This window comes from Melanotaenia boesemani, chromosome 10, assembly GCF_017639745.1.
Source record: "Melanotaenia boesemani isolate fMelBoe1 chromosome 10, fMelBoe1.pri, whole genome shotgun sequence".
NCBI lineage: Eukaryota > Metazoa > Chordata > Actinopteri > Atheriniformes > Melanotaeniidae > Melanotaenia > Melanotaenia boesemani.
In genome coordinates, this window is record NC_055691.1 from 12,432,646 (window position 1) to 12,558,436 (window position 125,791).

The 125,791-nt window shown below is 42.0% G+C and overlaps 5 protein-coding genes, 3 long non-coding RNA genes and 1 pseudogene across 9 annotated transcripts in view; 4 read left to right on the forward strand and 5 right to left on the reverse strand.

Annotated features, from left to right (window-relative positions):
* hsf4 (heat shock transcription factor 4) overlaps nucleotides 1–3,024 on the reverse strand; it is a 49,514-nt gene extending 46,490 nt beyond the window's left edge. Inside the window, exon 1 of the mRNA XM_041996105.1 lies at nucleotides 2,771–3,024. Within this exon, the coding sequence (XP_041852039.1) occupies nucleotides 2,771–2,896 (126 nt within the window). The 5' untranslated portion in view covers nucleotides 2,897–3,024. The remainder of the gene's footprint in view (nucleotides 1–2,770) is intronic.
* Nucleotides 3,025–37,562: 34,538 nt separating this feature from the next.
* On the reverse strand, nucleotides 37,563–46,901 carry LOC121646939 (cytochrome P450 2F2-like). The gene is made up of 11 exons (XM_041996077.1): nucleotides 46,518–46,901; nucleotides 45,197–45,359; nucleotides 43,317–43,469; nucleotides 43,074–43,234; nucleotides 40,397–40,465; nucleotides 40,065–40,169; nucleotides 39,753–39,888; nucleotides 39,508–39,593; nucleotides 38,413–38,514; nucleotides 38,199–38,340; nucleotides 37,563–38,119 (listed from the first exon to the last, which is right to left on the reverse strand). Exons 1-11 carry the CDS (start codon nucleotides 46,884–46,886, stop codon nucleotides 37,932–37,934), a joined length of 1,674 nt encoding a protein of 557 aa, XP_041852011.1. The 5' UTR covers nucleotides 46,887–46,901; the 3' UTR covers nucleotides 37,563–37,931.
* Nucleotides 41,797–56,221, reverse strand: LOC121646972 (putative nuclease HARBI1). The gene is made up of 4 exons (XM_041996132.1): nucleotides 55,457–56,221; nucleotides 54,982–55,376; nucleotides 54,568–54,911; nucleotides 41,797–41,807 (listed from the first exon to the last, which is right to left on the reverse strand). The coding sequence occupies exons 1-3, from the start codon at nucleotides 55,744–55,746 to the stop codon at nucleotides 54,712–54,714; spliced, it is 885 nt and encodes a 294-aa protein (XP_041852066.1). The 5' UTR covers nucleotides 55,747–56,221; the 3' UTR covers nucleotides 41,797–41,807; nucleotides 54,568–54,711.
* Nucleotides 56,222–62,977: 6,756 nt separating this feature from the next.
* LOC121646949 (cytochrome P450 2D14-like) lies at nucleotides 62,978–82,128 on the reverse strand. Its single transcript, XM_041996090.1, has 11 exons — nucleotides 81,944–82,128; nucleotides 79,370–79,532; nucleotides 76,421–76,570; nucleotides 76,168–76,328; nucleotides 71,484–71,552; nucleotides 65,409–65,513; nucleotides 64,814–64,952; nucleotides 64,336–64,421; nucleotides 63,994–64,095; nucleotides 63,310–63,451; nucleotides 62,978–63,225 (listed from the first exon to the last, which is right to left on the reverse strand). Exons 1-11 carry the CDS (start codon nucleotides 82,103–82,105, stop codon nucleotides 63,038–63,040), a joined length of 1,467 nt encoding a protein of 488 aa, XP_041852024.1. The 5' UTR covers nucleotides 82,106–82,128; the 3' UTR covers nucleotides 62,978–63,037.
* On the reverse strand, nucleotides 63,030–107,426 carry LOC121646945 (cytochrome P450 2F2-like). Of its 2 annotated transcripts, XM_041996086.1 has the most exons (12): nucleotides 106,798–107,426; nucleotides 100,216–100,378; nucleotides 95,787–95,939; nucleotides 95,544–95,704; nucleotides 95,180–95,248; nucleotides 94,150–94,254; nucleotides 88,844–88,982; nucleotides 88,369–88,454; nucleotides 88,027–88,128; nucleotides 87,421–87,562; nucleotides 87,138–87,337; nucleotides 63,030–63,068 (listed from the first exon to the last, which is right to left on the reverse strand). In XM_041996086.1, exons 1-11 carry the CDS (start codon nucleotides 106,999–107,001, stop codon nucleotides 87,150–87,152), a joined length of 1,512 nt encoding a protein of 503 aa, XP_041852020.1. In that variant the 5' UTR covers nucleotides 107,002–107,426; the 3' UTR covers nucleotides 63,030–63,068; nucleotides 87,138–87,149. The 2 variants fall into 2 exon arrangements, with proteins under 2 accessions (XP_041852020.1, XP_041852019.1); XM_041996085.1 differs by lacking the exon at nucleotides 63,030–63,068 and having other exon boundaries at nucleotides 87,048–87,337; nucleotides 106,798–107,131.
* A 4,138-nt stretch (nucleotides 107,427–111,564) lies between these two features.
* Nucleotides 111,565–115,805, forward strand: LOC121647524 (annotated as a pseudogene).
* A 162-nt stretch (nucleotides 115,806–115,967) lies between these two features.
* LOC121647001 lies at nucleotides 115,968–116,636 on the forward strand. Its single transcript, XR_006011744.1, has 3 exons — nucleotides 115,968–116,092; nucleotides 116,252–116,391; nucleotides 116,491–116,636. It is a non-coding gene; the product is annotated as an uncharacterized LOC121647001 (long non-coding RNA).
* A 764-nt stretch (nucleotides 116,637–117,400) lies between these two features.
* LOC121647013 lies at nucleotides 117,401–118,062 on the forward strand. Its single transcript, XR_006011755.1, has 3 exons — nucleotides 117,401–117,439; nucleotides 117,553–117,700; nucleotides 117,939–118,062. It is a non-coding gene; the product is annotated as an uncharacterized LOC121647013 (long non-coding RNA).
* Nucleotides 118,063–118,770: 708 nt separating this feature from the next.
* On the forward strand, nucleotides 118,771–120,979 carry LOC121646992. The gene is made up of 7 exons (XR_006011734.1): nucleotides 118,771–118,974; nucleotides 119,209–119,292; nucleotides 119,487–119,575; nucleotides 119,709–119,811; nucleotides 119,918–120,034; nucleotides 120,206–120,288; nucleotides 120,801–120,979. It is a non-coding gene; the product is annotated as an uncharacterized LOC121646992 (long non-coding RNA).
* The last annotated feature ends 4,812 nt before the right edge of the window (nucleotides 120,980–125,791 follow it).

The window sequence follows — 125,791 nt, forward strand, 5'->3', positions numbered from 1 at the left end:
TGATTCAGCGTCAGCATTCAGACTTCTTTCACCAGCTACCTCCACTACCTGCCTGCTTGCCCTGCTGACTTCCGGATGAATCCTCACCTGGCCGGACTTGGGGAGACGTGCTTGGAGAACATGAAAAAGTTCTGCGCTTCTTGGGGAAGCTACAAGTTTCTGAACAAATGCAGGAAATTCACAAACGATTGTCTTGTTTCCTACACCACCCCTGGACCACCCTTCGCTCCATCTCCGCCCTCTCAACCAACCCAGAGCTCCATACCAGAACCGGTTTTCCAAGATGTTGCTTTTCCTACTCCCAATCAGTCTTCAGGTGAAGTAAGCAAGTGTAGCGAGTTTCTTCTCCAGCGCTCCCTAGCTGGATCTTGGCCACCACCATCTTTCACCTCTGATACTTCGAAAGCATCACATGTAACTGCACTCTTAGTGGTAGGGCACTCGATTGGGCTTTAGCCTATTTCCATTCTCGTCCATTGATTCACTGTCATTCACCACCTGTTTGGATGACTTCCGCAGAACATCTGACCACCTGTTAAAGGGGGCAGATGCAGTCAAGACATTATTAAACCTGAAACAGAGCAATCAGCCTGTGACTGAATTCTAATATCACGTTCCGTATTCTGGCTGCAGAGACAGGGTGGCCTGCAAACATGCTTCCGCGAGTGCTGCTTAATTCTCTTCATGATCAACTGAAAGATTTAGTCACTACAGTCATTCAGATTGTCAACAGACTAGCTGAGCGCTAGAGGGAAAGAAGCTCCCGACCATTTCAACCATCTAAGAAAGGCATTGAGAGACTTAATGCTACACCCAACTCAACTGAAAGCTTCACCATCTCCGGAGGATCAACTGGAACCAGTGCAGGTGGGGCGGACTAGGCTATCTCCTGAGGAATGTCAACGCCGAATTTAAAACAAATTATGTATATATTGTGGTTCTCCAGGTCACTTTATTTCCAACTGTCCTTTTCAGCCTGAAGACAGAAGAAACAGGATTACTGGTGGGCAGACCTCAATGTCCTCCTCACTTTAGTCTTCCGGTAACTATTTTGTATGAAGGAACTTCACATTCCCTCCAGGCGCTCGTGGATTCTGGAGCGGAACAGAACTTAACTGATCCCGAAGTGGCCCATCGACTTAACCTTCCTCTGGTCCCCATGCCATCTGCACTTTCTTACAGCTTGGGATGGCGGAGTATTGACCTCCATCATGAGAGGCTGCCATGGTGAGAGGATGGAGAAGTGTGTGTGTGTGTGTGTGTGTGTGTGGAGTCGTAACATGGTGAGAGGATGGAGGGGGGTGTGTGTGGAGTCCAGTGTTTTTTTTTTTCAACGATGATGATGATGAATTCAGTTCATTGACAAACTTTTTTTTTCCTTGACGATAACGAGACGGTGACGAGCTAAAAATGGCTCTCTGATGACGAAAACGCTGACGAGACGAGAAGAAACAAAATGTTTGAGGGCTGATTGTCCGATATTAAAAATGAACAATTCTGCCTGTTGTGAGCACAATCTGTCAGTCAGCGATGCTGCTGCACCTTGGCCACGCCCACCACCACACGTGCAGCACACACACAGACAAGCAGTTTATTCATTCATAGATGAATCATCAGTGTGGACAAAGGGGTTTGGTAGAAGTGATGAACGATGTATGGACATATTTTTAGCTATAATTCATCATAATTTCACTGGCAGACCAGGTCAAGTTGAGAATGTGTTCCTCAGCCTTTGCTCATATTTTGGGCATGTGTATGTTCAGGGTGGAGTATTGCACTTCAGAAAATTCTCATAAATAAAGCCACAGTTACCAAAGTAAGAATGTTTTTGCTCTTTGCTTTTTTGGAGTAATTGATTCCACAGTTACTTTATCTGTACGATGCATCACCGTAAGTAGACCAGGAAGTATTTGCTGTTGGTTGGGAAACCTTCTAAGTCTAAAACCATTCCTTTTAATTTGTAATTATTGATGAAAATAACCAAACAACAAGCTCACAATGTGTTGCTATATGTTCAACTTATAGATCTGGTATTCTCTTGTGTGACATTTTTGTATGATGAAGTAGGGCATCAATTCATGAAGAATAATGAAATATAGAAATAAAGGGTTTCTACCCAACAACAGTTAAGTATAGCACGGCAGCATTGCATCCCTGTTGATGGGAAAGTCTCGGCTAAAGCTATCAGTCTGGTAAAGGATCTGGTTACTATGTAAAAGCATTAAGGTTAACTTGTTTTATGAATTGCAATAGCTGTTATAACCTGTCAACCTTGATTCCACTTTTTAATATGTATTATTAACCTAAATTAATTTGTTAAAATACTAATACTTTTTTATTTGACTAAAACCTTTTGAGTTTTCGTCAACTAAAACTGGACTAAAACTATCAAACTGAGAAATGACTAAAATGTGACTAAAACTAATAAGAATTTTCATCCTGAAGACTAAAACTAAGACTAAAACTGAGATGCCTGCCAAAAACAACACTGGGGGTGTCCCATCATGGTGAGAGGATAGAGAGAGGTGTGTGTGTGTGTGTGTGTGTGTGTGTGTGTGTGTGTGTGTGTGGAGTCCCGGCATGGTGAGAGGATAGAGAGGTGTGTTTGTGGGTGCGTGGACTCTTGGCATGGTGAGGTGTGTATGTGGACTCTCGGCCTGGTGAGGTGTGTGTGTGGACTCTGAGTCTGGTGGGGTGTGTGTGGGGACTCTGAGCATGGTGAAGTGTGTGTGTGGACTCTGAGCATGGTGAGGTGTGTGTGTGGACTCACTGTGCTCCAGCAGATCAGGTGGTTGGTATCCGGATCCTCCACCAGCGTCCACAGTTTGGTGAGGAAGGCCGGCACGTTGCTGGCGTAGCTTCCATCCACGCCCACGGCTCCTGGAGACTCCTGCATGCTGACACCTGTAAACCAAATCTCTGTCTCTGTGTGTGCTCCCAGGCTAGTCCATGTTCGGTAAAGTCCACGTGTGATGATCTGTCACTGATAATCCCAGGTCTGTCGGAGTCTCTGTGATTTCATGTCAGGTGGAGCAGCTCGCGGGGTTCTCCTCTTCCTTTCTGACTTCTCCGTCTTTCTTCTTCTCGCCCAGCTGTCCTCCAACTGAATGTCATCACAGAAGCTCCATGTCAGCACCCACCCCCACCCCACCCCCACCCCTGGCCTCCCACTGACAATTTGCCCCTGAAACAAAACCAGATCCACACAAAAGCCCCGGCACTGCTCCGCTGTCCCATCAAAAGGCTGCTGGTCTGACTGAATAACAGCTCGGTGTGGAAAACCACGTCATTATTTCATAACAGTCACTGTGTTGTTGCAACAGGTCTCCTTAACCAGCAAAAAAAAAAAAAAAAAGTTTCAGAGATGTCTAAAATTTATTATAAATCAGTTCAATAAATATTCTTTTTTTTCTCCATAAATTCTGAAGACTCAGGAAACAGGAGAATTATAGAGGCTAATTACTGGTTGTTGAAGAGGTAGGATTAAATAAGTTTTAATTCTTATATATATATATATATGTATATATATATATATATATATATACAGTAGAGGTGTGTAGAGGTGTATACAGTTTTCCCAGTACTGGAGCTGGATTTGCGTTTCGGGAACAGAGAACACGGTCTAGACTAGGAACTGTGGATGGTTAGTTTTAGCAAAGCCGTTTAACACCATGTTGACATGAGCAGCAACATTTCAGAGATGTTAAGATTCAGTGCAGTATGATGCAAGTTGTATCATGCATATTAAGATCAGCTGATAATAAACCACCTCGGAAGATCAGAACTGTGATTTCATTTAGAATATTGTCTTTAACTGTGTCAACCAGCAGGTGGTGCCAAAGCCCCAACGTGACCTCAGACCAGGACCAGCATCAGGTCGTTCATCTGCTGAGGTTTCTCTCCATCACTGTTGGTTCATGTCAACTAGAATACATCTGATTTATTTAGTATTTTGGAGCAGCACTTACCATAAGAGCATGGGTGGCATGTAAAACTGGATTTAGTACACAACTTTATGTCTCATGGATTTGTCAACAATTTCCTCATTGCTGACATTTCTTATTCCAGTTTCATCTGTGGAGGCTCTCTGTGTGTTCCAGTGAAATAATCTTGTAGTGGGCTCAGCGTGGACCTGAGCAGTGAAGAATGAGGGTTTATTTTTCTGTCTTTACAGCTACACAATCCTGATTCCTGGCTGAGAAATTCCTGTTAAGAAGACATAATAGAAATGATTCCATGTCAGTTCATCCTCTAACTTAAATATCAGTTTTTCTTCATTTTCATGTCGTTGGTTTAAACAGTAGTGCTCAACACTGATGTCACACTGAAATTTTTTCATTTAAGTAAATGCAGAATCCTTTAAAACAGGGGTGCCCAAGGTCAGTCCTCGAGATCTCCCATCCTGCAACTTTTAGATTCAACCCTTCTCCAACACACCTGAATCAAATGACTGGCTCGTTACCAGGCATCTCCAGAGCTGAATGACATGCAGACGACATCTGATTCAGGTGTGTCGGAGAAAGGTTGCATCTAAAAGTTGCAGGATGGGAGATCTCGAGGACTGAACTTGGGCACCTCTGCTTTAAAAACTGCTGACCTGGTTAAAAATATATTGATATTCACGTTCTGGGCACACGATGGATGGAAATGTTTAACTGGTCCTAATAAACAGGATGATTTTTACGGTCTTAAATCCAGACTTCACGGTGGTGTGGTGGTTAGCACTGTCTCCTCACAGCTGGAAGGTTCCTGGTTCGGGTCTTGTCTTGGGGGGAGTTGTCCGTGCCAGCCCTTCTGTGTGGAGCATGTTCTACCTGGTGTCTGTTCAGGAAATAAATGGATAGAAAACAGATGTCCCAACTAAAGAATGTGTGTGTGACTGACAGCATCAAAGTCATCAATGACTCTCTGATTGATATCCGTCCTGTTCCTGATGAGCTCCGTCTCCATGGAGAGTATGGCGGGTGCCATGCTCTTCCTGCTCTTCCTGGCCTTCCTGATGTTCCTTACCTTCATGGCCTTCTTAACCTGTTGTAGTGATGAGAAACTGCTCTTAGCTGCAGCTGTTGTCGTGGATGGGGTTATGAGGATGTCCAACAGAGCCAGAGTGTCAGAAAAGATCTAGTACAGAGCAAGGGCACCACAGCAGCTGCTGAATTCAGCATTCTCATAGATGAGATGGTCTTCTACTTCGCCTTGTTCATCATGGGACATGCTCGGACAATGGCATCCAGAGCCTCACTAGGACATGTATGGCAGTTCTGCTCAAACAACTCTGTCTGCAGTAGGGTGGCCCTAACCAGGTGGTCCGTGAAGGAGAAGAGCCAGGATGGTGGTGCAGATCTCTGCTTCTCCCAAGGCCCTTCTTGGTCTGGTGGTCCTGCTGCTGAGTCCCTGAGGGCAAGCGGACCAACAGTTTGTTAGGATATAAAAATAAGAGTGCCTGATAGAATTTAGCAAAGCAAAGAAAATGTTCACGTAGAAACCCAAATATAGCTTTCCTACATGTATATCCAGTCACTGGCCACTACATTAGGAACAACTCTGCAATCTAATTCACTCCAGTACAACAGCTCTGCTATAAATTCTATATTTATGAAGTTCATACACTTTCATGGTTTATTGATCTTGTCAGGTAGGTAATAACTTGCTTTATGTGTAATATTGTGGATGATGATGTACATGGTTGCATTATCTTGGAAAGTGCCCCATGTGTTGTCCACACCATTAATAAACTTAAGGACAAAACACAGATAAATATTTCACCTTAACACACCTCTGTCACCTGCTATTTATTTATCATCTTCCTGACAATAACAAAAACTGAAAATGTATATTTATTGCAGAAGCAGAATATATGGAAAGACTGATTGAATGAAGTTGCACCGGTGCACCAACGAAGTGCCTCGTGACTATATTTACTTATGATGAAACTCGGTATAGAGAAGAAATTAAAATGATTCTAGCTTACCTTACTGCCTGCAGACTGCTTGTGTAGCTCTGGAGGGCATGTTTGATGAAGACTGCATCCATATCCTTTTTCTGCAGCTGCTGATACAGCATGTCCACATCAGGCATTATCTGATGAAACAGCTGCAAGAAAAACTGGAAATCCTCATCCTGCAGCCTACTCAGGAAACCAGATGCCTCCCTCACTGTGCTGCTGTCACATGAACCTAATGTCGTGGTGGATTCTACACACTGCATCAGGTCATGTGGGTTCTCGTAGGCAACTACTGAAGTTCTGTCTTGTGAGTGACGCTCCTGAAAGTCAATCTGGTTAAGTATGCTGGTGCATTCAGGTGAGCGGGTAGAAAAACTGGCAATGCCTCCCAGAGCCAAAAGGAAAACTCTGACTGCTGGGGGGTTAGAAGCAACATGCTGGATAATCAGATTGTTGTGTGCATAACAGCGCACATAATAAGCATTTCTGATATGCTCACGCCAGCCCGCTCTCCCCCTCATAACACTGGCACTGTCATATGTATTCGCCATCAAGGTGTTCCCGCCTGTTTTATGCATCTCAGTTTATAGACCACCAACCCTGCCTTCTTGTTTTATTAAAGAGTTTTCTGAATTTTTATCACCCATACACATTAAATACAGTAAGATTTTAATAACTGGTTATTTTAACTTACATATCAATAACAGTTTTTAAACCTTTTAAACAGTATAGATTTCAATCAATATGTAACAGAGCCTACAGACAACAGAAGACACACCCTGGACCTGGTCATTGCCTATGGCCTCTGTTGTATCCTCTGTTGTTGACCTGGCTGTGTCAGACCACCACTGTGTGTTTTTTAACATCATCAGTTTTAGCCAACAGGGGGCCCCGGTGGGAACTGTGAGGAAACAATATATTACTTTTGAAGTGGCTGCACATTTTATTGACATTTTACATCAAACTCCTGCTCAGATCTTACCTGCATCATGTGATTTTATTGTAGATAGTTTTAGACTAAAATCAGCTATTGACTTAGCAGCTCCACTACCGTCAGGTCCAGTCTTTTATCTCAACATGTTGATTTTAGCCTCTGCTTTTATCTGAGGAAACACTGGGGCGTTTTGTCCTGTTTGATGTGAAGATGCTTGGTTGAGTTTTCTCCCAAATAAACCCAACAACCTGCCTTGTAGATCCAATTCCCACAACATTTTATGTTTTCTTTGAGTATGAGCTTTTAAATATTGTGAATTACTCTCTTCAGACGGGTGTTTTCCCATCTGCCTTCAAAACGGCAGTGGTGTGGCCCCATCAAGAAGAGTAATTTAGATACCACGATTTTTAATAATCACCGACTTGTATCCAACCTACCATTTTTAAGTAAAATCCTCGAAAAGGTTGTTTTTATTCAGTTAAATGACTTCTTGGATGAAAACAATATTTTGGAAAAATATCAGTCTGGTTTTAGGAGGAACCACAGTACTGAGACAACCCTTTTAAAGATTGTTAATGACCTCAGATGTAACTTTGACGCACAGAAACTTTCAATTCTGGTTCTACTGGATCTAAGCGCTGCCTTTAATACAGTAGATCACCAGATTTTATTAAACAGACTCAGAAATCTGGTGGGCCTCTCAGGTACTATTCTTAAATGGTTTTATTCCAATCTCACTGATGGCCAGTTTTATGTAAATATGGATACATCCTTCTCAACAATCCATAAAATCCAATGTGGGGTTCCCCAATGATCAATTCTAGGCCCACTTCTTGTTAGTCTGTACATGTTGCCAAATGGGGATGTCATCAGGAGACACAGCATTGATTTTCACAGTTATGCTGATGATACGCAGCTTTACATCGCAGTGTCTCCTGATGACCTGGAGCCAGTAAAGGGCCTATAAAACTGTATTTTAGATACTAAATCATGGATGGCAGAGAACTTCTTACAGCTCAATCAGGACAAAACTGAAGTTATAATTATCGGTCCTGAAGACAAGAGAGAGATCATTTTATCAAAATTACAAAACTTTAACTATTCTCAGTGTGTGAGAAATCTGGGCATCCTTTTTGAGCTTGATTTTATTCCACACATTAGAAATGTCACAAAGACAGGATTTTATCATCTTAAAAACATCGCCAGAGTCTGCCCTTTCCTCTCTCTTGCCAGCACCGAGGTGCTGATGCATGCTTTTATTTCTAGTAGGTTAGATTACTGCAGATTACTGCTCTCTGGTCTTCCCAAAAAGTCTATTTCTTACCTACAGCTACTCCAGTTGGCAGAGTTAATGGCAGATCCTGTTGTTGTTCCGTGTGTGTCGCAAACAATTTCCCTCTTTTGTAATGGGAACAACTGAAACTGGGGTTTTTGTGTTGTCTGCCAAATTAAGGTAGGGTAGGGCTAAGTGGGTACCAGTGGGAAAGGGCCATTAAACTTAATCACAAACCTGGGATACCATCCTACCCAGAACACCAGACAGCAGGGGGCGTAGTCATCCTCTGTCTGGAAAACCTGACAGCAACACAACCAGGGTTACATCCTGCATCACCCTTACATTACAGTCATTTACATTACATTTTATCCATAGCCATTTATAGTGGTCAGGCAGTAGCATTAAGGTGTCTTGCCTAAGGACCCAACTGGATGATGTTAATATTCATCCCCTGGGGTAATAAAACACTGGTCTCCCACATATGAGATAGATGCTCTGCCAATTGAGCTATCCAGCCCTATCAAGGAAGGATGCAGGAAGTAGCTGAAACATGTGAAGATAAGCTGGAGAGATCACCACCAAAAGGACCCAGAAGCGCCTCCCAAGCCACTGGTTTTAAAGGTCAGTGTTTATGGTATCTGTTGGATAATATGGATATAAGGTGTGTCCCACCTTTCAAGTGCGCAAACTACGTACACTACGGAGTGTGCTCCATAGTCTTCACACTTCGAAGGCCACTTAACTTTCATGAAATGGGACAGCCTACCTAGTCAACAAGAATTTCCCATAGTGCTCCAGTGCCCTGTTGCCTAGCAACTGCAGATGTTACCGCCATCATAGCTATTAATAATACATTTGTCCCGCTAATTTTTCCTTTTTCAGAAAAAAAATATGGAACCGGAGATTTAAATTTTCTTTCTTTTTATTTATCTTTATTTTGAGATAGAAAACATGTCGAGGAGGTGAACCAGACGAGTTCTTGGGCTGACAGCGCACCCTGACCAGGAATATTAATTTCAATGGAAAATAATACTGGTGAAACTCATGTAATTAAATAAATTTGTTGTAATGAAGAAGGCCACATCTAATATTATTGCCGTCCCAGCTTCTCTGCCAATGTTGACAAACGTAACTGACATTCATTTATTAATAAAACTTATTTTACTTTAATGAAATGACCTAATGTCTTGCAATAAAAACAGATGGTGCCCTCCTACTGCATTCTTATACTGTTGTTATTTTATCTGCTTTTTTCTGTGAAGCACTTTAGTCAGCTGCTGTTTGTATTTAGCTATATAAATTTGAATTTTACGCGTATGTGTGTGTATATATATATATATATATATATATATACAGTATGTGTGTGTGTGTGTCTGCATATATTGTGCTGACTTTTCCCTCTCTTTTTCCCTACACCAGCACGGGCTACTGTACTGTGACATCAACCTATCAGTGCCTGTGCTGGATAGGTATTTGGAGGTGAGGACACCCGGCAGGATTTCCGCCTCAGCAGGGAGGCCCTGGCAGTGCTGCTAGGTCTCTTACAAAAAAAAGGGCGACATGGATGGAGCGCCAGAATCGAAACCCTTATTTTTTTGTTTTGGTTGGCCTCTGGGGCATCATACAGGGTGGTTTCCAGAGTTTTTGGAATGCCCCGTTCCACTGTCCACTGCATCGTTCGCAGAGTCACTGAGGGGGTGGTGGCCATTCGCCATCAGGTCGTTCGCCTCCCAAAAGCTAGAGCAGATCTGGAAGCAGTGTTTTGTGGGTTTGCAGGCCTGGCAAGACACCAAGCCTTTTTCAAAGGTGTGGGATCCCAGCGCTTCAATCACCATCCCTCCCGGGCACGCTCAGTAATAGAGCATGTTTTTGGGATGATGAAGAGCAGGTTTCGTGCCATCTTCCTGCAAGTGCTGTGCACCACACCTTTGCACCATATGTGAGTAATCATAAACCTAATTAATTTATTTTTACACTTACTAAACTGTTGGACGGCCTCTGTCCCAACGCCTTGTCTATGAGGACAAACCAGGGCCAAGTTGTAGCAGTAGGTTTCCCTGACACAGCTTCTCCAGTCCCTAAGTATTTGCAATCCTGAGGCAGAAAGACATCACTCATAACAGCAACCATACATGTGTCTTTATTGGGCAAAAAGCAATGGCAGAAGATATGGTGCAAAATGATATACATACTTGGTCACGAGCTGTGGGTAGTGACCGAAAGAACAAGATCGCGAATACAAGTGACCGAAATGAGTTTTCTCCGCAGGGTGGCCGGGCTCCCCCGTAGAGATAGGGTGAGAAGCTTTCTGATTCGGGAGGGGCTCAGAGTAGAGTTGCTGCTCCTACACATTGAGAGGAGCCAGATGAGGTGGCTCGGGCATCTGGTTAGGATGCCTCCTGGACGCCTCCTGACTCCCGACCCGAATGAATGGATGAATGGATGTATATATATATATATATATTGTAGGGTATTTTCCAAAAAACTAACTAAAATCTTTGTAGGTTGAAGCTTTGTGGCTGACGCGTGTTCCAGGATCCAAAAAAGACGATGTCTTTCACCATATTCACGGTTGGTATATTTATTACAAAAAAAAACTAAAAAGATAACAAAACAAATACCAACGAAAATATACTTATAAATGTCCACAGTCATAAATTATAATGACATGAGCCTCAAACGGACTGCGTTACACAGACACGGTCAGAAAACCGTGCGGCTCCAACTTTCCTCTTGCCGTGTCTAAGCAACGCCCCTCACGCCGCAAGTAATTAAAGGCTCGTTAACTGACTCATGGTAATTATTCAAATCCACGTTTTAACCTTGTATATGTTTTTTAACCTAAATAATGAACTTACAAAATATTAAATCTTTTATCAGTATCAAATTATGATATGAAATTTTAATATTAAATCCACATATTTGGGCAACTTCAAAGCTCAACATAAAATAGGCATTTGGCGCCTACATTACCGGCCCCTAATTGTTCTAACAACAAAGTAAGATAGAACACTTATCAAATCTTCTTACTGAGCATAATACAAATCTTGTTCAAATTAAGAAATATGCAAATATCTTTCAAAAAAAAAAAAAAAAAAAAAAAAAAAGTGTGCTATTAATAGGCACACAAATATATCTACTGTTCTTCTGTCAAAACTCTCAAGGATATAATGTCCATTTCCGGTCCATCTGCAAAAAGGAAAGAAAAGAAAGAGAGAAGATAGACAGGGAAAGAAAGAGAGAAAATGGAACCAGAGGTTACTAGCACATGGCTCCTCGTAGGGGCTTAGTCTTTACCACCAGCCCGGTCTGACTCCAAAAGTAGACAGATCTTTGTAATGGGTCTGTCCAAGATGTTAGTCTTTGTCTTTATCCGGACTCTGCGGACCAGACCATTATTGTCTGGAACTGTTTCGATTATCTTGCCCATAATCCAAGAGTTTCTTGGCGCGCAGTCATCCACAAGAAGAATAACGTCTCCTTCAGCGAAGTTCCGGGATGCTGTGGCCCAGCGCTGGCGCTCCTGAAGCTGAGGTAAATACTCCTTAGTCCATCTCTTCCAAAATAAGTTGGACAGGTATTGCACCTGTTTCCACCTGCGCCTTGTGTAGAGGTCGTCTCGGTCAAACAATCCCGGAGGCAATGATGGTGTCTTCTTCAGTAACAGCAAATGATTCGGCGTCAGAGCCTCTAAATCATTCGGATCGTTGGATGCTCTGGTAATCGGACGGCTGTTGATTATTGATTCTGCCTCGCACAGAACCGTACGAAGACCTTCCTCATCAATAATTTGCTCTCTTGCAGTTGAATTCAGCACCTTTCTGATGGATCGGATCAGCCTCTCCCATGCTCCTCCGTGATGTGATGCGGTGGGAGGGTTGAACGTCCACTTGATTCCATGCTGGTGGAACAGATGCTGAAACTTTGAGGAGTTCCAATCTGCAATGGCTGCCTTCAGCTCACGATTGGCAGCAACAAAATTCGTCCCGTTGTCTGAGCGAATTTCTTTCACTTGTCCTCTGCGTGCAATGAAGCGCCGGATAGCGTTTATGCATGAATCGGTGTCCAATGACGAGGCCAGCTCAATGTGCACTGCATGAATGGCTAAACAAGTGAATATGACACCGTACTTTTCACGAGGGCTCTTCCACGTTTGACCTCTAGTGGTCCGAAATAATCCACACCAATTCGTGTGAATGGTGGGTCATCCGGGATCACTCGCTCTTGTGGAAGATCAGCCATAAGTTGGGTTCCAACTTTCCCATGTAACCGGCGACACGTCACACACTTTGAAATGATTTTTCTGATGGCCGCGTGGGCACTTGTGATCCAAAAGTTTTGGCGCAGCTCGGAGAGCATGTGATTGCGCCCTCCATGTTCAGTCTTTATGTGAATGTGTTGGAGGAGTAGGTCTGCTATGTGAAAGCCTCTGGACAGAATGACAGGCTGCTTGCTACTTTCAGGCATAGCTGCCCGGCTCAATCTCCCGCCAACTCGCAACAGATCATCCTGAAGTACTGGGTTCAACTTATACAAGTGGCTACTGCGTTTCACACTCTGGCCTTTGTGCAAAGCTGTAATCTCCTTAGAAAATTTCTCTTTCTGACAGAATCTGATAATGACAAGTTCTGCTTGTTCCACATCTTCTGCTGAAAGTTGAGTATGCCTGACGCTCTCCTTGAAGCTGTCCATTTGGCCTTGAATCCGCTGTTCACTTTGAACAGCACTGTTGTCAGTGTTGTCTGCTTGTAGCTCTTTGCGCCTTTGACAGAGGGTCTGCATTAAGGTCTTTAATTTCAGGAACCATGCCACGCTTCTTTTCAGTTTGATCCACGATGAGAAGTGGTTGATAAGTCTCCTGAATGGAGTAGCATTGTCTTCCACTTTGATTTGATTCACCGTGATCTTTTTGATCTCAGGATCATCTGATGCAAGCTCTGAGTGGATCAACAGAGTGTTGGGCCAACACTGTTCAGGTTCGTGGAGAAACTGAGGTCCATACACCCAAGTGGTGTTCTTCATGAATTGATCCACTCTTTGCTCTCTAGAGGCACAGTCAGCTGGATTCATGTCGGTGCTGACATGTCTCCACTGCTCAACGTCAGAGTTCTTCAGGATAGTGGAAACTCTGTTTGCCACGAACGTGCGGAAACGTGTGGTCTTATTCTGCAGATACTGGAGTACCACTGTACTGTCAGTCCAAAACATTGATTCTGCAAGATCCAGTTGTAACTCTCTTCTTAGGACACCATCCATCTTAATGGCCACTGTTGCTGCAATTAATTCCATCCGGGGAATGGTAGGAGGCCTGAGAGGAGCTACTCTGGACTTGCCCATCATGAGCACGCAGTGTGTCTCATTGCTTGCGTTGCGCAAGAGAAGGTAGCTGACCGACCCATACGCGTCCTCACTTGCGTCTGCAAAGTGATGCAATTGTGCAAATACGCAACTTCCAAAGTCTTCCGGTTTGAGACATCTGGCCACTGAGAAGTGTTCTAAAGCAGGAAGACTTTTGAGCCAGTCTGTCCACTGCTTCTTCACATGTTCAGGTAAGTTGTCGTCCCATCCAATCTTCAATCTACATAGTTCTTGCAGAATAGCTTTTGCTGGCAAGACTACGGGTGACAAAATGCCCAATGGATCGTAGACTGAACCAATGACTGAAAGAAGTCCTCTCCTGGTAACCGGGCGATCTCGAATGGTGATCTTGAATTTGAACGTGTCTGACTCGACACACCAGTTGAGACCGAGAGCTCTCTCCAAAGGAAGTTCATCATGATCCAGATCCAAGGTTTTCATTTCTGTCGCCAACTCAGACTTGGGGATTGAGTCAAGCACTTTCCTTCGGTTGCTCACCCATTTGGTGAGGCGGAATCCTCCTTTGGCGCAGATCTTCATGAGGTCTTGACACATGGAAACGGCTGCCTCCTCTGTGGCAACAGACTTGAGACAGTCGTCTACATAAAAGTTTTGTAGGACTGTCTGAACCACTTCAGGTCTGAACTGCTCACCTTGATCCTCTGCGCACCTCTTCAACGCAAAACTAGCGCAACTCGGTGAGGACGTGGCCCCGAATAGGTGTACAGCCATTTTATGCTCCGTCAAAACCTTGTTGCAATCACCGCCTGTCCACCACAGGAACCTCAGAAGGTCGGAGTCTTCCTCAGATACCTTAACTTGGTGGAAAATTGCTTCCACGTCTGCCATGATTGCAACGGGTTCTTGTCTGAACGTATCACAACACCAATCAGACTGCTGGTTAAGTCTGGACCCTGAATAAGTTGGTCGTTCAGGGATGTGCCTTGATACGATGCTGCACAATCAAATACAACTCTTAGCTTCTGCTTGACAGGGTGGTATACAGCGTGGTGTGGTATATACCACACCCTTCCTTCTTTGTGCGTCAGTTGGTCTTCTGAGAGTTGCACAGCGTAGCCTTTCTTTATCAGGTCTTCCATGAAGTCTGTATATTCCTGTCTGAAGCTGTCGTTCCTGAGAAACTTCCGCGTTAGGTTTTGTGCTCTCTGTTCAGCAATTAACCGATTGTTTGGCATGTGGACATGTCTGTTCTTGAGGGGTAGACACAAGGAGTAGTGACCATCAATCAGTGTAACAGATTCTGTGACCATGTCCATGAACTGGTGGTCCTCGCGAGACATCTCCACTTCATCATGTTTTCCACTTTCTGGAAAATCCACCTTGAACTGTTGTAGCCACAGGTTCTCCAAACTGCCGACTGATATGCGGTTTGCCATTGTCCGCATTGGCTTTCCTTTGTCTCCATAATTACTGGTTTCCCTCAAAGGCCCATTCACAGTCCAACCTAACTTCGTACGCACTGCATACGGGCCATTACCAACACTGCTCACCACCTCCCATGGCTCCATAGCTTTGGGTACGTTTGCGCCTATAAGCAATCCAACGTCAGCGTCGATACGAGGTAAATGTATGTCTTTAAGGTAGGTCCACTTTTCCAGATCCTTTTGTTTTGGTATGTTTTCCTTTCCCACAGGTATGGACTTCTGTGCGAAAACATCTGGAAGATCAATGAATTCCTCACCAGACAAGCTGCTGACTTCCAAGCCTGACACCACATAAGTACAGACAGGTTTTTCTTCATTCATGGTTCTAAGCAAAATGTCAATTTTTTTCCCAGCGAGCTTCAACTTATCCATCAATGCTTCGGTACAGAATGTGGCCGAGCTTCCCTGGTCCAGGAAGGCGTATGTCTGCACCACCATACTTCCTCTCTTGGCTTTGACCTGGACAGGAATGATCGCCAGTGTACAGTCATCTTCCCCGGCCCCAGTCAGCTCGCCACCCTCAGACTTTGCTGCAATGAGGGCACTCAGGATAGTTTGTGTTTCACAGCTCTTACTCTCCTTTTCTGTTTCAGCAACGGTATCCTTTTTCTTGATATGCAGCAACATAGGATGCATTAGCGAACACACCTGACAGCTGACCTTTCCCTTGCAGGATTTGCTCATGTGGCCTTGCTTTAAGCAGCCGAAACAACATCCTTTGCTTTTTAAGAAGGCGATTTTTTCATTGTGTGGTTTGCCTTTTAGCTTACCGCACGAGTCCAAGTTGTGCTCACCGTCACAGAAGAGACACATTCTTGCAGTCTTCTCTGTACTTGTGTTTTCCTTTGGCTTTGTGTTTGCCTCCTGTTTGTCCAACTGTTTAGCACTTGTAGTGAATGACTTCTTGATTCCACCTTTTTTCTGCTCTTTATTAACGTTTTGCTTAGCTGTAGAAACTTTAGCTGTTGTGCTGTCCCTTATGTCTCCGAAGACTGGGTGCAGTGCAATCTTGGCTTGTTTATTAATAAACTCCACTAAATCCTTAAATTTGACTCTCTTGTCCGTTTGCTCTTGCACACCAAATACAACACCTCTCCACTTTTCACGTAACTTGTAAGGAAGCTTGGAAACTATGGCTTTCAAGCTAGCAAAATTATCAAGCTCCTCCATGTAACTCACTTCAGTCATGGTGTTGAGGCATGCTGTCAGAAAGAGTGAGAAAGCGTCCAGCGATCCAGCATCCTCTGGCTTGATAGGCGTCCAGTTGACCACCTTGTTCATGTAGGCTACAGCTATTTTGTAATCGTTGCCAAAGTGCTCTTTCAGTAACCTCTTAGCTTTCTGGTAGCCTTCTTCTGTCTTCATATGAAGGCAGCTCTTTATCAACTCTCTAGGTTGTCCACTCGTAAATTGCTCTAAAAAATAGAGACGGTCCTTTGGGCTTTCAGTGCGTGATTCTACGCCATGTTCAAATGCCATGACAAATGAATTGTAATCCAAAGGGTCACCACTGAAGGTGGGAATGTCTAATGGTGGCAAAGTCATAATTTTTTGCTGCTTCACCATCAACTCTGTTATTGTATTCTGACGAGTCATAACACTGCAAAGTGTTTCCACTGCATGGTCATCTGCTACAGAATTTACTGTAGGCTGCCGTGAGCCTGTAGCCTGAGGCTGCTGTACACCAATAGGATGATGCTGAAGGGGCATGAACTGACCATGTGCACTTGTATCGTCAATGGCTGGAATCTGACTTACAGGCAGCTGAATGTTTCCAGACTCATTTATCACTGAATGGTGTGTTGCATGGCTTGCTTGTGAATGGCATGATGCATGGCTTGCTTGTGAATGGCGTGATGCATGGCTTGCTTGTGAATGGCGTGATGCATGGCTTCTTTGATGGCTTGATGCATGGCTCACTTGCGAAGAGCGTTCAGTTTCATAATCTTTTAAAACCTTTAATTTTGCCTGCAATAGCCGTTTGCAAAGCTAACTGTTCTTTTTTAGCTTTTAATTCAGCTTCCTGACGTTCTATATCCTGCTTTTGTTGCAAAACTGTTGCCTGTGTAAGCAATGTTGCTCTTTCCAGTTCTGCTTTCATCTTAAGGCTAACTGAAGAAGTATTGGACACTCTGCTTCCAACTACTGTCCCACGCCTTTTACTGCTGCTGCTCAGTGCAACAGATACGGCAGATGCACTGTCAGAAGGACGAATCTCAGCATCACAGCGTCTAGCTTGTTCAGCACGAGCTTCAGCTGCTTTAATCCACATTTCCACGTGTTCAATGAATCCGTACATACGGCTTACATTCGGGTTAAACCACAAATTTTTGTCCTTCTCTAACTCTTCCTCAGTCATTACTTGTTTTAGACCATCATTTATTTGACATAACTCTCCCAATGAATCTTTAAACTCCACATGCAATCTCTGTTTAACTGTGTCCACGTTATCATCAAATTCCATAAGCCTTTCAGTCTGGTTAACCTGGCAAGTCAGATGGCCTAGCTTAGCTTTCCTCGACTGAGTGAGCCTGTAAAGCTTCTCTTCCAACGCTTTCTCGATCATTTTTGATTCTCTTTTTCCACTAGTCAGTTGTTCAGTAACTTCCTCCATTATGGCAAACTTCCGAAATATCCAAACAAGTTGCAGCTTACCAGAATGTTCATCCACTCGGCTCGTGGCTAGTTACCTTCCTTCTCTTGTCCACTGAAAAAACTTATGACCTTGATAAGCGTTGTCCCACGTTTTCTCCACTCTCGTGTCCTTTTGTATTCCTTTTTCACACAAAGCAGAAGGTTTTCTGACTAAAGATGTAGGGTATTTTCCAAAAAACTAACTAAAATCTTTGTAGGTTGAAGCTTTGTGGCTGACGCGTGTTCCAGGATCCAAAAAAGACGATGTCTTTCACCATATTCACGGTTGGTATATTTATTACAAAAAAAAACTAAAAAGATAACAAAACAAATACCAACGAAAATATACTTATAAATGTCCACAGTCATAAATTATAATGACATGAGCCTCAAATGGACTGCGTTACACAGACACGGTCAGAAAACCGTGCGGCTCCAACTTTCCTCTTGCCGTGTCTAAGCAACGCCCCTCACGCCGCAAGTAATTAAAGGCTCGTTAACTGACTCATGGTAATTATTCAAATCCACGTTTTAACCTTGTATATGTTTTTTAACCTAAATGATGAACTTACAAAATATTAAATCTTTTATCAGTATCAAATTATGATATGAAATTTTAATATTAAATCCACATATTTGGGCAACTTCAAAGCTTAACATAAAATAGGCATTTGGCGCCTACATATATATATATATATATATATATATATATATATATATATATATATATATGTTTGTATATATATATGTATATTGTTTTGTTTTGGTTTTTTTTTTTTGTGCATGGCCTGGGGTCACTGGAGGCCCTAAAACAATACTAAATTGAAGCAGATGACCATCCAAAAAAGACAAAACTCTCCTTGACTTTCTTAAAGCTGAGTCACAGTTAAGTCCTTGACCACTTTGTGGATTCGAAAAACAGGCATTACGCTTTAATGCTCAAAAATTAAACAAATTGTTCAGAATGAGTTGAACCATCACCCTGAAAACCAGGTAGTAACCATTACAGTGGAATGTGCATGAAAAGAGTTCTGACCTTTCATTGTTATGGTATTTATGTTTTTGCTGCCATGTTAAAAGTGTTCATGTTTGTTAAAATAAATATGTTCTTGCACTCATTAATATCTCAATTAATATCTCCATAGGAATGTGGCAGTGGCACAGAGCAGTGTGTGTGTTTGTGTGTGTGTTGGAGACGGGGATATGTGGTAGGGGGCCTGTGCCCCAGTAGAGCTTTATGCCTAGCAACGCCCCTGCAATACACATTTGCACAAACCTGAAAAACCATGACATAAAGTTCTGCTTAATATTCTGTTTAGCTTGTTACTGGAGGATTTGTACACTAACTTATAATGTAACCGTTTACCCATCACACACTGAGGGAGCTTGTTGACTTCCAACCAACACTGGCTGAAAACTTTACTCCATTGGAGAGTCCTTCATTGTCAGCCCTTAGCCTGATGAAACAGGCCGTTTGGTCCTTGGTCCCTGAAGAAAAAAATAAAATATTACTTCATCATATAGATGGCTACATATAATTGCTTAAAATACTAAACATTAAATGTATCTGCCTTTCAGTTATGGTAGTGAAAATCTGAAACGAATGTCTTGAAAAATATAAAAATTGTGATTCCATTTAAAAAGATGTATAATAATTATAAAAATGTTCTTTTTCAGCAGCAGCGTAGGGCGATAACAAAAAGCTAATCTTAATCATACTATTGCCGACTATGTTAAATTAACCATTTAATTATTTAATCATAACAAATAATAAAATAAATTTATGTAAAATGTATGTACTAATTTATGTAATAACATATTAGAATATAGAATGTTGTAATTGCACTAATTGAGAATTATTAAATTAAGTTGTATTAATTTGAATGAAATTATACAATAAACGTATTATCATTATTATTATATAATAGTTTATACCATTAAAGTTTAGTTTACCATTAAATTAAACTTTTAAATACATTAAGATGATTAATTGCAGCTAAATAACATTTGAATTGGTTAAATCTCTGAAATTGTTAGGTTTTACATATCATAGGACGTTCTCATTTTTAAATTTACCTCAGTTATCTGTTATCTAGCCGTTAGGCACGTTATTAACTCCTTAAAATCCACAAATATCAAATGTTACAATATTTTAATACCACAGTTTAAGAAAAAAATACATAAATATGTTTTAAGTACTCATATTTCTACTAAAGTGAGGTAAAAGAAATACATTTAAAAACATACTCCTCTGCACTCTGCTGTTCAGTTGTCACTGTCTTGTGCGCAATGAATTGTGGGAGAAAAGAGGCCGCGAAGGATGCATCACCAGCAGCCTTCGTTTGAGGCCAAACTAGGTGCGGATTTGAAGGGTGGATTCAGAGCATCCTTCAAATTCTGTGAATTGGGATAGTACTTTGCGCACCGCGATGACATATGTGGCTGATGAGTCTGCACTTCAAAGTGTGCAGACCTGAATTGGGACACACTTTTAAATCCCTCATGTGCTTGCCAGAACTGATGCTAAAAAAGTTGGAGTATATTTATGGAACACATAAAGGAGAGTATCATTATCAGTCAGGGTTGTATATACTTATGAGTTATAGATATGGTTCTTGAACTTGTCATTTATCTGTCTGGTGAATTCATTGTGAGGTCATCGTTTTGTAGCTGTTACCTCATTTTGAAAGAGTTCATCTGGACATTTCTTTTACACAACTGTGAGGCTGATTCTGCTGATTCTGAACACATCACGTTGAATCAATGAACAGAAAGTTATATATTTTTAGTCATATTGGAGGTTCAGAAAAACTGAATTGGAGGAACTGAAAACTTCTGTAAAAAGTAAACTAATTAATTTTATAAGTGGAGTATTTTATGTGTGTATATTATGCACAAAAAGGCAACTAGCTACGCCACCAAGGGACTTCATGCTGCAAAGCAGCCCCGTTCACCATACAGATTCTTAAAACATACCCCAGGCCATAGACATGTTACAATATAAAATGTATAATTTTTATTTAACCAAGAAAAATAATGAAAAAACTCAAAACACACGTAAGTTCAAAAATTAAGTTAAGGAAATGACATCAGGACATGGTCCTACCATGCGGCAGGGCCAATCACTAACAGGGGGAGGGGTCTTTACTCTATTCACCTGTGTTATCACACACACTCACACAGTTAAAAGGAAAGGTTGTGGAACACCACCAAGGATTGGACTGCCGCCCTGGATCCACAGCACCTGACAAAAAAGGTTAAAACTATTAAAAAACCACAGTTCAACACATTTTGGGACTAAATGACATGCAAAATTAAGCAACATGCAACAGAAAATAAGAAGCCAATATGAAATCATGCAACTAAATAAACAAATTAATGCAAACACAAAATTAATTTAAAACAGCACACGCCTGATGGGCCAATTAATCCATGCTTTGGCAGCCAAGCAGAGTCAATGCGGTTCATGCAGCGACCCGTTCGGCCAACAAGCCCACGTCAGAACCGAACCAAGCAGAATGGAGGCTGAATAGACAGAGCGGAAAGCTACACAGAGCCAAAACAACTCCAAGGACTGGTGGCGGAGAGCAGCCCAAGACCTGCTGCCTCTAAAATAGGCAGAGGAGATTTATTAAAAAGACATTAATTTTTTATTTTATTTTTTTTTCCTAAGTGTGTGTGTCTGTGTATGTGAGAGAGAAAGAGAGAGAGCGGGGAGGAAGAGGGGTCCAGGGATGTAAGTCCGAAGGGAAGAGAACCTCCCTCCGGATGGTGAGCTGCTAGCAACACTAGGCATCCCCGTTCCCCAGGAGGCCCACAGGGCAAGAAAGGCCAGAGGCAGCCGCCCCTGTTTCTGATAATAGCTTTGGGGCATTGAGATTCATGAATTCTGCCACCCTATTAGGTAACTGTTAGTTTAATTGATTAATGGTATATTTTTTACATATAATAGATTTAGGCTGGTGATATTCTAAACTATTTTTGCTGCTGATTCCATATTGTGAAGTGAGAAAATTAATTTAAATTCCTTGATTTTTCCATTGAGTGACACTGATCAGCTTTTTGTTTTGCAGGATGTCAGGATTTTTCCAGATGGGTGTAAGCTTACATGCACGCCAAGACAGAAGGCTTAGCCCCACAGCCACCACAGGAGATGGAAGGAAGAGAGGCTGGCTGGCCAAACACATTCACTTTTCTAAGGACCCACAGACTTGCCCACTAATCAAGGTGGTTGGCAAGACTGGCACTGGTTATTTTTCTCAGTGAAACAATGAACAATCACTTTGATGGTCTCACCTTCATACTCGAAGCATTTACCAAGCAGGACATGGCAGATTATGTTAGAAGCCAGGGGTGTCTCCCGCTTTTGAGGACACCCTGGGCTTAGCCGAGAGATATAGAGATATAGAGATATAGAGATATAGAGATATAGAGATAGATAGAGATAGATAGAGATAGATAGATAGATAGATAGATAGATAGATAGATAGATAGATAGATAGAAAGAACACTACCGTTCAAAGGTTTGGGGTCACTTTGCTATGGGATTCAATAGGGAAGTGACCCCAAACTTTTGAATGGTACTGTATATGTGTGTATGTGTGTGTGTACCCAGGAGTATTACAAAAGTGCTTCAATAACAGCAGTACTGAATATAAAAATTCTTTAAGTTGATCACACACAAGAGATTCAATCATTTTTGACAAAATGCACAAATTTGACATTGACCTGTAGTTGGTTAAAACTGCCGGATCACCTCCTTTTAATAGAGGAACAACAAAAGCTGACTTTCAAGCTGATGGAATTTCTTACTTTCAATCAAAAGATTAAAAAGTATCTTAAGAGGTGTTGTGGAATTTTTATTTATCAAAGATCACACACTAAGTGAGAATCAAACAAAGTATTTAATTAAGAGCTGATCAGCAATGAGAGTCACACAGTCAGAAAGATCTGCTAAGTGAGTCTGAAGAGATACATGTGTGCTCTGGTTAATATAGAGCCAGAGCCTGAGCTGATAACATCGAGGTCGAAGGTCATTGTAGTAAACCCCTCATGGCCTGGTACAAGGATGAAAAGAAAAGGGGGAAGGGGAGCTCACTAAATCCTTATCTGGGTACACAGTCATTCTCCTCCCTAAGTAAAACATAAGCCAAGCTTTAACAATGCAAAGTGTAGTCTACAGAATATAAGGGTTCTGTGTAAATTTTCCATTACAATCCACCCCTTTGATTAAAATGCAACATAATAATCACACATAAAGAGAAAATTTACTCAAAGAACTCCAAATCACCAGTGTCATCATGTGGAGAAGTATCTCCTGGAACATAATGATGAAAATAGAAAGTGAACGGTCTGTCAAGCACACACCTGATGAAAGGAAGGACACAGCAAAATACAATCAGAACACAGAAGAAAAATACAAGAACCATTAGTAAGCCAGTCCCAGAAATTCCACCCCTTAGAGGGTAAATTTACATTGTCGCAGTTGTGCAGAGTGTCCCAGAGATCACTAAGGGCATCATTGATCACAGACAAGTTAGCAGATAAGCCAGATAACATGTTCCAGACTAATTGACAGGAAGGTAAATATAAGAGTGTCTGTAACATGTCCAACCCATATAATGAGGACAGCCAAAGCCGGTATCTGATGGGATGTAAGACCAAGTGGTGTTAAGAACAGAGTTATTGTACATAGGAAGGTCAGGAAAAGGTAAAAGTGCTGTAAGGTTAAACACAACAATTCCTAAGCCCCACTCTGTAGAAGGAGAACAGTCAGGGAATAAATCACAAGGATTTAAGGTGAATGAGTCAGAGCATTTGGGGCAAGGTGAGGATATACATGAGACTGGAATAATACGCTGACAAACTAGAGTGTCCTAAAAAGAATAGTGCATCTGTCCTGTTTCGCTAAAAACAGAGAGATGGAGAAAAATACGATCTCTTAAGCGGAAAACAGTTTTGGATGAAACACAAGTAGAGTTTGTATTGCTGGAAAATTCAGCAGGCCTCCTCCAGGAGGGGGGAGGGCTGGTGTAGCCAGGTAATGTTCCTAGGGTGTAATCTATTACCCATGATCAGAGTTCACAAAGTGGTATTCAGAGGGACTGGATATGGAATGAAAACTGATTGAGAGGGTGTGGCATGTGGCACCAGTCCACAAACATAACAGCTGTCATTTGTCAATTTATGAGCAGACATGTTAGCACCAAAGATCATCAGTGTTGTCATGATGCTGAAGGGTGTGGTCATCTCGGCGGTGCCTCCTCAAAGAGGGTGCTTCTGTCCCCTGCAGTCATCTGGCGGGTTGGGACGAAGCTAGGGTGCGTTGTGTTGGCCGAGGACCGGTTGGATCCAGGTACCAGAGGAGGAAGGTGATAAGGATGAAGAGGATGACGCACGACCATCCCCTCACGGCAGCCTGGGTGCACTTCATGTTTTCACGTGGAGAGTAGACTACCTCGCACGGGGCTGACCTCAGGGATTATTCTGCCCTGTGGTTGAGAGGTCAGCTGGAGCTGGGGTTGGTGTACCTTGGAACCTCCTACAGTGGGATGTGTGAATCCACGTGGACCTTTCAGCGACCTTCACTGCTGTATGAGTGACCAGCAGGACCTGGAATGGACCCAGCCACATTTCAAAACGCCAGTATTTTTTCTCGTCTCCCGGACCAAGACCAAGTCTCCCGGAACCAAGGAATGGAGCAGATCTGATGCTGGCGTGGCAGGCCTTCCTTAGCCACACTGTGCACCTGTGAGAGAACTTTGGACAAATTTTAGCAATAAGCAAGCATGTTACCTTCACAGTATGTGGTAGACACGGAGAGTCCTGGGGGATCCAGACTAGTGTGAGGAGGTCTGCCAAACAGAATCTCAAATCTTGCTGAGGTTCGTTTTGGGCACGTTTCCTCATTCTCATGTGCGAGTGGGAAGGCTTTAGGCCAGGACTGTCATGGCCCACGCTCATCCTCACCCCTGGTTTCCTGTTGACCATATTTGGCACACCCTTGGTCACTGCAATCAGGACGGAGCTGGAAAACACCTACTCATCATCTCACCTGCTCTGAAACTCCACTCAGACCTCCAGTCGCTTTCACTATCTTGTCTCCACCTTGTGCTAACTCAGCTAACCTTCGAAACCTTCTCTCTCTTCCCAAGGACCCATACCTGGACCAGACCGTGCCGCGAAGATCCCAGTCTGCCCGCTCCAGCCGTACTCCCAACTAACCTGGCTTTTCCTCTGCACAATAACGTATTCTTTGATCATTCTCAGTTTTCACCTTCCTTGGATCCATACATCAAGTCCTGACAAGGACAATCCTGTTTCTTCACAACATTTAGCCAGCTTACCTTACAAAACGGTATTTTCACGCTCGATTGCTGTGGGTGATAAGCACAATGAGTCTTAAGCTGGAACCCCAACAGTCCACTTACCTCTTTCAGGGCTGCATTGACAAAGTATGAACCAGTGTCAGATGAGACCTTAACTGGAATCCCCATCTTGGAACGATCTCAGTCACCAGAGCCTTAGCCACGACTGAACTTGTGGCATGCTTTGCTGGAAAAGCTTCAACCCATTTTTTGGTCACATGTCAACCATGACTAGACAATATTTCTTATCTTCTGCAAATGTTAACTCAATGAAATCCATCATCATGTGATCAAAAATGCTGATTAGGTGGTGTATGACCAGCTGGAGGGCAAGCAAGAGGGCGGGCTGTATTGTAGCCTGCACAGATCAAACATTTTTGCAGTACTGTTCAGCCACCACAGTGAAGCCTTTTCTAACCCAAGATATTATAGAAGATACCATCCCCCCTTTTGGCACATGGTCCACCCCATGTGACAACTTAGCAAACTAGGGGAAAAAATTGACAAAGAAGGCAAGGTCTTCCATCAGTAGAGTGCACAGCACCTGCAGAACCAGAGGTGCATGGTGGAATAGTCAATTTATCAAAAAACTGATATACTTTCCATTTTTGTTAATATGTGACAGTATCCCAGGTAAGAGTAAAATCGTACACAAAACATTAAAATTCTTGTATACTTGAATCCTGGAGTTGCCTGTTCTGGCTTCCCCCTGTGAAACAATCCTCATTAGCATAAGCACATGTGTACAAGGTTTAATTTTCTCCACCTGTAAAAGTTCTACCCCAAAATGTCATAAGGGTCAAAGTCATTTGTGATTTCAAAATGCACATACACATATTTTACAAAAAAAAAAAAAAAAAAAAGACGTAGAATAGACGTCTCCTCCTCCTGTAAACAGATCATCAGACCTGCTTTTCATGACAATAAATGTGTGTAACTGTTAATGGCAGCAGAATTAACAGCGTTATAAAACAGCAATCAGCCTTCTGTGGAAGCAATCCTGGATAAAATCCTGCTGGAAGAAAAGTTCATTCAATATCAGTCCATCAGTCGTCTGTCTTCAGGTCAGAGTCAGAAAACTTGTCAAAGTCACGTCAGTAGTTCTGCGCAGAAAGGCCAAATCAGAGCAGGTCAATTTTCCTGCATTCGTGAGGATCCTTAAAGTTCATTTTAAAATTGTTTGGAAAACACTAATTGTTTTGGAGATTTTTATTATTAATGCTTTCAACTCCAAGATGGTATGGACTCAACTCAATTGGAATTTCTTTGAATAATGTGTCCATCATCAGCCAAATTTCTTTTGCTCGAGCAGCGCTTTTAGTCTTTTAGAAAACCCTTTTTCATTATTATTATTTTTAAGAGAATCAGTTTAAAATATCCATGGATATCAGACCAAGATGAAACAAGTTTTTAATTTTCTTCTGGTATCTCAATAGTCATTTTATAGTGCATTTTCTTGTTTTAATGCAGAGCTAACAATGATCTAAAAGTAAGTTTACCTGCCTCAACATTTGTTGTTTTAGTTGTTTAAGGTTTTCTTTATTTTACTGAAAGTAATTTGCATACAGTTACATCTGATGACAGTAGATAGAGGAGCTCCTTTAACGTAATTTAATTTATACATCAGCATTTTCTTTAGGTCATAGGAAATTTCCTCTAAGCAATTTATTTATTGATTCATCTGTTTTCAGACAGATTTCAGATCCTTAGTTAGCTTGACTGAAAAAAAAATCTATTATGTCTTCAGTTTGTATCTTTAAAACTGTTTCAGATTCAATCCTTGTTTAATATAGATTATAGATACAGTACCAAGAGTACTAAAACCTTAACTTAAGCCATTTGTGAAAGATAAAAATTTAAATAATCAGGACCCAGAGACACATGAACAGTTTTGGTGCAATTCACGCACACACTTAAAGTTCTCAGGAAATCAGGGGACTTGCAGTTTGCATCACCACAGAGAACCAAGCAGGGAAACTGCTGTTCGGTATTTACAGAAATGCACATAAGGATCAGTATGTTGGCATTTCCACCTCTGGCAGGAAGGTTTCACTCACTCTCACTACTTCAGCTGTAGGAATGAGAGAGATACCATCTTATCAGATCCTGGATCAACAGTTAGACGGGTAATCTGGAGAAAATATAAATTCATGTGTCAGTGAGTAACAATTAGGATGGTCTGAAGGGATCAAATAGATAAAACATTATTTTCATCTCGTTTTTTTCTCATTTTCTTTCTCCTTTATAAATGAGCCGATCAGTGTTGGATAACTGAGGAAAGGTTGTTGCCACCAGCTCACTAAACATGTTCTGTTCTTTCTAATCATGAAAACAAAACAAAACAGGGTTAGTAGCTCATCATGTCATGTTATGTGATGTCAGTAGCAAGCAAGTACTTCGTTGCAGTAAGCGTGTGTGTATTTGTGCATGTAAATGTGTCTCTCGTTCCAGCTGTGAACGAGTCTATTGTGTGGGAAATGTCTAGAAGTGAAGCTTTCTTCTGTTTACCCTTTAACACTTTCTTTCCATAAAAGATGTAGATCTGCTTAACTTCAATAAAGATTTTGAATGAAATCATTAATTATTTATAGTATGAAATCAGAACAATCTCACCATCATTGTTTTAACTGGTCACATGACTGCTTCATCTCCGAGTCAGCTCTGCCGTGGATCAGTCAGATGGCCAACCGCCTTTTGATTTTTATGGCCAATGACCCTTTTTCACCACATGGATGTTCTCTCTCTGGTCAGTAGAACCGGATGGTTTTCCAACCTCGGGCCCCCAGCACCCACCTCTCTGTTTGCCCCTCAAAGTCCAGCGGCCACGCCACCTCTGAGCTGGTCGAAGAGCTCTTGTCCTGGTTTGTCCTCTGAATAAACGCATGATCAGGAGCGTTGTGGAGGATGGTGTTCTACCATCGAAAAACAGATGTTTACATGTCCATCAGACATCTGGTTTTAGTCTCTTTGGAACTAGAAGCAGACGAACTCTTGTGGTAAATGCTGGAGTATCTTCTGTCTTTGTTTCTTGAATCATATAGAGCATCAGGTGGAGCTGGTAGGAATATCAGTTTGTAGGACATGGTGGTGATAGAAAGTTTATATACATATATATATCAGTGGGTCTCTGCTGACTTTTATCCCGGCGGAAGAACTGAGTCGGGTCAGGTATGCAGCCTGTGAGCTTCGGGAGAGAGTGTCTCCGACAGAGACGAAGGGAGGGGGAAAAGAAGAAAAAGGAAAATAGGGTCAATATTTATCCTATAGAGATTATGTATGTGTCTGAGGAAAGATGCAAGTTTTTTCTCTCAAAGATTTGACAATGCTAAAAGTAAATCTTCAGTGTGTGTATGTGTGTGTATAAGCAAAAGCATTCTTCATTGCAAGCAAAGTGTTGTTCAGATTTAACAGATCTAATTTCCTTTAAGGTAAAAATTGTTCATGTTTGACAAGTTTAAAAAAAACACACAAATTAAGTAGAAAGAATGCAATAAAATTAAAGTATTGTGATGAAGGTGTCCATAAGAAAAGAATGAAATTCTTATAAAAAAATATTTTATAAATGCAAATACAAATCAGATGAGACTCAAAAACTATAGTTTTTCAGATAGACCTATGGATAAAATGTTCTATTTTTCTTTCCAAACAGACAACCAGCTTTTACAACCTGAAAGTGTCCTTGTGTGTATTAAGTATTCTGGAGCAGAGCAAAACATCTCCTCAGCCTAATCAGATCATTTGACATTATCTGGATCTTTTCCAGACGTAAATTTAGCATCTCCTTCTAATTTAGTTTTTACTGTTAAAAGTACCCATTTTATTTCTTCATGAGATTTCTCAAACTGTTAGACAGAGCTTCGTTATTACCAACGTGTCCTCTCTCTCTGCTGCTTCGGAATGTGAGAGAATCTCCAACCACACACACACTCACACACACTCTTTGACTCTTTTTCTTGTTATCTTCTTCTTTGGTTTCATTATTCTTTCCTTTTATGCTTCAGCAATACGCTTATTTTATTTATTATATATTTGTTTCTTCTTTATTTATTTTATTTTATACGGTGCACCTATTTGGAATATTTATGTATTTATTATATTACTTATATTTATGTCCTATTATTGTTTGGCCCTTTTATTTCTTTTTTTTTCTTTTTTTTCCCCTTTGTTACATATTGGGGATTCCATTTACCCTCCTTCTCCTTAACAGCTGTATTTCCCATTGCAGCTAGGACGTCTCCTTGCTGGATTTTTCTTCTTAGAGGAGCCCAAACTCAGGCACAAAAATTGACTAAAACGCCTATTATTCCCACCGAAGTTTTCACCTCAGTGCCGGACTAACCCTACCCTACCGCAGTAGAATAGTGATCTATCTTGCCTTCACAAGATAGTGGGACCCTACCCTATTTTCATAAGATAGTGAGAAAAGGGTGGTAAATGGGAGTCCAATATGAAAACGTCTCACCGTGTGTGATTCTGGGTGCTGCTCCACACGCAGCCTTTGTTCTGGATATCAGTGGTGCCTGAACGGAGTCCCTCCGCCGTCCCCTGACGGTTAAGGCTAACCCAGGGGCTGAAGAATCCTTCAGGATGCGCAATCACGGGTTCTGGTCCTCCGGTCAGTCACTCAAGATATCCTGTTCGTGACGCCAAATTGTTGTGGAATTTTTATTTATCAAAGATCACACACTAAGTGAGAATCAAACAAAGTATTTAATTAAGAGCTGATCAGCAATGAGAGTCACACAGTCAGAAAGATCTGCTAAGTGAGTCTGAAGAGATACATGTGTGCTCTGGTTAATATAGAGCCAGAGCCTGAGCTGATAACATATAGGTCGAAGGTCATTGTAGTAAACCCCTCATGGCCTGGTACAAGGATGAAAAGAAAAGGGGGAAGGGGAGCTCACTAAATCCTTATCTGGGTACACAGTCATTCTCCTCCCTAAGTAAAACATAAGCCAAGCTTTAACAATGCAAAGTGTAGTCTACAGAATATAAGGGTTCTGTGTAAATTTTCCATTACAGAGGCTGTGCAACAAAATCAGCAGCCATTTTAAAAATATAAGGCTTCATCAAGTCTGGTCAAGGAGATTTTCTGTGATTTAAACATTTCAGGGCCTTATGCACAGTAAGTAGCTGCACAGTAAAAGGTACAAAATGAAAAAATTTGAGGGTTTATACAGGGAGTTGTTGAGCCAGCCCCTATAGAGTCAACCAAAGAACCAGATGCCACAAAATGCTTGTAAAGTTATCTTTCTTTGGCTGAGCTAAATTACTATTATCAATGTCCATATCTGATTCGGACACGTCTCCTACTGGCTCCTCCTTTGTCTGTAACTAATCTTTGCTACCCTCTACAAAATAATGAAATCAAAAAACAGAAAACAAATCAAGCTTATAATAATACAATGTTGTAATATAATACAAATTTTTTTTAAAATCAACATTTTCCAGCACAATGAAAGCATTACCTTTCCTGGTTATCTAGATCCGTCATTCAGAAATGGGAAGTGTCACGATCCGAGGCTGTAGAGTGGAGGGGAACCCAAAAGCAGAACACACAGAGTTGCAGGAGAAAATAACAGTGTTTATTGATAATAAGTGTGAAAGGCTTGGTCCAGGTCCGGGATGCTGTTCCTAAGAGAGTGCAGACGGTTAGTGTGGATATGACGAGGTATGGGAAATAACAGCGGGGAGGAACGGCTTACTGTGTTCCTGTGGGGAAAATGACGGCGGAGGGGGTACGCCAGTGAAGGATCTCCAGTTGCGGGAGAAGTGTTGGATGAATGGCAGGGCGAGCAGGCAGGTACAACTTTAGGTGGAGAGGTGGTGGAAGGAGATGTCTTGGTCCAGAGCTGCTAATAAGTTCCACGGGGTGGATGTCAATGTGCTGAGGAGTAGAGATCACAAGGTTAGGTTTAAATGCAAAGCAAGGCATAAAGATCACTAGGGCAGGCCTGATTACCACGCAGAATTGTGAGACAATCTGGCAAAGACTGGAGCTCCTGCTTGTCCTTAAATAGCTGGGAGTAGAGCAGGACAACGAGCCTGATGATGAGCTGCAGGTGGTGTCAATTGTGGCTCCAGTCTCCGCCCTAAGTCCCCATGGCAACCTGCTCAGCCCCACCTGCAAACTTCAGACACACACAAAGCACCACCATGACAGGAAGAGTACTATGGAGCACACAGGAGGTACATAAGATAAATAAAACACCAGGTAATGAAAACTTTGAGTAATTAATAATTAGTAAAAAAATAAATAAAAATAAAATTGACATGAAAGAACAAAATGATATTTCCTAGAAAGCATTACAACTGAAGTATTTCCCATGTCATTTTTTTCTTAACAAGGGGTTTGCCCTTATCCGGTCCAGGGTACAAGACTGAAAAAAAAATATTCCAAAAGGGGTAAAGTACTGAAAAAGAACCCCTGCTATATAGCATGAGCAATCATGATTCAAGATATGATTACTTAACATGTTTTTGTTAAAATTAGGACTTAAATGTGCAGCCATTTGTGTTGAGATGTTCCAGTTCAGTTGCATTAATGCTAACTAAGGAGAACTAATGCTAACTGAGGATAACTAGAACTACAACTAGTTAGGTAGCACTAGCATACCTAAACAAAAATGCTGTATAAGTCAGAATTATTGCTGGCTATTGTAGACACTTACATTTCCAAACCCTGATTATAAGACAACCCCCAATTTCCATAACTAATCTTCAGAAAAAGACTATCAGTGTTTCTGTGTCATAGCAAATAACAGCAGAAGTCCTTTAAGTCTCATTTGCTCAAACGGTTTATACTGAGTTCTTTTATTAAAAACTAAACAGTCTGGTGTTATTTATCTGATATCCACATAGACTGTATAGGATATACATGACATATGTCAGAGCTGATCTCTCTGTCGTGCTCTCTGAGTTTCCTCCGAGATGCGAGGCCACACTGACACCTGCGAGCGTGTAACATAATCTAATGTCTTGTGTAGCGACCTCCAACGGCGATCTGCTTGTGTCAAACAAAAATACACATATTTGGGACAATAAGGTATATCTTACCCTTTACTTTTCTTCTAAAAAAGCTAAGGAGTTGTAAATGCTTTATTTTAGATTTTCTGTCCATTTTGCTAGCTCTGGTCTGCCGCGCTCAGACTGCTGCTCTCTTCTCTGCACATGCGCACACAGAGCCCCCTGGTTATCGGCTGTGGGTTTGTGGCGCTTTAGAAGCAACTACTGTAATCTGACACCCAGTAACTTAATTTGACATTAGTGACAGGGCTAATCAGACCCTCCAACCCACAGTCCAGCCCTGCTCAGCCCAGCATTGCTCTGGATGTGAGAGTGTGTGTGTGTGTGCGCGTGTGTGTAGCCTGTGGTTGCTGAGAAATAACGGAGCGGAGCGGCTGGAGGAGCGGGCGGCAGCTAAGTTTAACAGCATCTATATACAGGGATTTACATTGGTCTTTGCTGTCGGGGCTAGACTCAAAAGACCAGGGGCTAAAGCTCTGGGAAAATCGGCTGACGACGCCACTGTTGGAAGCTATGTTATGAAATATGACCTTAGGGCTCCCTGAAACAGAAATATGCAGGTATGACACCACTCTACAGCAACAACATGACAGAATTCATTCATTCATTCATTCACCGTTGATGTCCCGAAGCTCTTACTGTTGATGGTATATTAAATCTTTTAATAAAATTCTGCCTTGCATTGAATTCTTCCCCAGACTAAAGTTCCTCAAAGGCATCAGAGTGAATGCTCCTTCCAGCTGGGCTATAATATACCAGAATCACCCCTACAACAGACATATGTTGAGCTGAATATCCATCTATCCATTTTCTACCAGGGTCGGTTCTCAGGGGGCAGCTACCTAAGCATAATAGCCCAGACTTCCCTCTCCCTGGCCACATTTCACAACTTGTCCAAGGGGATCCCGGGGTGTTCTATGGCCAGCCGAGAGATGTAGTCCTTCCAGCATGTCCTGGGTCTTCCCCGGGGGTCTCTTCCCTGTGGAACATGCATGGAACACCTCACCAGGGAGGCGTCCAGAAGGCATCTTGACCAGATGCCCGAGCCACCTCATCTGCAAAAAGTAGTGACCCAATCCTGAGGCCACCAAACCGGTTCCCGTCAACACCTCGGCTGAACCTAGAAATTCTGTCCATGAAAGCCATGAACAAAATAGGTGACACAGGGCAGTCTTGGCGAAGTCCAACCCTTACTGGAAATGAATGTGATTTACTGCCAGTAATGTGGACCAAGCTCTGGGACTGGTCGTACAGGGAAAGCTCGCACAAGGGGGTCCGGTACTCCATACTCCGGTCGAACGTCTTCTCCAAGTCCACAAGCACATGTAGACTGGTTGATCAAATTCCCATGCCCCCTCCAAGACCCTGAAGAGGGCGTAGAGCTGGTCTACTGTTCCACGACTGAGACGGAAACCACACTGCTCCTCTTCAATCCAAGGTTCGACTATCCGATGGACCCTCCTCTTCAGGAACCCAGAATAGACCTTACCAGGAAGGCTGAGAAATGTGATCCCTGTAGTTGGAGCACACTGTCCGGTCTCCCTTTTATAAGCGGGGTACCACCACCCCAGGCTGCCAGTCCAGGAGAACTGTCCCCGATGTGCATGTAATGCTGCAGAGGCATGTCAGCCAAGACAGCCCTACAGCATCTAAAGCCTTAAGGAACTCCAGACAGACCTGATCCACCGCCGGGGTTCTGCCACCGAGGAGCTTTTTAACCACCTCTGCGACCTCAGCCCCAGAAATAGGAGAGCCCACGCATGGTCCCCAGACTGTTGGTGGGATTTAAGAAGTCTTCGAAGTATTCCCTCCACCAACCCACAACACTGAGTCAAGGTCAGCAGCCCTCCATCCCCATTGTACACAGTGTTGATGGAGCACTGTTTCCCCCTCCTGAGATGCCAGATGGTGGACCAGAATCTCCTCGAAGTCGTCCATAAGTCATTCTCTATGGCCTCTCCAAACTCCTCCCATAAAAAACAGTTTTAGTTAAAATCTACAGCATTTTAGGGGTTAAAGCTGTTTTATGGACCTTTTTAAAGAGCGTTGTCGCTGCCCCCACTCCCCCATTCTGTTAGCTGCCTTGGTGTTTTTAGTCCTTGTCTGGGTATTTGTGATTATTTTGTAAATTTATTTACATAATCTGAAGTTTAGATCCTTTGTATTAAATTATATATTTTATTTTATCACTTTATTTTTCCAGGCTGCAGTTAATCTGTCCTGCCTGGTTGAGTTTCAAGATGGCGTTAGTGGACGTGGCCTGCCGTCTGTCGTTTGCAAGTTTGTTTGTGTTTTTACTACTTTTACTAACAATCTGTCAATATACGACTCTTTACTGGTGTATGATCCTGGCCCTACATTTTCAGAGCTCATTGGAGTCCAACTATGTCATGTTTTCTGGGTTTTGGGGTGTTTGATCGTGGTTTAGGATTTTGGTTTCTGTCATGTTTAGTTCGGTCTTGCTCTTGGTTTATAGTTCTTGGGTTTTATCATGTTCAGTTTCTGTTATGTTCATGCTTTAGGTTTTCAGTTTTGTCATGTTTGGTTTTCCCTCTTGTGCTCCTGTGGTTCCTGTTTCTGGCTCATTAGTTCACCTTGTCTAATTACTCATTCACTTCACCTATTCCTTGTTACTCCTCCTGTACATATATACCCCATGGTTTTTAGTTTGCTCCTGTCAGCTCCTTACATGTGGTTCATCCCCCTGTCGTGTGTGGTTCCCTGTCCTGTGTTTCGAGAAATAAACCTTGTCACCAGCACAGTTCTGCCTACGCCTTCACTCATGACAAACTATGCCTGGTTGGTTCCTGTTGTGGCTCCAGATGACTTGTATCAGCTGTGCCGTCCTCGTTCTCCTCACCTCTGGTGGCGCGGGGTGAATGTGGGGAACCTGCGCCCTCTCTGTCGGGTCTCCAGGACTGTCAAGACGTCGGCTCCTCCTGCTGTTGTCAGGTTTGGTCTGGTGAATGCCAGGTCACTGTTAAATAAAACTTTCATCCTAAAGGATTTCTTAACCTCTAACGAACTGGATTTGATCGCTGTGACAGAGACCTGAGTGAATGCTGGTGAGTCTGGCATCTTCTCTGAACTTTTACCACCCTATAGCTGCTTTTTTAATTCTCCACAGATTTCTGGTGGAGGAGGAGGAACAGCGCCTGTGTACAGGAATATTTACCAATGTAAAAAGCTGTCTTTATTGTCCTTTTCTAGCTTTGAACTTCATGCTTTTGAGCGGGGTTTGTCTTGTCCTGTACTGTGTGCAGTCATATATCAGCCTCCTAAATACCATAAGGACTTTTTAAATGAGTTTGCTGAACTTTTTGACGGACATCATGCCTACATACATAAGTCCTTATCATTGGGGATTTTAATATACACGTATGCTGCCCTGGTAAACCATTGGTTAAGTACTTTTTAAGCTTGATTGACTCTTTTAATTTGATGCAGTGTGTGTCTGGACCTACACACATGACCAGGGTCACACACTGGACTTGGTTTTAACTTCTGGTTTTTCTGGGTCTAATCAGTTATGCAGTCTTCTCTGATCATTTACTAGTGATTGTCGGCATCGCTCTGCCCGGCAATATTTTTAAACGTCCTGCTCCAGTTTGCAACTTCCGTATGTTTAACTCTTCCACTGCTGGTCGGTTTTCATTACTGTTCCTCACAGAATATGTGCTTCTTGAGAATACCGACACGGATAAACTCAGCTTTTGGTTTCATTCCACCTGTCAGACAATTTTAGATGTTGTGGCTCCTCTTAAACCTAGGCTCCCTAAAACTAAAGCTGAGCCGTGGTTGGATGAAACAACTCATGCTGTCAGATGCCAGTGCCAAAAAGCTGAACGAAAATGGAAGAAGGATAAACTACAGGTGTCACTACAAATTTTAAAGGACTGCTGCCATCATTATAAAAAAACTGTGAGAAATGTAAGAAGAAAATATCTGTGTGATGTTATATCAAATCGCCATAAGCCTCGGGTTTATTTAAAACAATAGATTCTGCTCTTAATGTTCCTCAGACTGTTGGTATTGATCGTTTAATTGAGGCATGTGAATACTTTTTAAATTTCTTTGTCGATAAGATGACTTCTGTTAGGGCTCAGATACCGTTCTCAATCTTTGACCCATCAGTCTCTATCCTCTGTTCTTCTGCTTTTTACCACTTTGAACCGGTGTCATCATCTTTTCTCTGTGAGATTGTTGGTGATATGAAGCCCTCGGGTTCCCCTACAGATGCTCTCCCACCACAACTATTTAGGGAGCTTATTTCCACTGTTATTAACAGCAGCCTGTCCTCAGGTCTGGTTCCTAAAGATGATAAGCATGCTATAGTTCAACCTCTGCTCAAAAAACCCAGCCTGGATCCTACCGTTCTGTGTAATTTCCAACCAATTTCCAAATTTCCTTTCATCTAAAAAATCTTAGAGAGGATTGGTTAAACACAGATAAAAGAGTTTTTAGAGGTAAATAATGTTTCTGAGGTCTCACAATCTGGTTTTAAGTCTCTTCATAGCACCGAGTCGGCTCTAGTGAGGGTTTTTAATGATCTTTAATTAACTACCAATTCTGGTGACTATGGGATCTTGGTTTTATTGGATTTAACAGCAGCCTTTGACACGATGGATTGTAACATTTTAATTACATGTCTAGAGCTCTGTCTTGGCATTCGTGGTTCTGCCCTGGAATGGTTCAGGTCCTACCTGTCTGAGAGGACATTCTCTATTAAACTGGACCATTTTCCAACATCCCCTGCTCCTTTATTATGTTGGGTCCCCCAGGGGTCCATTCTTGGGCCATTGCTCTTTTCATTATACCTCCTACCTCTCGGGTCAGTTATTAGGAAGCACAATTGTGCTTTCCATCTGTATGCTGATGGGAAGCACAATTGTGCCATTCATTCCACTTAACAACAACATGACAGCAGAGTTTCTCTTTACGGCACCGAGTCACACGCTAGCAACTGGATGTCAACACACAAACGATGATGAAAGCACACTATGGTAATTCATCAAAAAACCCCAAGAGGACATTATCAAGGAAAAAGAGGAAAAGAGAGAATGGACCAGAGCCAAGATGAGACTTTTATTGGCTGGCGAGATCTCGGAGAAGAGATGGGATGAAGACAATGCCAGATTAGCTATCGTTAGGGGAGATCTCAGAGAAGAGAGGGGATGAAGACAATGCTTCAAATCTAGAATTTGAAACATGACATTCATTACAGAGAGAAGCTGCTGTGGTGGAAGGTGGAGATAAAGGCAAAGGCAGGCATGGTGAGCCACATTTAACTTCGCCTTTTTAATCTACTAGCTGGATGTGAGGTGAAAATTCATTCATTTGCAGCTAAAAATAACACGGTGTCTCAGCTAAACTATCAGTTTACTTCATGAAACCATCTGTACAGTCTAGTGCAGTGATGGTAGCATCAGTCCCTTAGGACAGGAGAGAGGGGAAAATGGATGCAAACAAAACAACCCGAACAATTCCAGAGTGATCTGGATCGCATGCTGGAGTCGAGTTTATATCTAATCAACACAAGGAAATAGTCTGTGGACAGAACCGAACACTGACTCAGTGGTGCATTTCCATTTTAATTAAATGTATGTCATTTGTTCCAAACCAAGCTGAAAAATTGACATTTTCAGAAGTTATTTCTCGATAAAAGCAGAAAAAAGACATCACACATGCTGAACTGATGAGGTTATTAACTCATAACTGACCCGTATATGCCGGTAAACAGAAACTATGGTCACAGCTGAGCAACTTATGGCAGATGGATGAGGTTTTGTAAGTATTTTTAGCTCAAACAATGAAGGAAAAACTAATGAAGTCAGTCCAGATGTCCTTCACCCTGTTAACTGTAATTAAAAGCACCATAAAACCTTAGCAGTCAGCTGTGAACTTGCAGCCAACGTTAATCTGTGTCTGCCAAGCGACTGCTGCCTCCTCATGTCGCTGACCTCAGCTTGACCTTCATGCGATAAGGTTTGGGAGTCAGAGTGACACCATAGACGGGAGTAAAGTCTGGTTCTCCAGCATCTTCAGGCCAGATGAACTTAAATTTCCTCAGCAGAGTCACCATGATGAGGAAGAGCTCCATACGAGCCAGACCCTCTCCCAGACACATCCGAGGACCTGAGACACAAAGATCACAGTTTTCTTTTAACTACTTCATTAGCACCTCAGGTGTGGCACCATGTCCATGCAGGTGTACCTGCAGAGAAAGGCATGAAGGCCTCTGGTTTAACAAACTCTCCCTGGTCATTCAGGAAGTTTTCAGGGTTGAACTCATGAGGAAACTTCCACTGTCCCTCCTCCATCAGAACTGAGGCCAGGTTCTGGATGACCATTGTACCCTGAAGAGAACAACAAGCCATAAAGGACTCCACTTTCTCTCCTGTGGTTATAAAGCTGACCAGCTGTCTCACCTTGGGAATGGAGTATCCCATCAGCTCAGTGTCTCTAGTCGTGCAGTGAAAGACGCTGAGAGGGACCGTGTTGGCAATCCTCTGGACTTCATGGATCACAGCCTGGATGAATGAAATGAGATTATATTTATCAGATATTTATCTTATCCCTGAAAGAAAATAGCTTCAGAAGTAAAACATCAGATCAAGGTGACACATGGACAGCTGTGGGAAAAGCCCACATAGACAGGTTTTATCTATAGAATTAGTTTAAGTTATTCTGATAACCAACTTGTGGCATTCTGCCACTCTAACAGACAAACCACTCACATATTGTCTATATTGAGGCAATTCATGGCTGAGTCTTGCGTGATCCTAGACATGTGATCTGTTCAGCTAGTGCTGGATTACCTCGCTCACAGAGGCCTGATGTGGAAGGTAGACCCCCACAAAGATGGAGGAGGAAAACTTCCACAGTGAATAAAAAGGCTAATAGTTCAGAACCAGGAACTCTAGTTTCAGGTTGCAGTGTTTGTGTACCGCTGTGACATCAATGCATTAGCCTTCGTGTTTGTAGAAGAATATTCTTCCCCCCTTTGATTTCTCTGAAGACTGCATAACGCTGTCCGCACATAACAGCTAAAAGTCCGAGAGATGCAGTCCGCTGTCTGAAATAGAGTCCCAGAGCCAGATTACTGTGGAACAAATAGCTGCTGAGTGTGCAGAGTCTCTGTTAGTCTTGTTCAGAAGAAGCAGCTTGTCTACCTTGTTGGGGAAAAAGCGGATGGTGGCTAGGTGAATTGCTAGGAATGTGAAGCAGAAACCCCTTTTTCTGAGCTTCACTAGCTCACCTTCCCCATCTGCGGCCTCGCTGGTGGAAGGTGGAAACGTGTCCAAAGTGAGCTGTCTGATGTTTAGAAGGTCATCTCTGCTGAAAGTGATGAGCTTCGAGTGTGCAGACACATACACACACACACACACACACTCACACACAAAAACACACAGTGCTAGCTGCTGGTAGATGTTTAGGCTTTCATGTAAATGCTCACTCATATGGACACAGACTTTTCCCATGTCAGGTTATAAATGATAGATAAATTGGGTGTGATGGTGTACCTGCATGTATGGCATGTTATTTCTGTCCTCGTAACTGGGTCGACCCTTTCCCTCCAACACCTGATCGATCTCCTGCTGACACCGCTCTGAGATTAGGAAAAAAAGTTAGATATAACTAAACACTATGTCTTCTGACCTTCTACCAAACCAGTCCTACTTGTCCTACACTCCTTCAGGACAATACACCTGTTCATTTTCAACCAATGCCTCTGCTATACTGGGATCACATGGCCAGAAAGGGTCACCTTGTATGTGTGGGTAGTTCATCATGTAAAGAAAAGCAGTTAGGAGGGTGTTGGAGGTGGTGTCAGTTCCAGCAAAGTGAAGGTCGAGAGCGTACATGATGAGTTGTTCCTCTGAAAATGAAGGATCGTCGCCTCTCTGAAGGGAAGACAGCGTTTACTGTAGGATTACTGTAAATAAAGGATGCCACACCTCATCCACACAAGCTTTTACTCTCAGGTTCAGATCTGAGAGAAAAAAAAATCTTTCTAATTGGAACAATGGTTCAAAGGCAGCCAGTCAGGAATGTTTGATGGTGAGCTGACTTTCCACACCTTATCCAGCTCATCCAGGTAGCAGTCCAGAAAGTCTCGAGGATCTCCAGGAACTCTGGTCTGCTTGTGCTCGTTCAGTAAATTAATTCCAATTCCTTGACAAATCTAAAGCAGAAAAGAAAAATAAACATTTTTAAGACGGTAATTTTTTCTACATCCGTAAAATTACACCAGTACATGTAAAAACCAGGACCCTGCTTAAGGTTCATGATACTACCGTACCGAACAATAATATATACTCTAATACCATGAAACAATACTGTTCAATACCAAACAGTACAAAGCTAGACAGACAGACAGACAGACAGATAGATAGATAGATAGATAGATACCTCAGCGTTCTTAAAGGCCGTTCTGAATGGCAGTGGCAGGTTACGAATAACAGGGAAGGAGTCATACATCTGTAAAAAGAAGATGTTTATTTTCATCTGTAGACGTGTTTATTTATTTTTTCTGTTTCTTTAATTGGCGCTTTGGGGTGGGGTTTCAATGGATTGTAAGGGGTGTCAGTTTTTGTAATTAATCGTAATTAGGGTTGGGCATGGAGGCGAGCGCTTGGTGGCCAGGCCTTTGCCCATGGGGCCCGGTCGGGCTGAGCCCGAAAGTGTAACATGGGTCTCCCCTCCCGTTGGCTCACCACCTACAGAAGGGGCCATAGGGAGCAGTTGAGCTGGGGGGTTGCCAGAGACGGGGACCCTGGCGGTCTGATCCTCGGCTGCAAAAACTAGCTTTAGGGACGCGGGACGTCACCTCTCTGGTGGGGAAGGAGCCTGAGCAGCTGCACGAGGTTGAGGGGGTCCTGGCAAGATATAGTTGGACTCAATGCGACGCATGGCTTGGGCTCTGAAACCACTGTCCTTAAGAGGGGCTGGACCCTCTTCCATTCCGGAGTTGCTCCCGGTGAGAGGCGCCGAGCAGGTGTGGGCATGCTCATTGCCCCCTGACTTGGCGCCTGTGTGTTGGGGTTTATCCCGGTGGACAAAAGGGTAGCCTCCCTACGCCTTCAAGTGGGGGGACAGGTCCTGACTGTTGTTTGTGCATATGCACCAAGCAGCAGTTCAGAGTACCTACTCTTTTTGGAGTCTGTGGAGGGGGTGTTGGAGAGCACTCCTTCCAGGGATTCCCTCGTTCTGCTGGGGGACTTCAATGCTTAAGTGGGCAATGACAGTGAGACTTGGAGGGGCGTGATTTGGATGAATGGCCCCCTGATCTGGATCTGAGTAGTGGTGACTTCTGTGCTCATCATGGATCGTCCATAACGAACACCTTGTTCAGGCATAAGAGTGCCCACATGTGCACTTGGCACCAGGACACTCTAGGCCGCAGTTTGATGATCGACTTTGTACAGTCGTCGGATCATCGGATTGCGGCCGCATGTTCTGGACACTCCGATGAAGAGGGGTGGAGCTGTCAACTGATCACCACCTGGTGGTAAGTTGGCTCAGAAAGAGTTTCAACTCCCATCTCCGGCAGAGGTTCAACCATGTCCCGGGTTAGGCGGGGACATTGAGTCCGAGTGGGCTGTGTTCTATGCCTCTATGGTCAGCCGCAGCTGTGGCATAAGGTTGTCGGTACCTGTCGTGGCGATAACCCCCAAAGGGGGACCGGAGGGTGAGCTCCAACTACAGGGGGATCACACTCCTCAGTCTCCCTGGTAACATCTATTTAGGGGTGCTGGAGAGGAGGTTCCGTTGGATAGTCGAACCTTGTCCCGGTCATGGAAGAGTGGACCAACTCCACACCCTCTTCATGGTTTTGAGGGGGCATGGGAGTTTGCTCAACCAATCTATATGTGCTTTGTGGACTTGGAGAAGGCATTCGACCGTGTCCCCCAGGGACTCCTGTAGGGGGTACACCGGGAGTATGAAGTGCCGGACCCGCTTGTACAAACTGTCCGGTCCCTGTTCGACCAGTGTAGGAGCTTGGTCCGCATTGCCGGAAGTAAATCTGAATCGTTTCCAGTCCAGGTTGGACTCCGCCAAGGCTGCCCTTGGTCACCAATTCTGTTCATAACTTTTATGGACAGAATTTCTAGGCGCAGCCGAGGGATCTGGTTTGGTGGCCTCAGTATTGGGTCTCTGATCTTTGCGGATGATGTGGTTCTGTTGGCTTCATCGGGCTGTGATCTTCAGCTCTCACTGCAGCGATTTGCAGCCGAGTGTGAAGTGACTGGGATGAGAATCAGCACCTCCAAATTCGAGACTTTGGTCCTCAGCCGGAAAAGGGTGGAGTGCTCTCTCCGGGTCTGCTAAAGGGTCACTTCACGTATCTCAGGGTCTTGTTCATGGGTGAAGGAAGGATGGAAGATCGAAAGGTGGGTCTGTGTGGCGTCTGCAGGGATGCGGACGCTGCATCGTTCTGTCGTGGTGAAGAAGGAGCTGAGCCAAAAAGGCAAAGCTCTCGATTTAACGGTCGATCTAAGTTCCCACCCTCACCTATGGTCACGAGCTGTGGGTAGTAACCGAAAGAACAAGATCGCTAATACAAGTGACTGAAATGAATTTTCTCCGCAGGGTGGCCGGGCTCTCCCTTAGAGATAGGGTGAGAAGCTCTGTGATTCGGGAGGGGCTCAGAGTAGAGTCGCTGCTCCTCCACATCGAGAGGAGCCAGATGAGGTGGTTCGGGCATCTGGTTAGGATGCCTCCTGGACGCCTCCCGACTCTGAATAAATGGGAAAAAATGAATGGATGGATGGATGGATGGATATACATATATATTTATTTTTATATATATATGTTCACACGTGTGTGTGTGTGTGTGGGTGTAAATATATGTATGTATGTATGGACAAAATTCAAATATTAATTGAGAATTTCACATAGTAAATTCCAATCTTAATTCTTGAATTCATAAATTTGAATTGGAACTGAGATTGTAAACAGGAAGCAGAATGTAAGAATTTGGCCTCCAAGACTAAAAATTGAAGGTATTGCAAATGTGCCTGTAACAGCCAGCAGGGGGCATTGATGGTGAGATTTTTGGGTCAGGTGTGGCACCTCCAAGACTCACCATAGCCCACGGTCCGTTGGCTATTTTGGCATTCTCAGTAAAACAGTGAACAATCGTTTTGATGGTCTCATCATCGTACTCGTAACGTTTACCAAAGAGAACCTGGCAGATGATGTTAGAAGATGCGTTATGGAACATGACCTCAGGACTCAGTGTTTTTCCTGCAAACGATAAAACAGGCTGAAATATGACAGCATTGCAGGGGGTTTCTAATGAACATATATGTGTCCACGGGTGACATACCAATGCTGGTTTCCAGTGTTTTAATGGTGTATTGGATCTCATCATGGATCCTGTCCTCCATTGACTTCTTTCCCAGACCGAAGTTCCTTAAAGTCATCAGAGCAAAGCGACGATGGTCCCTCCAACTAGAGCCATAGTCGGCCAGGATCACTCCTGAATGAATGAATGAAGCCTCTTTAGTGCATAAAAAAATAAAAACATTAATGTCCCTGGTTTCATGACACAAATCCTAATAAAGGCTGATGAATGGTGGCATGTAGGAATGGGAGTAAGTTATTTAGACCTGCCCCAGATCTGTCTGTGTTGCTCCTTCATACCATACATGACCTATTATGTTGAAGTGTGGGGGAACACACACAAGACAACATTAAATTCTGTCTTTTCTCTTTAAAAAAAATTTCATGATTTTATAATCATTTTATTGTGACTTTTGCTGTTTGTTGTTCTTTTTTGATGCTTTCTTTGCACCACCTGTAACGCTTTTAATGTTTCACGTAAAGCATGTTGAATTTTCTTGTACATAAACAGTGCTGTATAAATAAACTTGCCTTGCCTCTCTGGTTTTGTTATTAATATTTTTTATTATATTTTCTCAGAAGAAAAGCCATTATCCACAAGCGAAAGAAAACGGACTGCCCAACATTCTACATGTGCTCTGTAATAACCTAATATTTTCTATTTATTTATTCTAATTATATTTTTTAAATCAGTCATCATTGTTCACCTTGTGTTGCTCCTTCATACCATACATGACATATTATGTTGAAGTGTGGGGGAACACACACAAGACAACATTAAATTCTGTCTTTTCTCTTTAAAAAAAAGCCATAAGAATAATAACTAACTCCTTCTTTACAGAACCAACTAATTCTCTGTTCATCAAAATGAAAATATAGAAATTTGAAGACCTGTTAAAATTCAAGATTCTTCTATTATGTATGAAGTTACAAATCCAGCATCCAAAAGCTTTTCCAGGTAAGAGAGAGTAAATTCAGCCGGAGAGGAACACACATGTTCAAAAAACCAGCTTCGAGAACAAAAGCTAAACTTCATGTACACTACCGTTCAAAAGTTTGGGGTCACTTTCCTATTGAATCCCATGGCAAAGTGACCCCAAACTTTTGAACGGTAGTGTATTTCTACAAGAGGAGTTCAACTCTGGAACAGCTGTAGTTAGGATTTAAAAACATGTCAATCAATAGGAAAATTTAAACAAAAAATATAAGATGAGATAATGAAAGGATATGAAGATAATGATATCTGTTGAAAGCTATGTATATTGTATATTATGATTTGTGAGTAATACCATTGTGTGTTGTGTAAGTGATATTGTAATGTGACATAATGTGTACTATTATGCAGAGATGCTGTGAACGTGTCAGGAATTAAATTTTTATTGACAAAAGGGTTTTGGACTAGATAAGTACTCAACTTTTTCCAAAACCATTTCCGAACTTTGAAAGCTTGTTTTTGTTTTTTTTTTTGTAGCAAATATTTTTATTTTCAATTTTTAGTTTGAAATAAAGAAAAAAATTGTGGAAAAATCTGCAGGATCCTTTAAATGCAGTGTGTGCTGTCATTGGTGCCTTCATTTGGTTCCTTTTGTATGCACATTTTTTATTTTAAATTTCTATAGTTCTATTTTTCTAATTTATCTTTATTTGCAACTTTGCAACTGCTTTTGTGCTGTTTTAGGCTCTTTTTTCTCTCTTACATTTTTATTTTTAAAAGGTGCTTTAGAAATAAAACTGGATGGTTTGTTGTAATGATAAAAAATTTTGTCTTTCATCATGCAACATGTTTTCTGTCTATGGCGTATACATCTGGTTGCGTCATGGTTTCATTGAAATGAATAATTTCCTGGTCTGTGACAGGTTTACCTTTCCGCTGGGTGACTTCATTAACCAGCAGGTCCTGGGGTCGTCCAGCGTAATCAGCACCCCTGATCACCATGGCTTCCTTCATGGCCTTCAACCCGTTGATGACTACAGCCGGTTTGGGACCAATGAACAGACTGTAGACGTTTCCATAGGACTGTCTCAGCTGGGAGAGAATGAGATGCATGTGTGAGATCTACACTTTCAGGTGGGTGCAGTTTATCAAAGGGCTTGATGATGTACCGTCTTCCTTTGATTATTTTAATATGATGATGGGGAAACTTCAACAATGGACTGGATGCTTCAGTGTGGGCTGTGTCCTCTTAGATCATGCAGGACTGTGTACAATTAATGCTCATGCTCTGGGAAATTTAAGACAAACCCAGAACTTTATCTAATAAATGATTGTGTGCTTTACTTTTATCTATTAGCAGCAATAATGCTCTGAGCAATAACTCTGTTAGAGAAGATAAGAAGCAGCTGTAAACAGGAACACGTGCAGCAGGCGGCTCGGATTAAAGGTTATGCACATATAAAAGAGTTCATTCTCCTGAGTGGCCTTCACCATCATGATATTCCCTTCTCTCCACAAAATAATCTGTATAAGCATTCAGAGTGGAGCTTTTTCCAGACATGGCCTGCAGACCTGGTTGGGTTCGTTCCAGGTGTGCAGACAGAAAACTTTACAATAACACATAAAACTACCATGAAGACGGAGCAAACAGCAGCAGCTCAGGTACTCCACTCTCCCAGGTTTACAGTTGAAATCACAGCCTTAGCACCCGGATGAGGTTGTTTTCCACATTTTCCCTTTCCCGCAGTTTTCCATAAACATGGCTGCTCAGGTTTATGGGGCCATGAATGTGGTGAGAGAAATCATGAACAGGTTCAGGGATATAAACTCTAACAAAGCAGCTTACAGGTGGTAGAAAGGATTCATCCTTCTACTATGCAGGGGCAGGTTTAGATGGGGCAGTGACCAGGAGAGGCACAAATTAAACCTTTTTTAAAAGCCCTAACCCTCTGGGCCTGCCTCTGATTCTGCATGATCACTCAGCACAACTAACCCCTAATGTTTAGTACACACACCTACATGCACACACACACACACACACACACACACACACACACACACACACACACACACACACACACACACACACACACACACACACACACACACATCCTAGCTGCTGGTGTGTTAATTCTCCTTCACTCTGTGCTTTGTCCCATGACAGGGCAATTTGGTTTGCGGATGTTTCAGCTTACATCCCTGCTTCTGAGCTACAAGAGTTTAGTGCATTCAAAGAGCAGCAGTTCTTACCCTCTGAAAGTCCTTCAAGGGGTTTTCCAGGCTCAGATGCAACAGGTTTCCCAGTATGGGAAGGACGGGGGGTCCTGGTGGGAAGTTCTTAGGCCTCTTTGACTTGAACTGGAGGATGATGAACCAAACACAGAGCCACAACAGAACAATTGAAACAAACATGGTTGCACGGACTGGATCAACTGCACAGACTTGCTGGTTGACTTGCAGTAAAAGGCAGACTTTAAGCCCTGCCTCCTGTGGCTGTGCACTTTGCTCCTGTGGATAAAAGCTGGCTGATGCCTTCTTAGACGGAGAGGTTACTATGGAGAGCAGGCCCAGTTCCAGGACCCAGTACCAGATCAGTTGATCACTGTGGGTGGGTCCCATTTATCAAGTACAGTTTGAATTTATGAGGCCAAATTCTGCATTAGTAATTTAATATTTCACCCAAAGCAGAGTTGGAATAGAATACCATTAAAGTCTCCTCTACTATTAAATAAATAAAAACATAATAAATAAAACTTTGTCGACACTCACATGTGACCCAGCTGATATCAGCTGTGATCAGCGAATATAACAGGAAACTTAACATTTTATTCATTAACAGCAAAGTCAGTCTCGTAATCTCGACCAATAATCAGATCTTAGAATGAAATGAGGCTGATCGGTTAAAGAACCTGTACAGCAATACTATGAGAGACAGCATCAGGGATCATATTTCACACAGAACACAGCTGTTCTCAACAGGATCTGTCCACTTCCACACCCAGCCACTGAGGAACCGGGGAGCTCAGTAATCCATCTTTTAGTTCATGTTAGAGAACAGCCACTGGAGCTCAGACTGGTCCTGATTCATTCTGTGCAGCTTACTTCAGCTCTGTAAAACATCAGGGAACACTGCAACAGAGAAAAAGCAACATACTGTCAGTAGACATATAATTGGAACTTCCTGCACAGTAAGGATGAGTCGGATTGAGTTTAACCCAGCTGCAGACGATGAGGAATATCTGCACCATTATATACATGCATAGATTTAATATACAGACCTGCAAATATCCAGGTCAGTTTTCTCAGCACAGAAAGCACACAGACAGGACCAGATTCTGCTCACCATGATGGAACCATCATGGAATAGCTGTTAAATACAAAAAATTTTACTCCGACGTAGATCAACATAAAAAGGCTTCTTTTTGGATGGGAGGGCCTGAATAGCAAATGAGGCCCGCCTCTAGAGGCGGATCAGCTGGACAGACAGGATCTTCAGTCCGGTTCTCATGGCCCATCCTGGTTTAGATCTGCTGACCTGTGTGGAGGACCTGTGTGTTATTACCCGGTAAAGCCTTAATAAATGAGTCTCAAGTCTAACTATGATAAAAACGGCTCAGTCAGGGAGCGTTTGTGACAAAAGGTCAACAGGCTTAAAGAATCTTCTGTCACATCATTTACAGCAGAAGAAGCGAAGGTCTCATCATCATCGGGTCATCAGCTCTTCCTCCTCTATATGGTCCTGGTTCTTCATTATCCGGTCAGAGACGTCTCTGCAAAGACGACATCAGTCCTATCTATGTGCAATGAAGTACGGATCACAAACACGTCGGATAGTCACGTGTAAAGATCTCACACCTCAATGTGGAAATAAAATCACTTTTAGCCTTTTATATCAAATAAATACGATTTAATGAGTAGGGGAGACGGGGCTTGTTGTCACACTTTTTACTCTCTCATATGTTTCTTGTAATCAGTGCATCACATAAAATAAAAATGTGTACCAGATGAAAGACCAACGTCTCAGGTATAGATTTTGTATTCATGTTATTTTCATATGTTTTAATAAAGGTCTCATCAAATGGAGCATGTGAACATGTGACATGTTGCTCCACCATGGGGTAAGTTGTCTCACTGGATTTTACATAATTCTTCCTTTTTTTTTTTTTTTACTTGAAACTGAACATTGGAGTCAGGCACAGACAGTGTTTATCTGTGAAGAAGTCATTTAACATGACCATTGAACAAACATTAACACAAAATATTATGCAACATGCACTGGATTAAAGTCCAGACTGCCGCAAATGCCTGTTTAACCTTTCTTAAACTAGTCACTAGTCAGACTCATCCGAATCACAGTTCTGATTTGCCAGGGGGTTCGTTTTTCATGGGCCCATCCTTTCATATTCTGCACTGCACCCAGATTTCTCCTGGGTGGCTGTTTTACACAGATCAGGCGCAGGGACATCTTCTTCTGACGAGGAGTCATCCACAGTTTTTCTTTCTGTACCCATCCTCTTTTTTTCTCCTGTGCTTTGCTTTTTTGGTATTTTGGATTTGTTTGCTTGCATTTTTATAAAAGACTTTTTTATTCCTTGTTCCTGCTTTTCCACTTCAAGTGCCTCCTTCACAGATGTGTCAGTGAGAATAGCAGTTTTTTTCTTTTTCCTCTGCTGGTTAATTTTTTCTTGGACCAGCTTTTGGGTAAGGCCTAATATCCTCTGGAGTTAATGTGTTGGTGGCGGTGGCGTGACTACCAAACGTTTGCTTGGCCCTGGAGTAGCTGGTTCAGTGCCGGGTCCTGGATTGGCTGGGTTGGTGCTTGGGCTTGGTAGTGCTGGGTTCTGATAGGGCCGATCTACAACACAAGATGGTGCAAATTCTGTCTCCAAAAACTCGTCCCTGTTGTAAGGTTGAACCCCTGTCACATGAAAGTAAATGGTCTGTATTTAAATAGTGCTTTTACTCAAAGTACTTTACATCACATTCACACACTGATGGCGGATGTTGCCATGCAAGGCTCTAACCACGACCCATCACGAGCAATTTGGGGTTCGGTGTCTTGCTCAGGGGCACCTTGACATGAGCTGGACAGGCTAAGGATCAAACTGGCAACCTTCAGGCTACAAGATGACTACTCTACCCACTGAGCCACAACGCAGAAAGCCACAATGAATATTTAGTGGGGTTGCAGCCAGAGGATAAGTGATTGCCACAATACAAGGGATGTCATAGATGGTGGGTGTTTTACCTGGTGTTTCCAGGAATCAGAGACAGAGTTCACGTGCGTTTTAAGTAGCCCATAAACACTTCTGGCCAAAGGCTGCAGCCTGTGTGAGTGGTGGGTGGAAAGGACAACAAAATGAAGCCATTTGCTTTAGCAAAATTTTGCCCATTAATACAAAGACGGGAGCAGTGGTAAGTTTATTTTATCACAACCTAAAACCTATAGGCTGTGAAGGCCGTGCTCTTCAATGGGTGGCGTGAACACTGTTCTAGGCCAGAGAGCGTTGCTAAGGCAACGGTCAGGGAGCAGAGGCCCTTATCTCAACAGGTAACTCACACCTGCCTGGAAACCACTGCTTTTGCTCTCAGTGTGTGAAGAAGGGAGAGGAGTTTTATTAAAAGTTTGAATCTATGACTGCTATTACACATATGATGTGAGATGAAGTTATAATCAAAGACTGAGTTTATGGACTGCCTGATCAATACTCAGTTATATTTCTATGTGTTATGCATTACCTATTCACATTTCATATATTCCTGTTTGCTTGCTTATTTACATTATTATCCTTAGATTTAGTGATGTTCATTAGGTTTTGGTTTTTAATTAATAGAACTACAGCTTAGTTGTTATTATTCTGCAGCTTACAGAGAGTGCATTCACAAATAAGGTACAAATAAGAGACAGAGTTTTTACACTGCTGAAGAAGTGGCGAGAGGCCTTGAAGCAGGTCTGGGAGTCTAAGAAGGGAGTTACCTCTTATCTGCTCGCTCCAAAGCAGAGCGGAATTTCCCAGCAAACTCAGAAAATATTAACAAGCAGCCTTTGTGTAAAAACTGTGAGAATAGGTAGATAATGGGGCAGGGAAAAGTGTCTTCTTTTCCTTCAGCTCTGATGCAACCCAGAAGGAGGGACCACCTTGCAGGATGCCCACATATGCTTTTTCCGCTGATGGAAAAATACTAAGTGGGTTGGTTCTGAGTTGTTTTCTGTCGATGGAAAATTACTGAGTGGGTTGGTTTTGAGTGTTTTTCTGTTAGTGGGAAGGTATCAAGTGGGATGGTTTTTAAGTTATGTATATATACTGGTGATAATTTGAAGACAGTCAGATTGAACGGAGATTTTGCGGAGAATCTGCAGAGATTTTTGGACCTTCATCTCTTTGCTAGGATAGATTTTGCCCTTTTTACCAAGGGAGATTGAATTATTATTAGAGAAGACATAAACCGCGAAAGCGGAATCACCCATTGAGGGAAACTTTTACTTTATACTTATTTCTTATATTCTGCTTTTTAGCCCTCACTGAAAGGGAAGCCCCGAAAAGGGAATTTTATTATTTTTTCTTTCTTTTTATTTTTTCTGTATTGTACCAATAATAGAACATTTGAATTAAAGGGTTATAGTTAACTTCGGTTAACTTCCCAACCAAACTTATTTCTCTTATATTTGTCCACATCCACTGAAGAGAGGAGAGGACAACACAACGAGCAGGTAAGCCCCAGATTCCCCAATACCCGAAGAGACATAAGAATTTGCTAAGTTATACTTCGATACCAGGTAGTGATCCTGTAAGGACGATAGTACGGTAGCTTCATACTCCTAGACCCAAAGGTTGGCTTATCTACCAGAATAACTCCTCAGGCCTATGTCCGCATGAGCGGACAATAATAATCAGGAATTCTAAAGGGGTAAAATTGCTTGTTCCTGCGCCAAAAGAATCGAGGTGGAAAGGTTCGCCCATCACTTCGCGACTGGAGTCTCACCGGTTGTTAAAGATCCAAGAGAGGAAGCAACAGGACGTGAGCCTGAAAGGTCGGTCAAAGAATTGACAATAGGGTAAATATTCGTCAGCGGTTTCAACAAGGCCCATTTCTAAACTCCCACTGAAGTAAAACAATGAGAAAAAGTGGTTGGAGAACAAATAACTGTTTTTCTGTGTTGTGTTTCCCTCTACAGAAACTTAAGATCTCCAGTGACATAATGGTGTCAGCTGACTTTGGAGCACGCTCCGTCTGGGTTTTATTAACACAGTCAGTCATAACATTTTAATAAACAGACTCCAGGATCTAGTTGGGATTTCTGATTCAGTTTTAAAATGGTTTTAATCTTGCCTGTCGAATAGAACTTTGTGTTCATGTGAACTGGATTATGTCAGATACTGCTGAACTGGCGTGTGGGGTACCACAGGGTTCAGTTTTAGAGCCCATCCTGGTCTTCTTGTATATGCTCCCGCTTAGCTTTATAATGAGACAATGTACTGATGTATCCTATCATTTATTTGCTGATGATATTCAGTTGTATTGTTTAATTTAACCCTCTGAACTCCATAAACTATCCTCCTTAACTGACCGCTTGACCATCATCACACAGTGGTTAAATGATAACTACCTCCATCTGAATTCTGATAAAACAGAAACTTTGATTACTGCACCTGACAATAAAATCAGAGGCCATCGATCCTTCAAGGGAGTGGAACGCTGCCTCCCTCTTTGAGTTGTCTAGATTCAGTCAATTCTTTTAAAAAGAAGTTTAAAACATTTTTATTTATTAATTTATTATTTTTATTTATTGTTATTGTAAAGTACCTTGTGGTTTTTAAGGTGCTATATAAATATAAATAAAAATAAAATTTCCTCCCTCCCATCAACACATATGGACCTGCTGCAGTTTGCCTACCTGCCTGACATCGGGGTGGATGATGCCATCATCTACCTCCTTCACACCTCCCTTACTCATCTGGAAAAGACTGGAAGCACTGTGAGGATCATGTTCTTTGATTTCTCCAGGGCCTTCAGCACCATCCAGCCCAGGCTGCGGGGAGACAAGCTGCAGCTACCTGGGGTGGACTACCACCTCACCACATGGACTTTGGTTACCTCACTCACAGAGCACAGTTTGTGAGGGTGCAGGGCTCTGAGTCGGATCAGCTTCTCTGCAGCACTGATGCTCCGCAGAGAATGGTTCTGGCTCCTTTCCTGTTCACCATCTACACTGCAGACTTTTCATACAACTTTTCATACCATCGTGTCATCTCCAGGAGTTCTTTGATGACTCTGCTGTTGTTGGCCTCATCACAGATAGAGAGTACAGAGGACTTATTCTGGACTTTGTGGACTGGTGCCTGCAGAACACCTTCCAGATCAGCGCCAGTAAGACCAAGGAGATGGTGGAGGATTTCGGCAGGTGTAGCCACTCTCCGCCTGCACATGTGAGCATTCAGGGAACTGGCATTGACACTGTGAAGCCACATAAGTACCTGGGTGGTCACCTAAATGACAATCAGGACTGGTCAGAAAACAGCAATGCCCTGGTCAAGAAGGGCAACAGCAGACTGTTCCAGCTCAGGAGGCTAGGTCTTTTGGAGTGCAGGGACCACTCCTCAAGACCTTTAACGACTCTGTGGGGGAATCAGCCATCGTTTATGGAGTAGTCTGCTGGACCAGCAGCATCACAGACAGAGAAAGAAGGAAAATGGACAGTCTGGTGAGGATGGCCAGCTCTGTCCTGGGATGCTCCCTGAACTCAGTTTAGGTGGTGGGAAACGGTAGGATGATGCTAAGCAATCATCCCTGTTAAACATCCCTGGGAGTGGCGTGGCTCAACAAAGTAGAGCGGTTGTCTTGTAACCCGAGGGTTCCTGGTTTAATCCTCGGCCAAGTCGAGTTTATGTCGAGGTATCCTTGGGCAAGACATCGAACCCCTACTTGCTCATGATGGGTCGTGGTTGAGCGCCTTGCATGGCAGCTTCCGCCATCAGTGTGTGAATGTGAGTGTGAATGGGTGAATATGATGTAAAGCGCTTTGGGTATCGTCCTAGGTACAGTAAAGAGCTATATAAATATGGACCATTTACCAAACATGTCCCCCTCCTCTACAGGACACTGGCAGCACCGGGCAGCTCCTCCAGGGACCGGCTGCTCCGTCCAAGGTGGATGAAGGAGAGGTACCGCAGGTCCTTACTGCCTGTACAATAAAGAAAAAGGCCACTAGTTCGCAGACAAATAAATAAATAGATAACAACCAGAGTCTTGCACAATACACTCCACCTCACCAACTTGGGATATTCTATATGTCTTATGTATTCTCAGGAACATCCTCTCTGTACGGTGTACAGGAATAATTATAAATAAATTCATAGTGATTTATTTTTTGTTTTTTTGTTTTTTGTTTTTTGTTTTTTTTTATACGAAAATATTTTCTTATTTTGTATCTTATTCCATGTCTTGCATTTCCTACCATTTCCTACAACTGTGAATTTTCCCGCTGTGGAACTAATGAAGGAATCTGAATCTGAATCTGAAATGAGCAAACATCAAAGAGCTTTCACATCTTTATGCAAAACAGCAAGTCCCTAAGGTCATGTGACCAAGACCCGCTGGTTGTTCCACATACAAAAACTAAAGGTCCAGGACTTGGAACTCTCTCCCCTTTAGTTTGAGATCTGAAGACTGTGAAGCTTTATAAAAAAGCAACTAAAATACATCTTTTTACAACTGCTTTTACATCTGGTTGACACATGTGAACCACATGGGATACATACATGATACACATGTGTATCACATGTAATTTGCATGTTCTCCACATGTGGGTCACATGAAAATGTTTTGGTGATGCTAATTCATACGCGCGTAATGGATGTTATTTATTTCGTGAGGGACATGCATGAACCATGAGCAGGGAACTCTAGCTGTTAAATACCTGTGCAGTGTCCATATTTAAAGCCAGTGGCTCATTGTGGGGTTGGATTACAATTACTGGTTAGCGACAGCCAGGTGGGAGCAATCAGGTAATCAGGATGCTCAATCAACGAGTCACGGGGGGGATTTCTGCAGGAAGATGAGGGAGTGCGGCAGCAGGCCGATACAGGAGATTTCCAAACAGGGCAGGGAGAGTTTTGGTGTAGTAATCCAATGCTCTCTAAGTATATTTTGAATGAATGTGTCTCTACTGGCGTGTGTGTGGATGTTTGGAAGTTGTCCCACTATGCTGTGGCCTGCATGCTGTCAGTACTCCTGATTTGTTTGACAGCTGCTGTGACACATTTTTTATTTTTTATTTTTGTACTGGACCAACCAGTACAGGGTGCTCATTTATAAAACTCTGCGTAGGATTCCTACTAAAAGTGGACGTCCGCCAAGAATCCAGAGTTTGCGTAAGCAACAAAATATTCTGATTTATAAAACCGTGCGTGCGCACAGGTGCAAGCAATTTTCCCTTTATAAATCACACTCTGCCTGAAAGCTTGCGCAAGTGAATTCTGCTGCTAGCCCGCCCCCTACACGCCCACATTCTAAGGAGGCCGATGGCTCGCTCCACAACAGAGCGCGCACGAACGTGGACGGAATTGAAGCGCGCCTCCTCTGCGCTTTGCGGGTTCGCAAAAGGCGTGAGGAGCCAGCGTCTCAGGGGATAGCCACTGTCACCTACAGGTTATGGAGATTAATTCAGAACAGAGACTTTGTTGAGATTTCCACAGTGTATGTTGATCCTTACCGAGAAGCCACCCATCCCGCGAAGCACCTGCCTGCAGTCTATTCCCTACACTGCTGTGTGCCAGGATGAATGAATCATGGGTTGACCCAGGCCACCGTGCCACTAAATTTGTCAGAAGCAAGTTTGAGTCGGAAATGACTTGCACGTTAACTGAATGCACATTTTTTCGGTTAACGTAGACAAACTCATTCTGACTTGGAGCCCTTATAGCAACGTGAGTGCAGTCAATCGCGCCGATTACATTTGGGAAACCGGTTGATGCTGCAAATTGCCTTTTAATGTTGGCCTGTTCCCCTACAGTGTATGGAAACTTTATGTATCGACTGCTCATTTTTATAATGCCATCCAAAACGGCAGGCATTACATTACTCAGCGATGGCTGAGATATTCCAGACCTAAAATGGAATGTAACAACTTATTGAAACCCACTGAGTGTTGGGCTGGAACATGTCAGCTTAGATTAAATTAAAATTACCTGTCGGCTAATTCCCGCTGGAAAGAGCCGGTTGCCAGAATCCCGAGAGTTGTCAGCACCTGCATATGCGCGGGTATGGCATGGTTCCGGCGGGTTGATCGCTCCAACACTGGGCCCAACTCAGCACATAGATTTAAGAGCACTGCTCTAGGAAATCTAAATCGGCATATCAGCCAGTCATCATCGTTGGCCAGGAAATCTTGATGGTCTCTAAAAACTCTCTCCATCCTGATCCTGCCGTTTGCGTAATCTTCAAGGAGTGCCAGCGCATCCATTGTGAAGTTCTGCATTACGCACGGTCGTAATTCACCTATTTATGTTTACTCAGTAATTACACTCATTACTACACACCTTGTCACAATTAGGCTTCTGTGAACAAATGAGTGCATTTGCTTTACGATCAAAACAAGTAAGACCATACTGCACTGACAACATTAAATTCCTATGGGGTGCCTATAAGTCGGCTACAGGTATGATTTCAGGAACGCATCTATATTTCAGGCTTCTGTGTTTATGATTCTATGGCACTAGTGTCGGATATGATGGCATGATGGCATGCATGAATGAAGGTGAAGTTCATCACCTCACCAGCAGCACCGCCAGTTTCCCGTCTCCAAAATGTTCGTAAGCAAGTTTCAGAGTTTACGTACCGGTACGCACATTTTCCCGCCACGTTAGTTTTTATAAATCAGAAACTTTCCGTAGAAAGTCACTTACGCCGCTTTTTGTGCGTAAGCAAGCTTTAGAAATGAGCACCCAGGTCTTTATTTGTTTGTTGTCGCTGTCTTGAGCCTCAGCCTGCCACAGCGGGGAGGGGGCAGGCCACATGCTCCATTGCAGTTTTGTCATGTTTTAGTCCAGACTCTTCTTCTTTTGTCCTCCCTGTGTTTCTGCCTCCAGGTAAGCCGGGTTTCCAGCTAACAGCTCTTTGGGAATGACCTTGTTGCTGCTAAAATCTTGTTTTCTGTCTGATCTGTGCTGATTTTCACACATGAAACTAAAGAAATGGAAACAAATGATGAGTCTTGGTCAAAAGGCAAGGAAAGGCAGTTTATTTTTATAGCACATTACATGTACAGGACAATTCAAAGTGCTTTACATAAAACAAAGGCATTGCAGATATTTAGAATAGTAAAAGGCATCAACACATAATCACAATAAAATAATAAATTACATTAAAAGCAAGATAAGTTAAAAAAGTTACCGTGCAGATTTCATGCATAGGCGCATGAGAAAAAAAATGTTTTTAACCTGGATTTAAAAATGTCTACATTTGGGGAAAGTTTAATCTCCACTGGCAGTTTGTTCCATTTGTTTGCAGCATAACAGCTAAATGCTGCTTCTCCATGTTTAGACTGGACTCTGGTCTGGACTCTGGTCTGGACTAGTTGACCAGAGTCTTTGGATCTAAGAGCTCTGCTAGGTTTATATTCTCTAAACATATCACAGATGTATTCTGGGCCTAAACCATTCTGGGATTTGTAAACAAGCAGAAGGGTTTTAAAATCTATTCTGTGACTGACTGGAAGCCAGTGTAAAGATTTCAAAACTGTTGTGATGTGTTCAGATCTCTTAGTCCTGGTTAAAACTCTAGCAGCAGCGTTCTTTCTGGATGAGCTGCAGATGTTTAATGCTCTTTTTAGGAAGTCCTGTTAAAAGACTATTACACTAATCCAGCCTACTGGAGATGAATGCATGGATAAGTTTCTCTTGGTCTTTCTGGGAGACTAGACTTTTAATTCTGTTGATGTTTCTGAGCTGGTAAAAAGCTTCTTAGTGACAGCTTTGATGTGGCTGCTGAAAGTCAGATCTGAGTATATCAACACTCCCAGGTTACGAACTCGGTTGGTGATTTTACGAGCCCGAGTCACCAGGTGTTTGCCAATGCTGGCCCTCTTCTCTTTGCTACCAAACAGAATAATCTCAGTTTTGTCTTCATTTTATTGTATGGAAATTCTCCCTCATCCAGGTGTCTATTTCCTCCAGACACTGACACATTAAGTCTATTGGACTGCAGTCATCTGGTGACAGAGACACATAAAGTTGTGTATCATCTGCATAACTTTGAAAATTAATGCTATAGTTCTGTAATATTTGACCCAAATGGAGCATATACAAGTTGAACAGAAGAGGTCCAAGGACTGACACCTGGGGGACTCCACAAGTCATGGCCACTCGCTCGGATTCATAGCTGCCGATCGTAACAAAATAACTCCGGCCTTCTAAAAAGGGACCTGAACCAGTTAAGAACCGCTCCAGAAAGTCCAACCCAGTTTTCCAGCCTGTGCAACAGGATTCTGTGATCTACAGTATCAAACGCAGCACTGAGATCCAACAGAACCAGGACTGATACTTGACCAGAATCAGTATTCAACCTAATGTCTTTTAACACTTTGACCAGAGCTGTTTCAGTGCTGTGATGAGGTAGGAAGCCGGACTGAAATTTATCAAGATTTCCACTTTCATTTAAAAAGTCATGAAGCTGGTGAAATACAACTTTTTCAATAATCTTGGAAATAAAAGAGAGGTTAGAGACAGGTCTATAGTTGTTCATTATAGAGTCGTCTACAGTCCTTTTCTTTAGGAGTGGCCTAATAGCAGCTATCTTTAGTGACTTGGGAAAAATGCCTGATGCCAGTGAGCTGTTAACTATCAGTAGGAGACCACTTTCTACTGAGGTAAAAACTGTTTTTAAAAAGTCGGATGGTATCATGTCCAGAGTGCATGTTGTTGATTTCAAATGCCAAACTGTTTCTTGTAGGACTTTTAAATTCACCATTTTAAATTGCGGCATGACATCAGAATTATTTCCGGGTTTTAGACACAGACTAATTTTCTTGTTTGACTGTGTGGAATTAATATGTTGCCTAATTGTTTTAATTTTTTGGCTAAAAAAGTTGGCAAATTGGTTGCATTTCTCAGTGGAAAGGAGCTAAGGGCTTATCTGTATAGGAGGATTAGTAAGTTTTTCAATCATAGTAAACAGAGTGCGAGAATTGTTGACATTCCTGTTAATCATTTCAGATAAACGCAGTTCTCTGGCCTTGCACAGCTCATTGTTATAGTTATGCAGGCTTTGTTTGTACAGCTCATAGTAAATTTGAAGTTTATTCTTCCGCCTCAAGTTGCTCTTGATTCTTATCGGTGCAACAGCATCCATTACATTCAAGATTTTCAGATTGAAATTATCCAGGAGTCCACCAACTGACTCTGCACTTGTTGGTAACATAGCTATGGCCTCCACAAACTTAGCACTTGTTCTTTTATTAATGTACCTCTTCCTAACAGAGAAGCAGGTTGGTTGGACATTCTGAGTGATCAGTAAATCAAACAAAATACAAAAATGGTCAGAAATGGCCAAGTCAGTGACCGCAACAGAAGAAATATCAACACCCTTTGAAATAACCAGGTCCAGAATGTGACCTTGAATGTGGGTCGGTTCTTTAACATTTTGCCACAAACCAAACATGTCCAATATGGAACAAAATTCCTTGACATTACCATCCACCATGTTATCTATGTGAATGTTAAAATTCCCAGTTAAGATGAAATGGTTGAAATCAGTAGAGATAACCGACAATAATTCAGAAAATTCATCAATAAAATTTGCACAATGTCCTGGACGTCTGTAGATGATTAGAAATAGGATTTTAGGAATGCCCCTTAAAGTGAAACTAAGATATTCAAAAGAAGTAAAATCACCAAATGAAATTTCTTTACACTGGAATGAATCTTTAAGGCAGCTTCTCCTCCCCCTTACCTCCCATTTCGACATTTATTCATAAAACTAAAATGAGTAGGTGCTGTTTCATTAAGAATTGTAGCACTTGTGTCTTCTGTTAACCATATTTCTGTCAGAAAAAGAAAATCTAAACTGTGAGAAATAATGAAGTTATTAACCAACAGAGACTTGGACAGAGATCTAACATTAAGTACAGCTAGCTTTATGAAGTTTACACTGGTCTCTGTTGTTTTCTGAATTATACAAGGTACAGTTAACAGATTAGATCGATTCATCCCACAAGCTGACCACGTTCGATTCCTTATTTTACTAACACAGTAATCCTACTGGGTCCAGGCGTGATCTCAGAACAGCTGTCAGTAGTAGCAAAACTACAGCAAGGACCCTGAACGCATCATGGCATGTTATCTTTGTTGTGAATTCTGCTGCTCAGACAGATGATCTAATAGGAGGATGAGGAGGGGGAGGAGGGGGAGCCCTGTATTTCTTGGTAGATGGTTGGTCGCTGGGGTTCAGGCCAGGATAGAGACATCCTTTGAAGACCTTGGGTGATGTGGAGAAGAGGGTCTGGTGAGGGGGGAGAGCTGGGAGTTGATCGCTTCTCTTCTGTGTCCTTCGCTCTTATCTGTACACTCATGTTTGGGTTTGCCGGCCCAACAGCATGACGCAAGTGTGCACCAAATAATCTGCATCCATTTAGATTTGGATGCACACCATTAGGTCTGAATCGCTCCTTACAGTTCCAAAAGATATTGAAGTTATCAATGAACTTTATCCCATGGGTGATACATACGTTTGATAACCATGTGTTCAGGCCAAGAAGTCTACTGAAAAGTTCAATCCCTTTACCCGCTGTAGGAATGGGTCCTGAAATGTAAACATGGTGTGCTCCCAATTGACACAGTCTCTCCAACAGCAGAGAAAAGTCTTTTTTCAGGATCTCAGAGCCAATTTTTCCCCACAGAATATCAAAAGACCCAGTGTGGACAATAATCTTCATACCATCTGGATGTGAAGACAGAATGGTCGGCAACATCTCTGTCATTTCCCTGACTGATGTATCAAAAAGTGTTAGATTTTCCGTCTATGCCATTCTCACATGCTGTGTTATGGAGTCCCCAATCAGAATTGTGTCTATTTGTTTTCGTGTGGAGGAGCTGATAGCTTCTCTAGTCCTCCTGTTTGTGGAATTTTGGCCTCTCCTCCTGGTCTGGTTAGCCCTGGGCTGAGTTTTAAGGCTATTTCTTGAATTTTGATATATCCTTGCATTACAGTCATCATCATTCATTTTAATATGACTCAACACATCATATTTATTATGCAGTGAGACTTGAGGTGGTGGAGTGAGTGCTGGAGCTTTAAATTTCCTGCTGGATTTACCTCTGCAACGAACAACATCAGACCAGGTTCTGGCCGGGGGTGATGACTTTGGTCTGGCACCAACACTGTTCCAATAGGACAGATCAGTTTGACGGTCCGGTTTGGGATTTTCCTCAGGTATTCCAATGTCATTTGAACATATCCAGGGAAGTGTATCAGCCAGGTCTGTAGCGGAAGGCTCCACATTCGACATGCCTTCGCGTATGAAGATTTGAATCAATGCATTTGACAGCTCAGTAGCTTGTACAGAAGCTACTACAGAGTCAATAAATTCTTCATTCACACAAATGTCTTGCAGTGTTTCAATCCTCTTCTCCAGCTGTGTTATCCTCAAAGAAAGTTGCTCACACTCAGCGCAGCTCACTGATACTGCAGGGTTAGGAGACATCATTCCACTAGTTCTCCGATGGCAACCAACTAAATTTATCAAAAAATATATTCGTTCCAGTGATTTATAAGTGACCAGGAGTCCTTGTTCCTAAATTTCTTGCGGGTAAAGATAAGAAAAAATAAGAAAAATGCAAGCAGAAAGGAGAGCAAAGCAGGAAGATTACAGCCTAAAGTTCCAGTTTAAACTGGTTCTTTGCTAAGTCGTCTGTTATGTCGACACAACGCTGGTTCATCCCACAAGTTAGGAGCCTTTTATCCTGAAGGACTCACAGCTCAGAGTTCAGAGGCCTTTTAAAATAGAAATAATGAATTCAGTGGAATAAAGAAGTGAAATACACCCACTGGGTGATGACTGGGTAGATGTGTAAGGTAATACTGTAATAATAAGATAAAGTAATAGAGTATATTGCCATAATTTCTCATAATTATTTTTCCCTTTCAAGACTCTTAAGTTAAAAGGAAATTAAGATTTTTTTTCATTTAAAGTGTTAACTCTGCTTAATGATGTAGAAAATAGGAGCCACCTCCATCCTCAGCTTGTCTATAAGGTATGATTTAAGATTTAAGATGATAACGAGCATTACGTTGGTGTGAGCACATCTTGTCTTAACTCTATTATTTCTTAAACACAAAATCATAGACTGTATATAAAAGATGGACAGAGCCTCCGTGACGTCAACCGTGGGTTTCTGAAGAGCTGAATTGAAGCTCAATGGGCGGTTCCCACCATCGCAATCTTGGCAGCATCACCCATGTCGTCGTTCCTGGAAAAACCAAAAATGGGCAAAGAGGTGGAGCTGAGAGGGGACTGTGAAGGTGGGGGTGCATGATTGACACCCATCAAACTCCAAGCTGCCTGTAGCTAAGAGCTAACTGAGCTAACCCAGAACTAATGGTAGCAAACCACTTAACGGAGGTAGGCAGGCTAAAGCTAAGATGCGCTGTTAGCTGGCTAAAAACCGCGGTTGTGCTGCACTCTCCCTTCTTGCCATAGATATTGGATACCTGTCAATCAAAATGACACGCCCCTAATTATGCCGAATTTCAAGATTAAATGACATCCAAACGGATGAGTTAGAAAAACATTAACTCCCCTTACAGTAGTCATGAAGGTAAACCTGACCTATCAATCCTAAAAAGGATTTTTGTACCAGGCTTTAAACATGTTTATTTCTACTGTGAATTTGGCCTTTTTAACATGGGAGTCTATGGGGATTGACTTTGTTTTGGAGCCAGCCCCTAGTGGATGAGGGGTGAACTGCAATTTTTTTCACTTCTGCACAGGCTTCACATTTTACTGCCGGAGGTTGCCGCTTACACAAAATAAAGAAATGCAGAGTAGATGCATGGTCGGGACAGCACGCCTGGCCTTAAACCAGCCACCCGATTGGATGTTATCATCCGACTGAATGGACATAATCAGTGCGTATCAGCCCATTTGTATGGGAGAGTAGGGCCCTGCTGTGCCTACTAGCAGGTCCAGTAGGCCGTTAGCATCTGTTCACCAGCTTTATCGGAGACCCTGAAGAAGGTTTAACTCTTCTTTCTGAGTTCCTTTGACAGGATTTGTGGAAAAGTTAAATTATGTACACAAAGTCACCACAAGTTTATTACATTCAGCAATAATTTTTCACACTGATTTATTGTTTCTAAGACTGTTTATGCTAGCTGGCTAACACATGCAACAGAAGATCATGGGAAACGTAAATTGGAACAACAAAGTAACTCAAATTGGATCAAGTGGCAGTAAGTACGTTGAATCATCACTTAACTGGGTTTGATTCAAATACACTAAATTGAAATAATAGCAAATAAATCAGATGGATATCATTTCTCCTGCAGATTAACATGAACTCACATCAAGACCTGCTACCATGACACAAAACACACGAGTATGAATACAATGTCAACAGGAAGTGGTACAACATCTGCTAAGATCAGTGTTTTATTTCCACAAAGCAAAGATTTCACATATTTTCACTCAGCTGGTCTGTTAACTGCCAAGGACATGGAGATCTGATTCTAAACATTTCACAGTAAAATTCAACTTAATCATCTAAGGCCACTGGTCACTGCTCTGATCTCAGCTGGACCTTCATCCGATAAGGTTTGGGAGTCAGAGTAATTCCAAAAATGGGAGTAAAGTCTGGTTCTCCAGCATCTTCAGGCCAGATGAACTTAAACTTCCTCAGCAGAGTCACCATGATGAGAAAGAGCTCCATACGAGCCAGACCCTCTCCCAGACACATCCGAGGACCTGAGACATGGAAAACAAGTTAAAGTCATCAGAAAGAGAAGGACTTGACTCCATCTGAGCAGGTGTCATTTCATTCCAACATACCTGCAGAGAAAGGCATGAAGGCCTCTGGTTTAACAAACTCTCCCTTCTCATTCAGGAAGTTTTCAGAGTTGAACTCATGAGGGAACTTCCACTGTCCCTCCTCGCTCAGGACTGAGGTCAGGTTCTGGATGATCACTGTACCCTGCAGAGAAAACAAGAAAATATAAATTCATGAAGGACTCTCTTCACCTTTGGCCTGTCTCCCACAAAATCCTGTTTAAAGCTCCCATTTTGTGCAAAATTTACTTTCTAAAGGTTTTCTAACAGTCATATGAGAATGAGAAAATTCTGTCTCTTGTTAGTGAACGTGTGCTGAAACGGGTGAGCCTGAGATCTTTCCCTTTGCGACCTCACGAAGGGAAAAACCACGCCCCAGTAGTGAATACTGCCATTGACCCCACCCCCCCCGGCTGGCTGAGCGTGCCCTCTAAAATCATCGAGTGGGTGCCTGTGAAAGGCGGATCCTCTCCCAGAGAGGGGTGTGGAGAAGCTCCACTCATGAACATTTAAAGGTTGAGACACAGAAACTCCATTCTCAGTAGAGCTCACTAGAGCCACATTGGGAATGGCTGAAATTAAGGACCAAGGGTGAATTGGGGGTAACACAGTTTGAAATCAATGTTGTTGGATCTCTGACACCCATATGAAGTTGTTGGAAAAAGTGTATAATAGGGGACCTTTTACCTTGGGAATGGAGTATCCCATCAGCTCGGTGTCTTTAGTTGTGCAATGGATAAGAATGAGAGGAGCAGTGTTGGCGATCCTCTGGATTTCATGGATCACAGCCTGCATGGAGAGATTTTATCACAAATCTGTTTATAAACTACATAATACAGACTGTCAGATATGATTAGAAAAATCCAGATCAATTAACATGTTGACAACAAAACAAAAGACTACACATATAGTGATTATAAGTGATTGTAAAAACCACAGATTTATTATATGACTTATTTCATGTCATACTAACAGACGTGTCAGCGAAATAACAAGGATTTAGCAGAAACCTGACATGATGTACAGAACCTGCATGTACGGCATGTTGTTTCTGTCCTCAAAACTGGGTCGATCCTTTCCCTCCAACACCTGGTCGATCTCCCGCTGACACCGCTCTGAGGGAGAAAAATAGCATCATATATTCATATGTTTTACTTTACAGCTTATTAAAATACTAACAATTTATGACAGGAAGTTACAGGAAAAAGATATGAAGATGATCAATGATGCTCTAAACCAATAGCAGAAAGAAAAGAAAACATGGGGAGAATTATTACAGCTAACAAAGGAGATGGGAAGAAAAAGTATTCCCTGCTCCATCCTCAGCCCTTTCACCTCTTTAGCCCAACCGTTTATATCCCATAATACTAGAATAATCTAATGCACCAGCTTAGTGTACCCTAAACCCAGAAACAATAGGTGAAATCACCCAACACAACATATCATGTCTTCCTGATCTAATGCCTCTGTAATAACCATTTATTCTCATATAGGTGTGTAGACATGCCTTGTATGTGTGGGTGGTTCATCAGGTAAAGGAAAGCTGTCAGCAGGGTGTTGGAGGTGGTGTCAGTTCCAGCGCTGTAAAGATCCAGGCAGGCTGCTACCAGCTCTTCCTCTGAAAACGAATTATCCTGACCTCCTCTCTAAAAAGAGAGCAGTGATGAATGTAAATTAGAACCATGAAGTTACCTAACGGATGCAAACTCTGGAATCCAAAAGGTTATGACTGAATAAATAAATCCTTTTATTGGGAGACAAACACAAAGTAAATATATAATTATGTACTTTGAGGGAGACCAAAAGCTCCATTCCCCTGTAAACTCTGAGAAATGAACCTTCCTCTTGTGTTAGGATCGGTACCGACCCGTTTTTTTTAGGTTTGAATGCATAAAAGTACCACTTTTTTTTTTTTATTACATCAAGGCTTTTTGACTTTGTCAGGCACCTCTTTTTTACATCACATACATCAACATTTTTAAGGAATCTAGAGCTGAACTCACTTCAGAACACAACATAAACATAAATATTTCCCATTTGGTATGTGAACCTGCAAAAATCACATGATAAGCTATACTGTACACCTGGCTTTACACACAAACCTTCTCCAGTTCATCCAGGTAGCAGTCAACAAAGTGTCTCGGCTCTCCAGGGACTCTGGTCTTCTTGAACTCATTCACCAAACGTCTGGCAATATTTCTACAAGTCTATAGACAACAAACAAAAAATCTAATTTGTACAAACACAATAAAGACATTATTTATTGTCATTGGCATAGTATGATTCCATTCATCCATCCATCCATCTTCTGCCGCTTATCCGGATGATTCCATTATTATCACAAATTCTATTTGTCTAAAGTTCATTTTAACCTCCTCCAGATTCATGGGTGGAGATTTTGACTGATCATTAGAAACAACTCGGCTTTCCTTGTTAGGTTTTCTAAAGGAGATGAGTTCTGGGTGAAGTGCTGGATGAGGAAACAAATGCTCAAAGGGTCTGTGAATGGGAAACAGGTGTAATCAGGAGTCTTGAGACTGACAGGCTGGAACAGGTGCGGACAATCCACTGATACAGCTCATGTCTGGCAAAAGGAACTCAATTATAGAAATCATAGTTTAAAACAGTGCAATGTAGTGAGGAAGATGATAAAACAAGGATGCAGCAAACTTGTTACTGAAACATTTTATTTAAATATTTACCTGAATGAACATCAAATACCACAAATATTAAACACAAACATTACAAAACCCTCTCTAAACTTGCCATGAGGTGCTCCTCCCTTCTAGCTACCTCCCTGTCCCTCCTCCATCATTTCCCTATGTCTTCTTTCCTCCCTCTCCATCAGCTCCTGGTGCCTCCTCTCCTCCCGTTCTGCAGCCTCTCTTTCCCTGGCTCTTTCTTTCCGCTGCTCTCTCCATCTCCTCAAGTGCCTCCACATAATGCCTGTTGCTCTCTTTTAAGGCAGCAACCATGTCCTCCACCCTGTCTACTCACTGTCTTTTTGGGGTCGACAGACTGGAGGTAGTGCCTCTCTCCACAGGAGGGGGTGTGGTCACTGCCACTGGATCTGGCTGGATGAGGCAAAGAGGACAGACACAGACAGCCTTCTCCCTACTGCCTCATCCATGAGGTTGTACCTCTTCCAACAAGCGGCAGGAACCCTCAGCCCCCCACCCCCCATCCCCCCACCCCCCTCTGGGGGACGCTTAAGCTCCTGTAGAAATAAAGACAGCCAAAGGAAACATGAACTATGTAGATATCTATACATCACTATGATCGCAGTTCATTTACTTAGACCATTTTACTGCATGGGCAAAGACAGCATCTAACCTTGTATTTGGACACCAGGTTCTCCTTCTTTCCTTCAGGGCCTCACCTTCCCCACAAGGCCTCTTTCCATTAAGAAGACACTGGTGAACACACATTGACAGCGTATATAAAAGTGAATATTATTTATGTTTATATGTACTTTATAGGTACTTTGCAGACTCTTATCTAAAGTGGTGTACAATCTAAATATAACATTTGTTCCATTAGCCAAGAACAGAAAAAAAATGCAGTTCAGATTAAATTACACTATTTTGTGGTTGTGTTCAGCCTTTAGTTAATAACTGCCTATAAGTTACGATCTGCCCACATTTATTTGTAATTATTCAGCACCCAATCTAAACGGTTATGCATACATTTATGCTTACTTGTAAGATTCAGTATTCCTCTTTCCAGTGAACGAGGGACTGGCTGCCCACCAGTGAATAAGAGCCCTGGTGTCCTTATCTGTCCCTGCAACATCCAAAATACCTCAATATAAATTAGAAAAATAAAACTTAACCTGGCAGAGCCAAGTAGAAGAAAATTACACACCTCAAACCTTTACACTTTAACAATATTTATACTACTGCAGTTTACTACAGTTACAGTTAGAGCGTTACCTTGTAAACATTTGCAACTACAGCATTGTCAGCGGTACCATGGGGATAGGCCGGTTCTCAAACTGGGGTTGTTTCCGAATCAGTTTTCAGATCAAGGACCATTTCATTTACATCACAGACACCACAGTGCTGAATCTGGAGGCTCAACAACGATGAATAAACATGCAGAACCTATAGCATTAATCATTTCTAACACTTATAGCTGATCTACATCTGTGAAACTGTCTAAAAACTGCTAACATTTACGTGTGCTAACTCTACTGAGTCGGTATAACCGCAGCCTCCAACAAATGATCAGATCCATAACTGTGGTCAGGGATAGAAGAGATAGGTAGCATGCTGCCATATATATTAGAATTATAATCAAATAACTTCATACTTACATCTTTACAAAATAGCTTCTGAGTGCACTGGTACCGCTGATCCATTTGGCCGCCATTATTCAGCTCTGGAAAACTGATTGGAAGTCCCTCCCCTTCCACTACGTCAGCAAGATGCCGTCCGTTTAGTGCACATAGTGTTCATCGTTTCACACTAGATTTTTGGCCAAGTTTAGGGTACTTTTGGTGCACTATGCACTTAAACATAGTGTTGGAAGTACAGAAGTGCGCAGATTGAGACACACCCTGTGACACTTCACCAAGTTGTACAAGCATTTGTCTCAGAATTGATTTTAATACAACGGTAACACCATCACTATGCCCACTGCACCAGCACCTTTCCCTCATGCGTTACCGTTTACACATACAGATGTAGCCCACTGTTGTTATTTATGGTTGGTAAAATTTAATTTACAGACAAATAAATAAAGTCCGCACACCATAAGCTGCTCCTGAAAATGTATTAAGTGATACTGCCTTTTCAGTCCAGCACCCAGCAGCACACTTTTGGGATGTGTTTGTTGTTTTCCCCTATTTTTGAGTATTTTAAAAGGGCAAAAAGCTAAATCGTTTCACCACAAGGTGTGCTGTTTTGAGCTGCCTGTAGACCAAAACAAGGTGTGTAATGAGTCACACCTTCCTCCATCTCTTCCCCCCCACTCGCCTCGTTCGCAAACGAAAGTGCAAACACACTGAGCAAAACGATGTGAAACATCCATCAATTTTCTGCTGCTTAGCCGGGGTTGGTTTGTGGGGGCAGCAGCCTAAGCAGGGAAACCCAGACTTCCCTCTCTCCAGCCACATTCACCAGCTCATGAGGGGATCCTGAGGCATTCCCAGGCCATTCGAGGGATGTAGTCCATCCAGCCTGTCCTGGGTCTTCCCTGGGGCCTCCTCCAGGTGGGACGTGCCCAGATCACCTCACAAGGGAGACGTCCAGGAGGCATCCTGACCAGATACCCGAGCCACCTCATCTGGCTCCTTTTGATGCAGAGGAACAGTGACTCTACTCTGAGCCCCTCCCGAATCACAGAGCTTCTCACCATATCTCTAAGGGAGAGCCCAGCCACCCTACGGAAAAAACTTATTTCGGCCCCTTGTATTCCTGATCTGGTTCTTTCAGTCACTACCCACAGCTCGTGACCATAGGTGAGGGTAGGAATGTACATCGACCAGTCAATCGAGAGCTTTCACTTTTGGCTCAGCTCCTTCTTCACCACGACAGACCGATGCAGAGTCCGCATCACTGCAGACGTCGCACCAATCCGCCTGCCGATCTCCCGCTCCATCCTCCCCTCATTCATGAGCAAGGCCCCTAAGATACGTGAACTCCTCCACTTGGGGCAGGACATCAAACCTGCGTCCACTGATTTGACTCATCATAGGGTCTGTTGAATTGTTCCTCCCCTAGAGACCTGTTTGCCATGGGTGACCCTACCAGGGGCATAAAACCCCTAACAACATGGCTACTAGGATCTTCAGGATCCTTAAACTCCTCCACCATGGTAAGGTGGTGGCTCAGGAAGAGACTGTATATTAGTACTCGTGATTAATCGCATTGTTACGCACTTTTCCTTTAAAAGCAGGCCTACTGAAGACAATGCAGTAAATTCTGGCTTACTAACATTAAATCAGGGGTGTTCAACCTGCGGCTCTGGAGTAGTAGCAAGTGGCTCTCTCTCATTTTATTATTATTTTTGTCAGAGACAGTTATTAGTGATGGGAGTTAATGTTTTCACAGACTGGGGTATGGGCGGGTGTGTGAAGTCTTTTAAATTTTGTTTTTAATATACATGAATTGTTTTTATTATGTACAGCACTTTGTGTTACTTTGTGTATGAAAAGTGCTCTATAAATAAAATTAGATTTGAATTGATTTGACTTTCCACAATGGCTCTTAATACACGGCTAAACATACCAAAGAACTAACTCATGTTTCTAAATATAGATATAATAACAAATGCAGTTTTTTCATGGAATAATTATACTGAATTTCCACAACTAAAAGTAAGGAATTTTTTTTTTTTATCTATTTTTATTGTCATTAGGTTGGAAACTACCACAACTTCCACAAATATCTACATCCTATAGAAGAAAGTCTGTATATTCTCTTTTGGCAAAGCTTTTATGTTTTTCTCTGGTTAGCGTGCGAGGAATAATATTTACTAGTGTTAATTAATTAATGTGTCAAGCGATAATAACGCGTTAACGCGCCCAGCCCTAGTATATATTTTAACAGTCCTGTTCTAGCTGACGTCACACTGTTTGATTACGATGTTGGGTGGCTAAAAGCTAGAGTGGACCCACTGATGCTATTAACTGATTATTAACTGTTCCTCATCAAGGATGGCGCTAGCGGACTGAATACTGTCCAAACCAGTTCAGCACTTATGTGGTCAGACAGATATATTCTGAAAAAAAAAACATGCACTTGTTGGTGCTGAAAATCCGTCTGATTTTCCAAATTCCTGGTTAAAAAACTCCCAAACATCCAGCTGACAGAGATATTGCTGTCTGATTTACCTTACCTTCACCATTTACAGCTACCTGGTCAATGGACAGTCACACTTCACGGGAGCAGAATTAAAAAGCATAAAGTCAGATTAGAGGTTTATAAATATTTTGTGGCAGAATGGGAATCAGGCCTTCATCTGTGGAAAGTTCCCCAAACAAAGTATTTCCTCTTCATGTCAAAGCTGAGTAGAAACAAGCAGATGCAGATAACGTTACCGCGATGTAAAGATTAGGGATGTCCTGGTGAGATATTTAGGAGTTAACGTTACTAACAATTACTAGGAGGAAACATTGCTGTTTAAAGACTGTTTGGTTTATTGAGACCACAAAGGAAAATCCATGTCCAGCTTTTCATTAACACTGGAAGCTACTGTCACCGTGGCGATCCGCGGTGGAGGTCGGATAAGTGGAACATCCAACCAGTTTCACAGCGGTCACATTTCCACTGGGAGAAACTGGAGCGTGTTTGGTTCATTCGCTACTTCACAAAAACATGACTTGCGTATAAACTTTTTATCTGACCGTTCTCCCAGTTACACATAAACAATGTTTCTGTGTTTTTGGTTGAATGAATAATTTGTTCTCTTGTCTTTTCTGCTTGCTGTCGTCTTTCTAACTTTTCCTGATCATCCTTTAGCTCCTTTTCTCAGGAGTGCAGACAAACAGGAAGATGGATGTGACATAGGCTGGAGACAACGGCTTGTCTTTCACCCAGGGGAAGACACAATCAGCCTCAGTTACATGTCCGTTAGCAACTGGCTAACATGAAGTTTCTGGTCCTGTGTACTACACAGCTGAGAGTCTCAGACAGTTTCCAGTTATCTGGTCTGACAGCAGCAACACATTCAGCCGTCATTCAGGGTCAGCAGCAGTCTGAAAAATACAATCCTATCTTTGGGATGTAGACTGGAACATGGATGTACCATTATTATTATTATTATTATTATTATTATTATTACATTTTATTTTTATTATTATTATTATATTTTTTATGTGAAATGCTAGCTGTAGACCTGGGCCCGTAGCAGGAGGCCTGCTTTGTTGCTTTGTTTATCTTTTTGCCACCAACAAACATCGCCAACATGCAGGTCACATGATCAGCAATAAAACATGAGAATGGTCCATATATATGATGTTCAGTCCTTCAGTTCCCCCTTTTGACGTGATTGTAGAAACACATCTTTCTTTCTTAAACCTTGCAACCATCACAGATGCTGTGTGTGATACTGGATCCACCCACATCGTATGGCTCCATGTGATGGATGGTAAATGGATGGATGGACAGACAGACGCATGGATGGATGAATGGATGGATGGATGGATGGATGGATAAAGAGATTCTCCACATTACCTCATGATTCTTGAAGGCCTTCCTGAATGGCAGTGGCAGGTTACGAATTATGGGGAGAGAGTTATATATCTGTAAAAAAAGATGTATCGTTAGTTTGAAGAGTCATTTAGGAAGCAAAAGGACCTGCATGTGGCCAGTAGAGGGCAGTGATACTTGTTATCAAAATAGACAAAAGTCAAATAAGGGCCCTGCTCAGTTACATATGGCCCTTTTTCCTCTAGTACCCCGTCAGCTGAGCCAGTGGGTAGGGTTTTCCACCAGAGGTTTCCCTGGTTGAGTAGGTACTTCTTTTGCATCTACCAAGTCAGGTAGAAAATATGACGTCTACCGACTCCAGGTCACTTATTGGCCAGGGAGCGGCTTCACTGGATGAGTCATGAGAGCGACTCTAGGACTGCACAGAGATCATCACTGTGGTCCAACAATGCTTTTTAGGCATTTCTATATCTTAAATTAATGCTGCTGTTTTTGTATGTAGACAACAGCCTAGCAAGTAGCTCTGCATGCCTCTGCCCCAGCACCAGCTGTAGCTTTAACACAGATACCAGCTGACCCATTCCATTATTTTTGCACATTGTACATAGTTTGGAATTTGCTCCTGACTTCAATAAATAACTCAGTGAATGCTTTGTGACATGTCTTTATATGTTTTGAGAGATGTGCTCTCATTTAATTTGTCTTTATTATGCCCCTGCAAATGTTTAGTTTTGTTCATGGTGTAATGTCATGTCATGTGACCTACCTGATCATGTAATGACCTGCAGGTGTACTAAATCAAAGGTTGTGTTCCCGCAACACGGTGGTTCACAAAGAGTACATGTGCTGTGGTTGTGTCACGTTAAACGCTGTGATAAAATAAATCTGCTAACTGGTTACAGGCCCAGACTCATAACGATAGTTTGGCTAACTTGCCAGGTGAGAGTTACGATTACAGCGTGCACCTGAGAGCTGGAATGGAGTGATCTGCAGCAACATAAGCAGAAAAGACAGAGACACAGTGCCGAGTAGCTGCTGGGCAAGACTCATTTTTGATGGTGATGAGAAAAGTTCTGAACTGTGGGAAAAAAAGTTTTTGGGCCACCCCTGTCTAAAGGGTTGAAAGACACTATATTAAATGAACAAGCTCCCAATGATGATGACAACAAGGAGAAAAATGCCTAGGCCGACACAGTGCTCATTCAGTTCCTGGATGATAAGAGCCCGACGCTGATTATGCATTACGCAGCAGATGATGGATGCACAGCACTGAAGATTCTCCGGGAATATTATGCTGGAAAAGGGAAAACCAGGATAATACATTTGTACACCCAGTTAACCTCCTTGTAAAAGTCATTGAGAATGTCACTGGATATGTCATCAGGGCTGAGACTGTGATCACTGCCTTGAGAAACGCAGGTGAGGCGCTTAATGACGGCTTTTTGATAGTAATGGTTCTGAAAGGGCTGCCAGAGACTTTCAAAACATTTGCAATCCACATGACTCAGAGCAATGATAACATGACTTTAATGTGACAGTGGTTTCCAGGCCATGACGCACTGCGTGGAGTTGGCTGAGGGAGTGGCCAAGCGCAGAGGCGACGCAGAGGTGTGCCTACACGACACCAGGGGACAGTGTTTCCGAAAAACACTGAGGAACACCCTGTACACCCCTACATATCCCCAGGATATGTAGGGGTGTACAGGGCCATGGTGATTTTCAGTGAGAGGAACAATGTTCTGCTCCATAGAGACGGTACTGAATTTCCCATACACGTACACAACAAGCTATGCTATCCGCACACATCAGAAAATGACTGCAATGATCAATGTAAGAGCCTTGATTTGCAGAGTTGGCATGAAACCCTCGGACACTGCAATTACGCAGATTTAATGAAACTAAGACATATTGTTGATAGGATGGACATTAAGGGGGAACAAACCTATCCCGTGTTGTGAAGTCTGCACTCAAGGGAAGTTTGTTCAGACAAGGAACAGAAGACCAGATGTAAGGGCTAAGGCACTGCTTGACATGGTGCACGCAGATTTAGCCGGTTCCATAGACCCAGTTTTACAAGATGGGCATAAGTATGCACTGTCCTTCACAGATGACTACTCTAGTGCTCTGTTTGTGTATTTTTTAAGAAATAATAGTAACACTGTACAAGCTACTGAGAGGTTTATAGCTGATCCGGTCCCCTACGATAAAATAAAGTGCATGAGATCTGACAATGGGACAGAGTACACAAGCAGAGGGTATCAAGCATTAATGAGCAGGAGTGGTATTACATCAGCCCCATATTCTCAACACCAAAATGGTACTGCTGAGTGAAACTGAAGAAGTCTGTTTGAAATGGCCCGGTGGCCAGGAAGGCATTTTTGTCGGATATGACAGGAATAGTTTTGCTTATATGGTTTACTATCCCAGCAACAGGAAATTACATAAACATAGACGTGTGGAGTTTTTTATCCAGAATGAATTAGGAAATGCTTGATGCTGAGGATGACAATCTTGTAGTTCAAAGTAAAAGACAATCTGTAAAAGCCCTGCTGAGACCTGTTGGCTCACAAATGGCAGAGAACCAGGAAGTGGTCACAGAAATCGATACAGTGGAGTTCAATGTAGACACGGTGAAAGCAGAAAAAGAAGAGAAAGCAAATGATGAAGAAAAACCTGCAGAGAGGGGCTATCCTGACAGAGAGGGGAAAAGCTAGATTACTATGGTGACTGCATTTGTGGTTTTGAGGATGAATTGACCACTACTGACTACTGGTACAGACTTGTGTGTAATGTACCTCAGACATACAAAGAAGCCGTAACTTCAACAAAAGCAAATGAACGGCTTAATGCTATGGATGACAAAATGCAATCATTAAAGGACAATGCAGCATTTACCCTGACTTCTCTACCAGAGGGCAAAGGTGTAGTGGGGGGTAAATGGGTCTATGCAATTAAAAGGAAGGAAGGTTAAAGCCAAAAGAAAGGTGTAAACTATGATGAGACTTTCTCTCATCTCTCATCATAGTTTACACCATATGAGTAGCATTTTGGTGTTAGCACAGCAAGCGGTACAGGACAATCTGATTGTTCACCAGATGGATGTAAAAACAGCCTTTTACATGCACCAGTCGAGTGTGACATTTACATAGAACAGCCTGAGGGTTATGAAGTTAAACCTAAAGAAAATGGTAAACTGGTGTGTAAACTGAAGAAATTCATGTATGGTCTAAAACAGTCAGGTTGCAGTTGGAACAATTTGTTGCATGAATATTTGTGCGAGAAACAGTTTGTACAAAATCCAGCTGATCATTGTGTTTATAGCAAAGTTACTGACAAAGAAAAAATCCACATCATCATATGGGTAGATGATTTGATTATTGCTGCCAGTGATGACAAAGTATTGACTGATGTAAAAGAAATGCTGAAGTCCAAGTTTAGAATGAAAGGGTAAAGTAACGTATTTTTATATTGACTTTGAACAAAGTGATGATTGCATTAAGATGTCACAATGCAAGTATGTTAAAAACATAATGGAGCAATTTCTTATGCTAAACGGTAAGCTGAGAGCTACCCCCATGAACAAAAACTTGACTCAAGTGATGATGCTGAAGAAACGAGTGATGTCAGGAAATATAGAAAAGCAGTTGGTAACTTAATCTACCTAGCAACTTGTACAACTTGTACCAGCTCAGATGCCACGCCAGGTATATTCCATGAAGTCTCATCACCAGATGGTAGTCAATCACTTCTCTTCAGAAAGTAACACCACCTTCTCTTCAGAAGGTAACGCCATTTTCTCTTCAGAAGTTAATACCATCCTCTCTTCAGCCCAACGGTTTGCAGTGGTAATTTTAAGAGAGCTATCTGAAACACATATTTTAATACCCGACAACTTGCAGTCATTACAACATTGTACATAACGCTTATTATGAACAAGCAAGCTTGCATTAGCTACAATTAGCTTACACTCATCCATTGTCTATTTTGTATCTTCTCGACTTCGCCGGTTACCAAACTCTCCTTCACTTTTCCAAGTTACGCCTGCAGTCTTTGTTTTTTTTCTTTTGGACTGATTCAGACAAAAAGCTACAAACTGAGCAGGGGCTACCTTTTACAATCATGTTGATGTTCTCAATTGTTTTGTTGGTCTCACAGACAAATAACATCACAAGACATTCAAACCGCATTTTAAATGGTCTCCACCCATATTGAGAGACTCCTCAATTGTAAATGAAAATGATCAAAACTTAGCGGAGTCGAGCCAAGTCATGCTGAGTAGGTATGAGTTGAAAAAGGCCATCAGTAATCTTCTATTTCTAAAGCTGGATTTGTACGTGCAAGGTGTCTGCATACGGTAGGGCCACCGCAACTGGCGCTGGTGAAATGTGCTCTTGCACTTGAGGGTAGGGTTATGGCATCGTGTTGTAGTTTCTCTTCTCACCCAGTTTTTTTTACAGCACAAATTCAGAGAGAAGCTCCAGAAATCCAGAAACACATAATCACAAACTAAGCAATCACAAGGGAGTACCTCTGCATAACTGCGCTGCAAGCAGTGGTGATCATCATGTCTGGAAGAGGTGCATGATGAGCCTCCGCGGACCTACGTGGCGCTTACAATACCATAACCAACCTTATGCAAATGCTGAGTATAAATCTAGTGTAAGCCTTGATGATCAGTTTTAGTATCTCTGATAGTGCTTTGACTCACCATAGCCCACGGTCCATTGGATATTCTGGTATTCTCAGTGAAGCACCGAACAATCGTTTTGATGGTGTCATCATCATACTCGTAGCGTTTACCAAACAGAACCTGGCAGATGATGTTAGAGGCTGCGTTATGGAACATGACCTGAGGACTCAGAGTTTTCCCTGCAAATGTTAAAACAGAGACTAAAGTATGACTCCAGAAAAATGACAAAAACAACATTACAGAAATATATACGGACCCACATGTGACATACCGATGCTGGTTTCTAGTGTTTTAGTGGTGTATTGAATCTCATCATGGATTCTGTCCTCCATCGACTTCTTTCCCAGACCAAAGTCCAAAGTCATCAGAGCAAAGCGACGATGGTCCCTCCAACTGGAACCATAATCTACCATGATCAGTCCTGAAGCAACACAAAAAGCAAGAATGTAAACAATAATCTGATGTAACCTGTCAAGATTTTACTGTTTTTAACCCTGACGTTTGGCATGTTGAGGGATGACTTTATGAATGTTCAATCAGTAGACTTCTTAATTGCAAGGCAGTCAGTTTATTTAAATTTATCTCAAGTGAACACTTAAGGTTCTCTGCCTATTATGGTAATCAAAATATTTTATTTCTGTCTTCATAGAGCACCTAAAACCCATTTACCACAACCATTTTGGAGTTTTTATCACCACTATTTTACCTGCATGATTTCATTCACTTTAACCTTTATTAACATGAAATCATCCAATCTTAATTGAAAAGAACCTTACAGTGACATAAGTTAATTCTGCTTGGACACAATTTCCTACTAAATCTAAAGGGTAAGTGTGTCCAAAAACTGGCCAGCAGCAAACCCCATTTTCAACTGGACCAGAGTTTGCTTCTTTGGTCAAAACCAGGAGACCCCCAATTTTCAATGAGACCAGAGTTCACTTCTTTGGTTCGAACCAGAAGACACTTGGTTTTCAACCGCACCAGAGTTCACTTCTTTGGTCTGAGCCAGGACAACCCCAGTTTTCAACCAGACCAGAGTTTGCTTTTTTTGTCCAAACCAGGAAACCCCCGGTTTTCAACTGGACCAGAGGTTACTTTGTTGGGCTGAACCAGGAGACACCTGGTTTTTAACTGGACCAGAGTTCGGTTTTTTTGTCCGAACCAGGAGACCCCCAGTTTTCAGCTGGACCAGAGTTCACTTCTTTGGTCCGAACCAGGACAACCTCAGTTTCCAACCGGATTTCCAAATTCTGTCCTTACTCTAGGAACAGATAAAACAAGTGAAGTGCAAGAACGCAAGGCATAGCAACGGCTTGTTGTCTGCAATAAAGTGCACAAGTAAGGGGTAATAATACTGATAATAATAAATATGTTAAGTCTTTAAAGCCTGAGCTATGGCATAATGGGCAGAAAAATTATTTTTTTGGCTCTTTAACAAAACGTAAACAAACAAAAACTCATTTGCATTTATGTACCATTCATTACTGTGATGAGTCAGAATAATTGTAGAGTAGGTGGAGGTTAGTGTAAGTGGAGGTTAGTGTAGATGGAGGATTGTGACCTTGTCGCTTTGGGGGTTGGATATTGGCGGGGGGGTGGGGGGGGGCCTTATGGCTGCGGACCCTTGGTGGTTTCCCTTGGTGGGGATCTGGGCTGCTCTGTATATGACCCTGTAGGACTGAGGGGGGTCTGCGGTTGGGGTTGCTATGTGGCGGCGGGGCATGGCCACTGGTGGGGCCTGGGTCATTGGCATTGGCCCTGGGCTGGGTGGCTGGGCTATTCTGGGGCGGGCTGGGGGGTTTGGGCTCTAGTGTCTGGAGGTGGCCCATTCTATTAAGGGTGGAGGTGACGGTTGGTGCCGGGGAATCTGGGGCTGCCTGGATATGATGCCATGGGGTGGGTTGGTGCATGTGCTCGTGTCTGGTTGCCACCACGGGACCCAGGTATGGTCCGGGGGCAGGAGACGTGTAGGGAGGCTATCCTACTGCCTCTGGGCTCTTGGGGCTCAGGGTCCTTTGCTCTGGCCATCCTGGAAGGCTGGTACCTGGTGGGGTCAGCAGCTGCCGATTCTGGCTCACTGGGGCCTGTGCCCTGTGACCCCAGGGGCTCTGGCTGGGGCCATCCTTTGCCGTCCTCTGGGTGGGTCCTCATGGTGGGGTGGCTTGGGTTGGTGCTCCAGGATTGCTGCTGATGGCCCTGGTCACTGGGCTAGGCTAGTCTGCCTCTAGCCTCTGTAGAGGCATGGTCACATTTGCAGGATCACACTCATCTCTGATCACTCCTCATTCCTCATCCTCTGCATGCTGACCAAGCGGCAGTGTCCGCCTGTCAAATGTGAAGCCTATGCGGAAGTGCAAAAAAATTGCAGTTCACCCCTCATCCTCTAGGGGCTGTCTCCAAAACAGAGCAAATCCCCATAGACTCCCATGTTAAAAGGTCCAACTTCACAGCAAAAATAAACATGTTTAAAGCCTAGTACAAAAATCCATTTTAGGATTAGTTTACCTTCATGACAAGTGTGTGGAGGGTGAATTTTTTTCTAACTCATCCATTTGAATGTTATTTAATCTTGAAATTCTGCATAATTAGGGGCTTTCTTCTTTTAGAATACCAGAAGTCATTTTGTTGTTGGGAACTGAAATGATAAAGCTCTGTCATCCTTTTCCTTCCTCTCTCCACTCATGGATTTTGTTGTCATGTTTGATTTACAAAAAATAAAAATAAAAAAACAACAACAAAAAAATAAACTCAAATTTATGAATAAAGTTCGACACAAATGAAAAGTTTACAACTTCTCAGTGGGACCAGATCAAGTGAAGATCAACTTCAGCCGCAGTTTGCTAGAAAGACTCTACAAGTGCAGCAACAGTTCTGTTTGCTTGGCTAAAAGTTGCCACTGATGACTCAGAATCTCTTCTTCTTTATGAGCATTGATAAAAGCAATGTATCATGCTCCTAATTCTGTTAATGTCAGTTTTTTAGTGATGTAGGGAGACCTACAAATATAATGAGTAAAAGGTTCAGTTCTATATCTTTTCAGCATGCTGCAGCATGTTTTGTGACCATATAAGTAAAACAGGTTTTCTTTGTTTTCTCTGTTATTCATAAATTATAATGGCATTAAAAACTGCACCTTAATTTAATCTTTCTTTGGGCTAATACTCCTTCAGACATGGACTCTTTTTTTGAGCATGGGTTTCATGTGACAGGTGGTTTCTACCTTTTTTCTGGGTGACATTGCTGAACAACATGTCCTGGGGTCGTCCAGCATAATCAGCCGCCCTGATCACCATGGCCTCCTTCATGGCCTTCAGCCCGTTGATGACTACAGTCGGTCTGGAACCAGTGAACAGACTGTAGACGTTTCCATAGGACTGTCTCAGCTGAGAGAGAATGAAAGAAGGAGTCAGAATCTTGCATGCATGTCTTACATTTTTAAATGAACGTTACTTTTTAAAGACCCAGGACATTTTTGCCCTGTAGGCACAGAAAGTTTATTTGTAGCACAATTTAGTGATAGACTGATTCAAAGTGCTTTACAAAGGCTTAAAAGAAACATGTTCTTGGCCCTCTTCCGTCTTTAAGAGACAGAGACAGCTTCCGGTTGGCTTTTCTTTGTCTCTGTCTCCTTTTAATGCGTAAATACTCTGATTCTCTGCTGCAGATGAGCACCAGACTGCTGAGGCTGTAGTTCTTCCTAACATACAGTATTATTATTCATCATGCCTTCAGAAGGCTGGACAAAGAATTTCTGATGTTATCCTTCTGTCTGCTGCCAGGACCTCAGTAATATAATGTTTTCTCCTTGTGGGCTGTGGCGTGGACTAATGCTCCGGCTAATCTAGGCTGCAGCCTAGGCATCCCCTACTCACGTGGGCCCCTGGCCTGAAGAGCTTTAACCTTCACCACAACTGGCCCACTACGAACATTGCCAAAAAAAAAAACAAAAAAAAAAAACAAAACAAACAAACAAAAAAGAACTTAATGGGCTGAATGAAGCCGGATCCCGATGACTAGATCCTGTAAAAAATAAAAATGATAGGTCCAATTGTCAACCTAAAAGCACCAGAACAATATGACTGATAAGCAAAACAAAAAAAGTGCAACATCTGAAACAACTTTGTGATCAAGATCCACTCAAGAAAATCTCTAAACTGACCTGACTTTTAAGGCCGAATCTACATCTAGTCATCAACACAAAGATTCACAGCAGGAGGACTCTCTGCTAATAGCTAATTTTGTAGCCGCTCAAACAACTGCAACACACAGCAAAGACTTCAACCAGGATGGGGGCCACCATGCCTCACAACAATCTCACTGAGGTCAGGGGTCTGGACTGACCCCATGAAACATTGCTAGGTTGTGCCACCGCCACTCCCAAAGTTACCCTTGGGACCCATGACCATCTTAATCCACCAGGTGGATGATGACCTGCAGGACTGGTTGGATTAGCTCCAAAGGTGATGACAGATCACTCTGTTCTGATGATAAGTCATGCACTCAGAGAAGCTGCTTCTGATTAACCTGTACCATTCAACGTTTAACCGTATCCTGGTTCAGTCCGTTCCAAATGTGAGGACAGATCACTCTGTTCTGACAATAACTCATGCAGAGACTTTCTGGTTAACCTGTACCGTTAGATGTTTAACCGTGTCCTGGTTCAGTCCGTTCCATGTTTCCAGGCAGGCATCTTTATATTTGTGGGTACAGCAGGGTTGACTCACTAGCTTTGGACTTCAGGGTTCTTTGTACTCAACACGTGCACATCAGCAATCAAGTCTTAAAACCACATTTTTCTTTCTGCTGTTTAATGTTAAAAACTAAAATTACACAAAAAGGAACTTAAATTTAAACTTTTCTATAAAACCAAATAAAACATGATGTATGTCAAAGGATGTGGTTCTAGATGCAGCGGCTTCTACTTTATAGATGATTTAGTCATCTCAGTCCACGACTTAGTATCAGTCACTAATTAAACTCTCCCTTCTACTGAAGCACAGACCCGTATCAGCACAAAGAAAGAAATAAGTCACATCACAAAACCACACAGTAATGGGAGAATGGCTACAACAGAAGTTGGAGGAAGCTGGAGCCTATCCCAGCAATTAGCAGGTGAGAGGCAGGTACACCTGGACTTGTATAGCTGGACAGGCTGCCAGTCCTGTGATGGACTGGACTGGACCTGCCAACACAGACTAATAACCACTCACTCCTATGGAGAATTTAGAGAGACCAGTTAACCTAACAGGTCTTTGGATGGTGGGAGGAAGCCTGCTAACTCTACACAGAAAGACCACTGTTCCACTCTCCCCCAGCCGAGGATCAAACCAGTGACCTTCTTGCTGTGAGGCTGCGGTGCAACCACCATGCAGCCCAATACTGATTAAGTTTAGCTTTATTTATACTGCATCAATTTACAACAAAATCATCTCAAGACACTTTGCAGACATGATCAATTCAAGCTGATTCATTGTGTCCATTAAAACACATCAGTCCAATTTATAATAACCGTGTTTACATAAACCAGCTCATCAAAAAGACAGCATTTCCATGGAAACCAACAGATTAGATCAGAGCAATTCAGTCCTCCATCCTGATTTTCCCAACAAAATGGTGGAGAAGAAAACCCCCATCAGAACCAGAACCAGGAAGAAAACCTCAAACAAACCAGGACTAGGACAGATTGCATGCCTGGACCGGTTGGGGTGGACAGGACAGGGGGGGCCAACAAGCAGCAGAACTTTTATGGAGGGAGACCTGCTGACAGAAAGATTCAAAGAGCAGCAGTTCTTACCCTCTCAAAGTCCTTCAAAGGGTTCTCCAGGTGCAGGTGCAATAGGTTCCCCAGTATGGGCAGGATGGCGGGTCCTGGTGGGAAGTTCTTGGGTCGGTGAGACTTGACGTGGACCACGATTAAGCAAACACAGAGCCATATCAGAAGTACTGTGATAAACATGATGCTATGTTTGGGCTGAGACCAGCTGTGGGATTGCAGTAAATATAGAGACTGAGATCAGCTGTTAGCTCCGCATCCGGCAGCTTATGATGTTCTGTAGTTGAACCTGACTCCGAGGCAGAGAGGTGAGACCCAAAAATTTTCCTTCCTCCATCTTTATTCTTTTATTCACAGTTGCTGCCAGAAAGGTAGCGCCTTAGAGAAGGTGCTGGGCTCTGATTGGTGATACTTTACCCTGCCGTAGACATGCAGCCACCCTCTGGTTGAATCCTCTCGGGCTTCAATAAGTCTGACATAAAAACTCCTGGAGCAGCTTCTCTGAAAACTTGGTTAAACATAGAAAGAGGCAGCAGATTCCTCATCAGGTTATCTTTAGTTTCTTGATCAACTCCAATCCATTTATACTGTAACCTACATAAATCTAAAATATCAGTGCAGGGTGATTCTGCTGTTCCTCTTAAGCCTGGTACACACATAACAATTTTTTTAATCTTATGAGATTTTTTATATAGAGTATGCAGTGCTGTTTGATGCTATCCCACAAGGAGCTCTTCAGCTTCTGAAAAACTGCCCAGACACCCAAAACCCAACAGATTGGAGAAGTGGTGTTTTTTAGAACGACATAAACATTCTAAACAAAAAAAAAAAAAAAATAAAAAAAAAAAAAAAAAAGTGCAGCAACAAGTTAATAAGAAATATTGTTGGAGACATTACCCCTCCGGTTCAACATTTCTGGACGTCCATATATGGCAGTATAAACTGGAAAAAAGCATGGTGCATCACAGATGCATACTACCTTACCAACAAGATAAAAGAGGTGTCATTTAAAATCCTTCACAGAATTTATCCTTCAAAACATGTTCTGGAACGATTTAAGCTGAATGTCAACTATTCCTGTGACTTCTGTGAACTGCACAAAGAGACTATTATACATCTGTTTTTGCACATATTGTAAAATATTCTGGATTGATGTTCAAAATTATACATGTAGTAAGACTGGTCAGTTAATAAGTCTAAATGCTAGAGATGTGTGTGTCTCCCTCTACAGAAAACTGGAGAATGATATACTCTTTGTTATTCAGCTTTTCATTATAATGGGAAAATATCATATAAACAAAATGAAATGTACCGAAAGAAAACCAAAATTTTCTGTTTTTCTTAGTGACATTAATCTATATATTAAATCTATCAGCAACCTACAAAATAAAAAGGCTGAAAGAACACTCTATATCTTTGGAAAATACAACATTAGCAACTAAGCCTGGCTCCTCCTATTATATATTATACATTATACCTCATACTTTAGATACATTCGTGTGGCATATTCTCATGTTTCAGTCATTCTTCCCCTGTCACTTTGTTCCACTTTGTTCCTCTTTGTAATGTTCATATTTGTGCAAAATATAAATAACGCACTATGAAAAAAGAAAAAAAGAATCGTCAGCATTCCTCAGAAATCAGCTCTGAAATATCCGAGGTCGGGAAGAGGCAAAAATCGGGACATAAACAGCCCAAAAATCATTATGTGTGTACTAGGCTTATGTGTCCAATAAGAGGCCACATCGCGCGCCGCACGATGAGTGTTTGATGGAGTCGGAAAGAAAGGAGCAGAAGACAAAGTGAAGTGATTTGAGTTCAAATGGAATTAAAAAATATTTTAACAACTTCAAGTACGGAAAAAAATTACAATTTTTTTTTATTTTATTTTATATGCTCATAGTTTTCCTGACCTCACACTTCATAGTACCTTTGTTTTATTACTGTCTGGGTATATTTAATTGACTTTGTTCCTTTTCTTGTCTAACTCCAGATTCCTGGATTTAATGTCTCTATGTAGATCCTGTAATTCTTAAAGTTGTGCTTAAAGTTTGATTTATGGAGAGACCTCTCAGAAACAGGTGGGTCTTTATCCTGGATTTAAATAAACTAAGTGTTTCAGCTGATTTGAGGCTTTCTGGGAGTTTGCTCCAGACATGTGGAGCATAGAAGTTCAACGCAGCTTCTCCATGTCTAGTTCTGAGTCTGGGAACTCATAAGAAACTGGATCCAGGTGACCTGAGGGTTTTGCCAGGTTCATACTGGGTCAAAAGGTCTCTGATGTATTCTGGTCCTAAACCATTCAGAGCTTTATAGACCAGCAGCAGAACTTTAAAGTCTATTCTCTGACGAACAGGAAGCCAGTGTAAAGACCTCAGAGCTGGACTGATGTGGTCCACTTTCTTGGTCTTAGTGAGGACTCAAGCAGCTGAGTTCTGAATAAGCTGCAGGTGTCTAATTAAAGACAAGTTCACAGTCTGTAACAGATCTGGCTCCAGAGTTCTTGAGACCTTTTTGAAAAAGTCTGTGGGCAGGATATCCAAACAGCAAGACCATCTGGTACCTGCCTTTTAGTCATTTCAGAAGTTAGAAGTCAGACTTATGAGGATGCCTCGTTCCACCACTACGGCCCTCGTCTGTGGACCATCCTGCCAAAAGAACCTCAGGGCTGCAGAGACTGTCTATGTTTTTAAAAAGAGGCTCAAGACTTTTTAGCTAAGCTTATGGCTGTAACTTATTTTATTTCTTTATTTATTTTATTTGTTTTATTTAGTCCATTTTCATCTATCTATTTATTATTTTATATATGTTTTTAACTTATGTACTTATTTTTGTGCTTATTCTATGTTTATTTTTTATGGTTCTTTATTGTTCTTTTGGTTTATTTTGATTTTTATTTTGCTTCAGTGTTTTCCTCATGGGGATCCTTCATATTGGGGGCGATGCCTATTTGGTCTGCAGGAGATCGTCCTGGCTGGGGTGGTTGGGGGTTCTGCACTGCAGACCTGGTTGTGGTGTGGAGCCCCAGCCTGCCCTGATCTGGGAGGTTTCCCATGGTGATGCCCTCTGTGGTCCTTGGTGATGCGGCTTCTGGAGTAGGCGGATCCCCAAGATGTTGTTTTCTCACCTCAGAATCAGGCCAGATGTTTATGTCCAGTTTTGTTTTTATATTGATGTTTCAGTTGTGTTGTGTATGTGTGCTGTGTGAGTGTGATGATTTGTGTGTGAGGAAGAGAATATCAACGTCAAAGTCAGCTTTATTGTCAGCTCTGCAGCATGTACAGGACAGAGAATTTAAATTGTGGTTCTCTCAAACTTCGGTGCATGAAATACAAGAATATAAGCCAATAAACAAATCAAACAGAACAAGTTCCATCACTGAGTAAATTTACAGACGAGGCAGATTACAGTCAGTGTGATATCTTTTTATGGTCATAGAGCAACAGCAGACTGAGTTTGCTTCTTGTCTGGTTAAGCTAGTTAAGCTGGTTAAACTGATTAAAGTGGCTGTGTGCTTGTTCCTGATGGGGTAAAAGGTCAGGTGATGATGGATGGCGTCAGAGTCCAGGGTGGGTGGAAGGGGGGCAGCATCCTGACAGCCTGGTGGAAGAAGCTGTCCCTAAGTCTGCAGGTCCTGGTCCTGGCCCTGGTCCGCAGGCTCCACAGTCTCCTTTCTGATGGCAGCAGACTGAAGAAGCTGTGTGGCGGGTGGGTGGGGTCTTCCTCTATGCAGAGGGCTTTACGGGTAAGGAGAGGTGGAGATGTTTGCAGGGAAGGGAGAGAGGCAGCGACCATATTCTCAGCTGCTCTCACGATGTGTTGAAGGGTCTTCCTGCAGGACATGGAGCAGGCGTCGTACCACACGATGATGCTGCTGGTCAGGACGCTCTCCATGGTGCCTCTGTATAAGGGCACATGATGGAGGCCTGTGTGACATGCACACCCAGGAACTTGGTGCTTCTCACTCTCTCCACAGTAGCACCATTGATGGAATACATGGAACACCAAAACCAAGTAACCATCACAGTGTACAGAAACATCCGCAGAATTTGGACTGGAGACCCCTAGGTCACAATGGGAAACACCTCCCAAGGTGGTGGAGAATAAGAGGGCTAAGATCCTGTGTGACTTCCAAATACAGACCGACAAAATGGTGGTGGCCAACCAACTGGACATTGTGATCATGGATAAGCAGCAAAGGAAAGCCGTAGTGATGAATGTAGCCATCCCCAACCATGGAAATATCAAGAAAAAGGAACACAAGAAACTGGAGAAATACCAAGGACTTAATGTGGGGACTGGGGAAAGCCTGGAAGGTGAAGGCAACAGTCTTACCAGTGGTCATCTGAGCACTGGGAGCCGTGTCCCCCACACTGGAGAAGTAGCTCCACCAGATACCTGGAGAACCATCAGACATCTCCACCCAGAAGAGTGCAGTCCTAGGAACAGCTAAGATACTGGAGAACCCTCAAGCTCCTCCTTATATACATATATATATATATATGTATATATATGTATATATATATATATACATATATATATAAATTAATTTTTCTTTTAATCGTGTAAAGCATTTTGCTCTGCTTTTGTATGAGAAGTGCTTTGTAGATAAAATTTGATGTGATTTCATTACTGCCCTTGCTAAAATGTTTATTAATTAAATATTTTTTAGTTAGTTTCTGACCAAACAAAGAGAGAAACTTTATTGCTAATTTAACTGGATTAACAAATACTTATATTTGAGTGTTTTTACTAAAAGTTGCAAAGTTGCTGGAAGGTAGAATTTAGGCGCATGTAGAGTGCTCAGTCCTGTGTTGGTGACCAACAAATGTATTTATTAAACAGGCCATGAATTTGAATGTTTTTCTATAATGTGGTAAAGTGTAAAAGGTCTCATACAAAATTTACTTTCTAAAAAAAGGTTTTTTAACAATCATATGTGTCCTCATAGCCTGTGTATGAAGGCGAAAAATAAAAAAATTCTGTCTACTCTCTCACCTGCTTGCTCCACTTTTTAGCGAATGTGTGTGCAAATGGTTAAGTCGGAGATCTTTCCCTCTGTGACCTCACAAAGGGAAAAAACACGCCCCCAGTAGTGGATACTGCCATTGACCCCTTCCTGAAAACAGACCAAATTACGCGTGTAACCGACACAGAAGACGGATGAAACGGTCTGTCTGCATATCCATCTTCTGTGTCAAGCATTAATGGGCCTTAAGGCCACTGGTCACTGCTCTGATCTCAGCTGGACCTTCATCCGATAAGGTTTGGGAGTCAGAGTAATTCCAAAAATGGGAGTAAAGTCTGGTTCTCCAGCATCTTCAGGCCAGATGAACTTAAACTTCCTCAGCAAAGTCACCAAGATGAGGAAGAGCTCCATACGAGCCAGACCCTCTCCCAGACACATCCGAGGACCTGAGACATGGAAAACATGTTAAAATCAACAGGAAAAGACTTGACTCCATCTGAGCAGGTGTCATCATTTTATCCCAACATACCTGTAGAGAAAGGCATGAAGGCCTCTGGTTTAACAAACTCTCCCTTCTCATTCAGGAAGTTTTCAGGGTTGAACTCATGAGGGAACTTCCACTGTCCCTCCTCGCTCAGGACTGAGGTCAGGTTCTGGATGATCATTGTACCCTGAAGAGAAACCAAGAGAACATAAAACCATAAATGACTCTCTTCAGGTTTGGTCTGTCTCCTACGAAATTTTATGACAATAAAATTAAAAATACTTTATTTATCACAGGGCAATGACTGCTGGCAGAAACGATCTTTGGTACTTTTCTGTCTTGCCCTGGACAGTGGACGAAACCTCACACTGAGTACACTGTTTCTTCAATGTGTTGTGTAAAGGATATGAGGAATCAGCCATTATTTTCTGCAACATCATTTGTGGACAATCAACTCCATGCAACTTCAATGTTATCCCCAGCAGTAAAAAAAAAAATCTTCTTAAAAACTAACTTGGTAGTGAATGTCCTGAAAAAAACTGATTGTATCTAAAATGATATTCAGAATTGTTGGACCTGCTATAGTCTGCTGCCACCATGTGTACCATTATAGAGTGGAAATATGGCTCACCCTTAATCAAGCTAGCTCACCTTGGGAATGGAGTATCCCATCAGCTCGGTGTCTTTAGTTGTGCAATGGAAGACGCTGAGAGGAGCAGTGTTGGCGATCCTCTGGATTTCATGGATCACAGCCTGCATGGAGAGATTTTATCACGAATCTGATTATAAACTACATAATACAGACTGTCAGATATGATTAGAAAATTCCAGATCAATTAACATGTTGACAACAAAACAAAAGACTACACATATGGTGATTATGAGTGATTGTAAAAACCACGAATTTATTATATGACTTATTTCATGTCATACTAACAGACATGTCAGCGAAATAACAAGGATTTAGCAGAAACCTGACATTATGTACAGAACCTGCATGTACGGCATGTTGTTTCTGTCCTCAAAACTGGGTCGATCCTTTCCCTCCAACACCTGGTCGATCTCCCGCTGACACCGCTCTGAGGGAGAATAATAGCATCATATATTCATATGTTTTACTTTACAACTCATTAAAATACTAACAATTTATGACAGGAAGTTACAGGAAAAAGATATGAAGATGAACAATGATGCTCTAAACCAATAGCAGAAAGAAAAGAAAACATGGGGAGAATTATTACAGCTAACAAAGGAGATGGGAAGAAAAAGTATTCCCTGCTCCATCCTCAGCCCTTTCACCTCTTTAGCCCAACCGTTTATATCCCATAATACTACAATAATCTCATGCACCAGCTTAGTGTACCCTAAACCCAGAAACAATAAGTGAAATCACCCAACACAACATATGTCTTCCTGATCTAATGCCTCTGTAATAACCATTTATTCTCATGTAGGTGTGTAGACATGCCTTGTATGTGTGGGTGGTTCATCAGGTAAAGGAAAGCTGTCAGCAGGGTGTTGGAGGTGGTGTCAGTTCCAGCGATGTAAAGATCCAGGGACATAGATATAAGTTCTTCCTCTGAAAATGAAGAATCCCGGCCTCCTCTCTAAAACAAGAACAGAGATAAATGTAAATTAGAACCATTACAATGCAAAGGAAAAACTTATGACTGAATGAATCTATGCCTCTCTGAAAAGAGGAGAGTTACTATTAAGGATGTGCGCAAAATGGCACAGAACCGCTGTTTTTAAAAGTCAACTATTAAATAATTGGATGAGCGTTCTGTTTCAATATGCAGAGACATGGGCTGTGTCCGAATGTGCACCTTACTCCCCACATAGTGCCCTATATAGGGGCCACGCCATCTTGTAGGGGTGTCCGAATGTCCAGAGAGAAAATAGAAGGACACTCAAAATTACCCACAATGCATCTAGAAAAGTAGTGAGCATCGATGGTCACTGGACTGGCCAAAATGCATTGCGGGCAGAAGCTCAACATGGCGCAAGGAGGCAAAAATATCAAGCGGAGCAAAATGACCTAGAAATGTAAGTATTTTATTAATCATATTCAATATTTGAGTGTTGTTAATGCATTGAAATAAAAAACAACTTGTGATCTGAAGGGTTTTGGTCATTGTGACCACGTATATGACCCAAATAAACTGAGGATAGTCAACGATCGCATTCAGCTTTTGTTAGCTTTCCATGCATCTGCTCAGCGATGTTCATGACATTTTCTAACACTAATTATTAATTAACTGCTTATTAGAAAATAAGTTGGGCACAAGTTTAGGTTATGTTGTAGCATATCATATATGCCGATTTTTGTCTTTTTAGAGAAGGATGAGGATGAGAAGAGGCTGGTCCACCTCCGTGAGAAAAAAGTAGGGCACTCAAAATTACCCACAATGCATCTTGAAAAGTAGTGAGCATCGATGGTCACTAGACGGGTCAATATAGACCACAATGCTTTGCAGGCAGAAGCTCAACATGGCGCAAGGAGGCGAAAAAATTGAGCGGCGCGAAACTCCCTATAAGCAAACAAAGAATAAAATACAACATAAGGTTTCAAAATAAAAACATTTACACACAACTTTGGATTGGATTTGGAATGATGTCTTGATGTATGTTGTGGTTGCCGTGGTGACGGCTGGTAGTCACATGGTTTATGGCGCGGAAAAAATAGGCAGCTTGGTGTCCGAATCGCCAAACGAATGAGTGCACTATGTAGTGTGTTATATAGCGTGGCCCTATGTAGTGAACGAGGGGTTAGGGAGTAGGGTGGACATTGGAACACAGCCACTATCTGCTTCTCGCCTGCTATTTGCTGGGACAGGCTCCAGCTTCTCGGCGATCTTCAACTGGACTAAGCAGTGTAGAAGCTGAATGAATGAATGTTTTGTTACCATCTTTAACACCACACCGTTCTTCTAGTTCCAGCAGAGTCCCATGTCTGCTTTTGCTATTACTGACAGCTGTTCTGAGATCAAGCCTGGACCCAGTAGGATTCCTGTGTTAGTTAGTAAAATAAGGAATCGAACACGATCAGTTTGTGGGGTGAATCGATCTAATCTGTTAACTATACCTTGTATAACTCAGAATACAACAGAGACCAGTGTAAATTTCATAAAGCTGCTGTACTTAATGTTAGATCTCTGTCCAACAAGTCTCTGTTGGTTAATGACTTCATCATTTCTCACAGTTTAGATTTTCTTTTTCTGACAGAAACATGGTTAACAGAAGATACAAGTGCTACAGTTCTTAATGAAACAGCACCCCCTCATTTTAGTTTTATGAATAAATGTCGAAACGGGAGGAAAGGGGGAGGAGAAGCTGCCTTTTTTAAAGATACATTGCAGTGTTAAAAGATTCCATTTGCTGATTTTACTTCTTTTAAATATCTTAGTTTTATTTTAATCGGCATTCCTAAAATCCTATGTCTAATCATCTACAGAAGTCCAGGACATTGTGCAAATCTGAATTATTGTCGGTTATCTCTACTGATTTTAACCATTTCATCTTAACTGGGAATTTTAACATTCACATAGATAACATGATGGATGGTAAGGTCAAGGAATTTTCTTCCATATTGAACATGTTTGGTTTGTGGCAAAATGTTAAAGAACCGACCCACATTCGAGGTCACATTCTGGACCTGGTTATTTCAAACTGTGTTGATATTTCTTCTGTTGCGGTCACTGACTTGGCCTTGTCTGACCATTTTTGTATTTTGTTTGATTTACTGATCACTCAGAATGTCCAACCAACCTGCTTCTCCGTTAAGAAGAGGTACATTAATGAAAGAACAAGTGCTAAGTTTGTGGAGGCCATAGCTATGTTACCAACAACCAGTGCAGTCAGTTGATGGACTCCTGAATCATTTCAATCTCAAAGTCTTGAATGTAATGGATGCTGTTGCACTGATAAGAATCAAGAGCACCTTGAGCAAACAGAAAACACCATGGAGAAACACCACTGTGGTCATGAGCCTAAAAAGAGAATGCAGGAAACCTGACCGAGAATGGCGGAAAAATAAACTTAAAATTCACTATGAGCTGTACAAACAAAGCCTGCGTAACTATAACAATGAGCTGTGCAAGGCCAGAGAGCTGCATTTATCTAAAATGATTAACAGGAATGTCAACAATTCTCTGTTTGCTATGAGTGAAAAACTTACAAATCCTCCTATACTGATTAGCCCAGAGCTCCTTTCCACTGAGAAATGCAACCAATTTGCCAACTTTTTTAGCCAAAAAATTAAAACAATTAGGCAAAATATTAATTCCACACAGTCAAACAAGGAAACTAGTCTGTGTCTAAAACCCGGAAATAATTCTGATGTTAAGTCGCAATTTAAAATGGTTGATTTAAAAATCCTACAAGAAATAGTTTGGCATTTGAAATCAACAACATGCACTCTGGACATGATACCATCTGACTTTTTAAAAACAGTTTTTACCTCAGTAGAAAGTGATCTCCTACTTATAGTTAGCAGCTCACTGGCATCAGGCATTTTTCCCAAGTCACTAAAGATAGCTGCTATTAGGCCACTCCTAAAGAAAAGGACTCTAGACACCTCTATAATGAACAACTATAGACCTGTCTCAAACCTCATTTATTTCAAAGATTATTGAGAAAGTTGTATTTCACCAGCTTATTGACTTTTTAAATGAAAGTGGAAATCTTGATAAATTTCAGTCCAGCTTCCGACCTCATCACAGCACTGAAACAGCTCTGGTCAAAGTGTTAAATAACATTAGGTTGAATACTGATTCTGGTCAAGTATCAGTCCTGGTTCTGTTGGATCTCAGTGCTGTGTTTGATACTGTAGATCACAGAATCCTGTTGCACAGGCTGGAAAACTGGGTTGGACTTTCTGGAGTGGTCCTTAACTGGTTCAGGTCCTATTTAGAAGGCCAGAGTTATTTTGTTACGATCAGCAGCTATGAATCTGAGCGAGTGGCCATGACTTGTGGAGTCCACCAGGGGTCAGTCCTTGGACCTCTTCTGTTCAACTTGTATATGCTCCCTTTGGGTCAAATATTACAGAACTATAGCATTAATTATCAAAGTTATGCAGATGATACACAACTTTATGTGTCTCTGTCACCAGATGACTGCAGTCCAATAGACTTATTGTGTCAGTGTCTGGACCAAATAAACACCTGGATGAGGGAGAATTTTCTACAATTAAATTAAGACAAAACTGAGATTATTCTGTTTGGTAGCAAAGAGAAGAGGGTCAGCACTGGTAAACACCTGGAGACTCGGGCTTTTAAAATCACCGACCAAGTTCATAACCTTGGAGTGTTGATAGACTCAGACCTGACTTTCAGCAGCCACATCAAATCTGTCACTAACAAGCTTTTGACCAGCTCAGAAACATCAACAGAATTAAAAGTTTAGTCTCCCAGAAAGACTTAGAGAAACTCATCCATGTATCTCCATCTCCAGTAGGCTTGATTACTATTATGGTCTTTCAACAGGACTTCTTAAAAAGAGCATTAAATATCTGCAGCTCATTCAAAACGCCGCTGCTAGAGTTTTAACCAGGACTAAGAGATCTGAACACATCACACCAGTTTTGAAATCTTTATGGCTTCCAGTCAGTCACAGAATAGATTTAAAAACCCTTCTGATTGTTTACAAATCCCAGAATGGTTTAGGCCCAGAATACATCTGTGATATGTTCAGAGAATATAAACTAGCAGAGCTCTTAGATCCAAAGACTCTGGTCAACTAGTCCAGACCAGAGTCCAGACTAAATATGGAGAAGCAGCATTTAGCTGTTATGCTGCAAACAAGTAGAACAAACTGCCAGTGGAGATTAAACTTTCACCAAATAAAATCCAGGTTAAAAACATTTCTTTTCTAATGCGCCTATGCATGAAATCTGCATGTTAACGTTTTTTAACTTATCTTGCTTTTAATCATTTTAATGGAATTTATTGTTTTATTGTGATTATGTGTTGATGCCTTTTACTATTCTAAATATCTGTAATGCCTTTGTTTTATGTAAAGCACTTTGAATTGTCCTGTATATGAAATGTGCTATACAAATAAACTGCCATGTCTTGCCTTGCCTAAAGGGTAGAGAGCTAACCCTGAAGCTAGCTGCTGCTAGCTGCATGGTAAAGTGAAGGGAGCTAAATCTGAAGCTAGCTGCTGCTTCATCCAGGAGGAATCAATTTTCCTCCACCAAACCTTTTAAGCTTCATAGGTGTTTCTGTCTGAGTTTTCACTGATAGTGGAGGCAACAGACCAGAGCAGCTCGGTTACTAAACCTTCTAAGAAATGTTGCTTCAGGAGCAAAGCAAAAGGACCAGACTGAAAGATGAGGAAAATAACTGGTTTTGCATTTGTTGAATGCTCCTGTGGGTGCGGTATTTAGTTCACCTGACATAGCAGCTGCCATAAAACACAGCCAGACCAGGTTTGATACCGACATCTCCCTGACTCACTTTCTCATCTACCTGCTGGACATTAAAGGACACTAGAGCTCACATTATGTTAAATATGTAATAATATAAATAAAATATAAAAAAACACACTTATGTATGGAACACACACATTATACAAACAACATCTCACCTATGGTTCACAATTTTCATTTGGAGATTTTTTTTTTTTTTTAAAGAAATAATTGACAAATTGATTTTGAAAGGCCTGACTAGTTGACTTCAAAAATGACCTAAAATGCCCATCCCTAGTTACTATGGTAATATACAGTTTAAACACAACTTGTAGATGGTAGGTCAAACTCCGCATACTTACTCTATCCAGTTCATCCAGATAGCAGTCAACAAAATGTCGTGGCTCTCCAGGGACTCTGGTCATCTTGTGCTCATTTACCAAATGTGTCACAATATTAACACAGGTCTAAAGACAATAAACAAAGACCAAATAAAACAAAAACAAATTTAAAACTAAACTTCTGAGGTTAAATTTTTGTTTTTAGTGACAAGTTCCTATAGCAGAAATATATTATTATAACTAGATTGATGGATGGATAGATGGATGGATAGTTCCAGCATGGGGGTGTTCATAAGTATGTTTGGAAAGACACATGCCATCAGAGTAATTGTTTCATATCTGTGACTTGTATAGTAGAAAATATGGAAGATTGATCAGAAACTGATCACTGATGGTGGTTTAGATCAGCTGGTGGGAGAAAGTGCCTTCCAGACTCAGTGCACTGAAACCTCTCGGCCTGGATGCTGTTGGATTATTCTGGCTGAACAAGGTGCTTCAGGCTTGTCGGAATAGGAGAAAACCCCTGGTTCTTAGACTTTTACTGTCATGAGGGCTGGCCTGCATCACCTGCAGCTCACGCAATCAGGTTCATCTGCTCCACCTGAGTCTCATCAGCACTCACTCTCCTCACCTGTTCATCAACCTATATAATCCCTCCTCAGTGTCTGCTTCCCTGCTAGATGGTCATTACTTTCCCTGTGAGATACCCTGTAGTAATCATTGTCTTGTTCTAGATCTCTGTTGCCGACCTTGCTGCCACTCACGGACTCCCAGTTGCCTGATCCCTGCCGGACTTTCCTGATCTCTGCCTACCTGGATTTGACCTCTTTCTGAACCGACCTTCGCTTTCTGCCTAGCCCCACTTCCTGGACCTGGTTGCTGCGCCTGCCGTCAACCTGCTCCCTTCCTGCCTCTACTTTTCCAACATCAAATAAACTGTTTAAACTCATCACCGTGTGTGGGCTGAATTTCCGGGTCTTCTTGAAAACGATCATTACATTTACAAGCAGTCAAGGATGGATGAAGATATTCTTCATAATATTCTTCTTACCTCATAATTCTTAAAGGCCTTCCTGAATGGCAGTGGCAGTTTGCGAATCATGGATAGAGAGTTATATATCTGTACAGAAAGACACGCCATAGGTTTTAATCAGTCATTTCCAAAACAAAATAGGAGAATTACCAAAATCTACTTATCCAATATTTATACCTATAAACATATGCACACAGTCTACATATAAAATGAATGTAGCCCCTGAGACTGAAAAGTGAAGCTATAACCATGGAACTCTAAACCTGCAATGTTTGTAGTGGCGAGAAGATGTATTGAAATGAAACAAATAAGGGGTCTACTTCTCACTTCCTTTGAATTTTGGTGAGATTTTTGGGTCAGATGTGGTACCTCTAAGACTCACCATAGCCCATGGTCCATTGATTACTCTGGTATTCTCATAAAAACACCAAACAATTGTTTTAATTGTCTCATCATCATACTCGTAGCGTTTACCAAACAGAACCTGGCAGATGATGTTAGAGGCTGCATTATGGAACATGACCACAGGACTTAGAGTGTTTCCTGCAAATGATAAAACAGGCTGAAATATGGTAGCATTGCAGGGGATTTCTAATTAACATATATCTGTCCACAGGTGACATACCAATGCTGGTTTCAAGTATTTTTATAATGTATTGAACCTCATCATGGATTCTATCCTCCATTGACTTCTTTCCCAGACCAAAGTTCCTTAAAGTCATCAGAGCAAAGCGACGATGGTCCCTCCAACTGGAGCCATAGTCGGCCAGCAGCACTCCTGATCAACACATAAAGCAAATATTTCTTTACTATGGGTAGATAGGGATCATTTAGCCATTACAGCATTTAACTCATCGGTTAATGCCCAAAATCACTGGCAAAAGCATGGCAAGATGACATCATGGTAAATGTTAAATACATTAACACCTATCTCAAATTAACCCAGACTGCCGCCATTAGAGAAAATATGAATTTCTTCAATAAACTGAAGACTACTACAGCCATTTGCTTCATCTTGGTATCTAAAGGTATGTTTCCAGGGTCAAGGTTTCTAAATAATATTATGATAGATGGGGCTGGACAGTGGTGTGGTGATTAGCACCGCAACCTTCCAGCAAGAACGTCGCTGGTTCGACCCTCGGCTGGGGGGAGGCTCGAACCTGGGGGGCGATGGACTTTCTGTGTGGAGTTTGCACGTTCTCCAGCTTCCTCCCACCATCCAAAGACATGATGTTAGGTTAATTGGTCACTCTAAATTCCCCTAGGAGTAAGTGTGTGAATGGTTGTTGGCCCTGCGATGGACTGGTGACCCGTCCAGGGTGTACCCTGCCTCTCACCTGTTAAAATGCTGTGATAACCTTAGGTGACCCTATTCCTTGGCAGAGGTCTGCACTCTGAGTTCTTCTGGTTTAATAAAGATGCATAAGCAACACAACTAATGAAAGAAGTATAAAGTAGCATGGTCTCATTAACTGTGATGAACTTTACAGACATACATTTTTTAAAACTTTTCTTTTTTTTTAAACTCTTTGGAAAAGTCTTTTAAAATTGTTCATAGTTTGTTTGCTAATTTGATCTACCTCATCTTGCATCTGTTTCCTCTTTCTACATCCATCCATCCATTCATCCATCCATTTTCTTCCGCTTATCCGGAGTCGGGTTGCGGGGGCAGCTGCCAAAGCAGGGAAACCCAGACTTCCCTCTCCCCGGCCACATTCACCAGCTCATCCGAAGGGATCCTGAGGCGTTCCCAGGCCAGCCGAGAGATGTATCTGTCTAGCGTGTCCTGGGTCTGCCCCGGGGCCTCCTTCTGGTGGGACGTGCCTGGAACACCTCACCAGGGAGGTGTCCAGGAGGCATCCTAACTAGATGCCCAAGCCACCTCATCTGGCTCCTCTCGATGTGGAAGAGAAGCGGCTCTACTCTGAGCCCCTCCCGGATCACCGAGCTTCTCACCCTATCTCTAAGGGAGAGCCCGGCCACCCTGCAGAGGAAACTCATTTCGGCAGCTTGTATTCGAGATCTCGTTCTTTCGGTCATTACCCACAGCTCATGACCATAGGTGAGGGTAGGAACGTAGATCGACCGGTAAATCGAGAGCCTTGCCTTTTGGCTCAGCTCTCTCTTCACCACGACATTACTACACGTTTAGTCTTATTAACATCTTTGATTATTTGTCTCCAAAAAACAAATTTTTGTTTACTTTTGCAGGTATTGCATTGTCCCTGCTGGGCATAAGCTAGACAATGGAATTAAGGCACATTACCATTTTTTTCATCCATCCATCCATTTTCTACCACTTATCTGGGTCGGGTCGCAGCCAAATTCACCATCTTGTCTGGGAGGATCCCAAGGCGTTTCCAGGCCAGCCGAGAGATGTAGTCCCTCCAGTGTTTCCTGGATCTTCTCCAGGATCTCCTCCAAGTGGGAAGTACCCAAAACACCTCACCAAGGACGCGTCTAGGAGGCATCCTGACCAGATGCCCGAGCCATCTCATCTGGCTCCTCTAGATGTGGAGGAGCCCCTCCCAGAAAACCAAGCTTCTGACCCTATCTCTAAGGGAGAGCCCGGCCACCCTGCGGAGAAAACTCATTTCGGCCGCTTGAACTTCATATCTTGTTCTTTCTGTCACTACCCTGTCACTACAAAGTCCGCATCACTGCAGACGCCGCACCGATCCACCTGTCGTTCTCCCGCTCCATCCTCCTCCCACTCGTAAACAAGATCCCAAAATACTTTAACTCTGCTACTTGGGGCAGGATCTCATTGACAACCCAGAGAAAACAGTCCACTACAGTCGGGGCGGCAGTGGCTCAGGCGGTAGAGCAGGTTGTCCAATGATCGGAAGGTCGGCGGTTCGATTCCCGCTCCCGCAGTCATCTGTCGTTGTGTCCTTGGGCAAGACACTTAACCCTCCTTGCCTCCAGTGTTGGCATCGCTGGTGTATGAATGTGTGGATGAATGTTCGGTGATGGTCGGAGAGGCCGTAGGCGCAGACTGGCAGCCACGTTTCCGTCAGCTTGCCCCAGGGCAGCTGTGGCTACACATGTAGCTTACCATCACCAGGTATGAGTGAGGAGTGGATGAATAGTGGATTCACACAATGTAAAGCGCTTTGGGTGCCTTGAAAAGCGCTATATAAATCTAATCCATTATTATTATTATTATTACTATTTCCTGGCTGAGAACCATGATCTTGAATCTGGAGGTGTTAATTCAAGCTGCTGCACATTGCTCTAGCGAGAGCTGAAGATCATAGTCCAATGAAGCCAACAGAACCACATTATCCGCATAGCGCAGAGACCCAATCCTGAGGCAACCAAACCAGGTCCCCTCAATGCCTCGGCTGCACCTAGAAATTCTGTACATAAAAGTTATAAACAGAATCGGACAAAAAGGGCAGCTTTGGCGGAGTCCAACCCTCACTGGAAACAAATCTGATTTACTGCAATGTGGACCAAGCTCTGGTACCTGTCCAGACACCTTGTACAAAGGGGCCTGCCCCCCCCCCCCCCCCCCCCCCCCCATTCCCACTGTACACAGTGTTTATAGAGCACTGTTTCCCCCTCTTCAGCCACCAGAAGGTGGACTAGAATCTCCTTGAAGCCATCCAGAAGTCATTCTCCATGGCCTTTCTAAACTCCTCCCATCCCCGAGTTTTTGTGTCAGCGACTGCCAAAGCGGCATTCTGCTTAGCCTGCCAATACCCATCAGCTACCTCCAGAGTCTCACAGGCCAAAAAGGCCCAATAGGACTCCTTCTTCAGCTTGACAGCATCCCTCACTGCTGGTGTCCACCAACAAGTTCAAGGATTTCAGGCGCAACAGGCACTGACGACCTTACGGCCACAGCTGCAGCTGGCCGCCTCAACAATAGAGTCATGGAACGCAGTCCACTCTGATGCAATGTCCCCCGCCTTTCCCAGGACATGTTTGAAGCTCTCCCAGGTGGGAATTGAAACTCTTTCTGACAGGGAACTCCGCCAGACATTCCCAGCAGACCCTCATAACACATTTGGATCTGCCAGGCCTGACCAGTATCCTCCCCCACCTTCTGAGCCAACTCACCACCAGGTGGTGATCAGTTGACAGCTCTGCCCCTCTCTTCTCCCGAGCATCCAAGACATGCAGCCGCAAGTCCGATGATATGACTACAAAGTCGATCATTGAACTGTGGCCTAGAGTGTCCTGGTAGAAATGTGGTCAGAAAAACATCCTCAATGATGGTGATCGGTGATCACTGAAATGTTTGGTGGAATCGGATGGAAGAAAAACAGCAGTAGAACTCAGGACTATGTTTAATAGTGAAAGTTAGAATGTTTCCACATGAACATGTGAAGGAACTCAAGAGATTGGGGCTGAACAGCTGTGTAGCCATAAGAAAACCACTAATCAGTGAGGCTAACCTGAGAAAAAGGCTTCAGGTTGCTAGGGTGCATAAAGACTGGACTCTGCAGCCATGGAAGAAAGTCATGTGGTCTGATGAGACCAGATCTACCCTGTTCCAGAGTAAAGGGAGTATCAGGGTAAGAAGCAGGTTCATCCATCTTCCCTGGTGACACGGTGCCAGGATTCATGGGGCTCAGATTGTGAAAGAGTGGTTCAGGGAACAGGAGACATCATTTTCACACATGGATTGGCCACCACAGAGTCCAGACCTGAACCCCATGGAGAATTTTTGGGATGTGCTGGAGAAGGATTTGTGCAGTGGACAGACTCTCCATCATCAGTACAAGACCTTGGAGAAAAATTGATAGATGGAAATAGAGACGATGCCACAGAGAAGCTGTTGGAATCAGAGATAAAGGAAATCTAACCGGATAGAGGGTGTCAATTTTTTTTTTTTTTTTCTTTATGGTGACTTTCTTTTTTCTTGGCCCAGCTGTATATAAATGTTATGTTTCACAATTTTACAATAAAGCTATCAAATTATTATGTCAAAAGGTCCAAATATTTTATTTTTTCTTTGTGTGGCAGCAATCTGTTTCCATATACTCTCTCTGTGGTCTCAGGTCATTGTGATCTAATAATTAATCTGCTCTGTGATCTTCTACCTCTCCTCTGGGTGACATCATTCATCAACCGGTCTTGGGGTCGTCCAGCGTAATCTGCCGCCTTGATCACCATGGCCTCCTTCATAGCCTTCAGCCTGTTGATAACGACAGCTGGTTTGGGACCAATGAACAGACTGTAGACGTTTCCATAGGACTGTCTCAGCTGGAAGAAAACAAGATAAGATGAGCAGCCACAAGAAAACTTGTTAGTCTGGTACAGTCTAGTCTAGTCTGCAAATGAAGTAAAACTTATTTTCCTGAAAGAATTGAGGTTTGTTTGTTTGTAAAATATGTTCTGTGGTTCCCAAACTGGGTTCCATAGTTATAAACGGTTGTTTTTTTACTGCTTGCAAAACAACAAATATATGAAAATACCAATAAAAAATAGACATTTCAACATCCAAATGAAAAGCCAAATCTGGGATGCCAATTCATCCCAGATATGCATTGTCCCATTTTAAATAAATAATTGTAAGTTATGTAAGCAAGGCAAATTTATTTGTCTAGCACATTTTGTGTACAAGACAATTTAAAGTGCTTTACATAAAACATTACAGCAGGGTACACAAAGCAATGCAAATGCATTAAAATAAACAAAGATTAAAAGAAATAAAATCAATTAAATAAAAACATAAAGAAAAACATTAAAAAAAAAGTAGATAAAATGCAAGATCTAAAGTTCCAGTGTAGGAAAAACAGTATTAAAACATGATCAATTTAAAAATTCCAGCTTAACAGAACCAGATCCAGATCTGGACTCTAAATAAACACTAGCGAAATGCAGCAGAGAACAGGTGGGTCTTTAACCTGGATTTAAATAAACTGAGGGTTTCAGCTGATCTGAGGCTTTCTGGGAGTTTGTTGCTGACATGTGGAGCATAGATACTGAATGCAGCTTCTCCATGTCTGGTTCTGACTCTGGGAACTGATAAGAAACTGGATCCAGATGACCTGAGGGTTCTGGTAGGTTCATACTTGGTCAAGAGGTCTCTGATGTATTCCAGTCCTAAACCATTCAGAGCTTTATAGACCAGCAGCAGAACTTTAAAACTTTAAAATCAGCCAGTGTAAAGAGCTCAGAGCTGGACTGATGTGATCCACTTTCTTGGTCTTAATGAGGACTTGAGCAGCAGAGTTCTGAATAAGCTGCAGGTGTCTAACTGATATTTTAGGTAGAACCTGTAAAAACACTGTTACAATAATCAAGCCGACTAAAGATGAACGCATGGATTAGTTATTCCAGTTCCTGCTGAGACATCAGATCTTTTACCCTTGATATATTCTTAAGGTGATAGTAGGCTGACTTTGTAATTCCCTTAATGTTTTTCTCAAAGTTAAGGTCTGAGTCCATCAATACACCCAGATTTCTGGCCTGGTTGGTGGTTTTTGGGTGTGTAGACTGAAGCTCTGGTGACCTTTAATCATTTCTCTTTGGCTCCACAGACATTCACCTCAGTTTTGTGTTTGTTTGACTGAAGAAAGTTCAGACACATCCAGTCATTAATCTCTTCAATGTATTTACCAAAAGCCTGTATGGGGCCTCGGTCTCTTGGTGACATTGTAATATATATCTGTCATCTGCGTAGCTATTGTAACTAATTTTGTTTTTCTTTATGACCTGTGCCAGTGGGAGCATGTAGATGTTAAACAGAAGAGGCCCCAGGGTGGAACCTTGGGGAACTCTACACGTAATTCTTGTCTGCTCAGATGTAAAGCGCCAGAGAGGCCAACCCAGTTCTCCTGTCGTTTAAGCAATATATTGTGCTCGACTGTATCAAATGCAGCACTGAGGTCCAGTAAGACTAAAACTGACATTTTCCCATCATCTGTATTCAAACATATGTCATTAATGACTTTGGTCACAGCGCACTCCTGTCATCTTAGTCGTTAGGTTTAAGCTGGTAATCTGCGCTGTTTAACATCAATCTTCCCCTATTCTTGGATCTGCGACAATATCAAACGTGTGCTGGGTGGGATATGAGACAAACTTTAAACCAGTACATCTGGATGAGGTGTTCAGAGAATGGACTTATGTCTGGTCTGGTTGTAAAATCACAACCAGACCAGACATAAATAGCTTCATACAACTTAGTGAAACTTACAGCTTAAATAAAATGAATTTTTATAGATATTTAAAGCTGAGACACCATTTTAATAAAAACATAAAAATTGCAGGGGAGTATTCTGAGGATGTGTCTCACTGACATATTTGTTAATACTTATAAAGGAAGGGTAGATAAAAAGCGAATTTCTAAACTCATGGGTACAATCATACAGGAAGCACTCCACCCAATATGTTTAGAACAAACAGGAGAAAGAAGCAGATTTCCCACTTACTGATGAAGGTTGGTTAAGTCTCTGTCAGACAAACACCAGCTCCCTTGGAGGAATTTTCCTGGAAGACTGGTAGTAGATTTTTCATTACCCTTAAAAAGAAATCATTTCAAATGGCAAACCTGGATCTGGTAACTGCTGGAGACAATGTGGCGACACTATGGCTAATCATTATCACATTTTCTGGAAGTGTCTGGCAATTCAACCTTATTGGGTAGAAATTTTGACGAAGATTAAAAGTTAATGGGTTTTGAGATTAATTTTTGTTTTGCTGCAATATACTTAGTAAACATCAGAAGAAACAACTGAGATAAAACTTTCTTAAAAAATTATTTCTGGCACGTAAAAAAGTATTAACTAGAAGATGACTGGACAAGGACCCAGCATGCTGTTGGAGAATGATCAGACATAGTACAGGATATCTATAAAAGGGAAAGGGTTACATTTTATACAAGACTCTGTAAAGAAAGATTTTTAAAGATAATGGTTCAATTGGTTATTGAGTATTCAAAACGATTGTGGAGTTAAGTTTCTCAAGATGTTCGGGCTAGGCTGGTGGCTAATCCTACTCCCCCAGCCATACCATCTATCCTTCTGGCATACGTACAATCACTGGACAATAAAATGGACCATATACGACTGCTGAGGTCAGCAAATCGGACAGTGAGTAACTACTGTGTGCTTGCTTTCACGGAAACATGGCTGAACGACAACATTCCCGACTCTGCTATACAGCTGGAACAGCTAACATGCTACCGAGTGGACAGAACCCTCGTAAACGGAGGAACGGCGGGTTCTGTGTTTACAGGAGTGCAGCACTTAATGAACTGTACCAGGCCATCATCGAACAACAGACAGCACACCCAGACGGCTTCACCATCCTCGCTGGAGATTTTAATCATGCTGATCTCAAGACTGTCCTTCCAAAATTTCACCAGCATGTTGTTTTACCCACAAGGAGAGACAATATTCTGGACCTGGCCTAGACTTCACACAAAGGGGCATACAAAGCCACCCCTCCCCCACATCGTACTCTCTAAACACCTCACTGTCATGCTAATGCCAGCATACAGATAGAGAGTGAAAGTCACCAAACCAATTCAGAAGCAGGTAAAAGTGTGGCCAGAGATGGCCTTCTCTCTGCTCCTCAAGACTGCTTTGACACAACAGACTGAGAAATGTTTAAGTAGGCAGCTACTTACAACAACCATGCAGACACTGAGGAGTACACAGACACTGTGATCTCCTACATTACCAAGGGCATCCATGATGTGACAAAGAGCATCATTACATGGGCTAACCGGAAGCCATGGCTGACAGGGGGACATCCACAGGCTGCTGAGGGCCAGAGACAACGCCTTCATAGCCAGGGAGTGAGCCAGTTTGCGATTAAGCTCCTGCAACGCCATAGTCTGATTGTTCACAGCTCAACACACACCAGCACAGAAGTCCAGCAGCTTGCCAGTGGCCGCCAACAGTGCCCGAATTTTGCGATACACCAGGAAACTGCCTGCTCCAAACAGCAGAAACCCAGTTATCATGAATCCAAATGTGTACGTCCTCAACAGAAAGAAGCGACAGACACAAGAGCTTCCACACCCCTCGGGAGTTCATTACATATCCAGCCGCAAACGTTCCGCCAGGACAAGCGGGCTCCCCTACACCCGTTTTGTGGTTCAAATAAATTTGGTCAATTGCGTTGAGAGACCAGCTGATCAGATCCATGGTTCAAGATGGTTCAGATTTAGAACAGAAATGCAGAGAGAGGCTCAGATAAGACAGGACAAGTGGCAGGACAGAGTGTGAGGATGGAGAGAGAAGAAAAAGCATCCACCTCTGTCGAGAGCAAGAAGGAAAAAATGTTATGTCTTCACCGTGGGACAGTGGGAAATGAAATCTCGATTCCTTTGTTTGTCTTGTACATGTGAATAAAATGACAATAAAGCTGACTTTGGCTTTGACTTTAATAATGGGGAAAAAAGAATGCTTGTTTTCCTCCTACCACATCTTCCTTATTTAATTTATGATAACCAAGGAGAATGACCGGTCTTCTCTCTTGGTTCTCAACTATACAACAGTATGTAAAAGGGCACACAAACATGTGTGTATGTGTTTGTGTATATATGCATATATATATAAATAAGAATTTCCTCATCTGGATGAATAAAGTATCTATCTATCTATCTGTCTGTCTGTCTGTCTGTCTGTCTGTCTGTCTATCTATCTATCTATCTATCTATCTATCTATCTATCTATCTATCTATCTATCTATCTATCTATCTATCTATCTATCTATCTATCTATCTATCTATCTGTCATGGTTGTGCTCTGTGTGTGTCTGAGTTTGCAGGTAGGGTGGAACAGGTTGCCATGGGGACTTAGGGTGGAATCTGGAGCTACAATTGACACCACTTGCAGCTCATCATCTGGCTCGTTATCCTGCTAAACTCCCTGCTATTTAGGGACAAGCAGGAGCTCCAGTCTTCGCCAGATTGTCTCTCATTACTGCGGGCACCTTGTTATTCACACCTTGGAGCTGACTAGCAGCTATGGATCAGGACTTCTCTTTCCACCAGCTCACCACCTAAAGTTTGTGCCTGCCTGCTCGCCCTGCCTGCCACCTAACTCTCTCACTGCAACTGGAGATCCTTCCCTGGCTTTACCCCTCCACCGTCATGCCACCACTGGATCCTAGTAAGTTGTTGATTTTGCTGTCATTTCCTACACTTTTCACCAGATCCACACTAACCCTCTGTCCTCTCATAGGAAGAGCTTCCTGGACCTGGACCAAGCTTCTCACATTAATTATAAATAAACACTTTTCATTTCCTCCCTCGACTCACGTGTCCTGCATTTGGGTCCTCCTTCCGTGCTACGGTCTCCGATCGTGACAGTATCTACCTGTCTGTCTGTTATGGAGTACATTTGCAATAATTCCTTGTGGCATTGTCTTGTTCAGTTGATTTTTATGTTGTTAGTAAAATATAGTGTATAAAACAATGATTAAATGCTTCTTTTTTTTTTTTTTTGCTTCTGTGCGTCCTTTCTTTTCATTATCTGCAGTCTATTACGGGTCGTGGGTAAGCTGGAGCCTATCCCAGCATTTAGCAGGTGAGAGACAGGTACACCTGGACAGGTCATCAGTCCATCGCAGGACCAACACAGCGACAAACAACCATTCACACACACACATTCTCCTAGGGAGAATTTAGAGTGACCAATCAACCTAACATGTCATTAGATGGTGGGAGGAAGCTGGAGACCCTGGAGGGACTCCATGCATACATGGGGAGAACATGCAAACTCCACACAGAAAGGCCACCGCCCCCCCAAGATTAAACCTCCCCCAGCTGAGGTTCAAACCAGCGACCTTCTTGCTGTGAGGCTGCGGTGCTAACCACCACACCACCATATAACCCCAGTTGCAGATGGCAGCTGCAATCTAGGAATTAAAAATAGTTCAAGTTCTGTTGTTTAAACTCAAATTCTGCTCATGCAGGACTGGGTTCAATGGAAAGTTTTGCTCTTACACACTGAGCCACTGTTAGAATTCTGGATGTTTTATTTAAAACAGACACAACAGACATTTTATAGCTGTTATGTGCTTGTTATGTGTTGGATTTCTACCTGGAAGTAGCCCTGAGCTGAACTCTGAAGCTGAAGTGATACGTGGTTCCAGACATGCAGCTCTGTAGAGGCTGCCTTAAGCATCAGGGTGTTAACATATGTTCATTTTGTTCCTATTCCCATAACACGCCTCAGAATGAACGTGTGAAGTCTGCTGTTCATGACCTGCAACACTGGTTAGCTTTGTTTACAAATGTGCAGTCAACTTTACACAAACACAATACACACATGCACAATAAAAATGCAATGTACATTATTACTGTACATATTGTAAATATAGAATTTTTAAAAGAATTTATTTTCTTTTATACATTTATATACTTATACATTTTTTAATGATTTTTGTAGCTTTACTGTTTCTGATCCCTTTCTGTTGTGACATTTTCCACTGGGGATGAGCAAATGTCCTATCTAATCTCATCTTATGCAATCAGCATGGCTGCTACTGGGTGACTGTGTTCTCGTAGGTAAGCAGTGGAAAGTCTCTACTTGCTTTTAGTCTACTCTCTAAACACACTAAACTTAGAAACAACAACAAAGCTGTTAACAGATTTTATCACTTAAACTCATATCAACACACTTAACAGCAAAAAAACAACATGAATAACTGCAGAAGTTTACCCTCTCAAAGTCCTTTAAAGGGTTCTCTAGGTTCAGGTGCAGCAGGTTCCCCAGTATGGGTAGGACAGGGGGTCCCGGTGGAAAGTTCTTGGGCCTCCGAGACTTGAATTGGAGGACGATGAAGCAAACACAGAGCCATAACAGCAGTATTGTAACAAACATGGTGTGATTTGGACTGAACTGCTGAGACCAGCTGTGACACATTAATGAAAGGTAAAGCTGAGCCCTTAGCTCCGCCTTTTCTGGCTGTGTACTGTCCTTGTCTGGATGAAAGGTGACTGATGCCTTCAAAGAAAAAAACAGGGGAAAAAACTGCTTCCTGGTTCTCACAGGTGACCAGTCCTCAGTCCGACATGTCCTCTTTTACCCCGACATGTCTTCTTTCACCTCGACATGTCGTCTTTCACCCTGACATGTACTCTTTTCCAGGTCATCTGGGAGGGATTCTTAAGTGTTCCTAGGACAGTCAGAAGACATAGTCCCTCCAGCATCTCCAGGTCTTCCCCGGGGTCTCCTTTCAGTGGAACTTGTCCAGACCACCCCACCAGGGAGGGTTTCCAGGAGCCTGTGAAAATACGCACTGATATGATGCTATATAACACTGAAATATTATGGCTGCAGGCTCATCTACCTCACCCGAAGCCCATACTCCTAGGTTGCTGTTACAGATCACTGTAGTGGAATTTATTTATCAAAGATCACACACTGAGTGAGAATCAAACAAGGTATTTTAATTAAGAGCTGTACAGGCAATGAGAGTCACGTAGTCAGAGAGATCTGCTAAGTGAGTCTGACGAGATACATGCGTGTTTGGTTTAATATAGGCCAGAGCATGAGCTGATAACATCGAGGTCGAATGTCATTGTAGTAAATTCCTCAGTGCTCTACATAGCCTGGTACAAGGTAGGGAAAATGTTAAGGAGTGAAAGGGGGAAGGGAGAAGCTCACTAAATTCTTATCTAAGTACACAGACATACAAAGTGTAGACTACAGAATATAAGGGTATGTGTATAAAATTTTCCATTACACCACCTAGCGCTAATAATGAATATCTTGATACTGTTGTGGGTCAGGATTTTTACTTTATGGGAGATTTTAAAAGATTGTCAGCTGCCCTCTGCCCACCCTGGAACACAAGATCACATCCTGCTGCCCCCACACACCCTGTTAGATCTGTTGCCCTCTGGAAAGTGACAGCAGGCTGACGACCAGATGTTTCCCCTGGGCAATACAAACTGCCAACACCCATGGACTCACACACAGACAGTCTGCCATAAATCCCCCACCCAGCCAGTTAAAGAAGCCCTGAAGAACAGTTAACCTCCAGCCAATCTCCTCCTGTTTTCGCCACCTTATTTACAGGGCCCATAGCACCTTAAAATCTTAACTCATATTTTTGTCTTTTACCTCTATTTTAAGGGAATATCTTTTTTATATTTTATAATGCACATTGGCTCTGAGTGAACACCCTTATCTTATCATCCTTATCTTATCTTAACATTGTGTCAGGAAGCCATGAACATGAGGACCCAAGTACAGGCAGATGAGGCAGAAGGCGGTCTGGTGCAGGTAAAAGGTTTCAATGCACTAATAACTTATAAAACAAAAGACTATGAAACATGGAAAACAGACTATAAACTAAAGTCCTAACACGTGGCATGAACACATCTAACAGCAACAAACAGAACACTAACAGTGGCAACAAACAATGACCTGGCCAGAGGCCTGAACTACGAAGCATGATTTTCTCTTATCGGGGTAACTTCAGGGTTAACTCTGGGTTTTCTGTACTACAACACCGGTTCACTTCTTACCAAGCTGTATCACCGCAGCAACAGACGCTGAACGGCTAACCTGTTCCAGAGCAGGTTATGTTCTGGATAAGAGATCAGCGAGTATAAAAGCGCCACTTCCTGACCAATCAGATCTCATGAAAAATGGCCTGCCCATTTTTAGAAGATCCCTGGTAGGGATCATTAAAGTTATTTTTTTTTTTTTTTTTCATTTTTTTTTTCACAAATTTTCACACAACCTCTCTCCCCATGCTTCCACTTAATAATAGAGTGATAACCATTAATAGGAAGCCAATATTTAAACAGAATTGATATGAAAAAGGCATTTTCTTTGTAATGGACTTTCAGGACATAAATGAAAATATTTTTCTCAACATTTTTCCGCTAAATTTATTTTTATTTTCCTAAAATAGACATCATTAAGGTTTGCAAACCATTCCTGTACCCCTGCTTATAGTCTTACACAATGGTTTTCAATATTCTCTTCTGAAACCAAGTTTAACAAAAATTGCAGTACGAGGCCTTCATTTTTTTAAATTGATTACTACATTGTTTAAATCTAAGATATTACATAATTATGACCGACATGTCAGACAAACAGCAGATTCTAAACCTTTTTCAGTGATAAAACCTAGTCTAATTTTATAGAATGCCCTGTAAGACCCAAAGTCAAGAAAACACATTTTAAAATGATAAAAAAAAAAAAAAAAACATCTATCCTGTTTTAGACATATTAAATAATTTAAGGTGAACCCATGCTCTTTCTGTAAGGTTGCAGTAGACTCCTTAGAGCTTTTTTTTTTTGTCCTGCCCTCTGTCAAACAGTTTCTGGGTTACTAAAGAAATTCAATCCTTCAGGCTTTTGACATTATGTCTACTTATGTCTACTTATGTCTACTTATGAACCTAAAATTAAATTTCTCTGATGTCAATATTATTATTTTATTGGAAAACTAGAGAAATTACAGAAGCGTGGAGCTCTTACCCAAATAAAACAAAATGAGACCTTATCGTGTTATAACGTGATAGTTTTATTGTAAAAACGTGAAACTTTTACGTTATAACATAATAATAATAATAATAATATATAATAATAATAATAATAATAATAATAATAATAATATATAATAATAATAATAATAATAATAATACATTTTATATAAAAGCGCCTTTCAAAACACCCAAGGACACTGTACAAAAGAACATTAAATTAGTTTTTAAAAAACTAATTACAAAACAAAACGTAACACATTTTGTGGTTAAAACATGGACTATAAACCATATTTGTCGTTAAATGGGGAAACTGTGCGTGCTACGTCAAGAGAAATGCCTAATTTACCAAATGGGATTAAGTTGTACTTCATTGGAGCGATTTGGTGAAGCTTGGAGGACACTGTGTTGACGTTGTACCCTCAAATTTTGACTGGACCACGTCTTTGTTTTGGCAACTTGTTTCTCCCGGTCCCAGCAGTGCATATATCCTTTATAATTTTCGTTTTTATGTTTAGGAGACAGCCATATGCGTAATCACTGGTAAGTGTTATTAACTAAAAGCAGCGCACACACTCTATGGGAGGAATCACTAATCCGGACCTCTTGAGTCAGCGTCCTGCAGGTTTTCACTGCATCCCTGCTGCAACACACCTGGTTCAAATGAAATAGTTCTCCAACAGCTTGTTGTTAAGGTCTGCACCAGTCTCTGAAAGACCCATTATTTGAGTCGATATATTAAAAACCTGCAGGACACTGGCTCAAGAGGTCCCGAGTTGATGATGCCTGCTCTATGGCAATTCAGGTACACGCACACACCATCTCACTGTTCGCAGGCAGGTGACTGTCCCACATTTCTGTGTGTACAACAATAAACCAGAGTACAACAGTTAATCATTGGTAAACATAACTCAAATGTTAGTGCTTGATGAGTATATTTTCCATAAAATGTATTTTGCTCCAATATAGATCACAATATACAGTACAGACTATGTTCCTACAACTTATCACGTTATAACATGATACGTTTCACGTTTTTACAATAAAACTATGACGTCATAACGTGATAAGGTCTGTTTTTTCAGCTCCACGCTTCCGTTAGAAATAAACCTTCCTATGCTTGTTTTAAAAATGCGTTTATCATATATTATTCATGCCTAAGTAAAATGTCAAACAAGTATGCACATAAATTTGTGTTGCTTTTAAAAAAAAAAATTCCTTCAGAAAAGTCCTGATTTGATGTTGGCTTTTTACTATGGTTTGATAACAGCTGTTGCTATACTTTTTATTTAATTGTCCACTAATAATTTATCTTTATTTACTGGACCCCTTTGGTATGTTTTTTTTCCCCCCCCAATACTTTTGTTGGCGTAGTTCATGGTTGGATTGGCTCATCCGGTGCGTACATTTGTATAGTGTACTCCCAGATGATACATTATATATATCAGCAGTATTAATAAAGAGAAAAAAATTTAAATCAGTGGTTTCTGTCAAGCACTGTTGCACGATCCTCTGGAAAAAAAAAATACTTTCATCATTTAAATTGATGTACTCTTTTCACGTTTGATTATGGCGATTTATATTTTAGATTTTTGAACTTTCATTCTTGTATTTTATCGTAACGCGTCTTTGAGTGTCATGAGAAGCGGTCTATAAATAAATTGTCCCTGCACTGGGCCACTGTAATGAGTGGTCCCTGCCACAAATGGATGGTTCGGACCACTGTAATGAGTGGTCCCTGCCACAAATGGATGGTCTGGACCACTGTAATGAGTGGTCCCTGCCACCAAGGGGTACCACATCAGTGGCCCGGACCACTGTAATGAGTGGTCCCTGCCACTAGGGGGCGACTAAATCAGTGGTCCCTGAGTGCTCTGTGCCAAGGGATGAAAAGGACAAGCAAATGGTACTGTTCAGTTGTAGGCTTACATTCTGCGGTGCGAGCATTTAGTGATACTTTGGAGTCAACATAGTAGAGGAAGCAATGGCTAATGGTAAGTAATTCCCTTTTTTCATGTTCTGTATTTTGGCAAATTTTTAAGATAGGAGACTGACACCTGTGCTTTTTTTCTAGATACAGTTTCCCAAAGGTTGGAAGATTTGTACTCCAACGAAGACAGGGACTGCCCCTACTGCCAAATAAAAACAACGGCGACTCGAGATCATATGAAACTCGTTCATTTTAAATACTCTGTATTTTTTTTAGCGTGGAAGGCATTGGTAAGTCGGTCTGGCAATAAGCTTCTTTTTTTTTAAAGTTTTGCTGGTATTTGCTGTCTGTATTTGCCTTACCATTAGTATAAATAAAAAAAATTCAAATTTATACAAGGGGTTTAGTTTTTTACTAGCACCCCGATGTGTTCTTGACCTCTTTGGTACAGGGTACGTACACGTTAAAGTAACACAGTCTTACAAGTTTTAGTGTCTTTACAAAAATCTGTTTATAGTAGTATTTGTGTATTCAGACAATATTTAAGAGTGTTTCAAGTAGCATAGTTTTGTGCATAGGTTGTAATTTTTTGTAAAAGGTAAAATGAAATCCATGTATTTTAAACGGAAATTTGCTTTTTATCTCATTACTCTGTACATTCCCTTTGTTAGGATATTTGCTTTGACTGAATGACTGAATAGAACGAAAAACGTTGTACTGGTGATTACTTTCAATGGCAATGGTAATGAAAAGTGCTAAACACACAACAGGGCCCCCATTCAAATTCAAGACAGCAACAATCCAAGGTTAATGTGGCCTGACTGTAAACAATGATCCCTAATGGCTTCCATTTTTCTGTGCTGTAGCATACTTGCATTTTTATTGTGGGTACATATTTATATTCATGTATGTCAGGCTCTCAAGCGAGAGCAATGGATTCAACAGCATCTCAACCCATACAAAATATGTTTTCACATCTGTTGTTTTCCACTTTGTCAACTTGTCTGTTAAGTGTTTTCATTTGTATCAATTTTCCTAATAGAAAAGTTTTTTTTTTTTTTTTTTTTTTTTTTTACCCTGTCCTAGATGTAGCTGATGTTTGTGTGTTGGTACAAACGTACCAACACACAAACATCAGCTACATCTAGTGAGAAGCGGATGGAGAGACGAGCACGTTTGTGAGCATGCACGTGTTAACATGCATGTGTGGCCATGCAACAAGGAGGAAATGTGTACCCGCAAGGGGGCCGCGATCACTCCGCACCCCGAAGCATCAGCGGGGGACGGGGGGAGCCCGAGGCCCCAAAGGCCAAGCAGGTCCACAGAGTACCAAGCCCGGGACAGCCAAAGCAGACAGAGCAGCGGCCCACCCGGACCAGAGCAAAGGGGCCCCCAGACCGGAACCCCCGGCGCGACGGGGCAGGGGCACCGGGCAGCCCAGGGCAATGGCGAGCAGGCCCAGCAGGCGCCGGGCGCTGCGGCGCGGGCCGCACGGAGGGCAGGCGCCCCACAGGCCCAAGGGCCACCCATTCCCCCCAGCAGGGCCCCACCCAGGAACCCGACGGGGCCCGACCGCCCCAGGCAAAACCACCGTGGGCCACGCCAACCCAACACCAAGGCTAGGCACCCCAGGGACAAGAACATGTCCCAGGTCCTCCCCCCCCTCCCAAAAAAAAAAAAAAAAAAAAAAAAACCCTCTTTACCTCAACCCTTACCCACTCATCCCCCACCCCTCCCCACCCCCACCAGGGGCAGCCCAGGGAGTCTAGGGCCTGGTGGGCCCCAGACCCGACCCTCTCCACATACACACACCCACACAGCCACATATATTCTCCCTGGGGTCTCACCCGCCCCCCAATGCAGCACCGAGGGCAGCCCCCAGGGCAGACGGCGCCCAGTAGCACCCCGCACAGGACTCCAGGCAGGCACCGAACCTCCACCCCCCGCAGCCCCGAGTGCATCCCGGGACACGAGGGGGTAGGAAGACCCCCGCCCCCCTGCCCCCCAGCCTGAGTTGTGTGTGCATGAGTATGGGCTATTTATAATGCAATTAAAAACTGGAAGGAGCCATGAGATGGTGGTGGGTCCCACTGCTGCCAGGCAGCAGGACCCCCTCAGGACTCCCTCAGTGTGTGTGAGTGTGTGTTATGTGTGTAGTGCAGTACTGTTAAATGTGGTAGTGTCTAACATGTAAATAAAATCGGGGGGAGAGAGGTCACAAAGGGAGGGGATGGAGGAAGGGCCACCTCGGTGGCTCCTGTCCGCCCATCCACAGCCCATGTGCCCATCCCCCCGAGGCCCTAAATGTACATTGATGTCTAGGTTGTGATTAAAATCTAGTGGGGCGGGCAGTCCCAGGGGTCCACCAGGGGATCCCGCAATGGGGACCCCTCAGCCAAACCCACCGCCTCCACCCGCCCCACAGTGCCCTATGTGTAGTGTGTATGATGTGGGGTGGCGGGGGAGGAGAGGGACTCGGGGAGGGGCACAACTGGGAGAGAGAACCCTGTCCCAGGCAGCCAACTCAGCTGGCCGCTGTAGGCGCCCCCGCCTCCCCAAGACCATCCGAGGGAAGAGGGGCAAAGGCCCGGCCCAGCCAAGAGCCCAACGCATGAGCGTCCCGGACGCCCACCCACCCCCGGCAGCCCACGCCACCACACCAGGGGACCAGAGAGCCCCAGGTTGCACACACGTATCCTGGTCGGGTCCAAGGCACAGCGCCCCCATCCTCCCCAACAGAAAAGTTTTGCATACCATGCCACTGCAGCCTCAAACTCCAAAATCGCAGCCACTGGCACTGTCCCAGTTGCATAGCAGTGATACAGTGGAAGCATAACTTTCTGGCACACTTGAGATTTCATGGTAAAAATTTCATATTATCATTACTAATTGATGGTTAAACAGCTATAGATAAGTTGTTACACATAAAGTCCATATGTTCATTATCAAAAAAACAAATTCCCAAACACACCCACAGTCAGCTATGTGCTGCAGAGAAACTTAATAAAAACTGTCACAAACTTGTATAATGTACACTACAATAACTTATGTGCATGTTTTCCTTCTTTTTTTTATTACAGGTTTCACTCTGCTGGACAAGAAACATGTGACAGGTATGTTGCATGTATAAAACAAATCTTGAATGTAAAGTTGTTTTTATTATTCCAATTTATGCCAAAAAACCTAATTTACACTACCTAAGAACATATGTCCTTTCCACATTTAAGTAAGGTCAAAGAAAAAGTGTATATAGAACGTTTTGGTAGGTCCAAATTGTCCTTTTTCACTGTTTGCTAGCGTCTTCTAAAGTCAGAAGCCCTTATTCTAGGCCATCAGTGTCATAAGGCTGAAGCAATCAGTTAAGGAGTAAATGGCAAAATAAAAAAAATACAACATGATGTTCTGCCCATCATATTAAGTTTCTCATGTTATACAATCAGATTTGTTTTTAGCTGATTGGCCGCTCAAATCAGTTAGTGCAGATTAGTATCTGTGGTGACATCAGTGTCTGGAAGGAGATGCACATTGCCATGAAAATGCCTTGCAAGTCTACTAATACATGTATCTACTTTATTTACAGAGACAGAATATATTGAAGACGCTCACCCAATAGAGCACAAAATGAAGCCTTTTCCTTGCCCAGCATGTCCATCTTCATTCTTAACTTCTTCTTAATTACGGCGACATGAACTAGAGAAACATGATAAGGCGTCGGAACCCATAATCTTGGTAGACCAGGAAAGGGGGTTATTTGTGACGGCCCAGGACAAGTGTGGACCATGAACTATTATTCATGCATGCAAGTCCTATGATAATCAAAGCTTTAACTGTGAGGTCCCAGCCTGTAGAGAATACATGTCAATGGCTACAGGTAAGGAATGCATCCACCTTGAGTGCTTAAAGCACTATAGAGTTCAACAACCACCTCCTTTCCTGAAGAAGTCCTCTATAGATGACATGCTTGAGAAGGGTTTAATTTCCAACCACACAAAAGACCAATGCTGTGTGATGCATGCCAAAGCTGCCAAGGACAATACAGCTGCAGTGTTTCCTGTTTTTTTTTAAGAACATGGTTACTCTGGCAAGAAAGTGTATTTCTCAGTTTACACTGGACAATTCGAGAGCTGGTGTGTTTTTGGCAGGGTCAGAGTTACTTTTGACCTTGCCAGTGGTGTGTGGATGTGCCGCTGCGAAGCGACCAAAAAGAGAATGTGTGTCCATATGAGCTGGATCTTTCAAGAGAGACCAGAGTTGTTGAAAAATGACTGTGATGCTGTCATGTCGTCAGACGCTGAAGATGAGGGAGTAGATGCTGAACTCATGGAATGTGAACCACTCCAGAGAAAAACACATATCTCCTCCATGCAAATTAAAGCCATGGTGGAATATATGCTCAGGGCAAAAGTAATACCGCCTCAACTTCCAGTGGACATGCCTTTAAAACCACTAGACATCCTCTTAAAACTTTCTCCTGAAGAGACATCATGTCCATACTGCCCTGGCCCGACACCACCTAGATTGTCAGCAGAAGAATTGGTGACAAAAAAGGCAACTATATATGGGATTCTAGCAATTCACAAAGGTTTGTCGGTGTTTTGTCTTTTTCATAGCGCTTCAACAAATAGTATATTTCTTGGCGTTTTTAGCACATCTTTATGATATAAAACGTAATAAAACTGTGTTCATGGTATAATTTATGAAATTGCAAATGTATTTCTTGTGAAAAGTAATTTCTCCTCAGATGTCCATGTTTACAAGAAAACCTGCCCAGTCTGTGACACACCAGTAATGTTTCAAGATTACACAACAGGTTTCCACAACTACAACAACAGAGTGATTTTGACTTTGCAGCTTTGCTCATTCCTGACTAATTTACTAAAGGTGATTACACTGGGTTTTAAAATCATGAATATTCTTTCTATATTCATTCATATAAATAATTTTTGTTTGTTTTACCATAATTTTCTCACTGTCCAACAGAGTCACACTGCCATAGGAAGATTCCTAAAAGCCATGGAGCTTCAGCTGAACACAACTATCCACCATAACACTATAAGAAAGGCTTTTTTCCACTATTCTGCTCTCACAGCATATGACTACAACTTTTCATGCCTCAGATGTGGCCACAACCCAGTTATTCTCATTTCAGATGCCAACTGGAAGGTTTCATTTGACTTGCCTGGTAAGTATGTACAAATTTTCTTTCACTGAAGAAAGAAAACACATAGGAAAAAGATTTGACTGTAGTTTTATTTTACTAGTTGAATATGGCATAAAATTAGCAAACCCTACATCACATGCATGCACACAAACTTAATATATATATATGTGCATTGCATAAATGTACGTATTTGCCAAATTCATAACTATTACATTGATGTAGTTTATGGAATTAGGCCAAGCTTTTTTTTTAATTCAATGTTAATGCTTTTAAAACACTAACAATTCTATTTCACTATTCTATTCTATTTTTTCACCATTTCACCAGTAGTAAGTCTTTTGAAGAGGCCAGTGTCAGAAGATGTGGCGGAGGTTGACCTCACAGTCAACATCAGACAGAAATGGGACCGGCTGGAAAGGGAGATCTTGGCAAGTTGAATCTGTGAAGGTTTGTTAGAAAGTATAATTCTTTATCTAGGCTCTTTTTTTAAGTCTAACAACATTAATAATCATAAAACATTGATGAGCCAATATACTGTATCTTTCTTTTTATATAAATAAAGACTTGAACGCACAAAACCCATTTTCGGAGAAACTGGACCATTCTAATTTTACCCTGTGGATTGGAGCACACAGCCGGATTGGTGATATAGTTCCAAAAACTGAGCTACTTAAAGGCCTCACTCATAAGGTTACTGTGGGTTCAAAATCCAAAGAAGACCAAGGCATGAATGAAGATGAGCTCCTACGTCTAGTGGAATCCAAGAGGGTATTGTCATTTTATCTGTATAAATCCCAGTTTCTCAAGCAAGCAGATTTGTGCTCATACAGATTCTCTTTTTACATGCTCTAGAATTACATTGTTTTCTCTACTTTTTGCAGCCCTCCAAAGCTGATTTGGTGAAAGCCTGCTCAGATCTTGGAGTTTCATCGGCTGGAACAGAGGCTGACTTGATCAACCGTCTGCAGGAAATGCTTCTGTACAAGGATGTCTATCCTAAGATGTTTCTTAAGCTGCAGAAAACTGGAGGTATGCATAGAGTTTCACCATTAGCATATAGATTAGTTTGAGATAGTTTTATAAGAAACTCAACAAATCATCAACTACAAAACAAATGTAGGGATAAAGAATGAATCCAATTTAACTCATTGTAGAAAATTTTAGTTCAACAAGTATTTGCCTTTTTTTTTAAGCCCCAAAAATTATGTTATTGAACTGCATTCTAAAAAATATTCATGTTCCTTAAATCCCTATTGTGTCTGTGTAGGTGGCGTGCTGCACATGGGCTGCACTCATGCCGTCACCTACTATCACTCCCCTCTGCTATGGCAAGAGAGTGCCCGGGACCATGCAGATGGGCTCCTAAGTTTTGCCCATCCCCCAAACATTTATGTTTCAACAATAGGACAAGGCAGATGTTTTTCCAGCCTAACGATGGAAGACTCTGTGAACCCTCTCCTGAGAACATTGTTGCTGCGCTACAGAAAACACTGAGAGTTGAGCTGCCTTGAGTCAAAACCCTGCAGTTCCGAAGGCACGCCCCAGACATAACCTGTCCTGAAACAACAAGGCAGCACCCAATCACTGGTAGTTCCAATCACTACTCACTCTATGACAGATTCCATCAAAAGAATCAAAAAAGGCCTGAGGAGCTTCTTAGAAGCCTTGACATTGCACCAGACCTGGCTTTTGTTAATTCCTCTGAGGCTGAGCAGAAGAATAGGGAACTGTCTTATGACAGATACTTTGTCTCACATTTCTTACATATAACTTCCACTTTTACAAAAATGTAAGACCTTTCTGTTGTCGCCATCCTTTTTTAAAGCTGCTAATTAACAATGTCTAATCGACTAGACAAAACTGGTTGAAGTCTACCAAGGACCTGAGACAGATTATGCACTCGTGAAATTGGACAATGCTTTTTTCTACATGACGGATCTGGAAAGTCTTCTTCTGGAAGATATCTTTGAGGGCACATATCCTTGACTCACAGATGATGTATGTAGCTGTTTCTCGTTTGATCCTGTGTGGATGATAAAGCAAAAGACATTTATAATTGCCAAATACATCACTCTGTTCCAGGTGGTGAATGCCAGAATTGTCCAGTTGGCCAGGAAAATGGACAATGAAAGACAAATTTGAATACAATTTACTTCATTAAATAATATGCAGAGACAATTCACCTACATCAAAATGACATGTTATGAATCTACAGACGCTTTGCAAACATTCCATTTCATTGCCTGGTGGAGAAATTGGATAAATGCAGAATCCATCAACACACGGCATTTGAATGCATCCAGGTGAGTTTGTCTGAGCAAAGTCCAAACATATCTCTATGCTGCTAGTTATATAATGATTATGTTTTGTAAACAATAAATACAAACTTTGTGTTTTGAAAGTTTTATTTAAATGGTACCGTGGTAAACTTATTTGTGTAAAACTATTTGTGGGAAAACAACTGTAATTAGTAACTAAAATAATTTCTTTGCTATATATAAGCAAATCTAATAAAGCTTTTTATTTTTTTTAACAAGGAAATAAACCAGAATTCTTCTGTCCTATTTCCTCGTGTGGTTGGACACTCGACTCCAGAGACAGGGAATCATTTCATTCTTTGGGTGAGTACTTGTTTTTACTAAAATGTTATGAGTTTTCTTTAGTATTTGGCAGCCGGTGAATGATTATAACTTTCTATTATGTAGTTATTATTTAAATTTCAGTGACAATAGAAGGGTGCTCCAGAAAGCATCTGTTGTGATAGTCATATCTCCAGTACATAAACAAGTATGAACAATAACAACCTCTTTTGCAGGTTTTGAATGGCCTCACAAAAGAAATCATGGTGTACGATTCCATGAGGCACCACATGGTCATTTCTCCACAGGACATGGATATACTCAGGTATTGCTTTATAATCTTTATAATATTGGCACCTCTAAATGGCAAATGGGAAGGACCACAGATTGCAAATGCAAACAGACAGATGCTAATGATATATCATCATTTCATAATTTGCAATTGTTTCTATTTCAAGTTGAGCATTTGAGAAAATATGGAAACTCAAAGAATGGACGGTGACCTTCCCAAACCAGTGGAGGCAGGAGGACAGTGTTAACTGTGGCGTGTTTGTCTGCACAGTAAGTATTGCTAATTTGATAGACATGTTATTGCAAATTAATTTGGAATGACATAGACAGTCCTCCACTAAAAAAAATAAATAAATAAAAACATTGTTGTTGCCAGGCAGCAGACCTATACATCAGGGGACTGCAAATGAAGACTGAAGCCCTGAACCAGATACAACTGGGCCAGCTCAGAGTGTATCACGCAACCTCCCTGATGGCTGATGTGGTTCCAAAGGTTAAACAAATAAAAAATGTGACTTACTTTACTTCAATTACTCATTGACCTATTAAAAGCAACTACGTTTCACTTACAAGTAGGATTCACCTGAATTTAGGGTGGGCCAGTTAATAGAAATATGTTATGGATTATATAACTGTGACAAAGTATTTTTCCATTTTCAAACAGGGACAAAAAGTGCCTGAAAATTGCATGGCGGAGGTCATTCATGGCTGCATTTTCTATGACTCCAGCGGAAAGGGACAGAAAAAGTAAGCTATACATTAGCAACTCTACCTTTTTTAAAGTTTTAGATATGTTGTTACTTGTCATTTCATGTTGGGGTAACATAATATAGGATAGAAAGGAAGAAAATTACCATTCATTTATAATTTGTCTTGCAAAAACCATTTTGAATGTATAAGTTTCAACACTCTTATAAATGTATGCAAGTTGTCACTTTTTTTGCTATTGTGATGTTTACCGCTACAGTTAGAATATTCAGAACAAATAGAAGAAGTATTGTTTGAAAAATTGCTCCATGCACTATTATTAAAGGGGAGTATGCGATCTTGGTGAGGCTGGATTTCCTCAGCTTGAAAACAACATGCTCATGATTAGTTCAAAGTTTATTCTAATTGCAAATAAAAAGAATACTTTGATAGCATGAATAATACTTTGTTTGTAGGAATGCATTTGTAACTTGAACATCAACATTGTGAGCGTCCAGAAACTACAACAAAAGGCGATCCCAGTGTGTCATTCACTTTTGTCTATATTTCAGGAGGTTGTATCCACACACAAACAAAGAAAACTGGATAAAGTGTGAGTCATGTAATGGTTGGCTTCATGTTGAATGTGCCACGTGTGACCTATCAGCACCTGCTGACATTTTTACATGTGGCTGTGACCTGGATGAGCCTTACATATGTTCAAGGTGGGAACAAATCTATAATTTGCATGTAAATATGTTTTTCAGTTTGAAGGTCGACCTGTAACTCTATCTTCAGATACTAGGGGGGGCGGCATGGCTCTGTGGGTAGAGTGGTTGTCCTGTAACCCAAGGGTCACCGGCTCGATCTCGGCCCGGAGAGTCCATGTTGAGGTGTCCCTGAGCCAGACACCGAACCCTCAATTGCTCCTGATGGGTCGTGGCTGAGCACCTTGCATGTCAGCTTCCACCATCAGTGTGTGAATGTTTGTGTGAATAGGTGAATGTGACATACTTTATGTGTATATATATATGTAAGTACAGACCTTTTACCATTGGGCTTATATTCTGTTTTTTTTTTTTTTACATATATCACTTTGCAGTACTATGAACTGCCTGCACAAAGATGGAGTCCAAGGCCTGATCTCACAGGAGCGAATCAAGGTCTGTAACATTTATGTATTTAGTTTTTACAGTTTCACTCATAAGTTAACATACCCTGGCAGGTCATTTACAGAGACTCTGAATGATGGTAGGAAAAAAATGATGCATGGTTATTGGTCTGATGAACCCATTTATTATCATCTTATTATCTTTACTCTTTTACATATAGTGAAAACAGAAACAACTCAAATGGCCCTGGCCAAGTTTACATATCCTTGCTTCTAGTACAGCGTATTTCCCCTTTAACAGTAATAACAGTTTGAATGATGGGAGTTAAAGATCAGACACTATATTCTCATTCACAAAAAGCTTCTCTCCCTTCTCCCCCTAGAAAGAAGAAATATCTTCTGATATCTACCAAAACTGAAATATTGGAGATCTTCTTTGTATATTGCTGAATAATATTGAGGTCAAGAGATTTAAGAAGCACCCTAGAGCCCTCACTTTATTTTGCAGCAGCCTATGACAGGGCAGGTCAGTTTGGACATATGGTAAATTAGGTTGCAGTTTCAAACATCTTTTTCTTAATGTACAGACTCTGAAAGACCTGTTGGACAGTGGGAAGAGAAAGTCTCAGAGAATGTTTTTGTGGGAGAATCCTGGGCAGAACATCGCACTAAAGCAAATTCTGAATGGCAGGCCATTAACTTTTAGCGAAAAACATGTAAGTATGAAATTATAATGTAGGTGGTAATTTTTCCAGACCAGTGTGAAGACTGTAACTGGTGCAGTATGTACCAAAGAGCTTTTGTCTTTATCTTGTAGATGGAAGAACTAATTGACAGAATCAAAACCACGTTAAAGTTGGACTACAATGATCTGCGGATTGTGGATTACATCATTGATGTCATGGTTCCAGAGGTAGGCCTTATTTTAGTAAGGTTTAGTAGGTTTTTTTTAGTACAAATGTATTTAATCTTTCTCTAATCACAACATATGTTGGTACCATTTTTATGTTTGCATCTTTAAGTATTTATCAAGGTACCTCAATCTTTCAAATCTTTTTCTCAAAAATAAACAGGTCACAATCGACATCCTCATGACATTTGAGGGGATAACCAGGTACCAGGCAGAAAAAATCCTCGGAACAGCGCTGGATGCATAAATATATTAAAAAATGTTTTGTGTAAAAAACTGTTATGGTGTATGTGTCTGCTTTTTAGGGCAAATGCTCGGTGTAGAGTCAGATCAGTGTATGTTAGGGCTGTGAGTAATTTTCAGTACCCCCTGGAAATGGTTGGAAACCTTTAAAATTCACTACATTTTATAATGCAGGTAGGAGTCAGGGTGGTGGTGACATGTAGGGAGGACATACTCTTAAACCAAACTAGTAAACTCTATTTACAAGATAAGTAGCAGCATGACAATAATAATAGCTCCAGGAGGAAATGCTGAAGTGTTGTGCAGTTGTAGGAATTAATTGAATGATGTTTAAGTTATTCTTTAAATAAATATTATTCACAAAAATGTCAGGTGACTAATAAACAGCATTGTAAACAGACCACCATAGTGGTGATCCATCGCAGGGAGCATTGATTTAGTTTAGGTCCATTTATAACATACAGTGAGTAATGTGCCTGCACACCTTCATTTCATCACCCACAAATGGCAGAAAGAACACATAGTTTATCCATTTAAAAACAACAGGAGACTAAACTGCTATGACTAAAACCAAATAAAATCATAATAAATAATAGGTCTAAATTAAAGCCAATCAGTTCCATAAGTATATTAAAGAATGCAAATGGTACCATCTAAAAAGAAATATATGGTCATTTTTTTTTAAAAAGCTGAGTAATCCATGTGTGGTTAAGGCATAAGAAATATTTCACTGAATCAAAATCTATTGAGTACTTCTGTGGTGATGAGTCTAAGGACCACAGTAAGGACCACTCATCTAGTTGCCCCATAGTGACAAGGACCACTCATTACAGTGGTCCGGACCACTGGTGTAGTACTCCCTAGTAGCAGGGACCACTCATACAGTGGTCCAGACCATGGATATTATCGCCCCCTAGTGGCAGGGACTACTCATTACAGTGGTCCGGACCATGGTCTGGACTAGACCCTATTGCTGCGACAACCCCTACTGGCGAAAGATTTTAGCGCCGGGGGAAGAAACACGTGACCAATCAGTAACTTTAAACAACGTAGATGAACACAACAAATTTACTCGCTAATTATATATTATTTATCTTGCTCATCTAAAAAAGATATACATATATTTCGAAGTATTTTATTTAATTTTTTTTTTGTGTGTGGGGAGTGGTGAGTGGTGGGGCGGCGCCCTAGCACCCTCGATTGGCCAGCTGCCACTGAAGAGGAGCGTATAATAGAAATGTAATGTCAGAAATCACTGATCACTAATATCTAACCCAAACCCAAGAAAGCAGGAACTGTAGCTTTTTTCCGCACTTGAAGTTGTTAAAATATTTTTTAATTCCATTTAAAATTAAATCACTTCACGTTGGCTTCTGCTCCTTTCTTTCCTTCTCCATCAAACACTCATCGTGCGGCGCGTGATGTGGCCTCTTATCGGACACTTAAGCCTGGTACACACATAATGATTTTTGGGCTGTTTATGTCCTGATTTTTGCCTCTTCCTGACCTTGGATATTTCAGAGCCGATTTCTGAGGAATGCCGACGTTTTTTGTTTTGTTTTGTTTTGTTTTTTCATAGTGCCTTATTTATATTTTGCACAAATATGAACATTACAAAGAGGAACAAAGTGGAACAAAGTGCCAGGGGAAGAATGACTGAAACATGAGAATATGCCACACGAATGTATCTAAAGTATGAGGTATAATGTATAATATATAATAGGAGGAGCCAGGCTTAGTTGCTAATGTTGTATTTTTCAAAGATATAGAGTGTTCTTTCAGCCTTTTTATTTTGTAGGTTGCTGATAGATTTAATATATAGATTAATGTCACTAAGAAAAACAGAAAATTTTGGTTTTCTTTTGGCACATTTCATTTTGTTTATATGATATTTTCCCATTATAATGAAAAGCTGAATAACAAAGAGTATATCATTCTCCAGTTTTAGAAGAATAGAATAGAATGCCTTTTATTGTCATTATACACATATACAATGAGATTAAGCCATCCCCAATGTCAGTGCAAAGAGAGCAGTATAGAAGATAAATAAATAAATAAAAGATCTAAGGTATAAAATATTTACAGAAATAAACAGATGTGCACACTTGAGTTATTTGCAGATATAAGTATGATGTATATACCTGTATACTATACATGTGTATAGTGTTCGAGCTGAAAATATATAAATTACACTGAAGCATATTCAAGTCAGAAAATATATTGCACATTCAAAGTATTCTTGCACGTATCATGATATGTTGTACATGTCACATAACAGAATGTATTGCACATATGTCGTTAGTGTCCCAAGTATTTCACATTTGAAGTCCTACAGGAGTTCAGGGCAGTTATTGCTTTTGGAAAGAAACTGTTTTTGAGTCTGTTTGTTTTAGTCCTGATGCACCTGTAGCGCCTCCCAGAGGGCAGCAGGGCAAACAGATCAGAGCCAGGGTGGGAGCTGTCATTTATGATGTTTCTGGCCCTGCTGAGGCAGCGGGAGGTGTAAATATCCATCAGGGAGGGGAGAGGGCAGCCAATGATCTTCTGTGCTGTCTTTACAACTCTCTGTAGCCTCTCCCTGTCTGCTACAGTGCAGCTGCCGTACCATACTGTGATGCAGTATGTCAGCAGGCTCTCAATGGATGAGCGGTAGAAGGTCAGCAGCAGGTTGGAGTTTAGTTTGTGCTTCCTGAGGACTCTCAGGAAGTGTAGCCGCTGCTGAGCCTTCTTGGTGATTGACGTGATATTCTCTGACCAGGAGATGTCGGCCGAGATGATGACGCCAAGAAACCTGATGGTGTGGACCCTCTCCACACACTCGCCGTTTATGTAGAGGGGGGCTGGGTCTGTGCTGAACCTCCTGAAGTCAATGATAATCTCCCTGGTTTTCTTGGTGTTGAGAGCGAGGTTGTTCTCAGAACACCAAGCAGCCAGCTTCAGGATCTCCTCCCTGTAGGCAGCCTCATCACCCCCGGAGATGAGTCCGACCACTGTTGTGTCGTCAGCGAACTTGACGATGAGGTTGTCATTGTGGGCCGGCCTGCAGTCGTGGGTGTAGAGGCAGTACAGGAGGGGGCTCAGCACACAGCCCTTTGGGGAGCCGATGCTCAGCGTGCGGGTGGAGAGGTGGGGACCTAGTCTCACAGTCTGGGGTCGGTCTGTTAGAAAGTCCTTTATCCAGGCACATGTGAGAGGGGGGAGGCCAACAGTGTCCAGTTTTGTGCATAATCTGTCCGGGATTATTGTGTTGAACGCAGAACTGTAATCCACAAAGAGCATCCGGACGTAGCTCTGCTGCT

Excerpts from the sequence above, each read along its gene's own strand:
- LOC121646939 (XM_041996077.1), bottom strand. The coding sequence starts at position 46,886 with ATGGGACCCACCCACAGTGATCAACTGATCTGGTACTGGGTCCTGGAA. Across the intron at positions 45,360-46,517 it reads CCTTGAAGGACTTTCAGAGG|CTGAGACAGTCCTATGGAAA; the intron begins GTAAGAACTGCT and ends ATTCTCTCCCAG. Across the intron at positions 38,515-39,507 it reads ATAACATGCCATACATGCAG|GCTGTGATCCATGAAGTCCA; the intron begins GTACACCATCAC and ends TCATTCATCCAG.
- LOC121646972 (XM_041996132.1), bottom strand. The coding sequence starts at position 55,746 with ATGCAGAACTTCACAATGGATGCGCTGGCACTCCTTGAAGATTACGCA. Across the intron at positions 55,377-55,456 it reads CAGCGGGAATTAGCCGACAG|GTCTGGAATATCTCAGCCAT; the intron begins GTAATTTTAATT and ends ATTCCATTTTAG. Across the intron at positions 54,912-54,981 it reads GCGGGATGGGTGGCTTCTCG|GTGACAGTGGCTATCCCCTG; the intron begins GTAAGGATCAAC and ends CATAACCTGTAG.
- LOC121646949 (XM_041996090.1), bottom strand. The coding sequence starts at position 82,105 with ATGTTTATCACAGTACTTCTGATATGGCTCTGTGTTTGCTTAATCGTG. Across the intron at positions 79,533-81,943 it reads CTTTGAAGGACTTTGAGAGG|CTGAGACAGTCCTATGGAAA; the intron begins GTAAGAACTGCT and ends ATTCTCTCTCAG. Across the intron at positions 76,329-76,420 it reads AACACTAGAAACCAGCATCG|GGAAAACTCTGAGTCCTCAG; the intron begins GTATGTCACATG and ends TAACATTTGCAG.
- LOC121646945 (XM_041996086.1), bottom strand. The coding sequence starts at position 107,001 with ATGTGTCACAGCTGGTCTCAGCAGTTCAGTCCAAATCACACCATGTTT. Across the intron at positions 100,379-106,797 it reads CTTTAAAGGACTTTGAGAGG|CTGAGACAGTCCTATGGAAA; the intron begins GTAAACTTCTGC and ends GTTTTCTTCCAG. Across the intron at positions 87,563-88,026 it reads TGGGATACTCCATTCCCAAG|GGTACAATGATCATCCAGAA; the intron begins GTGAGCTAGCTT and ends GTTTCTCTTCAG.